The 131,751-nt window shown below is 39.7% G+C and overlaps 18 protein-coding genes and 1 long non-coding RNA gene across 23 annotated transcripts; 6 read left to right on the top strand and 13 right to left on the bottom strand.

Annotated features, from left to right (window-relative positions):
* Nucleotides 1–8,091: 8,091 nt before the first annotated feature.
* On the bottom strand, nucleotides 8,092–11,743 carry LOC135614552 (tubulin beta-1 chain-like). 2 transcript variants are annotated; one of them, XM_065112039.1, is made up of 4 exons: nucleotides 11,617–11,743; nucleotides 10,666–11,065; nucleotides 9,763–10,032; nucleotides 8,092–9,038 (listed from the first exon to the last, which is right to left on the bottom strand). In XM_065112039.1, exons 1-4 carry the CDS (start codon nucleotides 11,701–11,703, stop codon nucleotides 8,359–8,361), a joined length of 1,437 nt encoding a protein of 478 aa, XP_064968111.1. In that variant the 5' UTR covers nucleotides 11,704–11,743; the 3' UTR covers nucleotides 8,092–8,358. The 2 variants fall into 2 exon arrangements, with proteins under 2 accessions (XP_064968111.1, XP_064968112.1); XM_065112040.1 differs by having other exon boundaries at nucleotides 11,566–11,637.
* A 4,846-nt stretch (nucleotides 11,744–16,589) lies between these two features.
* LOC135614551 (WAT1-related protein At5g07050-like) lies at nucleotides 16,590–18,730 on the top strand. The gene is made up of 7 exons (XM_065112038.1): nucleotides 16,590–16,846; nucleotides 16,936–16,998; nucleotides 17,083–17,199; nucleotides 17,295–17,553; nucleotides 17,649–17,807; nucleotides 17,883–18,034; nucleotides 18,250–18,730. Exons 1-7 carry the CDS (start codon nucleotides 16,644–16,646, stop codon nucleotides 18,578–18,580), a joined length of 1,284 nt encoding a protein of 427 aa, XP_064968110.1. The 5' UTR covers nucleotides 16,590–16,643; the 3' UTR covers nucleotides 18,581–18,730.
* A 4,400-nt stretch (nucleotides 18,731–23,130) lies between these two features.
* LOC135614550 (E3 ubiquitin-protein ligase SGR9, amyloplastic-like) lies at nucleotides 23,131–24,209 on the bottom strand. Its single transcript, XM_065112037.1, has one exon. The coding sequence runs from the start codon at nucleotides 24,089–24,091 to the stop codon at nucleotides 23,276–23,278; it is 816 nt and encodes a 271-aa protein (XP_064968109.1). The 5' UTR covers nucleotides 24,092–24,209; the 3' UTR covers nucleotides 23,131–23,275.
* A 971-nt stretch (nucleotides 24,210–25,180) lies between these two features.
* On the bottom strand, nucleotides 25,181–29,677 carry LOC103987293 (uncharacterized GPI-anchored protein At5g19250). Its single transcript, XM_009405555.3, has 2 exons — nucleotides 29,404–29,677; nucleotides 25,181–25,880 (listed from the first exon to the last, which is right to left on the bottom strand). Exons 1-2 carry the CDS (start codon nucleotides 29,471–29,473, stop codon nucleotides 25,366–25,368), a joined length of 585 nt encoding a protein of 194 aa, XP_009403830.2. The 5' UTR covers nucleotides 29,474–29,677; the 3' UTR covers nucleotides 25,181–25,365.
* Nucleotides 29,678–34,717: 5,040 nt separating this feature from the next.
* Nucleotides 34,718–36,817, bottom strand: LOC135614549 (leucine-rich repeat receptor-like protein FASCIATED EAR2). Of its 2 annotated transcripts, none has more exons than XR_010487594.1 (2): nucleotides 35,051–36,817; nucleotides 34,718–34,980 (listed from the first exon to the last, which is right to left on the bottom strand). XR_010487594.1 is itself a non-coding variant. In XM_065112036.1 (2 exons), the coding sequence occupies exon 2, from the start codon at nucleotides 36,355–36,357 to the stop codon at nucleotides 35,119–35,121; it is 1,239 nt and encodes a 412-aa protein (XP_064968108.1). In that variant the 5' UTR covers nucleotides 36,358–36,551; nucleotides 36,643–36,817; the 3' UTR covers nucleotides 34,718–35,118. The 2 variants fall into 2 exon arrangements, 1 of the variants encoding a protein (XP_064968108.1); XM_065112036.1 differs by having other exon boundaries at nucleotides 34,718–36,551; nucleotides 36,643–36,817.
* Nucleotides 36,818–38,027: 1,210 nt separating this feature from the next.
* On the bottom strand, nucleotides 38,028–41,383 carry LOC103987291 (uncharacterized). The gene is made up of 4 exons (XM_009405553.3): nucleotides 41,072–41,383; nucleotides 40,837–40,980; nucleotides 40,098–40,306; nucleotides 38,028–38,599 (listed from the first exon to the last, which is right to left on the bottom strand). Exons 1-4 carry the CDS (start codon nucleotides 41,317–41,319, stop codon nucleotides 38,442–38,444), a joined length of 759 nt encoding a protein of 252 aa, XP_009403828.2. The 5' UTR covers nucleotides 41,320–41,383; the 3' UTR covers nucleotides 38,028–38,441.
* A 647-nt stretch (nucleotides 41,384–42,030) lies between these two features.
* On the bottom strand, nucleotides 42,031–51,228 carry LOC135614547 (autophagy-related protein 18g-like). 2 transcript variants are annotated; one of them, XM_065112034.1, is made up of 9 exons: nucleotides 50,700–51,227; nucleotides 47,640–48,098; nucleotides 47,109–47,543; nucleotides 46,699–46,944; nucleotides 45,775–46,602; nucleotides 45,508–45,680; nucleotides 43,428–43,504; nucleotides 42,723–43,301; nucleotides 42,031–42,622 (listed from the first exon to the last, which is right to left on the bottom strand). In XM_065112034.1, the coding sequence occupies exons 1-9, from the start codon at nucleotides 50,868–50,870 to the stop codon at nucleotides 42,618–42,620; spliced, it is 2,973 nt and encodes a 990-aa protein (XP_064968106.1). In that variant the 5' UTR covers nucleotides 50,871–51,227; the 3' UTR covers nucleotides 42,031–42,617. The 2 variants fall into 2 exon arrangements, with proteins under 2 accessions (XP_064968106.1, XP_064968107.1); XM_065112035.1 differs by lacking the exon at nucleotides 47,109–47,543 and having other exon boundaries at nucleotides 50,700–51,228.
* A 2,490-nt stretch (nucleotides 51,229–53,718) lies between these two features.
* LOC103987289 (uncharacterized) lies at nucleotides 53,719–54,603 on the top strand. Its single transcript, XM_009405549.3, has one exon. It carries the CDS (start codon nucleotides 53,886–53,888, stop codon nucleotides 54,381–54,383), a length of 498 nt encoding a protein of 165 aa, XP_009403824.2. The 5' UTR covers nucleotides 53,719–53,885; the 3' UTR covers nucleotides 54,384–54,603.
* LOC135614546 (protein DMP2-like) lies at nucleotides 54,569–55,544 on the bottom strand. Its single transcript, XM_065112033.1, has one exon. It carries the CDS (start codon nucleotides 55,399–55,401, stop codon nucleotides 54,784–54,786), a length of 618 nt encoding a protein of 205 aa, XP_064968105.1. The 5' UTR covers nucleotides 55,402–55,544; the 3' UTR covers nucleotides 54,569–54,783.
* Nucleotides 55,545–55,888: 344 nt separating this feature from the next.
* Nucleotides 55,889–61,434, bottom strand: LOC103988293 (cytochrome P450 734A1). The gene is made up of 4 exons (XM_009406841.3): nucleotides 60,931–61,434; nucleotides 59,740–59,984; nucleotides 56,829–57,186; nucleotides 55,889–56,453 (listed from the first exon to the last, which is right to left on the bottom strand). Exons 1-4 carry the CDS (start codon nucleotides 61,417–61,419, stop codon nucleotides 56,037–56,039), a joined length of 1,509 nt encoding a protein of 502 aa, XP_009405116.2. The 5' UTR covers nucleotides 61,420–61,434; the 3' UTR covers nucleotides 55,889–56,036.
* A 315-nt stretch (nucleotides 61,435–61,749) lies between these two features.
* On the bottom strand, nucleotides 61,750–68,806 carry LOC135613453 (DUF21 domain-containing protein At4g14240-like). Its single transcript, XM_065110481.1, has 13 exons — nucleotides 68,400–68,806; nucleotides 68,093–68,169; nucleotides 67,559–67,642; nucleotides 67,343–67,456; nucleotides 65,451–65,537; nucleotides 65,247–65,318; nucleotides 64,283–64,350; nucleotides 63,472–63,559; nucleotides 63,290–63,363; nucleotides 62,881–63,220; nucleotides 62,547–62,593; nucleotides 62,385–62,466; nucleotides 61,750–62,127 (listed from the first exon to the last, which is right to left on the bottom strand). The coding sequence occupies exons 1-13, from the start codon at nucleotides 68,668–68,670 to the stop codon at nucleotides 62,005–62,007; spliced, it is 1,527 nt and encodes a 508-aa protein (XP_064966553.1). The 5' UTR covers nucleotides 68,671–68,806; the 3' UTR covers nucleotides 61,750–62,004.
* Nucleotides 68,807–69,422: 616 nt separating this feature from the next.
* LOC135614545 (RNA-binding protein Y14A-like) lies at nucleotides 69,423–76,924 on the top strand. The gene is made up of 4 exons (XM_065112032.1): nucleotides 69,423–69,753; nucleotides 72,481–72,617; nucleotides 76,031–76,176; nucleotides 76,524–76,924. The coding sequence occupies exons 1-4, from the start codon at nucleotides 69,489–69,491 to the stop codon at nucleotides 76,570–76,572; spliced, it is 597 nt and encodes a 198-aa protein (XP_064968104.1). The 5' UTR covers nucleotides 69,423–69,488; the 3' UTR covers nucleotides 76,573–76,924.
* Nucleotides 76,925–83,120: 6,196 nt separating this feature from the next.
* Nucleotides 83,121–87,993, top strand: LOC103987284 (uncharacterized). Its single transcript, XM_018828140.2, has 12 exons — nucleotides 83,121–83,524; nucleotides 85,329–85,466; nucleotides 85,613–85,694; nucleotides 85,817–85,893; nucleotides 86,204–86,319; nucleotides 86,538–86,649; nucleotides 86,774–86,890; nucleotides 86,983–87,074; nucleotides 87,146–87,212; nucleotides 87,280–87,361; nucleotides 87,445–87,536; nucleotides 87,646–87,993. Exons 1-12 carry the CDS (start codon nucleotides 83,291–83,293, stop codon nucleotides 87,805–87,807), a joined length of 1,371 nt encoding a protein of 456 aa, XP_018683685.2. The 5' UTR covers nucleotides 83,121–83,290; the 3' UTR covers nucleotides 87,808–87,993.
* A 1,130-nt stretch (nucleotides 87,994–89,123) lies between these two features.
* On the bottom strand, nucleotides 89,124–95,800 carry LOC103987283 (acetyl-coenzyme A synthetase, chloroplastic/glyoxysomal). Its single transcript, XM_009405543.3, has 18 exons — nucleotides 95,466–95,800; nucleotides 95,099–95,242; nucleotides 94,829–94,984; nucleotides 94,625–94,747; nucleotides 94,376–94,544; nucleotides 94,002–94,084; nucleotides 93,748–93,849; nucleotides 93,581–93,669; nucleotides 93,388–93,478; nucleotides 93,049–93,162; nucleotides 92,058–92,134; nucleotides 91,888–91,966; nucleotides 91,660–91,728; nucleotides 91,406–91,581; nucleotides 91,234–91,290; nucleotides 91,067–91,157; nucleotides 90,872–90,970; nucleotides 89,124–89,619 (listed from the first exon to the last, which is right to left on the bottom strand). Exons 1-18 carry the CDS (start codon nucleotides 95,688–95,690, stop codon nucleotides 89,434–89,436), a joined length of 2,130 nt encoding a protein of 709 aa, XP_009403818.2. The 5' UTR covers nucleotides 95,691–95,800; the 3' UTR covers nucleotides 89,124–89,433.
* Nucleotides 95,801–97,992: 2,192 nt separating this feature from the next.
* LOC135614544 (nascent polypeptide-associated complex subunit beta-like) lies at nucleotides 97,993–100,728 on the bottom strand. Its single transcript, XM_065112030.1, has 6 exons — nucleotides 100,620–100,728; nucleotides 99,336–99,403; nucleotides 99,014–99,162; nucleotides 98,880–98,936; nucleotides 98,694–98,732; nucleotides 97,993–98,317 (listed from the first exon to the last, which is right to left on the bottom strand). Exons 2-6 carry the CDS (start codon nucleotides 99,401–99,403, stop codon nucleotides 98,154–98,156), a joined length of 477 nt encoding a protein of 158 aa, XP_064968102.1. The 5' UTR covers nucleotides 100,620–100,728; the 3' UTR covers nucleotides 97,993–98,153.
* Nucleotides 100,729–103,952: 3,224 nt separating this feature from the next.
* Nucleotides 103,953–105,376, bottom strand: LOC135613451 (probable BOI-related E3 ubiquitin-protein ligase 2). The gene is made up of 3 exons (XM_065110480.1): nucleotides 105,219–105,376; nucleotides 104,644–105,076; nucleotides 103,953–104,533 (listed from the first exon to the last, which is right to left on the bottom strand). Exons 1-3 carry the CDS (start codon nucleotides 105,275–105,277, stop codon nucleotides 104,006–104,008), a joined length of 1,020 nt encoding a protein of 339 aa, XP_064966552.1. The 5' UTR covers nucleotides 105,278–105,376; the 3' UTR covers nucleotides 103,953–104,005.
* Nucleotides 105,377–108,851: 3,475 nt separating this feature from the next.
* On the bottom strand, nucleotides 108,852–113,170 carry LOC103988291 (uncharacterized). 2 transcript variants are annotated; one of them, XR_010487311.1, is made up of 3 exons: nucleotides 112,985–113,170; nucleotides 110,821–110,986; nucleotides 108,852–109,656 (listed from the first exon to the last, which is right to left on the bottom strand). It is a non-coding gene; the product is annotated as an uncharacterized LOC103988291 (long non-coding RNA). The 2 variants fall into 2 exon arrangements; XR_010487310.1 differs by having other exon boundaries at nucleotides 108,853–109,656; nucleotides 110,825–110,986.
* Nucleotides 113,171–116,076: 2,906 nt separating this feature from the next.
* On the top strand, nucleotides 116,077–126,529 carry LOC135614543 (ribonuclease TUDOR 1-like). The gene is made up of 17 exons (XM_065112029.1): nucleotides 116,077–116,260; nucleotides 116,967–117,130; nucleotides 117,438–117,512; nucleotides 117,600–117,713; nucleotides 117,802–117,906; nucleotides 118,216–118,422; nucleotides 118,555–118,770; nucleotides 118,856–118,963; nucleotides 121,118–121,288; nucleotides 121,383–121,580; nucleotides 121,656–122,003; nucleotides 122,087–122,317; nucleotides 122,398–122,586; nucleotides 122,728–122,805; nucleotides 122,890–123,084; nucleotides 124,833–125,210; nucleotides 126,042–126,529. Exons 2-17 carry the CDS (start codon nucleotides 116,981–116,983, stop codon nucleotides 126,225–126,227), a joined length of 2,949 nt encoding a protein of 982 aa, XP_064968101.1. The 5' UTR covers nucleotides 116,077–116,260; nucleotides 116,967–116,980; the 3' UTR covers nucleotides 126,228–126,529.
* A 2,021-nt stretch (nucleotides 126,530–128,550) lies between these two features.
* Nucleotides 128,551–130,010, top strand: LOC103987280 (uncharacterized). Its single transcript, XM_009405540.3, has one exon. It carries the CDS (start codon nucleotides 129,087–129,089, stop codon nucleotides 129,771–129,773), a length of 687 nt encoding a protein of 228 aa, XP_009403815.2. The 5' UTR covers nucleotides 128,551–129,086; the 3' UTR covers nucleotides 129,774–130,010.
* The last annotated feature ends 1,741 nt before the right edge of the window (nucleotides 130,011–131,751 follow it).

The raw sequence follows: 131,751 nt of genomic DNA, 5'->3' as shown, positions 1-131,751 counted from the left end.
CACGATATCACTGACGACGAGAAGCCTAACCTCTGCTCTTGGATGAAGGATCTCCATCAGTTTACGAGGGTATATTATATTGTGCTAGTGAACGACTGGAGCAACCGCATGACGGTGTTTGCTGCTTCTTTGACCTCCAGATCGTCTACAGGAACTGTACGCTATTATATGGAGCCATTCTTACAATGGTTTGACCAAGAAATATGACATGTAAGGTGGGCAAACTCATACCATATATATCACAAGGGTATGGAATTATATCTAAGCAAGAACAAAAGCATAGAACATCGAATAGAAATAGATTAGACCAATAGCAACAATGCACTAACCAATTCAGATGTCTCTTCAATCATCAAAGTATGGAATTGTATGGTCACAAAATTCGTGTCAGGGTAACTCCAATAGGTACTTCAACACAAACCAGATGACTACTTACAAGAGATTTATTTGGTCACCACATTCATTACCAGAGTGGTCCACATGCTTGAACTCCTGAAGCTCTGTAATGCCCATCCATGGCTTGCGCCACACATTGGCCTCGTACAACTTCTCATTTCCTGCGTCGATAACTTGTACCATCAGGTGATGAAGGACTCCAGAAGCGCATTCTGCGAGGTAGAAGATCGAACTCTATAACACAAGATGTTTTACGTGAGATCAACCACCACTACACCGATTGCATCCATGGGCAATATTTTTATTATTTTTTAAGAGTATAAATAGTAAGAGATTATCTATAATAGTAGAAATAAATAATGATAAAGAATATTTTGACGCTAATCATAACTTGTACCGTCACATAGGAGTTGATACGGAGAACGAAGGCTAGATCATCTCCCCACTCAACTATAACATGGGAGAAGTAACGGCTTGTCGCCTCCGGTGAATAATCATCCACAAGAAGCCATTCGAGCTGATCTTATCGATCACTGAGGGCAATGGTCCTCGAGTGGTCGATGAGATCAACTTCTCCCTTGGTGACATATCATAGGGGGCCATTCGGGCCAATCATCCAAGTGAGCAAACGATAAGAGGAAGACATTGTATCAGTCATAAATGGTCTTCACGATTACCCATGTATAAAAGCCAACTTGGGGTCGGACTTCTCACATAGAAAACCTTCTTATCTCGACTATTCTACAAAGCTAGATTACCCATGTATAAAAGCCAACTTGGGGTCGGACTTCTCACATAGAAAACCTTCTTACCTCGACTATTCTACAAAGCTAGATTACCCATGTATAAAAGCCAACTTGGGGTCGGACTTCTCGTATAGAAAACCTTCTTACCTCGACTATTCTACAAAGCTAGATTACCCATGTATAAAAGCCAACTTGGGGTCGGACTTCTCACATAGAAAACCTTCTTACCTCGACTATTCTACAAAGCTAACTTATGTGTTAGATGGGTCGGAGTGAAAAATCCCTCTTGACATCGACCTTTATACAGGATAGGAGATCAAAACCTACATTGGCTTAGCCTCCTCAGATACCCGAAGACCAACTTCGGTCACCTCACCTCCGTAGCACCACTCCTCTAGACTATCGTGAGAGCCACTCAGACGACTTCACGCCTTCGGGTCGAGACCAAGTCATGCCAACTCCCGATCGACGGCATCAAAGGCAACAACAAATAGTATTTTTTTATTTTATAAAAGTACTTATTAGAAAAGGCAACTTATTACAAATGGTGCAACTGAAAATTGCGTAAGCAGATTAAAACCCAGAACGACCAATTGGACGAGGCAGAACCGAAAAATCAAGCTCAACAAACAAACATTTGATCGAACGATCAGAAACCGATAATTTTGTAGCTGGATGATAGATAACAAGGGAAAAAGAACATAATTTCCAAATAATAAAATAACTTATACCTCCTTCTTGTTGTGTTCATCGATGGCGAAGCGAGCGAGAATCCGAGAGTCCTTCTTCGGATCGTCGGGCGGTAACCACAGCATTGCATTGCATTGCAGAAGCACAACAACGAAAGAAGAGGGTTTCAAGGAGAAGAACGGATGCGGGGATTCATAGCAATAATATCGGTCGATGATGTTGGGTGAATTCCAAGAACTGCATTTGGGCTTTTCCAGAGTCGTTCCCCGCTACGTTTTTCACTGTTCGTGCACTCTCTCATTCCCTCCTCGTTTGGATTTTCTGTAATCATCAGTTTTTTTTTTTTTTCTCTTTTTACTAAAATAAGAATCTCGTATTAGATTTGTGCTTTATTTGTTTCATTCATCTCCTGAGCAAGAAAATAAAAATCATTATAGAATTTTTATTTCCTTGACTATGCAAACAGATTGATTATCGACGAAATTAATTAATTTTGTCCTCTCCCTCTTCCCTCTTATTTAAAAAAAAGAGGTTATTCGCATCTATTTCTTGTTATAATATTTAAAGTAATAATCCATTAACAAATGCACTCCCACGTGAAAATCACATATCATTGGATAGATAGTAATTAGATTATGAAAAAATATTTATTATGTTTAGAGTTTTTGATAAACGACATACTAGTGATAATATCTATATATATAAAAAAAAGGGATCTTACATCTCTGATCCCCACCCACATTGGTCGATGCAGATCCCTATGGCAGAGTCATATGCAAGCTTGGACGAGAACACAGAGAGAGGATTATAAATCAATACCAAATTAAGCGTTGACAATGTGGCCACACAAAAGGACAAGACTTTACTTCCACACTCACAAGCATAGTTGGGGGAACCATAAATAGAGGACATGTATGTGCTAATCTCCGGTGTTTTGTCTCCGAAGGAGGAGATATCTGTAGAGATGTACAGATAGATGTACAGAGACAGAGAGAGCAATAAATGTAGAGCAGAAAATGTTACAAGAAAGGCAGACTTTTGAAGTATTCACTATGACGAGACTTGTCAGATCTGTTAACAAGTATAGATTTTCTTGGGGATTGTTTTCTGTGTCCGGAGCTGCTCTCGCTTCTCGGTAGCCTCCGCTGAGCGCATTTATTGTGCTCTTAGTAGGTTGTACATCCTACCAAGGGTACTCACTCCCTGCCTCATCTACATGTCTCCACCCTCAGCCGTGCATCGCCAAAGACAGTCTTTTAATTGCCTCCCTCCTTTTCAAAACTGTCTCATCTACTGTGTTGGAAGCATCACCCTGACCTTACAGGATGGAACCGTAAAGCAGCCTTTTGGACGCCCTTTCTCTGCCATCCATCGTCTGCTTGAGCATGTAATCACGTACCGACTGGTCACAAGTACCTGTGGGCTCTTCTACCTGTCTCTTGTGCAAATTACGTTTGTCACAGAATAATGTTTTCCGAAACTAATGCCCAAAGCTTCTTCCCGATTTAAGATCGCTTCTCGGGGGCAGGCAGATTTCATGTCTTCTCTGCAAGAAACTAGAAGCTGTTAATCTGTGGATGATCCCTCTGCTGTGATAAAACCAGAGCAGTGTGTACAAAGTTCAGCAAGTTTCGAGTTATTATAATACACTATGTCCTCACGTCAGGGTAATAGAGAAGAGAACCGGCGCAGATATAAAAAGGACAATAACCACGGCAAGGGGGGACAGGTTGAGATCAACTCTACCGATCATATGGTTGAATCTCATCATGTGTGTGACTGAGACGATCTCCATCAACTTTAACCATTTCGGTCAGCAGTAATAACGCTCACTTGGCTGCCAATAATCTAACTGTGATCTCAAACATTTACCTGCAGTATAGATGTATATAGGGCAGGGTTACAATAAAGCAAAAGCGGAAAAACAAAGGGGGAAATGGTATCTTGCCTTTTACTCCGGCACAAGAAGAAGAAAGAAGAAGAAGAAGAAAAGCTTAGAACAGTTTAGACAACAACTGAAGATAGAAAGGACTGTGCTTCCACTGTGTTATAGTTGACATGAACACAATACGAACAGAGCGTGGAGCTAATATAACACCAATATTATCAAGAAACTTGAAGGTTTAACTAGCACTGCGTTCCCTTCTGCTGTCTTGTCTCCTTAAGTAGGAACTTTGTATCAAAAGAAACCAAAGCTGAAAATTTGAAAAGAAAAAAAAAAATCTTAGGGGACGCACATCATTCCCACATCAGATAAAAAATATCGTATTTGCAGATATATGTTTCTGTGTCATTCTATTGAGGCAGATTAAGAATCATGAAATACTTGCATCTACATCACAAACAACGGTTGAATTACCAGTCTAACATCACTGCAGATACTACAAAAAGTAAAGGGAAAAAATTAACATGAACCACAAAGTTTAGAGAAAAGAAAGAAAAAGCTGTGACCATTTTTCTATTTGTTGTGCAGAGGATTGGGTCCTGTGTACACCATCCTCTTCTCATCATCAACAGCTCCATCTGCTCCTTTCTGTGTCTCTCCTCCGAAGCTTGCATTGTGTTGAACAGGACTCGAGTTAGCGAAGCCAAACCCACCTCTCAGTCTCCTGGACCTATTGAACCGATCAGCATATGAGCTACAGGTCACCAACTGCAGCAACATCAACAGGATTAAAGAGAAGATGATGTCCTTCCTTAAACCCATCCTTCTAAACTACGCTCATGCTGCTCCTGTCTGACTCTTGTAGAGGACAAGCGAAAAGGAAGCTTGGTGAGGATGGAAACTACAAACCCTTGGACACAAGGAAATTAATATACGGGTTTGGCTTGTGGGATACCTTGAAGTCTGCAAACATGTTACACTTTTGGTCAAGGTCGCATTGAGAGTCAAACTGCATGGGTGATGGTGCCAGCTATAATTAAATATGGCAGTTTTGTTGTTGGAAGGTTCTTTGGATTCTGAATTCAGAGCCTTTTTTTTGTCCTGGGGAGAGCTGCCCAGCCGCGAGCTATATATATATATATATATATATATATATAAGAATGAGAGAGAAAGAGAGATGCCAAACTTTCTGCCCAAGTCTGGGCTTGGTTTTCGTAAATTACTTTGTTGTCTCTGTTGTTTGCTTGGTTGAAACGGGTTATCACTGAACTCGAGTCATCTCTACTGCTAGACTGCTACACCATAAATGACATACGACAAGCATCCATTATATATATATGTGATCCAAGCACTAGAAACATGTGCATATCTCGGAAACATCTGACTCGAGATAGCACTTACTGCTGGAAAACCTTAAGAAAATGTCTGCTCTCAGATAAGATCTGATGGAACTCAACATACAATTTGTTGAACAATGATTGTACCAATAAAGATCAAATAATGACAAGGCTTTTTCTGTCATGTTGCATTAACAGACATCTTTTGCGCATGGTAAACTCAATTGGCCCTATTTAATCAGTAATCACACATCTTATATTTTGTTTCTGATGCTGTGCAAAGATTAGTGTCACCAAAAGACAAGATTTTGTTCTGGTTTCGTACGTTAGGTTACTTATTGGCTGTGACAAGCTCCACCCTATGGCAAGCCGAGCAGGTCCACTGAGACGTGCAAACATGTTTTGGGATCAGGCTTTTTACGACAGAAGTGTCCTCCAAACAAAGCCCATGAACGATTCAAGATTGATGCATTACCCAAACCAGCACTTGACACCCTGTAGATGATTTCTTCATTCGAGTGGATCAAGGCCTAAAAAATGGATTGACTCCTACATTGTGTTCTCCGAATCCAAGCATTATTGGTATTAGACACAACAACTACCAAAATCATACTGGTCTTCAGAAGATTACAACTTCGTGGCAAATCCATATAGTTGAGGATAAATATTGATGAACTTTTGTGCAGAATCATACCAGGATGACAAGATGTGGTAAGGAAATGACCGCCCAGGTCATATGTAATCCCAACATTTGGAATTTTGGGATTTACAACTTTGATAGGTCACTTCCACAGTAGTCTCAATATTCCTGGAATAGTGAATTCTGACTAAAAAAAAAAATACTTCAGAGTCTAGCTTCCATCTCCACTCTTAAACCATGTCCTGCGTCCATGGGATTTCTTCTTCAGAAGTCAAACAGGGCTCAAGAGATGATCAGTTTAACGGCAGATAACAAGGATATACTGATATTGTAACAGACATCTTACATCTTACCTTAAAATACATAATAGTAAGTTTCTCAGTTTATAGTGGCTTTACCATCAGTTGCAGTTTCTGCTAAACCATCTTTCTCAACCACTTGATTCCAGAAATTCTCTTTTCCCTTCTGTTATGTAATTCCAGAATATCAATATAATTGATGTTACAATTACTTCTCAATCATGTACATCGGTCAACAAAATTGATCGGTTCGTATAAAATTGAAGCACTTTTCGACTAACAAAAACAAGCACTTCTAGAATAACATTGATCGTTTTGGATAAGCTAATGATCTGGATGCCAGTGAACCATTCATTCCCATGTTATTGGCAAATGCACATTGGCTTTGTAGCTAAACCTCAGAGTAAAAAAATTCTCAACATCATATTTATGTGCTCAAATATTTCACTTCTATAGAGGATAAGCTAATATTTTTAGTTGCGGAACTATAATACATGAAACAAATACTACCGAACCTCTCTAACATGCAACATTCCATGTTTCTAGCAACTCACTAAGACCTAATGTGTCATGTACAGGGACTCCTGCAACAGATCGACAAGTAACCAGATAAAATCACAAGATTCCTCAGATTTCAACCGAAACAAGCGAGGAGGCCTTGCCAAGATTCTAGAGATTTGAAGCAGAAAGTTCTTTTTTCTCCCCGCATATTCCGAAAGCAATTTTCCTAGTGCCAAATTCACAAACCAGTGCAAGCCTGTTCCAATTTAGGCTCCTACAGCAACTCTTGTGCACCAATCATTTAGGTACAAATTAGAAGAAGGAATAGTAATGGCTTTGTCTTGAGTATATCTGCAATTCTTGAATCATTTGACAACCATCATTGAGTATAACATTATCATTCCAATTGTTACTCCAAAATTGTACAAAGAACATTTGATTATTGCCTTTATCTCCACAAAGTCCCAGATCAACTCAAATATTCGCCCTATCCATCAATCTTGCACATTATAATTACATGTCTTTCATGCCACTAGACCTGGCTGGTGAGCTAACTACAAATCATCACCGCATCAAAGACACCATACATCACCCAATGCCCAGGGAACAGCCATGAGGAAACAGAGTCACCCTAAATTCATCTAAAATAAAACCTAAGGTAACGCAAAATTTAAGTCGAGATATAGAACAAACAAGGAGGAAAAAAAGGAAATATGATCGGGGAACAAATGCTATATCGAAGCGAAGAAATCATTGATCGATTTCACAGATGGAACATGTCGAAAAACCCACGGAAGAAAGAAAGGACATCATTCAATAATTCAAGAACGCAATCGAAATCAGACATAAAAAAGAAGAAGATTACGCGGTGGTTTCGAGATCAGGACGACGGGAAGGAGGTCGAGAAGGCGTCGGAACTCGCGCTCGTCGATGTCGTGGGGGCTCCGCTTCCTCTGATCCTCCCTCATCTTTGAGTCGGGCCGACGCCACAGAGCATTTGGCAGCTTATAATAACGTGATCCAAGTAGCAACATCGTGGCGACGCAACATTCTGTTCCAGCTTAAACGGACCCAACCGTAACGTGTACCGGTTTCCGCTCGGTCGCTGTATTTCGCTAGCTTTTACCACTATTGCAATATGGTAGCTAATTCTGTAAGAGCTCCGCGTGTTGCCCGCACGGGAGACTCAAATGAAGTGGATGTGCTACATAACGCTAATGTACGATTAGAATCGTGGTTATTACCAGATTGTGTACAACTGATAGATCGGATAAAAAAGAAAAAAAAAATATTTATATCCATTCATAAAAATAATTTTAAAATTTAAAATAAAATTATAAACAATAAAAAAAGTTACAAATAATAATCTCCTTACTAAAAAATTATATTATGAATATAAGAAATATGGACATATTATATCAACTACGGCTAATTGGGGATAAAATGAAAAATAATTGTTAATAAAATTATGGACACGTCAAAAGAAAAAGACTGGATGTGTGAAAAAAAGGGTAAAGGAAAATCCATAGAAGACTCAAAAAAATAACGAGCGAAACTACGACTTCTGTTAAAAATGATTTTGAACGATCACCACCCATAGATTAATGCCCGGGCATTCATAATCATGCCATTAACATAAACATGAAAGTACAGACATTCCTAAGTAGTAAATCCAACAACCCTTACATGACCACTGCATAAGCAAATTGAGCAATACGTCATCATAGAGCCGCTTCAGTTTATACTGATACTACAGATATTTAAATAACAGAGAGTCCTAGAGGCAAGGGAATAAACTACTTCCACCTTAGCAGAATACCAAGAGAAATACTGTAAAATAACCACAGCCACTACTTCAGACTACTCACATCTCCTGTGGCACCTCCTCTTCCTCGTCCTCATAATATTCTTCTTCATCAGCAGTGGCATCTTGATACTGCTGGTACTCTGAAACAAGATCATTCATGTTGCTCTCAGCCTCAGTGAATTCCATCTCGTCCATGCCCTCGCCGGTGTACCAGTGCAAGAAAGCCTTTCTCCTAAACATTGCAGTAAACTGCTCGCTCACCCTCCTGAACATCTCTTGGATTGACGTAGAATTCCCAATGAAGGTGGATGCCATAGAGAGACCCCTGGGTGGTATGTCACAAACACTGGACTTCACATTATTAGGAATCCATTCAACAAAGTAAGATGAGTTCTTGTTCTGGACATTGATCATCTGCTCATCAACTTCTTTAGTGCTCATCTTGCCTCTGAACATCGCAGAGGCTGTGAGGTAGCGACCATGGCGAGGATCAGCAGCACACATCATGTTCTTAGCATCCCACATCTGCTGGGTTAACTCAGGGACGGTCAGCGCACGATACTGCTGTGATCCTCTTGAGGTCAACGGCGCAAAACCAACCATAAAGAAATGGAGGCGAGGGAAGGGGATCAGATTCACAGCCAATTTTCGGAGGTCAGAATTCAGTTGACCAGGGAACCGGAGGCAGCATGTGACACCACTCATGGTTGCAGATATCAAATGGTTCAGATCCCCAACTGATGACAGCCATCCATGTGTCAGCTTAGTGCCAAAGAAAAAAACACAAAGACAAGCAACAAAATCAAAGACAAACATAACAAGCACAAAGAGTTGCCACAAATAAGGAGCATCACAATATTTGCTGTCGAACTAGTAACTGACTCAAATACGCAAGAGAAAGTAATGTCAAGTTGAAAACGTACTCAGAGACCGAAAACATAATAATGATTGTAATTTCATTAAGCTATGTTAATTTAGAAAACAAAAGATGTGCTTTTGGCCAGGAATTCATTTCATTTTGCCATTCTTTTCAAATTTCTTTTGTACAATTCCTTCTCTCCCATGGAAAATCCAACAAAAAACTGAGCAGAATAAATGTAAAACTCCACAAAGCTCAAGCAAAAAACCAGTCGTAGTGACTGTCATGTCAAAACTATCATAAACCAGAAGTACCTAGTGAAAAAGTTCATGCGACTGACTGAATATGTCCAACGATTAATGCAAAAATGTGGAAAATAACATGCTCCTTGTATCACTAGGAACTATATTTAACTATATTTAACAGATATTATGCCTTTGTTTTTTGTCATATCAAACAGTAAAGAAAATATGATTCAATAAAATGCCCTGATTTGATTATCAATTATAGCCAAAATTCAATTTTTGGCTACCAATGTTTAGTACCAAATGGAATCATAAGTCACCAACAAGAATAAAGATCCATTAAGTTGGTTGACTTACAGCTGGGTGTGGTTAGCTTGAGAGTTCGGAAGCAGATATCATAAAGGGCCTCATTGTCCAGCACCATGCATTCATCTGCATTCTCAACTAATTGGTGGACAGACAGGGTTGCATTGTATGGTTCGACAACCGTGTCAGAAACCTTGGGGGAAGGGAAAACAGAGAAGGTGAGCAACATCCGATCCGGGTACTCCTCCCTGATCTTTGATATCAGAAGTGTTCCCATTCCAGAGCCAGTTCCTCCACCAAGAGAGTGACACACTTGAAAGCCTGAGAAAATAACATGGAAACATATCTAAACAGCATAAGGTGAAGCACATTCAAACTGATATAACTGCTGAACAAATAAGATCATGAAAACAAAACCACAATTAAAATATCAAACCAAGATTAACAAACACAAGAATCTCAAACGTCGATCAACAACTCCATGAACTTACATGGATTTTTTGTGTCCAAATGCATTTTTTACAATGAAATGGAAGTTTTTGGTGGTAAAACTGCTTAGTTCATCCTGATCTTTTTTCACAGCTAAGATTTCTTTCAAAATTAAGACCACGCAGGCAACTATAAGAATCTCAGATCTTCAAACATCACATGCATAAACCCGTCAATACAGTAACATAAAGGCAAATCAGACATGGAATATAACGAATATAAATTTCAGGAGCAAAATAATAGACAAAAATTAGACTCACCATTACTTCAAGAAAATCAAATTTTTAAAAAATCAAAATTCATATATGACAATCAAGTTTAGCCCATAAAGTGAATAATGAAACGATTCTCTAGAAAGTGTCAACACCAACTCGTCTCACTACATAAGATAATACCAGAACAAGGAGACATCAACATGGAAGATAAAGGAACTAAACCAACATAATAAGGAGATGTCAAATATACCCTGAAGACAGTCACAGTTCTCTGCCTCCTTCCTGACCACATCAAGAACTGAGTCGATGAGCTCAGCTCCCTCAGTGTAGTGACCCTTAGCCCAATTGTTTCCAGCACCAGACTGACCAAAGACAAAGTTATCAGGGCGGAAGATCTGGCCATAGGGCCCCGTTCGAACGCTATCCATGGTGCCGGGCTCCAGATCCATGAGCACTGCCCTGGGGACGTACCTCCCACAAGAGGCCTCGTTATAGTACACATTGACGCGCTCCAGTTGGAGGTCTGACGTCCCAGTATACTGCCCCGTGGGATCGATACCGTGCTCATCGCAGACCACTTCCCAGAACTTGGAACCGATCTGGTTACCGCACTGACCACCCTGGACGTGGAGGATTTCTCTCATTTTTATCTAAATCAAAACACAAGGAAGCAAAAAATTAGCCCTCAAATAAACCACAATATCCGTACATTGTCGAGAAACCTGAGAGAACTTAATCGCTACGTTTCGACTAAAAACAAAAGCATAAAGATCTTAGAAATTATCTTCAAAATGAAAAGAAATGTTCGTAAGATGTAGAACAGTTCAAGTTAAACTTGCCCGCGAAATACCAAACACTCGGAAAAATAACACAAAACCATAGCATCCCAAAGATCAGATAGACCATACTCAATATCAGGACATGTATCCATGAAATGTTCCACAACGATTCCAACATCACCTAAAAATCAAAACTCATTATGTCGAGTTCAAAAGAATAAGACAAGCTCAGATCCAAGAACGAGAACATGGACCAAAACAGGCCCCTCCACAGTCATGAGAAACAACTGAAGAGCTACGGTTTTCAAATGAGAAAAATAAACCAGAGTAAAATCGGAAGATCCTTGAAGAAGACTCAGGGAAGCGAAGACCTTGAAGCGATCTGCAGCAAGCAAGAATCGCTTGTGAGATGGAGAGCTTACCGGCGAGAATGCAGATATCAGATCGGCTTCTAAGAAAGAGAGGATAGCGAAGGGCTCGAGGCGGAGACCTGCGGTTGGGGGCATCATATAAATGGTGATGGAGAAGGGATCGGATGGCCACAAATCTTTCCCTCTCTCCTTTTTTCCATGTTGGCTCTCGGATGCCGTCCGATGTATGGATCGAACGGTCAATGGCACACAGTTCAAAGTAAGGCAACCTGTGTTTCGATTTTGAAAAAATCATAGCATAAGATGACGATAAAGCCCTCAAACAATATACCAAATGACTATTCTGTCCTACTACTGGTTTCGGGCAGTTTCGTAAGGACACGCGGACCCTGCACTTCGTACAGAACGTGGGACTGGGAGCGAGAATCTATCGAACAGCGTTGACCTATGTTCAACGGGAGCCGTTTGATTCACGACCGGACGGTTCAGATCTTTTGTTGCGATAGTTCTTTTTCTTTCTAATGAAGAAAAGCAGTAGAAGATTAGTGTCTTAACAAATAGGATTAATGGATTTAATGCATGTTTCTGACAATGATCCTGTTGGCTTCATTTTATTCCGGAGTTTGTTCTGACAGTTGTCAATTTTGCAGGAAAATATAGAAGTTTCATGTTTAGGTGATGATTTGGGGAATTGAAATGAAAATTTTAGTAAATGTGTTTCATTGTCAAAAATCTATTGTTTGGAATGTTCTAATTATAATAAAAATGAAGGGTAAATGTAACACATTTGAACCTTCAATTTTCAGAAGAAAATGGATTTCTACAATAAGATTGTCTCCCCTATCCTTGGGAAGAAGAATGTTGAGATTCTTTTTCAGAAGATATTATTTCCTTTTTTCAATTGAATACTAGAGGAAGAAATAGAGAAAATGTACCTTTCTCTCATCAGAGAAATGGAGAGAACCAGCTTTTTCTCCAGCCTCTCTGTTTGTCGCCAAAGGTTTTCAACTGATCCTTCTTTCCTCTATTTTGATTCAAACAAGTGTTGATAGAATTCTCCATGTCTTCTCTTCTTTTTTTTCTCTCTTTGCTTCCCGAGCTATCATCCAAATTTGTGTGACATGCTGATACTTAAGTTCCATTATCTCTTCATCATCCTTTTGCATGTACTCTAAGATCAATAATTGGAGGAGCATTTTAGGCTTCAATGGGGATAATTTTCTGCTCACCTGTGATGTGGGTGCTCCTTCCAAAGCGTAGCATGCTTTGCTGCAGGTGAATGCGTGAAGCATCGTATCAACGAAAAAGACAAACAGCAGCAGAGTTTTTGTCAGCAGTGCCACATGGTAGAAGCCGTGAGACCATGTGAGCTGCCTCCCTGACACAGTCCTGTCCCATTGCCTTCAGTTCTGGCTTCTTTCGGCTCTTCTTCCTTCATTAACTTCTTCTTGCCTTGACTGTTCTGCGTCCGTAAGAGCTTACGTAGTTTAGAATTTAAGCTTGTTAATGACTTCATGCCAATCATGCACCGTCGAGACTCTGTCTGCCTTCTTTATCCTTCCCATGGGAGTTCCATCTGACAAACCCACATGAATGAGAGTGCCAGTGTGTTTGAGTAGTTTGAGTTTAGGAATTGGCTAATTCGTTTCCTATTTCTTTCTCTTTAAATCCATCAAGCAATGTTTGTCTTGTCTCTCCAAATGCTTCTCCATGGTTTGAGTCAACTGGGTTAAACTGGTTTCCTGATGTGGTTCCCATACATCCCATGTACTTTTCGAGGCATGCAACCTATCATGTATTGCTGAGTCTAAACAGCTTGATGAACTTCTATTACAAAACTTCCAATCCCTATCGAGTATCATTGCTGAGTTTTGACTTCCAATCTGCATCTGCTAGCCTGACTACTTGCTCACGTCGAGGAACATAAATCATCATGTTGTGAAGGGCAGGATGTTCATGACCAGGTCTGCAAAATCTCATCCGGTGTGCTTGCTTACAATAGAACGTCAACCTGAAGACAAGCAAGACTCGAATGCCCTGATGAGGACATTGCAAGTGTCTCGTGATTCCATAAAGCAATTGGATCTTCTCATTCGGCGGAGCTTGTCACTGATGAGTGAGTTCTAATCACAGAATTGGTTCTTTATAATGTAACAGAAGCCCTGATGATTGAAGTGCTCCATGTTTCCTCCTCTTTGAAGCTGAATTATGCAGTCTAAACACTGTGATCAGTTGCAATAATGGCATCCTACTTCAAAAGAGCAAATAATGGAAGCATATGATTATTTTTCTCCAATAACTGTATATTACTAAATTATTTAGCAAGATCACATAAACTTTATTCTATGAATTTGCTGTGAAAATTCTGACAAATATTAAAATTAGTGGGTCAAAGGACAGATTAAACAGAGACAGTACCTCTGGCACCTCAATACTCGAAACCTACAAGAATATAGGGAGGGACTTGAGGCCGGTGGTCAAAATGAGAACAAGGGGGATGAATCCTTGCAATGAATGCAAGGTAAATGACTTAAAAAGTGAACTCACAGTGTTTAATTTACAACATACAATGCTCCCAGGGATACAGAATCAGTCATGGAGGACTAAAAAGCAGAACTAGTCACCAACACACTTGAGGTGTCACTGGGTGGAATATAGTCATTCTCATGAATGCATTTTCTTTTCTGTAGCATTGAGGTCATAGCATTGCCAAATTAGTAAGGTTTTGAATATTACAGGAGTAATTACTTACTGATATTGTTTCAGTTGATACTTGACAAGCCCATGAATCTAATGGTCTGAATCCTGAAGTTCTAGCTTCGAAGAAAATTATTTCCCTAGCATACTTTTCTCCCATTTTTTGAGCAACCAAAAAATTGGAGAGTGGATGACACAGCTGGTTGATAATAAATGGGTCAGTGGAATGTGAGCCAGTGGTCTTAGATTGAGTTGATTATATGGATCAGGCCCTTCTTAGTAATGCATTACCTCTTGTGATTTGTTAGGCACACAAGATGATTGGTTGAGAGTTCATTTAGTTGTTTGTCAGATGGAGTTCGGATTTCTTGATCCTGCCTTCAGTATCACCCTTTGTTTTACTCCACACGAAGCCTGTTTCAGAAACAAACATTTAGTTTAATTGTTATGGAACCATCAAGGGTATGAGTTGATGCCGGCAACTTATCCATCAGTTGGAAGTAATCAAGTAAGTTTGTAGCTCAGAGTGCTGTAGAAAACAAACTACAATTGCAAGGCAATCATACTTGTGCGAGCAAAGATTTGATATTATTTCTCTTCTCTAAATCAAGAACAAAAGCAAGAAAAGGAAAACTGGCTGCTAGATCCAAGTTCTGAGGTATCATAACAGTGATGAATCGTTGACCGAACAAGTTGCGTCTTTGGCCTGATGTGAATGATGGTTAGAAATTAACATGGAAGGAAAGCCAACCAAGGAGATCAATAGTCAATGGCAGGGGCGGCAGAGAGGGTGGTGTGGGGGAGGAAAGGGAGAGTTCTGATGGCTTTTCTCAGTGTTTTGGAAGACAGCGAAATAATGCATCGCGGTAGCCATTATGGCCTTCAAGCACCAGGGTAGCAGACGGTATCATGGCCCTGAAAAATGCAGAAGAGCTTGCTCTTTGAATTCTTATGATTTTGTTCACGACTACGAAGGAAAGAAAGCAAGAAGCGTACTTCAGCAAGGTGCTGTTTCCAGAGCAGAGGATGAGACCATGGATATGACTCGCACTACTCGTGAGCTACCACTGTCCGCTTGATGCTTGTAAGTCTCATGTTCAACTCCGAATTCTCTTCTTTTCCGTCTACAGTACATGCATTCCACTGAGCCAACACATAGAAAGGCAACGAATTGTGAGAGTACTGCGAATAATATTTCATTTCAACTGTTGGAAGAGCATCCACTTCGCGTCAATCTTCGTTCTCTGTAACCCAACACTAGCGCAAGTGGGATCCATGTCATCCATCTCATGGCGAGCAGGAACTGCAACCTCGTCATTCGTGTAGGTTACCATCTCTTCCTACAAAGGAGCAGAAATCAACACGATGCTGCCATGACCAACTTCCCCTGCACCCCGCCTTGCAATGGCATATCGATGTCTCATTTTTCTCAGCAGCTCACCAGAGTTGGTCTGAACTCTGTGTCTCATCTTCTTCACATCCATCCTAAACCGAAGGGTCTTAGAACTCGGCATCCACGGCCAAAGAAAGCTGAATGAAGTGGAAAGAGAAATAAAGTGAATTCTCCAGCTGTTTTGTCAACTGGAAAAGCATGAAATGAAGTATTTCCATCAGGCACAGACACTACCATGTCATGTATTCCCAACTAGTAGCTGCAACTAGCAGAAGATACTCTGTTTCTTGCCATGAGACACTGCAAGTGCAAGCTGATGTCTGAAAGTGGAATCCTTACAATTTGTTCCACGAACCTTAAACAAATTGCTAATGATTTGCGTTCTCTCTTTCCAGTGTAACAGAGAAATCGTAGCCAATGACCATCATCAGACACATCCAACGCAAAGAACACGACAAGCACTGACATCTTCGTACCTGTACAACATCGACAAGTGGAATGCGAGAAGTGGCAAACTCGCAGCAAATGTCAGCTAATTTGACGCTTCGGATCCACGGGAGCGACATCATGAAAGGCTTACTCTGCCGTCAAGATATGCATCCTTGGCATCGACGCAGACCTCGGAACGAGAGCGACAGCCACCGGTGATTGCAGCGTCCACCACCGGAAGGCCGGAGTGCCGGCACCGGGGCCTTGTGAAGGCATCATCAGCGCGCACCAGAATTCCCATTACGTGGGTGCACCTCACATCATCTGCCACTCAACTAGTGCCCATGAGCCACCCCTGCTTCCACATACATTCCATCCTATTGCTGCCAGGTGGATGGATTCCATGCCCAAGTTGGCCATCTACGTCCCGGTTGGGTTCCGTCAATTCGACCGATGATGCCTGCCTATTGCTATAAATACCAGCCGTAGCAGACAGGAACCCATAAGTTTTTGGTCCTCGGGTTTCACTACATTTGCTTTCTGCTAAGCTCTAACCAAGATGAAGAACCAAGGAAGCCGCAGGAAGTTGTTTCAAGTGTGCAAGCCTTACGCCGCCATGATCTCGCTCCAGTTCGGCTACGCCGGCATGAACATACTGACCAAGTTCTCCCTCAACCAAGGCATGAGCCACTACGTGCTCGTCGTCTACCGCCATGCCTTCGCCACCCTCTCCATCGCCCCGTTCGCCCTCATCCTCGAGAGGTAGACCAAGCAGTACTGGCTGCTGTTCACGTTCTCTCCGTAGAATTCCCAGCTCCTGTACTCATCGTCATTCTTGCTTCTGATCGCAGGAAAGTGCGACCGAGGATGACATTTGCAATTTTCATGCAAATATTCGTGCTGGGGCTCCTTGGGTGAGTACTTGCTCACTTCCGATCGAGTGTTATGTCATGGTGGTGTAGGAATTACTGATAGTTTCTGCAAATATCTTCTTGAAGGCCGGTTATTGACCAAAACTTCTATTATGCTGGTCTGAAGTTCACCTCGCCAACCTTCTCTTGCGCCATGAGCAACATGCTGCCAGCCATGACCTTTGTGCTGGCTGTTATCTGCAGGTACGTGGGGAGAGAGAGAGAGAGAGAGAGCGATGTTTTCATGGTACTGTTGCATCACGCAGACTTGGTGATTATATTGGACTGTTGCATGACAGGATGGAGAAGCTGGACCTCAAGAAGGTGAGATGCCAAGCCAAGGTGGTTGGAACTTTGGTGACAGTGGCTGGGGCCATGTTGATGACCCTGTACAAGGGACCTATCATGGAGATGGTGTGGACCAAGCACATGCATGATCAAGCCCACCAAGCCGTTGACGTACCCGTTGCTGCGGACTCGGCCGACAAGGACTGGTTCAAGGGCTGCATCTTCCTTATCATTGCAACTCTGGCTTGGGCTTCTCTCTTCATCCTCCAGGTGATCCTTTGCAGGAATCATCTCGGTTCGCATTCCATGTAATAATAAGAATAAGGCCTAGGAGCATGGCTCATGCTAGTTTCCTGCTTCAACAGGCTGCAGCCTTGAGAAGATATAACGCTCCCCTCTCCCTCACTTCATTAATATGCTTCGTGGGTACCCTACAAGCCATTGCTGTCACCTTCGTCACGGAGCACAGGCTTTCTGTGTGGCGCATAGGCTGGGATATGAACCTCCTTGCTGCTGCCTATGCTGTAACTCTCTCTCTCTCTCTCTCTCTCTCTCTCTCTCTCTCTCTCTCTCCACTCATTTGCCATTTGTATGTGCAGGGAATAGTGACATCCAGCATTGCCTACTATGTCCAAGGTCTTGTGATACAAGACAAAGGGCCTGTCTTTGCCTCTGCCTTCAGCCCTCTTATGATGATCCTAGTGGCCATAATGGGCTCCTTCATCCTTGCTGAGAAGATCTATTTGGGAGGGTAAGTTTGCTATATCCATACATAACAACCATGAAGAACATTGATTGCTTTATTTCCAACAAAGACAGTTGATACGGCAACATGGCTCCAAGAAGTCATATAGTTTACATAAATGATCTTCAAAACACTAAAACTAAATCACTCATGTGTTCGTCACCCTCCGAACCAACGATCATTTGGACTTTGACTAAAACAGTCACTAATTTCTCTTGTAGAATAATTGGCGCAGTCCTCATTGTTGTTGGCCTCTATTCGGTTCTCTGGGGCAAGCACAAGGAGAACAAGGAGAAGACGACGGAATCTGACATTCCAGTGTCCATCAAGGGAACTCAAGAAGATGGGCAGGTCATGGAGATCATAGAACTCGATGAAGTTGAGCTGGAGAAAGCCAAATCTGGTAACAAGGTGATCGACGCTGCCGACGTGGCCATTATACCGGTTAATGCTTCAGTCCCAGCAAATCACATGAAGGTCAACAAGGAGGCGAGATATCATGCAAGGTTGAAAGGAATCACAGAGAGAGAGAGAGAGAGAGAAACAGAGTGATCGACACTGGCATTCAACTCATGGCTGCTTTTCTTTTACTTGTTTGTTTTGTTTTTTCTTCCTTTCATGATGTCTGAGCTCTTCATGTAGCCAATAATTTGGAAGTGGGAAGAAATGCCAGTGCAGAGTTTTATGTGTCCTCTGATTCAAGCAAGCATGCCATTGTGAAGTGATTACCACTCCAACTTGTTTCGATTAGTAACACACACAAAGAAAGTGCATCGAGAATCATGCAACAAATTAAAAGGAATTAATATTGAAGTGTGATTACCACAATAGCTGGCTACTCTTTGGCTAGTAGCATTCTCTCAGTACGTAGTTGAAATTTTCTTCCATGTAATATAGTAATCATGTGTGTCCAGCATCATTACACGTTTGAAACCTCGAAGTCAGCTTCATAGTTCCAACCTTTATGGTCTCCACATTGAAATGACATTAGAGACCAATGACCATGGCCATATATATTGTGGAAAGCCATAGAAATAACCATTCATTAGATCACCAAATTATCTTGGCAAACTCACGTAGCCTTTCCATAGTATAGCAATTTTCAAACATGAGATGATGAATCAACCACATCACAGAATGTTTACCCTGAATTACTATAAATATTGTACATATGCATTGTACTAAAATGAAGAATTTCATTTACAAAAGAAATAATCAAGTTAAAAGGAATCTAAAATTAGCATATTCGTGCACCTTGTGATTTAATGAAGATTCAATGATGTTCGTAAGGTTCATTGTGAAGAGAAGGTCAAGCTACAGTTGAAATACTGATGACAACCAAGATAAACAGAGGAACTACAAATGAGGCACAAGAATAGAGTTTGATCTTCCATTTTTTGATGTCTTAGTCGAATGAAGGATTCTTCAGATGATTCTCCAAAGTTAGAGCAGATCATCCACGACCAGTTCAAGAAAACACAAAGAGTAGATGTAGTTCGGCACTCGATCCAGATCCTCCTCAAGAATCAAAGGTGGAACCAATTAATACGTCAACTTGATTGGTATCTGAATTCCTTGTGTTCTTGGAATCATCGGCTGCGGGGAGAAAAAAAGGCATGACGCAGGTAGTGGATAAGATCATTGCTACTTTGAGGTACCAACACAATCATTATTGCCGATGTCGTCTTCCACTTGTCAAGCTAGTTCAGGTCTGCATGGAAGTCACTATGGAGAGACACACCTTTGCATGATTAAGTCGTCAACAACTCCCCGCATATCTCTGCAATTGGAATCTGACCTCATGGCCAAGCTTTGTGGGGTTGCCTATCCCTATCATTTACGGACAACAAGATTCTCGTCATTGACATACACCAATCTCTAGAATCTTCATGGATCGGTTCTTCTGATATATCAGCTGCATTGTTTATTATCTGTGCGTGAAGTATATGGTAGTCCTTCTCTCACGTCACCGAGCTCAAACTTCGACAGATCTCAGCCTCAGCTCACAACTTCTTTCCACTGGAGAAGAAGATACCTTTCTTTAGTGGCTGTGCTTGTGTTGGGTTGCCAATTACTCTTTCGATAGTGCAGATGAGCAGGAATGCATCACAAGATCCGAACAATGTTGAGGATCCCGTGGAAGGGACAGCTCTTCAGGCCATGATGCACAGCCATCTTCTCGTGGTCCTGAGGGGGCTTTATATGATTGATACGAGGATAAACATCGTATTAAGAATCACATCAAGGTGTTAGATGAACTTCACTCTAGCTCTGTTGCTCAACTTGTATCACATAGATAGGAACAACGACAATTAGGCTCAGTCATCCGAGTTTTGAGTTTACTCGGATCGAAGTCGTGAATGTGGTTTGTGAAAAGATGGAAGCAGATTATTCAATCCGAGAATCTCTGTGAAACTTCCTACCTTCTTACCGGAAGAACTACCGAGAAGACGTAGAACGACAGAAATAGGTTGCGGACGGTGTCATCATGGATCCACGAGTCATATTCCTTCGATTGCCTCTTAACAGTATCCATGCACCAAAAGGTTCCAACACCTGCCCACCGCTGTTCATTTCAAGCTTTTGTTTAGAGGTAATGTGGGTGCTGTATTGAGCACTCGTAAGCTTGACCTCGTAAGGAAGAACTGACAGCAAACGGAACAATCGAGGAAGCATACCAAGCGTGTGGATTCGATCCTGGTGACCATCCCCCTCTCTCTCTCTCTCTATGTGGGAAGTTAATGGCCAGTACGTGGTCAATACTGGAGCTACTGTTCCTTGACACACTTCTTCGACAGATTGTGTGGCTGCTGCAGTTTTCCAGAATGGTGAATCAGAACGCAACTGAGCTCCATTCCATGAATCCAAACGCACTCAGAACTGAACTTGCAACAACAATGGAGGTGGGTCGGAGAAAAATGCTCGACGGGGTTATGTTAAAAGATAATGCTAACGATTTAATTAATTTATAACTATTAAAATAATATATCATTTCCCTAAAAAAAATTATCTTTTTAGATTTTTTTTAGATGATATCCTAATTGATTTCCCCTCCGTTAGGCTCTTTCACTTTTATCCATCGTGATCGCCTCCCTCGCTTTCAGAGGCATATCGCTTTCGTCCCACTATAAAATTCTATCATTTTGATCGCGTCATCATCACGACAGAAGAAGAAGAAGAAGAGGTATTAATGATGATGAGAAGTATTTAGGATACTAGATGAAAATATAGGTGACACCTTTATGAAAAAAAAAAAATCATGTATCTTCTTCCTCCCATGTAAGGAAAAGAAGAAGGTGAGTAGTACCAGAGAAAGCACAAAGCTGCTAGAGATTAAAATTATCTACTAAAGGTGTGAGAAGGCATTAAGTCTCAACGATAGACTTGATGTTTTAGAAGAAGGTGAGTAGTACTAGAGAAAGCACAAAGCTGCTAGAGATAAAATTATCTATTAAAGGTGTGAGGAAGCATTAAATTCTCAATGGGTTTGGGTATTAGACATGCAACCAATCCATCCACAATACTGAGATGGATCGATCCAGCATAAACAATGACTTCCAGTCCCTAGCGGCGGAGGTTTGTTTTGGTTTGATTTGATTTGATTAGATTAGATAATAGATAGATTAACTTGTTGATCCTAAATTATTGTTGTAAGATGCTTATGCTTAAAACTAATAATAGTATATTCATCAAACGCTTGTAGATATGTAATTATTGATTTATTTTTAATGTAAAATTAAATTACGGTGTTATTAAGGTAGTTACCAATTCTGACGTATAATTTTTATATGACTTCGCTGACAGTCAGTACAATTACATGTTCTTCTACCACTGCCGAGTACCGTACTCGACTCTGAGAAAAAGCAGTGGGTCCCTATTCTGGTCTAGTGACAGGGTACAAATAATAATGACAAAAAAGAGGTTGTGATTTTCTAATGTTTACCATTTGTTATTATTTTTCATTAAAATAAATGTTCTTTAAAAAACTTTTATTTTTTTTAAACATGCTTTTCATAGAACATTTTTTATTTTTTAAAAGATGGAATTACTCTCTATTTTCATCTTATTTGTTGTCTATGTCTTATCATCTTTATCCTTTGTTTACGTTATTATTATTATACCATTATTTATAATTTATTTTTATTCTTCTTTATTGTCCTCAAATATGGGCACTGTATGGGTCAATCCACATAGTAACAACTTCGTTAACCAAATTCCAACATGTCTATCTGAATCCCGTATAATCTTTCATTATCGAAGGTAACATTTACGGCCTCGAAAGTATCATGCATATTGTTATTCGACTTTACGAGGAGGGGGGAAATCCTTGTAGATGAGGTTTAGGGGTTTTAAATAAGTTGGGGAGGAATAAGGCCGAAGGTGGAAGAGAAGATCTTCATCATCGGAGGTGACATAATTTATCATTTTTTTTAATTAGATAGTAGTATTCCAAAATAAAAGTATAATCGTTCGTTTCATCAACTAGATTTTTATAGCTTTTTCCCACCAACTATCGACCGACTTCTTACATTACATTACATTATGCACCATTCGTTTTCTCTTTTTGGGTCATATCTGATGGTCACAAACGTCAATTGGTGTTAAAAACAAAAGGATCAAGAAAGATCCTGTGAGATCACAATTACAAGAAATCAGAAAGGTAGATCGTAGTAAATCTATCAGTCAGATGAAAAGGAACAAATGTGGAGAACATTACCTTTGTCTAGTAAACAAGCAAAGGAAAAGATGGTAAAAGTTGTCGAGGATTGTCAGATCTATTTATTTTCCCTTTTCGTAGGGTAATTAAATAGGTTTGATGCATCACCCATCAGAATTGAATCGGTTGACAAATGGTAGGCACAGGCCAGTCTAAGCAAAGCGAAGAAGCGTCGATCGTATCATCCTTTAGATTCTGATCGTGAAGAGTAAGAAACATCTGCTGTGATGGGAAACTGCATTGCAAGCATAGGATGCAGATTTCATGGCATGAGCCAACAGTGGTGGTGGTAAATATTTCCTGTCCGGTTTGAGGATACAGTGAAAAGAAATAAGATGGAACGGATGATACTTGCAACTACAGGAAGGGTGAAAAGAAGATGGGCTGATTAGAACATCCAGTAAGCTGCTCCATTATTGATGTCAATTTGAGCTAATATTCCCCTCCAATACATGATCACCAACATGTGTACACGCACAATAAACCAAAAACAGTCAACTCAAACATCTTCCTCCAACACTGTGGCCTGCTCATGTCCTCCATTGGTTGCCCATCCTGGTCACAGCTCTCCATAGCCGCCCCATCTCACAGAGCACATCCTCAGTCGGCAGCTCGTGCCGGCAACACGGGCACGTGTTCCGCTTCCGTAGCCACCCCAGCACGCACCCCCAGTGGAACCGATGCCGACACGGAAGCTCGCAGACGTCCCTCCCGGCCTCCATCTCCTCCTTGCAGATGACGCACTCCCTCCCTCCGGTTCTACACTCCACCGACGGCAGCGCCACCACCGCCGCCACCGATGCGCCGACTTCACCCTCGACCTTTTCGCTAGAGCCGCTGCTGCCTGAGAGAACTTCCATCAACCGCCGGCATTTGACGGCGGCATCGACGTACTCGCAGACGACGGCCCATGCATCGTTGCCGAGCCCCGAGGGGCTTAAGATGGAGCGGAGAACGTTGTCGGCGACCGTCGAGTGCCAGCTCGAGTGGTGGGTAGTGTTTGGGTTGTAGGAGTCGCACATGGCCATGAGGAGGATGGCTGCGTCGAGGTCAGAGAGACGCAGGGGGCGGGAGGGCCCGCACAGGGAGGGGAGGAGGTTTTGGAGGGAGGAGAGGAGATGGCGGGCGAGGAGGAGGGTCTTCTCGGGGAGGGAGAGGGAGTGGAGGTAGGAGAGGGTGAGGGAGAAGTGGATGGGGGAGAGGAGGAGGAAGGCGAGGCGGCGGCGGTGAAGGCGGACGTTGGAGGACAGGGAGCGCGTGAGATCCGAGAATGAGCGGGAGGGGAGGCCGAGGAGAGCGGCCATCACGACTTCACCGGAGGAAGAGGAGGGGGAAGAGAAGTCCATGGGGATTAGAGTCAGGTTCGCAGGACTGAGGGGAGGGTGAAGCAGGAGGCCTTCCTTATATGCCTGCCATGACGCATGACAAATATGGACGAGGGGTTTAGAGAGTAGGACTAATGTGTTCGATGCAATTATTGCGTTAATTGTACGCTAGATAAAAGGCCGGACATGCACGTCCCGTTCTAAACGAAATTAGCAAGACCTCATCAAAATCTTACCACGTCTTGATTTGCAGAAACAAAGTCTTAACATTCGTGTGCTGTAGGAGGAGGTATTGGCCATTTGAGCAAAGCAGCAGGCGTGTAGAGGATGAGTTCTCGGAAAGTGGAAAGGGTAGGAGATGCGTCCACATGCAGGTGTCCTACTGGGCCATTAAGCTTCGATCGTCGTTTTCTCCCTTGTTCCTCCCATGCACTGTTCTGCTCGATGGGAGAAGGCAGTAGCGTCATGTGGCTGCGTCCCCATGGATTGTTGTTTTAAGAAGATAAACGTAGATATCCTTGTCCCCACGTAAAGCTCTGCACTCCTTTTCCGCATCAAAGCCGATAGAGAGAGGTGGTCTCTGCTCAGACTATGGGCACCCATTCCTTTCCATAACATTTTCTCCACAACATAAAAGAAACAGAGAAGTATGTTCGAGTTTCAGTGAAGCTAACAACAACAGGGGAAACAATTTAATGGTCTTCTACAACCAGAGCGGAAGTTTTTAAGGAAATCTCTTGCTGGAAACTCACACTATAATGCAATTTGCTCAATCCTCCGGTAGAACACGAAGAGGCTGGGAATCTGTCGCTGCTGGGCTTCTTTATTGGTTTCGGAATCAGAGGAATAGAAAGCAGGGGAGCAGATCTGCATATGTGCAGGCAAGGTGGTGGTGCGATCAAAATAATTGACCCTCGGGATTGAAGAGAGTGTCGTCTCGTCGGTACGTGGGCAGACAAGAGGAACCTGGGAGAAGGCCACGGCTTTGTGCTCCCGAAATGATTGGACTTTAGGTGCAGGTTTCTTACGACGCCCATCCTTCCGTCTACATCAACACACCATGTGAACTCATTTCACCAGATGTGGCCTTCGGAGCAGACGGAAGAACAGAGAAACAAAGCACTGCATGTCATCCATAAATGGTAGACGAGGATGTGATCAATCAGGTTTTTCCCTTTTTTATAACAGCTAAAAGAATTGCGATGAAAACGATCTCGTCAGATAACACCTCCAAGTCTTTCCAATGAGGTCATATTCTTTGGAACAATTCGATCGTCATGCAAGAAAAGAACTAATTAGCTGATCAAAACCATGAAGAAGCCCAGCAGCGACAGCATCACACAGCGGTGATCAGCGATGGAAACCACCGAGCCAGCTCCTGTGTCTGTGGCTGGGCCATAGTTTCCGGCAGGTGTATTTGTGGTCAGAACCGCCACCACCCAGTTGCCTTCATCAGCCAGCCCGATTCCCACGTAGCTACTATCATTCAGGTTTTGGTTGTACTGGGACTTGGTGAAGTTGGCCAAGACAAGCTGGGGATCCAATCCTGGCACGCAAGCTGGCATGATCGACCCATCCCGAATCACCGTTGCATTCAGGTGACAATTGCTGAGGAAATCAGGGAAGTTTGAGAACTGCTGCTCCGTCCCAGGAACAGTGTCGGATCCAGTCGTGTTGGTGCAGTCTTGACCTTTGTATGCTGATGCAAGTTGTTCTGCTAAGCAATCTGCATTCTCGTTTGCTGTCAGCTGAGAAAGGTTCAGGGAAACTCTGTAGTCATTAATCCCTTTAAGAAGCTGACTGCTTGTGTCTGCAAAGAAAGTATTGACTATGAGATGTTTTCCAATGGAAAGTACAGAAATCAGAGAAATTTACAAGTACTGTGAAAATCTGATAAATAACACAAAATTTTGATTACTGATGCTGGCGAGCTATAAACTTATTAGATCATAGTTGAGGGATGGTGGTACACTAGTAAAGAACTTGCTGTTTCTGCAAATTCATGCTGATACTGCGTCTAAAGCCGCAATGGTCACTCTAGACAACCTAAATCAGACATGAGAAGTGGAGTTCCCCGCTTCAACAACCATTAAGGTGCAAGGGAATCAATTTCATCAACCGATGCATATTCTGATGGCAACACATCACTAAACATGGCATTAGGAAAGGTTATCAAGTTAAGAATTAAGGTGAAACAAGTAATTGTCAAGCTATACATCTATGAAAGGCAATATCAAGCAACCCTCTTACAAGAGTGGCCTTATTAGTGCTTCCTGCTTAATGAAAATTTATATAAATGCTGTAGATTAGGGTTTCAAAGTGATGTGATTATCAATAATCAGGTCAGACAACAACAACCAGAATGTGATTAAACTAATTTTTATGCCGCTTTTATTAGTGCAAGAGAGCAAATTTTTCCGAGACCAGACTAGGATATTAGAAGGGACTCTTTCCAGAGCATGATAGTCAATTAAGTTGCAGCTGCCAAACTTATCCACTCTCGTGGATCAGTATCGGCAGACTGCCAAGAGAACCTTAGATGACTCAACTTGGATGGTTTTTCCTCTTCCGATTTAGATACTACTGGATTTGTTTGCTCTTATGGAAGTCGTGACAAACAAGAAAAGAATCACTGTCGATGAAACAGATCATAGGCATATCAGCACATGAAACTGTTCTCTAGACATCCTTGTAACCATAACAAATACAGAAGCTGCCACAACTAAGAAGGCATATATCTGAACTAGGGACAACAGCAGAAAGGATTGGGTTGCTCATGGAAGCCAAACCACATACTTTGTGCCACAGCATCGCTACGTGTGTCAAATGCATAAGCAACAACCAACCTGTAACAACTAAACTCAGTAAAGCATTTCTTACCAGAAACCAAATGGTCATGAATCAATTTGCATTTTCTATAACCAGGATCCCGAGAATATCATCTTTGATGATGTAGCACCACCGACATTTGTATTAAGAGAGGATTGGTAGGTGCTGGGAATAGGAATGGGGGAGGAGGCTAACATCAAGATCACTTTAGTATATAACTGATTTTTGGACATGTTATATAACTGACTTGGTTTCATTACTGATCTTTGACATGAAAATGGTGAATCATTTTCTATTTTCCAGTTTACCTACCTCTCAATTTATTCAAACTTCTCTACTCTAGCTTTCTTCTTGCTACTTGTTTCTTCTATCTGCTTTACAAGTTATGGAGGCCTCAAAGTTTCTTCTCTGTGTTTTTGCATGAGAAATTATTTCAAAAATCTATTTGTTTCTTCTCTGTGTTTTTCACCATGATGACCTCAATGCAGGGACTATGAGGAAGAGCATTGAAAATTTGCAAAAGGAATTGAATACAAGTACGTCAATCAAGTAGATTCTCTGTGTTTTTCACCATGATGACCTTAATGCAAGGACTATGAGGAATAGCATTGAATATTTGCAAAAGCAAATGAATACAAGTATGTTAATCAAGTAGAAGATCCTGCAAAAAACACAAAATTGGTTTATTATCATACAGCTAGGAAAAAAAGATGTGAGTACTCAAGTATGTATCCGGATCAGATAAATAGTCACTTATAACGAACATCTATGCAGCAAATGAATTGTGCACCAGAACCATTAAAAAACAAGCAACTTACATGATCTGACGGGTAACAAGATTTCCTCTTTTAGTTAGCTTCTGTAGCTACCCAGGAAATACTTCTTCAGCAGTAGCTCTTAAATAACTTTCCCAGTTTAAGCCTATACAACTTTGAAATTCCATTTCATTTTCCCAAACCTGAGACACACTCCAGTCATGTAATCCTGGATCTCTGGACCTTGCACAACAAGGCATCAAAGTTTCTATATGCATTAAGACATGCTATCGATTGTGAGACCTTACTGGTCATAAGCTTCTTATAGGTCCATCTGTTGTTCCCATCCTATATTCAATCATTCCAGTTCTCCAGCAGAAAAAGCTAGTTTACTTGAGTTGGATTATGTTCATAATACTACCACATGTGCATCAACACGAATATGAATGTTTTATTAAGTAATCAAATATTTGGCTTACCTATTGGGCAAAACCTATATTAACATGAAATGGAATGAGCAGATGACACATAACCAGGGGAAGATGACTTGCCCTTTAGAATTTGAGTCCAGGGGAGAAGTGGAAAATTTTCTTCTTATACTCTTTTGAGGTACTGGCAGGGATGAAAGGCTTTCTTTGGAGTTCTCCGGACCTCTAATCTAATAACAGCATCCTAAACAATTGGCAGACAGCTAAATGACATATGGCTCCCTAAGAAATCAATAGAATGAGCAATTGATTGATGCGCTTATCTTGATAACTGAGATGAGTGGTAGACTTAATGACAAGAGTCGAGTACTATTATCTACATGGGTGAATTGTAGACAATAATAGCAATCTTTAAGAAGCCTACATAGGTTGGCCCAGTGCATGAGGTTTGCACGAATGAGGGGATCTAGTGAGGGTCAATACATGCAATCTTACATTTGCAAGCAGAAAGAATATACCCATGACTAAAAAGTAAAAACCCTGGTTGGCAGGTCTTATAGGAGCAAACTTACTGTGAGTTCTCAAGCTAAACAGCCTACGAGTACAAAAAAATGAATTTAAGAAAAGAAAGGTTAAAATAGAGATGTGAAGAATACAAGAAATCTGAGTCAGATTGAATTAGAAGGAGAAAAGAAAGGGAGGAAAGAAAATGAAACAGGTATTTGAGATAGATGGGCCAAACTCACTCAAATGAATGTTTTTCCTGCATAGGGAGTTCTCCATATTGGAGCAATCTGAGCCAGAAGGAGGCATATCTAGCAAATAGTTGCCAAGAATAACCATCTGCCAGGGTAAACTCCATTCACAAGGACAATACTAAAACGTTTCATCGTATGGGTGCTAAGAACAAGCCAACAGATCACAAGCATCACAAGAATAAGGTCACAAAAAGATCTGAATCAATAAAGATGGTGCACAGAACTCAAGCTCCCCTCTTGCAGTATGAAGCTACTTCTTTCGTGTCCCATGGAAATAGTCTAGGACATGGAACATAATCCATAAGTTTCTGTTTCCGGTTCCACACGGATCATTTAACATATTAGACATTCATAAGGGAGTCCACAATCCATCTCATGGTCATTTCCATGAACAGATTCATCCCATTCTTCATACCCTTCAAATCTGAAGTTAATAAATCTGATTCACTCACCAGTCATTGAACAACGTGATTTCACAGTCATTCACAATCATCCTCATCAAAACTCATAATTCATAAATATATGGAAGAAAGAAGAAGATACCACAGGTTGAGTGAGTGTACCATCAGATCTGGCTGAATGAAGCAGGACAATGAGAAGGAAGCAGGAGAACAGGGAGATCCTTAGGCCCATTCCTCACCACCTCTTCAACACTCTTCCTTCTTCCTTTTGCTGAGATCTTGAAAAAGAGTGGGAGGAAGAGGAGGTTAATGGGTCTGGGAGCAAGTCCATTGCTTTCACACCCACCTCATTTTCTTCTCTTTTCTTTATTAACTCTAAAGCTTTCCCATTACACCCATCATCATCTCTCTCTCTCTCTCTAGACTTTGTTCAGTTCTTTCCCTTTTCTTTAATCCAGCTTCACACATGGGTTGCTGCAGCTGCAATGTCCCTTTTTTTGATTTGGTGAATCCACTGTCTGGAAAGCTGTGATGTGTGAGCTGCAGCAGTCAGCGCAGGTTCCTTGATGCTTACTACTGTCCAATTAGCTGCATTAGGGGCAGATTTCCAAGTGTTATTGCACTACTGTTCCTTGGACAAAGCTGCATAAGCTAAAGCTTAACTACTCCAAAGGATGGGATGACATTCTAACTCACACCAGTTGGCTTTATTATGCATTTCCATACAAGTATAATAATAATGTAGTGGAGTGAATGCCAAGCAATTATTTGGGTATGATGTCCTCTGGGGAAGGGTGATCAGCAAGCAGCAGATGGAATTGAAAGAAAAGGTTTCCTATTAGAAAAAAAAAACCTCTCCAAATATTAACTTATTCAAACTGTATGACCAAAGAATTATGCTTAATTTCTCAAAAATAATCACTTGATGGGATTTAAGAATTACTAATCCCTAAATACTGTTCTTGTTGTTGTAGCAACTTGAGGATTACCATTCTACATCATTAAAAATGTGCAACAGTTTGCTAAATTAGTCACTAACAATCATTTGATTGATCTCTGATCTCATGCATTTGCGGATTACTCAGGATGATCCCAAAGACTCCATTCCAATGCACGGATAAAAAGCTTAAATTTGAGTGTCGGATGGATGGTGGCAACAGAAAATGTTCCAAATAATTATAACCAATCAGAGGATAAATGTCAATTTATTATAACATTTCTTTGTTAGTATAAGAAGTATGAATAAATAGAGAGGAGAATCATGCAAAGAAGTATGAATCATTTATATTAAAGACTTGAGGAACATTAAAGACTAATATGAGGTAGAATGAGATACCTGTGTTTCTCCACATCATTTACATCTCTATCTCTATGTATGAATCAAAGAATCATTGGCTAGTCATAAACTAATAAAGATGCTTCCGAATGGGGGTAGTCATAAACAATCGGGTGTGTTGGATGAGACACCTTCTTTATTAGTCATAAACTAATAAAGGCAGCATGATAGAAATAATAGAAGATAAGAACAAATATTGAATGAAACTCTAGGCAAGTGGCTCTGATATCATGATAGAAATAATAGAATATAAGAACAAATATTGAATGAAGCTTTATTGAATAGTTGAAATGCTTCAATACATTAACATGTTCCCTCTCCTATTTATACAAATTAGGAGGAAGGATTTCCCTAATAGAATAGAGGATTTTCCTCGACAGAATAGAGAAATTCCCTCATATAGTTAGGAAAATCTTATCTTCTATCATGCCCCCGCAAGATGGTACTCCTGACAAGGATACCAATCTTGGATCGATGCAAAGAATTGTTTACAAGCGAGAGGCTTCATGAGTAAGATAAGTGTAGATCGCTACTACTACTGCTGTGATTGTTGTTACTGTGATGGCACAGGCGTTCCCTTCATTCTCCTTAAGTCTGCCGAATGTTGGCAGATCAGCGAAGACTACCGCGGTGAGGAAGATGAGGATTGACCACGGAGCCTCTTAGGAATGCAACGGCGTTGGTCGCTGGCCGAAGGGTGAAGCTTCACTTTTCTCAGCGACGTTGGTCGTTGGCCGAAGGCAAGAGCAAAGCTTCGCTTTTCTCAACGACGTTGGTCGTGGTTGCGATTACGACGGCTGCAACAGTAGAGAAGAAATCTACAGCAATGTTGCAGTGATGCTACTACAGCAAAGGAGGAAACTGCAACAGAGGAGGAAGCTATAGCAGAAGAGGAAGGAAAATAGCTACAACGAGGAAGAAAGGTAGGGCCGTGCTGATGAGCGCAGCACTAGAGATGCCGTAGCGGAAGGGAACGAACATTGGCGTAGAGTGGCAATGGAGAAGATTGGCAGTGAGAAGAGAGCTTGCTCTAAGCCTTACTCTAGGCAAGTGGCTCTGATACCATGATAGAAATAATAGAAGATAAGAACAAATATTGAATGAAACTCTAGGCAAGTGGCTCTGATACCATGATAGAAATAATAGAATATAAGAACAAATATTGAATGAAGCTTTATTGAATAGTTGAAATGCTTCAATACATTAACATGTTCCCTCTCCTATTTATACAAATTAGGAGGAAGGATTTCCCTAATAGAATAGAGGATTTTCCTCAACAGAATAGAGAAATTTCCTCATATAGTTAGGAAAATCTTATCTTCTATCACAGCATGCTACAGACACCTTCTTTGAGACTTTCATCAGCATGGGGGTAGTGTGTTGGTTGTGGCCGAGGTGGAGGTGGAGGTGGAGGTGGAGGCGGAGGCGGAGGTAGAGGAGGGGAGCGCATCCAGGGAACGGCGGAGGAGATCGAACCGGAGCGGATGAAGGGTTCACAAAATTTACGAAAGGTATAGAGACCTGCGGATGAGCTTACCTTGTGCTAGCTAGAGGTCGAAGTGGACCAAAAATAATAATTTCGGGTGAAATAGTTCCTTTTCGATTTTCTTACTCTCACATGGCGGTGACTAGAAGCCTATTAAATCACCAATTGAAGCAGATAGCTTGTGGTGGGCACGCGGTGAGCGTACCTATACCAATTCGAGGACGAAGCAAAGCAATAAAAATATTTTAGGGTCAAATCGTTCTATTTCAACGTTCTTACACTCACTTGTCGGTGACTAGAACCCTGCTAAATCCACAATATCAACCGTTTTGTGGTGAGCTTACCTTTTACCTATTAAAAAAATTAGACAAATTCTTTAAAAAAACTAAAATTTTATGTCATTTTCTCACTTTAATCCCACAAAGCACCTTTTAAATTGTAAAAGATGATACTATGACTAATCTCTCCCTCGTTGCGGTTGCGGTCACCTTCACCTTCACCTTCACCTACTCTGCCTCGTCGTACCCATACCTTACATTTCTCTCCATCTCATGGTGTCCTCATCTCAACTTAGCAATATCTTTTGTCTACTCGCATCGTAAGAGTCGTCATAAGGATGATGATGAGGATCAATTGACCCTCATGCTATTATCAATCAAGAGCTTGCCTTGTTCAACATCTGTATCTTGGATCATAAACTCTTGGTTATGGCATTATTATGCTGGCTTCAAGTAGATATAGTTACGCGCAGGGGATCAATGGTGGCCCTTCCTCCCTCGTCTTCTTCCTTTGCATCCTGAGTCTTCTCAGGTTTAAGCTTTGCAACTATCGTGCTATCGCTAACTGCATCCTACTCAAAGCTATCGACCACTATCGTGCCCTCACCTCCCTCCTCTATGACAATAATAATTGTGACGCTCTTCACCACTTCATCCATGACCATAGCATTATGCTTGGCACCCTTGATCTCTACCTCTTGCTTGACTTCTACAATAACCATCTCTTTGCCATCGTGACCGATACGCTTTGTGATGGGTGATGACAAACGACAAAAGCGATGATGCACGAGGCAAAGGAACGTGTAATCTTGTTTACTAAAAAATAAAGAATACTATGTGGGAATATAGAAAAAGGGTGCCACGTGGAAAAAAAAACTTATACTGTTTTTAAGAAATTTTCCTAAAAATTAAACCTTGACGAAATTATTCAGGGATGCGGTGAGCTTATCCTCTAGTTATCGAAAAACAAATTCCCTCAATAAACATCAAATCGACGCCAAAATCCTTTACTTGAGCATTCTTACTCTTACGCACGGTGATTAGAACCCAGTTACGAATTGGTCGCTTAAAGATTTCTTTTTATCTAAATATGCGCTGTTGATTTTGTGATCCACGAATCGATCATAGCCCAAATAAAACACTATTCTCAAGGGACTATTTTTCGCAATCTTATTTAATAAGATAAAAGATGATACGGACAACACACCTAATTATTACTTTGTACTTCCCATAAATTTGAAGATGAACTTATATTGAGTTTTATATGAAAAGATATCGGAATTCACATCATCGTCAACTCTACAAAGATATGATCTTCGCATATGGTCTTCAATCTAAGACATATCATTTTGTATAATAATACAGATATATTCCATTCAATGGTAACTTTAACATCCTCCATCACCAATGTAGTCAACATGATATATACCATTCCAAACATCAACCCGTGGATTTACAAATGAATCCAAGGGAACAACACCATTTTGATCCAAATTGAACAAAACAAAACACAAACAGATCATGATTATGAAGAATCAAAAAACATTTCTTGATTATTCAGGCATTTCAGGTTTTGACATATACAATCAATCCAGAAGCCAGTCAGAAGAAATCTAGTGTTCTCAAACCAAATCAATTAACCAAATCCACCAAATAGTTGAGACATTTATCAAGTTAGAAACTGTGATCATGAGAATTACAAGTATCTGTTGCAATGTTCTGCTTGAACATAGAGCGCATGGACCGTAATTTCACAGCCTGAATAAAAGACAGTAACATGTATAAACCAAGATTTTGGTAACATGAACACATGAGAAACTTGATCTCTATAGTCAATGCAGTCATACACATTGCGCAAAGTTGTTGCAATGATTTGCTTAACCATAAGCAGTACAACAGATCATACACAATAGACAATATATGTTGCCATGGTCTGCTCAGCCATATACAGTGCATGAACTTTAGTAGGTGTTCTGAAGACAAACATGCAGGAACTAAGATTTTGTAGCATGAACACAAAGGAGTAGGTAGCCTTGTCCTATACTTATTTGTATCATACACATTAGGTGAATGTGTTGCATCAAACTGAAGGGAATTAGCACATACAAATCAACATTTTGACTAATTTCAAAGCAAATAAGAAATGCTTAGCTATGAGTTGCTATATATATATATATATATATATATATATATATACACATACATACACACATTGCACAAGTGTGTTGCTTCAGTGGTCTGCTAATCTGCTGAACTACAAACAGTGTATTACATGTTTTAGGTGGAATGAAGATGCTATGATAGATACAAATGAAGGTTTTTTCGCTAACATGGACACAAAGAAGAAAAAACTTAGCCCACAAATAGTCAGAATCATCCCTAAGCCAAACAAGGAATAACTATAAATTCTGGATAGAATATAAAACAGAGATCATGTACTTCAAGAGACCTATGAAATCATGCAACAGCAATATAAGTTCTCTCTCTACATGACAACTTAATTTCATACCTTATGCACACACCAACTAAGAAGACAAATAACCAATCAAAACAACAGCTTGATCAAGCAGCAGAAACCATCCCAAAATTACCACCCACTGTTCAAATATATATCAGCAACTCTTCTTCCTCCTTCCTCCCTAACCCAAAATTAATAAAAGAATATTATTGTTGTGTATATATTTATATATATACTTCTTTTTTCTTTACCTTTGTTTCTTTTGATCCCTCCCCTTGTTGATTCTTTGGCCCACTCCGGCAGTGGCGGCTGTGGGCGATCAGCCTCTCCAGTCGGGGCACTGATAGACGGGGCGCATCTTCTGTGTGCCGGCCTTGAGTGGGCAGGGCGTGTCGAACGGCGGCACCATGCAATTGTACTGCAGGCACAGCGACGCACCGACGGGGATGGCTGCAGCCGCGGGCCCTATCTCGATACCCGTCAGGAAGTTGTGCTGGAGGTAGAGCAGTTGCATCCCGTTGCTGAGCCCCTGCACCAGGCGGCTCGGCACCTCCCCGGAGAACCGGTTGTTGTTGAGGTAGAGCCGACCAACGGCGGCCAGCTGCGGCGGCACGGCCCCCCACAGCCGGTTGTAGCTCAGGTCCACCACCGGGATGACCACGTCCTCCTGCGGCGGCTCCACTTTCCCGGAGAAGGCGTTGCGCTGCAGCTGGAGCGCCGCGAGCGGGAACTCGAACACGGACCCGGGGATGGGACCCTCGAGCAGGTTGGAGCTGAGGTCCAGGAAGATGAGCCGGGTGAGGCGCGGAAGCACGGTGTCCACGGGGCCGGTGAGGGTGTTGTGGCTGAGGGCGAGGTACTGCAGGGATGGCGGCAACGACGGCACGGGGCCGGAGAGCTGGTTGTGCTTGAGGTCGAGGCGGAGGAGGGAGGCGGCGTCCGGGAAAGGCGGGAGGGTGCCCGAGAGCTGATTATGGCAGAGGATGAGGTTGGAAAGGGTCAGAGCGGCGGTGAGGGAGGGGGGGAGGGGACCGGAGAGCTGGTTGTAGCTAAGATCGAGGGTGCGGAGGCGGGGGAGGGCGCCGAGGCCGGCAGGGATGGGGCCGGCGAGCAGGTTTTTGCTGAGAGCGAGAAAGCGGAGGTCGGGGCATCCGGCGAGCTCGTCGGGGACCGGGCCCGTGACGCGGCCGGGAACGAGGGAGAGTTCGGCGAGGGCGGAGAGGCGGCCGAGGGCGGGGTCGAGGCGGCCCTGGAGGCCGGGGTAGCCGGCACGGGGGTCGCCCAGGGCGAGGGCCATGACGCGGTCCCCAGCGCAGAACACTCCCGGAAAAGCACAGGGGTCGGCCGTGAAGTCCCAGTCGGAGAAGAAATCGGAGCCAGGCATGTCTTCGAGGCCCTTGCGGATAGCCTGAAGCGCCAGGAAGTCCACCGGGTCCAGAATTCCCACCACGACCCTGGAAGACGCCAACAATGCGAACCCCAGCGGCAGCAAGAACAACGCCAAGAAACGGTGAGTTCGAACGCAGCAGCATCGCTCCACCATCATCGCCATCATCATCTACTTTGCTCCGGTCTGCTCTGCTCTCTTTCTTTCTTTGGTTCTTGAAGCAGAGCGCGGAAGGGGACTAATAAAGAAGAGGGATGTGGTCGTGGATGTGCGTGAAAGGTCAAGGCGGACTACAGCTTTGCTTGGTTGGTTGCTCCTCGCTTGCTTTCTCGTGGGGAAGGGGCGTGAGCGCTTTAATGGCGGATCTGTAAAGGGACAGAGAATGATAGAGGGCGAGAGAGAGAGAAAGAGCGAAGAGAGAGGAGGAAGGAAGAAGACTTGGGGGAGAAGCTTAACCTGGACTGGGTGGCTTCTTTAGCTCTTTGTTCTTCTTCTTCTTCCTTCTTTTTCTTCTACTGTGGTAATTGATGTTGGCTTGGGGAGGAAGAAGAAATCAATGCCGGCACCCCAACAAGCCGCTCATCCCACGGTAGAGGCGAAGAAGCTTCATCCTTTTTTTTTTTTGTATTATTGGTCTTTTCTATTGTTTTTTTTATTTATTTATGAACATTATATATATATTAGGGGGTCTGGTTCGGGCTCGCAAACGGTTGTCCGAGGCAGGTGGTTCGGAATCCCACGTGAGCCGCGGGTGAAACCTACTCGTCAGTCGAGTTGTCAAGACACGTGGCGGTCTGGTACGTGTCGCGTCATCGTTCTGTAGTATTAGTTGACTCACCACGACTTTACTGGTGATCGGACTGAAGGGGCCCTTCGGAGGGGCCTCTCTCTTTTCCGATCGCAAGAAGGGTAAGATTGACGGGTGGATCGAGAAGGTGTGAAAAAACGTGCAGATGTTCGGTGGTTGAGTGGCCCGAGTAAAAGATCGACGCGATAATTAAATTATGCGAACATCTGCCGATGTGTAAGGTAGGTTGGGCGCCGGGAGGCAACGGTCTCCTTTTCTCCCCTATCCCACCGCTTTTTCCCTCTTTTACCCTCCCTAGCACGTGACATTCACGTGAAAGAGGGCAAAACAAGAGGACGTCGACAGCCCTTTATTTTTTAAGACTTATTCATCCATGATCCGTGAGTAAGAGTGGCTCATATTTTGGGACCCACTCGGGCTCACTGTCTGTCGCGTATGTCTGTCGAACGACGAGCCTAAAGGGTCCGTCGGCGGTGGGAGGCGTGACTGCGTGAAACAGGCAGTGCTATAGAAGGAAGCGCAGGGCGATGGCATGGGAGCGTGCGACTATCGCCTTTGTCGACGGTGTCCAGTGATACCGAAAGGCTTATTCATTGTGATTAAAGGATATAAGCTTGAAGGTTGGCGTTGGGTTGCACACCGGTTCAGTTCATGCTGGCGCAGGATCAACTCGGGTACACGCCTGCTCATTGTACATGTTCACAAGAACAGAGGAGGCTATTAAAGGAAAACGACAGAACTAAGGAAAAGATATATATGAACAAACAAGAAGATTATGAAGGCATTAGTTAGCTTAATTAGTAAAGAAGTTGACCACTAGTAAGATACTAACATCAAATTCCATGTGCATCACCTACAATTTGCAAAAAATAAAAAAAAAATCCAGAAGAAAAATATATTATTGTATATGATAACAGACAATGAAAACATTTGTTGTAGAATCTGCAGCCAGATAGAAATACATCAAACAGTTGTAGTCACGACAGTCATGCTTTGTCCTCATAACCAACATTGACACAGAACACACCTGTAGTAAACAAATAACTATCTCATGTCATAATAGAAGCCAAACAGAGGTTCTCATGCAGTTTACATAGCTAAGTACTGAAGAAACCTTTTGTAAGTACATGCATTCAAGGCATTCACATGTAAAACAAAACCTAACCAAAGAAGAAAGAGAAAGCCTCTTCATGGAAGGTGGAGGATGAAATTCATGTTTGCACCAGTTACCAGAGATGCAAGCTACCTCTTCAATGCAAATCCCATTTTACCCTCTCCGCATGCTAGGGTTTCTTAAATTTTACAGGCTGACAAACAGACTCCGAATGGATGAAATCCAAAATTAACTTTAACAGGTAATTAATTCAGAACCTCTTGTTGCAAACCACACATGACAAAGCTTTTCTAAGTACTTTGTAGCAGAAATGCCATAGGAAAAAGGTTCAAGCTAATCACTGTAGTCATCATCCTCTTTCTCTTCGTGATCAGCTACAAACTTCTCTATGAACCTCTTCTGAACTCCCCTTATGATGCCCTCCCTCGAACTACTTTCAGTTTGTCCATCATTCAGCACCGGGTCAGATTGGCAAAGGGTTAAAGCGACAGCTGAACAAAGAAAGAACAGCTATAAGTACAATAAGATTAGGGAATTCATTATTTTCTTCATTAGCAACTCTAGACAAACAGGTTGCTTTTTTCTAATAGCATTTTGTTTAATAGCAAATTTGTCAAGCGTTCAAGTTAATGGCAATATATCTTCATGGGAATTGGAAGAGAGCAGATGTGTGCAATCATCAGACATATAACATCAGGAATATCGTTTAACTCTTGAAATTGCAACTTGCATTTGTGACATATGAATCTAGATAGGTGTGCAACACAGCAACTGAACTAGTGTAACACAGACTTGAGGACTTGAAAAATTTACATGCCGGAGGAAAGTTCTAAAAAAAAAAAAGAAGGGGTTCACACGTCGAAGTAGATGATGTGTGCTATCTGCTGCAGGACCTCCTGTCGCATTATCTCATTATAATTCCACATCAAAATCCAACAACCATAAATCACAACTGGTGACTCAATTTTATATTAGAAATGCATCCAAGTGGTGGTTAATTCATGCGCCCACATAAGCAAACGCACAACATACATGCACATGCTTCAAGCATACAAGAAAACTCAGTATGTATGCATATCCAGGTGCCAATACCTTTTTCTTTTGCCAGTCGATGACAACCATGTCCTTATGATGCTACAGCCACAGATATGATGGCTGACAAGTGGACAAATTCACTATGTCTAAGACCAGAAGCGACAGTGCGTGGAGTTTGTAACATTTTGCTAATATCATCTAATCCATAATATTTCTTTCCCTCATTATTACAAATCTAAATATGCATCTGTCTAGCTTTAAAACCTAAAGTATTGGGGCTCAGACGTTTCCTCATTAACAACCATTTAGCCTCTTTTGCCAAGCTATTATATATCAATCAAAGTTCTTATAACTATATTTTTATTGGACAGCCTTGACAATGAGCTCTTTATAATGGGTCTCTGATCATCATCATGGAAAGACCTCTCCGAAACGGGAACTCCTTAATCAATACATAAGAACAAGAAAACCTTAAAAAGAATTGCACTGACAAGCATATGAAGACAAGCATCCTAATGATATAATTACTCGAGGGTACATAGGGAATGTCAATTTTCCAAATTGTTTTAGGCAAATAGTAGTCGAGAAAAATATAGCTTATAAACTCAGGCAGTTTATTAGATAGAAAATCTCTATGATATACACAATAAAAAAAGATACCTTCAGGTGTACATCTCCCGGGTACATAGGGAATGTCAATTTTCCATATTTTTTTAGGCAAATAGTAGTCGAGAAAAATATAGCTTATAAACTCAGGCAGTTTATTAGATAGAAAATCTCTATGATATACACAATAAAAAAAGATACCTTCAGGTGTACATCTCCCGGGTACATAGGGAATGTCAAATTTCCATATTTTTTTAGGCAAATAGTAGTCGAGAAAAATATAGCTTATAAACTCAGGCAGTTTATTAGATAGAAAATCTCTATGATATACACAATAAAAAAAGATACCTTCAGGTGTACATCTCCGGGAGCCAAATTGATGCAACCCCACATAAGTTCCTTTGACAGCACCATTGTTGTACACCAAAATGGTTGGAAGGTTTCTATCTGGGTAATTCGGAATGCACTCCGTGGAGATTATCTTAACAAACTTGGTAGCTGGGTACTTCGTAGCAAGCTCTTCCAGGCAACATAGGAGTAACCCGCAATCTTGTATACTGTCACCAAATTAAAAGAACCAAATAAAAACTGAAAAAAGATAATTGTTTATCCTGGGTAGATTACTCAAAGTACATAATGATTTGACTGCCAATATCTGAATTTATCATAAAAGGTAATAATCAACGCAAATGGACAAATTATTCCTGTTCAAAACGGTGCACGATCTTCAACATAGTGTACGCAGATATAAGCGGGATCGCTGGCAATTCTAGCAGACTAGAAATGCTCTGAATCACCCAAGACATCACAACAAAGAGACGGTTGCGCGCTCATCGAGGTAGAAAACTTTCAAGAACAGGGAAAACAAAAGGTAAAATCCAGTGGACAAACTATGTCAGTAGAGAAACACAAGAATCCAGAGAGATCAATACAGTTTGGCAAAGGAAAGGAAATCGGAGACGCAGGCAATTCCATCTGCGAAGAAAATCTTGAACTCCTACCGAAGGGACACATGCCAGGTAGCAAATCAAGCAACAAAAAAGTCAGGATGTCATAAAAATTCTAGACATTTGAACGACGGGCACACCTGTCCTTGTAGAGCAATACAACGACCCAGACATCTGCGGGTGCCTGCGACACCTCCCGGACAAAATCCGAGCCTGAGATAGGCATCACTGACCCGAAACGAGCAACTTTTGCCGCCTCCCGCATCTCCGCCAGCCTCCGCTTCCTAGGCTCCCGCCGCGATAGAAACCCCAATTCATCACCAGAGGGAGAGAGATCCAAACAGGGAACCAGGAAAAAGAAAACCCTAAGATTACCTGTACTCCTGGAGGAAGCGGTCGTCATCGAGTTCGGGATCGTCCTCGAGTTCGTCGAGCTCGGCTGGGGTGCGGTCGTCGATCCAGGCCTTAGATTTGGGGGCGAGGTCCGGGTCGTCGGCGGGAGAGAAGGGCGCGGGCTTGAAGGGCTCAGGCTTAGGCGGCAGGTTGCCGAGGCGCCGCTGGATGTCGTCCCACTGCGTGCTCGCTCCCTCAACGTCCTTGTACACGAAGTGGTAGTCCGCCATCGTCGCCTCCTCCTCTCTCGATCGCTCTCGCCTCCGCCTCGGGAGGAAATAGACTTACGAGTTGTATATAAAGATAATTAGTGAATGTTAAGGCAACATAATATAACGGTATTTATTATTTGCATATTTTAGATGAATAACATTAAAGTTATTAAATAAATCAATAAATGATAAATATTTATTTTAATTTCAAAAAACTTATACAGACTATATGGATCAATTGTTTTACTTTTTTGAAAGTATAAAAGTATGTTATTTTTAAAATTTTAATCAATTTAAGCTGAATTTACCATAACGTTGGAACAAAAACCACTTCAAAAATTGACTTGGTTTAATGTAATGGGTTTGAAAAGAGAGAAGGACAAAGGAATGACTGACGATAATTTATCATTTTTGAAATTAGAGATTTTTTTTAAAGAAAAATTATCCTAAATTGAACTAACCTAAGTAGTCCTCATAAAGGTGCTTATAATATCTCAGTTATTATTATTATTATTATTATTATTTTTTGAATCTATCTGTTCTGTAAATGATTTTATAGGTTTCGACAATGTCTGATAATGACAAATGCAAGCCAAACACCGTCTTGTAGGCATTCAAAAAAATGGTCAATCTGTTGCCGTGAGCTCGGTGGATGAATCTGACGCTGAACAATGACGGAAGTTCCAAGTTCAATAATGCTGGGAAATAGAAGATAAAGAAGAACGAATATGCAGAACAAACAAATTACAGTTTATTCTCACAAATAAGGTAAGAGTCCGGATGATCCACATGAAACAATACAAGTTTAAAGTTGATATCATATATCAAGAACGAAAAAGAAAAGGAGAAGAGTAAACCACCGCGAGTCCCCTTACAACTCGTTAACAGCAGCAAAGAGTTATGTACATGTAAACATGGAGGGCTCCTCTCTGTAGGGATGCACGTCCAACTGCATGAATTAAACATCCAAATATACAGAATGTACAGTAATAGTGGATGGAAAGGTGGCTCGACAGGCAGACTTCCAACTACCATTTCCCCCCCACTTCATGAACTGAATTCTGGGTCTCTCGATCAGTTGCATCAAATCATATAAACAGTACTTTTACTTTTTTTACTGCCAAATTAGAATCAAATAGAAAGAGAACTGTTACTCTAGAGGTCCATGATGAGAGCTTTCAGTTCATACATCGAACAGCCGTCCCTCCAGCACAGAAATTTACTTTTACAACATCCTATTTTGAAACCACCATCATCTCCGGCATCATAGAAGGAAGCAAATGCAACAGTAAGCACTTCATCCACATCAAGTGTCATCAACCTGTTCCACATCATCAGAAGGTAAGATAATGAATAATGGGAGACCATAGAGAAACCAAGATTCAGTGATGATAACAAAAGAGAGAACTTTGACTTCACACCTTCGCTAAAAGCAAATACACATCCCATCAAGTCATCGTTGTCCCCATCTTCATCAGGCTTTTCTCTCTCGCAGTGGCTGCTGTTGCTGTCTGCATCTGTAACAGCTTCAGTTAACTCACGGCAGTCATCGAGTTCTGATACTTTACAATAGCCCTCGTTGAAACATGTCTCAAACTCCATTGAATTGTGCGAATCAGAAATTCCATCTTGTTCCATGTGGACGTCGGTAGTACAGGCCTTTGGAACTCTACTGCTCTCGTTACCATTCAAAGAGTGATTATCTACAACCAATTTACCATTACAAGACAGGCTACTTGTCGATACACCATTACTAACCGAGTCATCACTGGCAGGATAACTACCGTTGTTTTCTGAATGAAGTGGACTGCAGCCATTCACAGAGCACTTTATAGGCATTGTAGCCGATGCATCAAGTTCTGATGTTCTAGCAATGTTGTAGCTGACGATCGAAGACAAACCATGAACAGATTCATCCGAAATAGTCTTCGTCATTGATTGCAAGCTAACAGGTCCATAAGGCCCTCCTTTATCAAACAAACCTTGTGTGGTTCTCAACCCTAGAATAAGCATATAGACACCAATGAGTTTCTGGTTACCAAATTCCATATCTTAATTTCATCATATTTATAAGTTATTCTTACTGAAATCTGATACATATGGACAAGAAGAAGGACCAAATTTACCATTAATGGTACCACTGGCAAACTCATTTTTGGCTTGAAAAAACCCTGATGATGAGGTCTGATATCCACCTACAACCCTGCAAAAATGTAAATCATGGAATAGTCAGATTACACAATTGTGATGGTTATCATCCATTGTTCAATCTTTCTTTGTTATATTTCTTTTCTTTTTTTGTTATGCAAGAGCCAATGCTGAAGCCATATTTAAGATAGCATCAACCTCACACATACATCTATGGTCACAATTTCCTACTGTATTATACCAAGTTCGACCATCCACATTATGCAATTTATTTTTTGTATTGGTATGAGAGCTTTGTGGTTGTACAAGTTGCTCAAAGCATGGTTTGTGTTATTGGTTCGTACCGGTGTACCAATCAGCTGTCGATACAATATGTATCAAGCTGTACTGAGTCATACTGAGTGTACTAACACATGGTACAAGGGGCATACTGATGTACCGCTCATACCGATCCCTTATCGGACCGGTACGTACCACCTATACCGAGCGTTTTGTCTCGGTACAACGAACTATGGCTCAAAGGAGAGGGGGAACCCACTTTAGAAAAAGTTAAAATAATCTTTCGATCTCAGAGGTCAAGTGTTAAAACATCAATAAGATATTAAGTCACAACAACCTAACTGCAGCTAAAAGAGGATGCAGCTTCTTCTGATCTTATTTAAGCTACATTGTTGATGGAAACAAATGTTTAGATCAGAACATACAAAAAATAATTTCTGCTGAATGTAGCAACTTGTCTTTAGATGGCTGCAGCCAAGTGAAGAAGCAGACAACAACCCACATAATATAGGATTTTAAGTTCGAATACTATGTTCAGATATGAAACCTAAATTTGTATTCGTACTAGAGAATGAAGAGAACCACAATCCAGAAGCAGCTAAAGGATAGACTTCTTCTCTCCTTCCCCTTTCTTCCTCTTAAATATACCCCTCTTTTTCACCATACAAAGGACATAGTGATGACAGAAGAAAAACAAAGCAATAAATCAAGAGTAGATTAGTTAGTCTGCACTACTAAGCCTTAGTTCAAACTTCAAACTCAGTTGAACCACTATCAAGTGGATATTTGTAAGCAGATAATGACAGCATAAGAGGATACATACGAATTCAACATTTAAAACAGCAGCAGCATTTCATAATACTTGCAAGTTGCAACTTAAGAGAGGTGTAACAAATTTTGCATGTACTTTGAGGAGTAAATTGGCACTGAATATCAGTTACTTGCTGCATTATCTATTGACTCTTCTTACAAATAAATTTTTTTTATACAAAGTCTATTCTATTTTTGTGATCTTTATTAATTTTTTAGGTTAAAGACCCAGCATACCACAGTTTCTCATTCGCTCATGTTAACTGTTAATAAAACAAATAATAATTAGTTAATTTAGTGTGATAGGATCCAACTCCAAGTCCTGTTGACCTTATCCTAGCCAAAAAAATCTCTAGCTTGACATATCAAGCAGCCAAATCTCCCAAAGGGTAGCATAGCATGTTGTAAAAGACTGATCGCATGATAATGAGAAATGGAAAATCAAGTCAAACGACCATCATTTTATAAGACAAACATGTCCAATTAAGACCTACAGCATCACATTTATGTTGCAAGCCATGTTAAAACATCTACAGAAGTATATTATAGGAGTCAATAGTAAAAGTTCATGGTGTGTGGGGAAGACATTTCTGAATATATTTATGAAAACTTTGACTGTTGATGGTGATGTCCTGGATAAAATCCCATCTTCACTGCTAATTCTTTGTAAGAAAAAAAAAGGAAGATATATTTCCAGTTATAAATCGAACAATCACCTTCTTTATTTCTTTAAAGTATGTCTCTATTCCTATCCCTTTTCAACACATTGCTGAAATTGATATACTCAAGGTCAAGTACAAAGAGTTTATGACATTAAATATTAAATAAACAGTAAGAAAAGATCAGGACATAAACTTCTTGATGATGCCTTTATCATAATGTAGTAAGTCTATAAGGATAAAACTAGTATCAAACTTGATCAAGACCCTTAGATTAATGTGAATAGCGGTGATATCTTTTAAACATTACCTATCATTCCAGCCTGATTTGGAGCAGTGAAACTGCTCGAAAACCGGAAGCAAATCCTTCCGCTTTATTTCCACCTCATCGAAAGGTAACTTTTCAAACTCAATTTCTCCACCAGTAAGATCATTACCAAAACCTTCAATACTCTTTGATGGATTCAACACACAAAAACAAATCTACAATGTAAATTGGGAAATATAAGTGACAAACCAAGTTGAAGAATTTTTCTTTCTTTTATGAACTACAAAATAAATAAATAAAATTGGATACCGCTGATTTCTGCCATATTGGGATCTTTCCTGCGCTAATATGTACTTCTGCATTGGAAAGGTACCAGTGGGACCTTTCACTTTTCACTGATTCCATTCCAGATAAACTATTGGCAGTTGTCATAGAATATGAAGTTCCATTGTCTTCACAATCTCCAGAATCCAAGACTGTCTCACTATTTTTCTGGTTATTAGGGATAATTCTTGAAACATCTTCCTCTCTTTCAGACCAATTTGATCTTCTGCAAACATCCCACCACTGAACTGGCTCAGCATTTACACATAATTCTTCATCTTGAAGTTGCAAAAGAGGAGCAGGTACAGCTTTCAAGCTGTTATCACAAGACTCCACAAATGAAGATGGAAGGAGTTCATGTTGTATGACATGACCAGATGGAGAGTATACCAAAAGATGTTCCAAGGATTTGGCCTTAGAGGGAGCTGGTAAAGTATTTTGGTTCAGAGAATTATGGAAAGCAGCAGCAATAGCACCTGATGGTACAGATATTTTCCCTGCTGCAGAAGCAGCAACATTGGTAACTGTGCTCAGCCAACCAGCATTAACATTTTTTATCCTACTGACCACAGAATATGTAACCGAAGGTGGAGGTGGTGGTGGATGTAACTGTTGATGGATCATGCAACATGAAGTGGACCACCATGGCACTGTGAGATTAGGAATAAGAATTGATCTTTCACCGGGAACATTTTGCGGTTGAAGACTAGCATCACCACCAAAAGGTGATATAACATATATGTGACAGGTACCCCTAGATGAAACAATTGAAATCCACTGACTATAATGACTAAAGGAGATATCCTGTATGACCTGGTAACAAAAAAGAAAGAAATTAATCAAATGTCTTAAACAAATGGCACGTTGCTTGCCTTACAAATTATGGTAAGAGAATTCTTAAATTCATACAGCAGCTGTTAGTCCACGATATAGCTTGTAAAGATGAACGTGTGATGATGTCCAATCATAGCTTGCTGGGCTAGAACCATTTTGTATACGGGTTGGCATAATCCGAAAAATATTTATGTTGTGCCCGTGTACTGAAGCTGTAACCAAAAGAGTACCACTTGGATCGAAACAGAGAGCAGATATTGGACTGGTATGAGCTCTAAATTGTGAAATGACTTCCTTTGAAATGAAATCTTTTATAACAACCTGCAGAAGAAGACCATAAAAAATCATCAATATACCCAGAAAAGTACCATATGTAACTCAAACCTGCAAGCGGTTAACATAAATGTCTCTCTGCATTAGTATGAGAGAGTGCCTGCAAATATGAGTTTGTGGGAACACACATCTAGCTATGATAACATACACACCATTCCCGCATTATCAGGTTCACTGGGGTGTGCTGTTGGTGGAAGTCTTCCAGATTTTCGGATCGAATTTGATGACAAAGGAGAACTAGAACCATCAGGAAGTAGCTCATGACAATATTTTGATAAAGTTTTATAACCCATATCTCCAAGATTAATTATTCCAGCAGCCAATGTTTTGCTAGATTCCATCGCATAACGGGCAACTAAGTTTCCACTGCTGGGAGAAGTTGATGGGCTTACGCCTGGAGAGGGAGTAAGATTTTGTGGACTAAGGCGACCTGTATTTAATATGAGAGGATTATTGGAAGCATAAGCTAACCATCTAGGACCAACAGCCATCGGACCACAACCGATGTTAACACCGGCTGAACCTTGTAATGGATAGGTCAGAACGCTGAACTTGTTCTCAAGAGTAACTGCATCAAAACAGTATATCTGCCAAGACAAATTCCAGAAATCGAAAAGGATAAATTACTATATCAATCTGATAACCTCAAATCAACATAATTATCCAAATAAAGGCTTTCTTACTTGGGCTGCAAGTGCCACAGCAACTATTCGGGGGCTGCAATGAACAATATGTACAGCAGAGCGGAATCTCAGAACATGAACATAACTGTGAACCTTGAGCGAGTAGAACCGAACAACTGTAGATGAGATGCAGTTTCCTGCCTGAGGCTCACTACTGCTCTCTCTGATCAATGCACTCAAACGGCCACCTTGGACCGCACCTGAGCCATTAGTCTCATCACTAGCAACAACCAACAGCAAAGGATGTGATGCTCTGAATCCTTCGGTGGCTTCAGAATTAATGGGCGTGGGCTGCATTTGTAAAAAAGTAGCTGGGCCATCACGCTTGGAAACCAGTTCACAGACATTAGAGGCATCATCAACATCGAGCACTTGAAATCCATTTGAATACCCAAGAAGCAGAACATGCTTAAAGAAAGATGGACTAAGCTCTAGCTTATCAAAGCCAGCCCATAAAACCTGTTAAATCAATAAATGTTCACAATCAAAATTTACATATCAGAAACTAAGAATACTAAGTGTAAAAATGTATAACATGAACAATATTTTGGAGATGACACTGGCCAAATACAAGGAATGTGACACCAAAGAGACTTAACCAAACTCAACAAACAAATAATTTATATTAACCAAATACAGCACAAAAAAAATAATCAAGTTAAAACATATGTTACTCTACAGGCATGCACATCACAGAAAATTTTCCTATGCACAGATTAAATTGTTAATATAAACAAATTATACATACTAAACAAATTACACCCCATTCACAAGCTTCCTCAGTCTTTTCTTGTGGAAAAAATACAGGCACAAAAAATCTGTATTAATCTGCTTGTAGATCATGTGATATTTTATAGCATTTACAGAGGATCATTATATACATTTGTAACCAACTTAACAAGGCCAGATTTAATTGGCACATTCTTCATCATTGCAAGGAAAAAAGATATAGTGTCATTTCTGTTTGTAAATGTCATAAATGGAAATTCCAATGTTTATATATAATTTAATTCCAATGTTTATATATGCATATTAAGGAATAAACATTGAGATATCAGCCCATGCATGGTGGATGCACAATCCACTCTCCTGTGGTTCAGATACACATAATTTAATTCTACAAAGACATTTTGAAGTAGTCAACCAACAATCACGAAAGACCTAGTCCATACACTAATGTATAAGTCCAGCTTTCTATCTGCCAACAGCTTACATGTACCAAAGCCATACCAGTGGTCCAGCGCCACCACTAAAGTTTGACATTCAATTATAAGCCAGAACTTGAAGTCCTGTGTAAATATACCTGGTAAAGGATCTTGGGGAAAAAAAGACCTGTCAACGATTTTATTCTCACGGAATTCTAGAAAACGAGCCTACCTTTTGGTACACTGAGTAACAGGAAAAGAATCCAATTTAAGGGGTCACTTAGCTTTAATTTCAACCAAGAAATGCAGCACTAAAATTGCAACTACTCAACATGAAATGTTACATATGCAATCAAACTGCTTCTTGTATTCAGAAAAGATAATAACTCAATGAGAATTGTGAAGTTAAACTTGTGGAACAATATTTTCCTTCTCTTAAAAAGTTCATGTAAAATCACATTGAAGAAAAAAACATCTCTGCATATTCTTAAACACAAATCCCAATGACCTAATAGGACAACCAATACAAAACCACATTGAAATAATGTCTCACAATCCATCACAAAAATGCAACTCTAAAACATTCCTAATATATACCTAAAAGAGGAATCATGAAAATATAAAGAAATTGGCGGAAAATAAAGAACCTGAAATTAGAGTCTAGTGGACTCGACCCAAATGATGTTTACTTAAAACAGAACCTACCTGACCGCATAAAATTGTGTCTAGTCTCGACGATACACGGATACATCAAATTTTGTGTCTCATAGTGTCAAAAACTTGACCTAACCAAACTCCAGGCATGCACTCACATACATGAACAAATACACACAAAAGGAGAAATACAAGGATCAAAATAAATGGACATGCAAACCCTTATTAATTGTTTGAGTGACATCAATAAAGGACATATTTTCCTCAGTTTTTCAAGAATCAAATGAGTCATTCATGTCAAAATCATGAACACGAAATCATCATTTCTACTATGACAAAATGCCCTGGAAATCCCTACAGATATTGTGGTCAATATAATTGTCTTTTCAGATGGATAACAATTTTCATTCTCCATTCAATTAATTTTACTTATGTACAATTAACACTTAACTCTGCCAAGTCCCAGTTCATCCTAATGAAGCTCTCGGGGGAAAAAAGCTGTTGTTGTGAATCACTAAAACCTGACAACCACAAGCCATCATTTCTACTAAAAGAAGGCCCCAGAAATCCATAAGGACATTGTGGTCAATATAATTTTGTTTTTTTTTTTTCAGATTGATAACAAGTTTCATTCTCTATTCAATTAATTTTACTTATGTACATTTAACAATTAGCTCTGCCAAGTGCCAGTTCCTCCTAATGAAGCTCTAAGGGGAAAAGCTGTTTTTGTGAATTGCTAAAACCTGACAATGACAAGCCGTCATTTCTACTATAATAAAATGCCCTAGAAATCCCTAAGGTTATTGTGGTCGATATAATTTTGTTTTTTTCCAGATGGATGACGGTTTTCATTCACCTTTCAATTAATTTTACTTATGTACAATTAACAACTAGCTCTGCCAACTCCCAGTTCCTCCTAATGAACTTCTTGGGGAAAAATCTGTTCTTGTAAATCGCTAAAACCTGACAACCACAAACCTGTCTAATCAAGAAACGTGAGCGCCACGAATCAAAGTCCATTTGGATAATCAAGAAACATGAGAGCCACAAATCGAAGTCCCATCAACTACCTCCCGTGCATCACAGTATATCCGATCATAAAAGAAACAATATCCAAATCATACAACAACATGCCATCACAAACCGATCAAACTAACAAGACACTAGATCTAACATCAAAAACCCACAAACCAGAACACCAATCTTTCACCCAATAGCAAGCAAAGGGGGAGAAATTGTATTTTAATTAAAAATAAATGACCTGGTCCTTTTCATCCTCTGCCGGCACCGCGATCGACGCGGCGACGGACGCCCCGGCGGATCGGACGGTACTCGCGACGGACCCCGCGTTTGACGACACGGTCTTGAGGCACGACGATATGATCCGCAACGAGCTCGGAAGCAGGCCGTTCTTACCTTTCCCCCTCCTCATCCCCCCGCCTCCCACCTTTCGCCTCTTCCTCGTCCTCCTCCTCCGCTACCAACCACCGCCCACCGTCCCCCGGCCGCCCATCGCCAACTCCCACCGCCGATGACCAATACCATCCGATTCCCAATCCTGCGTCCCCTTCTCTTCCTCCTCTTCACCTCCTCGCTGCACGATTTGACTTCACCGCCGTCATCATCATCTCTCCTCTTCCTCACGTTTTCGACCCCCCCAATTCACCACCAACAACAAATAAAAACCATAACAAAACCATCTCTCTCTCTCTCTCTCTCTCTCGCCTTTTTCTTTTTTTTCCGCTCCCTCTTCGCCGTTGCTTTCGTGTTCACCTCTCTCTCTCTCTCTCCTCTCTCTCTCTCTGCCTCCTATACAATAATCACCAAAGGGCTTCCGATGATCCGCTGGCAGTCATTTGTCTCGTTGGATCGGATCTCGATAGAGACGAATCCAGAAGTCTGCACCCGAAATTTGGCCCTAATCCAGGTCGTAATAAGATTTAAACAGAGCCCGATTCGGTACCCAACTTAAGGCACTCCGGTACGTACCATGTGCCATGTCATGTGTCGTGCCTAGAGTCGGCTCCAATGTTGTGGGTCGCAGCAACCCACCCGTCAGTTTCAATTGGATTAATGGTGGACAGGTCGAAATCTTGGGTCGGATCTGCCAGGCTCCTACGACACCCGCTACAGGCCCGCCCAAGCCAGGGGCACACGGTAAGAGCCGTGCAGCGGCGGGGCAGCGGAACCGGAGTTGTAGAGGGAACTCCAAAGATAGGTTGGCTGCACGCAACCGGGATCTGTACTGCAACTTCCTGTTGTTACTCGTTTTCGGGTGGCCCACCGGGGTACCACTCCTTTCTCCATTCACGAGTCACGTACAGAAGCTGGTCAGTTGTGCCATTTTTGTCATCCCATGGCATCATAGATACGATGGGTACGGACGGTAGTGATTTGTTGATGTCCAAATGATTGGATTGCAGTGGAAGTATAAAAATTGGTACAAATTCCTCGAAAAGGCTTTTCTATCTTTTTTTAGTTTTTCACAAGAGGTATATATATATGTATATATATACATATATATATATATATATATATATGTATGTATATATATATATATATATATATATGTATATATATATACATATATATATATGTATATATATATACATACATATATATATATACACATACATATATATATATATATCAAGGTTCGCAATATCGTACCGTACCGGTATTTCGACCTGGGCTCAATACCGGTACGGTACGGTATACCGAGCGGTACACCTGAGTGTACCGAGTAATGTAGACTATAGCAGTGCTACAGTGCTACAGTACAGTGCCTCGAACCGATACCAGTCGGTCCGCGTACCGAAAACCTGTTGGACCGGTACGTACCGCCCGTACCGGGCGGTACGACTCGGTACGGTAAATCCTGATATATATATACATATATATATATATATGTATACATACATATACATATGTATACATACATATACATATGTATACATACATATACATATATATATACATATATATATATATATTGTTATAGACACTTAAAAATATTCTGATAAACAGAAAATATCTTTTCGAGAAAAAAAAGGACATGAGAAAGTCTCAAGTTTTTTACAATAATTTATCCTAAAAATTAAACAAAATTAATATATTATTTTGCCGGTGAATGACTTAAAATGAAAAAAAAATTCGTGCAAAGCGTACAAAAATGTGCATAATATACTTTATATGTGTTCAAAAATATATTATCTTACTTTTATCTTATAGTAAGATGTAATCATAGAGCTGGAATGAATCCACGCAAAATGGTCAGATTCATACAGACCCGGTCAAACGGTCAACGCCAAATTAAATAGTTTAGATCTCGTTCAACGACATATTAATCACATGGAAGACTCGAAAAACACATGCTATTATATCTTTTTTTCACAGAAAAAATCTTTTATTGAGATAAAAAAATGCAGATGCCTTCATACTGAAGCCTAAATCGATTACTATTTAAAAGATAATTAAGTTTCTTTTTCTTTTTACATCATTCCACTCTATATTATTTAAAAAATATTATTTAAAAGAGATCCAGTAGCTTTAGTTACTTGCTCGTGTAATTATAATTAAATAAATAAAATATAAAAATTTAAGTAGTTGCGAAAGTCTCAATGATAAATGTTACGGGTATTTTTATCAAGATTGAATATTTCACTTTAATAAGTATAGAGATCTCAATATAATTTTTAAAAATAAAAAAATTAATATACTAAAAATAATTAATTATTAAAAAAAATATATAATTAGCTATGCTAATGTCAGGGACATACAATCATTGACCAAATTAACTACGCCTAATTAAAGAACGACAGAATGAGCACATTTTCGCAACACCATTATCTTTCTTTCTTTCCGATATCTTATTGTCAATATACTTTATTCAAAGTAAAAGAGAGAAGAAAACAAATTGACAGCATTCATCGAAAGACTCACCACCTAATTAATTAATGGGGCGTGGCGCTGGGTCAAAATAATACAAGTTCCACGAAGGTGCCACCCCAATGTTCTACCCAACAAGTCACAATCAAGTGGGGCCAATATTTTTTATGCTTTCACTTTAATTATGCCTTATAATTAATTATGATCGAGGTTTTAATTGATATTAATGCTGAGAGAATATTAAGAGATTTTTTTTTATTATGATGGAAATGTGAAACGACGAACGAACGAACGGCGTTACGGAAAGGAGGAGTACCTTTTGCTTTGAAGGAACGGCGTTACCGCGTGGGGCGATGGCGATGGAGTCCATAAATGTAGCCCCGAGACGACGCTCCTCCCTCATTCCTCGCTTCTTGATTTCTTCTTCTCCTTCTTTAGGATCGGAAACGAGAGGAGGAGGGGGAAGAAGAAGAAGAAGAGTAAGGACAGAGGGTTGAAGTAGATTGGGTCGTCATTCCCTCTGATTCTCTCTTCGAGTTCGTCGCCAAAGATCGCCACCATGGGAACCGAGGTGTTGCGCCCCCAGGACTGCCTCGTCCGCCCTTCCCCCACCCTCCGAAACCACAAGCCCCTTCGCAGGAGGAGGGACGCCTCCCCCAAGGAGCCGGCCAAGCCCCGCTCCCTCGCTGGCGCAGCCCGTCTGGCAATGGGACGGGTGACGATCCTCCGCCGGGGCGAGTCACTGGAGGCCATGAAGGCGAAGAAGGGCGAGCCGACGTCCACTCCCGTCGCCGACTTGGACCGCGCGGTGTTAGGCGCGGAACCGCTGGGTCCGGATCCGGCCACGATCCCCAGGGAATTTCGGCTTCTGCCGCCTGTGGCCGCGCCGCTGCTTCCGGACGACATGGACGCGGCAACCGGGTTCGTTCTCTCGCCGTCGCCTCGTGCTCTGCCGCTGCCGCGCTTCTCGAGGAGGAAAGAAGGATCCCCGGCGACGGCGGCCGTGGTGGATTGCTCGGCCACCAGGGACCTGCGGCGGTTGCTTCGGCTGGAATGAGATGGCGTGGAGATCAAATCCGAATTTGTCATTTGTTTCGTGCGAGTTTTGGAAGCACGTATTAAATTAAATATGTTGATGGGTGGGGGGAAAAATAAATTTAGAGAATAAATTTTAATCTATGTAAAAATTGTTGTCTCAATGTGGTTTGGTGGTGGCTTCAAATCCAACCATGAGTATGTATGTTAAATGAAACATAGTAGAAACCAATATTGATTGCGGAAGATGAACTGATGAGGAGGTGTTTGTGGCGCGCACACAATAAACCAACAAATCAGAAGAGGAAAAGGAGAGGATCCTTCTCCTTCTCCTTCTCCTTCTCCTCTAAAGACGCGAGACAGAGCAGTAGTTTACTTGAAGGGACTCGGACTGTAACGCCACTTTGTCTTCTTGGCATCACTCAAGAGTCCTTGGTGGTGGTTCCCGATGGAGGGTACCCGATTCCGTGCCTTCTGTTGGGGAAGAGCATGAAGATGAAGCTGGCGACGCCGCCCACTAGCGGAGGCAACACCATGACCAGCGTCTTCTCCTTGGAAACCAACGACGGGTAGAAGCACGACACCGTGTTGTCGTCCAGCAGCGCTACCACCGCGAACACCACCAGCGCGAGGGAGGCGTGGACGAAGTCCGCCATTCTCAGCTTGTACTTGGACAGGTCCCTTGTGCCGGCTTTGGGGTCGGAGAAGAGCCACAGCCCGTTCTTGGTCACCACGCCGTAGTAGATCTTGCCATCGTCCTCGACGTAGCTGTCGGTGAAGGAGGAGAAGCAGCAGGAGAAGCCGCAGACGAAGAGGAGGACGCCGGTCAAGTACTTGTTCACGGTGCTGCAGTGGCCTGTGTTGGTCAGGAGAGGGCTGAGGAACTGGAACAGGAAGACAGTCCCGCTCGGGAGGAGTTTGATGAGGTCTCCTACTCCTTTGAAGGCCCTGTCTCCTATGGTCGGGGCAGCATCTCTGGGGGCCTTGGAGGAGGATGAGTTGATGATCTTGTCAGTGGACTGCTGGGCTTCTGCTGCCATCGTTGCTGCTTTGAAGTACTTGCTACTAGCATTTGATCTCCCTCATTTATACCCAGAGCAATCGGTGTTGCTCACTCAGGTGGAGGGGAGAAGGGTTGCTTGCAAGTATAGTGAGTTTGGGCATTGTTTTGCTTGCACTCTTTCGTCTCGAGTGTGGCATCTTCCTCTTTAAACAGCAAGCTTTCTTAACTCAAACTGATCCTTCTCAAATGTCGTAGAGGGTTGTTAAAGCTATACATCTTTCCTTCAAAGAATTCTTTTCGGTTCAAGTGGAATATTCTGTTCTTGTTGGATAAGCCTAACATCTGAAGCACTTCTGTATAGATCACTGGAGATGATTTCCTGTGAAGTCAGCCTAGAAATGTTTAATGTAGCTTACTCAGAAAGCAAGTGAATCTTTTTTGCGAAAAATAGAAACAAGGAAAATATTTCTTCTGTATATTCATCTGATCTGAACAAAGGTTCGATAGGAACACCGAAGTCCAAATTCCAACAAGCCGCCTACCAGCAAATGTTTGATATTAATAATGTCGCATGCAAATTAAGTTTAGGTGATCCACAAGTAAATACATTTCCAGTTAACATTTCTGGAAAATTTACATGCCATTCGATGCAAGTAAAGACAGAACAACGCATCAAATCTTTCGCATGAGAACTTGCGCACCGTACTGAGGCTGGAGTGTCATTAGCAGCATGGGGGCATGAACATAAGAGGGTGAGACGGTGAACTCGAACCGCTGGAGAATCATTGCGAGAGCTACTTCAGCTTCAAGAAGTGCTAGATTTTGGCCAATACACACTGTGGACCCTATCCCAAAGGGAAGGTAGGCACCAAGATGGTGTCCTTTACCGTCTGCAAACCTCGACGGATTGAATTCATTGGCATCATTTCCCCATACTTCAACATCATGATGAATGGCGACTTGCGGAATGTAAATGTGTGTGCCTGATGGGACATCAAGATTGCCTAGTTTGACACTCCTTGTGGTTAGCCTATTGAGCGCCACAGCAGGTGGATACAATCTGAGAGTTTCCTTCAGCACCATGCTTACCTACAAATGACATATAATAAGAATCTTCATTATGGAGTAAACAGAGTTTATGAGAACTTGAGCTGGTCAGAGATGATACTTCATTGATTACTTGGATAAGGAGGACTGGCATGGATCAGAATCCGATCCATAAGAGATGTGTGGATGTACAGAAAATAGCTCGATCCTAGAAATCAATCATTTCAATAAAACTCATGTATCATTATATGGTGTTGAACCAAATGAGGCCTAAGGTTACTTGGAGTGTGGTCAAAGGGGTGCATTTGCAAGATCATATAAAAAATAGAGATCAGTATTCCAAAGTTCAGTTTAGTTAATCAATATAACTTGAATAATAAAGATTTCATCCTTCGTAGTCAGGGGAGAGTAACTTACAATCTTAAGATTGCCTAAGCCTTCTGCATTTGGATGTTTATGGAGGCCAAAAACACAAACAACTTCTTCTCGAGCCTTCTTCTGCCAATCTTCATGCAACGCAAGAAGAAGAATTACCCATGTCAAAAAGTTCGCTGTTGTTTCCTTCCCAGCAAAGTAGAATGTTTTGCACTCATCTATAATTTCTTCAATCCCCATTTTCTCTTCCTCATCATTCTTATTAGCTAAAATCATTAGACCAAGCAAGTTCCTAGAACTTTCACACTCGTTGCCATTGATTTCGATCAACTTTCTCAAAGAGTTCCGTATTTCCTTATTCAGCCTCCATCTTTTTTTATTCTTCTTTGTAGGTACGAACCTGTAAAAGGAGGTGCATAAAATATCTTCCTAGTCTCAAGTTATTAAATGCACAAGGTACTTACAATTTATTCCTGGACAAAGGTTACATACATATCACAGATTTTATCAACACAAGACACGGATTTCTGCAAGACACTTAAAAACAGTTTCTTCTATTACTCTATAGCTTGTAATCTATCATAATTGCAGGTTCCAATATTTAGCAACTGGCCACCACAAAAAAAATTTCCACAGCAACAGATACAGACATGCAAAAATGCATTGTAAAAAATCACTTCAGATAGCTCATTTGCTATGCAACTAATCTTCAAGGCACCATTTTTAATAAATCTTTTATATACAGCAGTGAATAGACAGCAACTCACTTTACAATATAAAAAGGCATCAAACCACTCTTCCTAATATAGATCTTAGAATTAGAAGACTAAATTTTATTGATTATGAGACACTACTTTATTCAACCTACGTTCACACCAAGCTTGCAGGTCTGTTACTTTCCAACTTGAGGTTCCATTTTCTATGAAAATGGCCCATCCAAGGTTAATACAATCAAACATTTGTTGTAAATCTTTTCAACAGTGGATTCAACTAACGATCCTTATCAACTTGAACACCTGATTGCAAGTGTACTAACATATTTGAGATTGAAAACATATTTCTATATTTATTAATTAATGACACACTTAAACCAATTTGATGTTGTATCACTATCTCGTATGAGAAAGCATTTAAATCTTTCATGTATAAATTGAAGTGACTACAGCAACAACAAAGTCGTAAGTCCTAACTATTTTGAATCGATTACATGGATCTTTTACCGTCATTGAGATATGAAAAAAAAATCATATGTCTAGTTAAATTTAGGGTATTTAAATTTTTATTTATAGTTTATATTAAAATCTTTTTAGGTTATCCTCTACCTCTGCTCACATTGTTAACATTAATCATTTCACCTCTTTTGACTACTGTATCCGGACGTCTCCTGAGCATATGCTCATATCAACTTATATGATTTTTTCTCATCTTATCCTTTATCAAAGTGATATTTAATTGTTCACGAATAAAAGTATTTCTTTTCTTATCTTTCCTACTAACCCATACATCCATCTCAATAGTCTCATCTCATCTCGACAATACAAACTTTTTATATATGTTATTCCTTAACTGCTCAACACTCAGATCCCTAAAGTATTATTGGTCTCATAATTATCTTATAAAAATTGTAAAAAGTTTACAAATTCTCCTTCAAGTTTGAGGTATGAATTTTGTATTTAAGATAAGACTAAAAATTATCATATATGAGACTTTTGTTGCAATGTTAAAAGTAGATATTGAAGAAGTGGTCCCAAATTCAAGAATAAGATTTTGCAAAGTAATCTTAAAGCAAGTTAGGAAGAATGCTAGAGGAAACAATCAAGACGTTAGCATGGAAGATAATTATCATGGTTCTTTCTAACCATATTTCTATAGCTCCACAAAGAAAATTAAAATAGACATGATTCTGAAATAACTACTAAACAATTATATTCAATAGAAGACTTTATGATAATGAAGGCACAACTTATGTTTCACCGAGGCCGGTACAAAACAGATGACATGTACAGGTCCGAGCGCCAACCCGTAAGCGAACCGCCCTCGGTTAAGCCCACCATATAAAAGCGAAAGTGGGAAACCCTAAATCTCACTTCCTTGCCGCCTTCGCTTCTCATGCAATCGCAACCAATGCTACGACTTCTCACCGTGACTTCTTGCCTCCATCTTCTCACCGCGACCGACACCTTCGCTCCCGCTATCAGCGACCTCTGCTTGCCGTGACCTCTTTGCACACTGCCATGCACAATCTTTGCCTTAATCACTTCTCAAGTAACTATATGTATCCTGCTCTTCCTCTTCCTCCTTTCTTCTTCCTCCTCCACTACTTCCTTTGCTTCCATCTTCCTTCCTCCTTCCTCTTTCGATCGTCCCTTCCTCTCTCTTCTTCTTCCTCCCGGAAACATCGATACATACCAATGTACCATGTGTTGGTACACCAGTATTGACTGGTACATATTGATCTAACAAATCTTTGAGATAGGTCCGATACCCAAAACGATGAACCTTGCATAATATGAACTTTTAAGTGTGCCACACAAGCATGTCACTGTAGTCATTACAAGTGAAAGGAAAACAAAAAATGTATGAAAATTTCAAATGAGTATTAATTTCTCTAGTAGCTGTATAGATCAGTATCTAAAATAATAAAGCAAGCTTTCCTTGTTTACATTGCCCTGCTTTCAGTAGAATCAGCACACATTCAAAAGCTTCTTTAGTTGGCTTTTACAATTGTATCATCTTGTCATGTGAGTCCTCAAGACGTATGCTTCTAACATCTTACAAGGGTATCTTTATTGTCCCTGTCCAACTACTAAAGATGGGGGTGCACGTATGCTTTAGAGTCAGTGACAAGAAAAGTATGTTTCTCACTAAGAATTCTATTGGACTTGCAAAACATATCAAACATAGTGTCTCAAGTTCAAGAAAATATGATAGAGAATTAATAACTAAATCTCACCTGAACCCTGGAATATACACACTTCTTAGTGCAAGAGAAACAAGAAGCATTTGTTCTTCTTGTAATTGAAAAATTTGCTTTCCCTCCTCATAGCTACTTCCAAATGCCACTTGAGAAATGACTTCTGCTGTGAAGGCATGAAACTCTTTATTTACATCTATCTCAAACTCAAATCTGTTCTCATCCCGCGCTTCCCATTTATCTAACATGCTTGATGTGCTACTGGCAATCGCAGGTACCCAACACTAGAAAAAAAATTTAGTTACCCTTTATCCTCCAATCAGTAAAGCATAATGCAACTTTTTCTCTCTTAATTCACTAATAAACAATTTTTCATGGTAGCGCGACTTTGAGTAAATAAAAAGCACCGGGAAGCTAAATCCAAGGAGTACAGTACCATGTCTGTGCATTAGGTTACTAGATATTAGAAATAAAAATGTTTGCATGAACAACTAGGTGTACTTCTTTTCGAGGATAACCTGTTTGAGTCAACATAGACACCTCTAAAGGAGACATATGAATGGTGCTGCAAGATAAGTCAATTAGAGTGAATAATGGGAGAAGATAAAGTGACACCCAAGAAGACATCAACAGTAACAATGAAAGGATATTTAACTATAGTTTGACTAATATATACTGCCCAAAGGCAAGAAAAATACATGTAGGCAAGCTGAAATAGTTTTCTAGGATTTCTTCCATTGGCATGTCATCTTGTCAGATGTTCACATCCATGCCTCATATAATAAAACATAAAAAAGATAAGATGTTCCAAAAGTCAAAAAGGGCATGACTTGCATCAAGCATCGCCGTTTAAAGCTATTCAACGAAATGTACCAGCTACAAATATAAGCCATGATACAGAAATGCAAAGCTATACCTAGCCCTTTTGTCATGCTTAAGCATTTCTTAAGGCAAAAGCAAAGGAAAAGCAGTAAAGACTATGGCACTATGTCCAAAGTTCCTGATAAACTTCTTTGCAATTGGCTCTATCTGTAAGGTCGTAGAGTCGGTAGGATTGAAGTTGGACAAAGCACAGGCCAATCTTTTCGGGTGATTGAAACACACGATCAAATTGTATGAATCAAATGAAATTATATATATATATATATATATATATATATATATATATATATAGAGAGAGAGAGAGAGAGAGAGAGAGAGAGAGAGAGAGAGAGAGAGATTTGAAGGGACCTTGAGGCGCTCCATGTTGAAGGCCGGGGTGAGCACTCGCCGGTGGTGGGCCCATTTGGTCCCCTTGAGCCCCACCAGCCCCTCCCCGAACAGCTGTCGCGCCGACGGGTTGAGTCCCACCTTCTCGAACGCGCCGGTGGGATCCGTCAGCACCGCCCGCGCCAGCTCCGGCTCTACCACCGCAAGCCGCGGCCGCGTCCCGAACCAGTACACGAACGTCCGGCCGAAACGGGCCGACCACTCGGCGTAGTGGGGCACCACGCGCCCGGCCACGTCGTGGCTAAAGGCCGGCAGCGGCGCCGCCTGAGCGGCTGCGTAACGTCGGCGGACGTCGGCGGCGTTGCCGGCGAGCGGGCGGCGGGGCGGGCCTAGGACGCCCTGGCGGAGGAAGTCGAGATGGGTCCGGTGCGGGAGCCATAAAAGCGAGTAGACGGCGCGCAAGACGAGACAAAAGGAGAAGAGGAGGAGAGAGAAGAGGAAAGTGGCCATTGATTGCTACAGGGACTATCGGATGGTGGAGATGGAGTGCTTTAAGGGACACGTGTGCATAGATAATAAATGATAAAAAATTCAACAAAGAAAACATACACGAGGAGACAGGCTCTATGGGCTGGATTTTGTGGGCCTATATAAATGGGCTTGTTAAGGTATCACGGGCCTGTCATAAGCGCTTTTACGCCTTATGATTGCTAGTACTCATGTAATGAAAATATAAGAAAATTTTAATTTTAAAAAAGATAATCACAGAGGATAAATTTAACCCCAAAAAAAACATGGATTATCTGTTGTTTTGAATGAATAATCAGATAGTCGATAGCCTATTTAATTAAATTTTGTATTATTGTTTCATGAAAAAATATTTATATACTGTATCCAGACAGATACCCAACATCACCTTGGACAAAACTATTATACTTGGACATCCCTGCAAACGAAAAAATCATTCATGCATAATAGATAATAGTCATGTTCCAAGTGGATGTGCCTATGCCACTTACATGTCGACAAACAAGATATAACTTCCACAGGCTTAGGTTGTTCATGAACATAGCTTTCTTTCCTCGGATAAAATTGTTATCTCTTGGTTCCTGATATTGGTTCCACGAGAGTCACTTGATGTCGCAGAGTGTTTGGATCTAATTCAGTGGATTTCCTTGGGAACCCGGTAGATTGCTGTCCTTGCCGAGGAACAGGTCCCTGGAAGAGGACAAAGAAAGTTTTGACACTTGAAACACATCTTGATGCAATGGAACCTTCTTAAGCTGCTATAATTATGTAAGGATTTCAATGAACCATTGCCGTGAAAGCCACAGTCATTAATTATATTGGGACACGAAAAGTTAATCTTCTGATATATTCCAATATACTAAACTGCAGGTTTTAATCTTCTGATAGTTAACTTTGTTCTACAACGACATCAGAATAGAAATTAAGGAGCTAACAGAGTTACTCACCGCTGATTTTTGTTTAGTTAACCTTTTGTAGGTTGGAGTTCGTGCAACCGAAGAAGCAGCAGCAGCGGCAGCCACACGAATCCTGGAAAAATGGTCCTTACTGTGAACTGGATGAGAAAAAAGAGAAATCAACTTGCAACAAAAATTGACATCAAGAAGTACCTTTTGTGAACATCAATGTATTCGTCTGTCTCATCCACTATCTCCTCCTGCATGTTAAACATTATGTACATAATTATTAGAATAAAAAAAATCCAATTATGCTCCACTTCTGAGGAGCTAACAGTTTTGATATAATTTTTAACTGTATCTTATAAATAGGCTTATAATTTAGAAGCAAGTAAAAGATAAAGGGATTTATTTTAATCAACAACAACGCATGCTTTATCCAGTGTTACAGTTACATCACCAAAGGAAGTAATCTAATACCACAGACATCTAAACATCCAATTTCTAGAACAACTACAGCAAAAAGAATAGCATGTAGTAACTTTACCTGTAAGAGTTCTTCAAAAACATCCTCAAGTGTGATGATACCAATAACCTCCCCATCTTCAGTAGCTTCTGATGAATGAGCAGATTTATTTTCATTGACCTGTTTATTTTGGCACTTGTCGATGTTGACGACAACAGTATCTGATTTGTCTGCTGTTTTAGATAACAAAGGAGTTGTAAGTTCGGACACTCCACTTGGTTCTTTGTTTTCTTCATATTCGTCGCCATCAGCAGGTGAGATATTCTTAGTTTTCACTTTAGCTGCCACTACAGCAGCCATATGACTGCTTCCATTCTGAAATTCATTGAGTATATCATAGAGAGGCATATCTGCTGGAACCCTGAAGTATTATGGATATGAGTAATGCAGTTTTTTATTAGTATACAAACACAAAGTATACGATAAGAACCTTGGAATCCGTCTTATAGAGATAGCACTGACAGGAGTTTCAGTTTCAGGACGAATTGTAAGGAGACTTTTTACCTGTTTTAGCAAGCAATATGCCAAATGCGAAATAGGACAAGTGCATAATTGCAAGGAAAATCTACTATGCTAGAAAATAAGGAGATCAAAATGATGACTGATGTGTACCAACAGAAGGCCTATAATGTTTTTTGGGTTTCCTGAATAAACAGGGACGCGGCTATGACCCCGAGCAAGAATCTTGCCAATAGCTTCCCTAAATAAGAAAAATTCCAATTCATTAAAGTAATCTATGTAAATAATATGAAAACACTTTATGCATCTTGAAACATGTCTAAATAGATTACCACAAAGCTCAAATTGTCCTCTTATCAAGCACCATACTTTGCTTAGGGGCTTATGATTGAGGTAATAAATAGCATGTTAATGTGGCTAAAAGGTGCTATGCAGGTCGAATTTGCTTTTTATAACTGAGTTGTATCAGGCTTGAATCCAGTATTGCTTTTGGATATTCAGAGAGACTCATGACAAATATGACATTGTCATTCAAGTTAAATTTGACTACTGATATGAGTCTAAATAAAGAGAAGTGAAATGATTATTACTCAGCCCTAAAGAGTCTAGGAGCCTTGGCATGATTCTGATCCTTCCAACTATATCTTATACTAGATCTGAAAAATATAGAGTGAGTCAAGATGGCCTTCCATGTTCCTCCACCTTCTAAAATTCTGGTTCAAAATGAGTTAGCTCAAATACATTTTTAATCTTGAAATCAAACATTTAACAAAATACTATGGATATGAGAACATGACATGTAAACAACAGATAAGAGTAATAATTTATCAAACAGGTGCATCTAACCAGGAATAAATTGTTAATTAAAATTTACAAAAAGGGTTATTTCTAATAAATTTTCCTTAATAGAAAAAGGACAACCACATTACTGAAAAGAGAGATTTATACATGTAGCAAGTCTCACCAATCTAATTTTGAATTGACATCCAATGAGAATGTTGATTCGATGGGTGTCATAGCCTCCTCAGCTGTCTGTATAAGAAAGCACATTGTTAGAAATTCAAACCCAGACATTCATAGTGACACTTTAGATGAGAAACAAATAATTCTGTGGATGGCAATTGACTTAGAAATCACAGAAAGTACTCTGGAAGGTTAACCTGCTAAAATAGAGAAAGCAAGAATCCAAGATCATACAGATAAGAACCAATACTAACTTAAAAAAAAAAGACAGGTCTTTTATTTTCTTAATTCTATCCAAAATGCAAGGATTCCAAAAAAATTCAACAGATAAGAACCAACACTAACTGAAAAGAAAAAGACAGGTCAGTGCATGAGTTTCCTGCCACTGTAGGTCTGCACTTGTAAATTATCAAATATAAGCTCCTGAAGTTAACTCTACAACTAATCTTGATACAAGGATTTTAAAAATGGTATTCATCCATCAGAATCAGCAACGCACATTGGTATGTCCAATATTAGCAGGAGGTATCTATCTAAAATAAACAAAAAAATGACAAAAAATATTTAAGAAAATATATACTTTCTGTGAGGTCCACATACAAATCCCCTGTTGGACTGGTATGTGCCAACCAGCATGGACAATGTGTCACAAGCCATACTCTGGTAGAACTACTCTCAAGCAAAGAAATTCATAATTTCATCATCATTTTACAAGAAATTACTGTGAGAAGACTAAGCTGAGAATGCTGTTGCTCAATAAATCTTAATATCTCTGCTGCAGGCAGCAGGAAAACCACATGCACCTGATTGTATATACACAAATTTGGGCATAAGGTTTGAGATCTCCTAGATCTTTGACTTTCTGAAGTTACTTCTTCAAAGAGAGAACTAGGAGCTTCTTCTATTTCTTCTTGTGGGATGACAATAGACTTGAGAATTAAATGATGAGAAGATAATGAGTATACCTTTTCAGTTAAATCAAGTGCTCCACTTATTATTGTAGTCTCGTCATGTGTGAGCTCCCCACCTTTACCAGCCTGAAATGATTGGAAGAAAAGATGTACTACAAATCACACATGTATTTTATACACACACATATTCAAGATAAAGATGTACTACAAATCACACATGTATCATGCAATACAAATCACACCAAATCACACCTTTACCTCTTTGCTATGGATAGAGACGAGAACTTTTAACTGAGCACGTCTAAAAAGTGCAGATTCATTATGTCCAAGTGCATAATCTAGAATCTGAAACCACACAAAATAATTAGAAATGATACAAACATTGCCTCCATTTAACACAAAACAGGAACATTCAGCATATCCTGCAAATGTTTTTTAGAAAGAAAATAGCATATAAATTTGAAGACGTAAAGCACTGATTATACTATTCAACTTAGCAGAATATAGGAACGTATCCTCTGATAATAAGCAAAGATACATCAGCTGGAAAATGCAAAAGCTTGGACTATATCATCCAAAGATATATAGAGTTAGAGAGACAAAAACAGTAACTGACAAAAGGGAAAAATGCAACAAAGTCTCTAGGATAATGCCACTAAATTCACTCAACTCTGCAACTTTTAATAAGGATAAGGTGAATCTGTTATCCTAGTCAAAGGGCATTACCTTATGTACCATTGGTTGCAAACAAGGAGGTCAAATATAGAATGGCTGCCAAAAAAAGAAAATCGACCAAGCGCAGCCAAGTGCATGAGACTACTGCCAGTACAGAATTGGGAAAGAATCAACAAATACAGCTTTAGCCTTACAGTAGAAATACTGTTTATATAACTCGATACTTGATCTTCTAGGTCCAAAGGAACAACATATGATGAAACCAAAGATCAACCTCTATGGTGTCATTTAAAGAAAAGGATAATAGTTTTCCTCCACTTTCCTGTTTCATGGTTTACTTACAAAAATTAGCAAATCAGATTAAGATTTTTAGACATTTGCTAGATCAATCATGGAGGCAGGTTTTATTGTAAGAGGCAATCTAAATACCGAGTCTTGTGTGCTATGTCTATATCTACATCACCAAGACTCTGCTTCCGTCTGAGAACAACAAATTGCAGAAAAACAAATCTAGACTTGTGGGATCAATTTGTCCAATGTAGCAACTTAAATTGGAGATTGTCAACCTTGGTCTTAATTGGACATGCTTGCAAAGACATTTTACTGATTAAATGCTTCGATTTTGACAATAGCTACATATAAGTTACTATTTAATAGAAAATTCAATGACATAAGATGAAGGCTCCTCTTGTTCACCACCCAGCTATGGAAACCAGTGCTTAAATTTGCATTTAGCCTATAAAATGCAGTTAGAAAAGGCAACCTTATGTTATTAATTGTCAACATATCATACATTATCCTTAATTTTCTAAATTTATAATCATATATTAAAAACAATAATCATGAGGCTATAGTATCTGTGCAGGAAACTGCTCAAAGCTGAGAATGCATGTCAGGGAAGAACTTTTTGAGTTCATTTTATCATAATGTAGGACAAGTTTCACCAGGTTTTACTTAATCTAAGTATTCATATAAAGTTGGTAGAATCAAAAGAGGAGAAACCTTCGCGTTTCTCAAGTTATTATAGTTTGGATTTGAAATACTTCATTGTTATGTAGGACATGGTCTTTTAGTTAATCTCTAAACGCTACTAAACTACCATTACTATTGCTGAATATTCTGGATTTACTTGTTCAGAAAGTCAAAAGAGTTGTTTTGGGGAATTTTTGCAATTTGTTAGCATCATGAAATTAAAGTTGAGAATTACTTTTTTAGTCTAAAGTAAGTAGTGAATAAATCAACTGCAGAAGAAAAGAGAATAGAAAGATTATAATTTCATCTCCATTGCTTAGTTATTAACTATGTTATACATGCACAACACAAGCACTAAATTCATCACAAAATAGCTCAAGAGATTAAAGAACTTCTTGAAGTGCTAACAAATAGAATTATGAAGTTTTTTGCAGTACGAGTTTAAATTACAAGTCATACAAGTTGTTTCTTAGGAACAATTAGGTATACTGATACAGAATTACCTTGCCAAGAGGATAAGCTATAGGGTAGCAGATGACCATTAAAATCTGCACTAGCCATACCAAGCTAGCACCAACTGCTAATCCATATCTTGTACATATAGCTTGAGGAATAACCTGGATAAAATACAATATGATTTGCATAACCTTCTTAAACTTATGAACATAGTTCAGCACTTAAGAGTGATGCTAAGCTATATTTGATCAAGAGTTAAGTACCTCTCCAAAAAATAGAACAAAGGTTACAGACAAGACAATAGCAACAAATGGATTGAATATCTTATCAAGGTATAAAGGAAGAGCCTGCATGAAAAAACAGCATAAGCCTCAGCACCATTAGTGTCATTCCAAAGAACAAACAAAAGAAGATAAGAAAATTTAACAAATGAAAAGCTAAAGTATATTTACCAAATAGATAACTTGCTAAAATTGTTGACAGACCTTTTTTTCTTTGCAAGGGAACAATTAATGTTCATGAAATGTGTTTGATGATTTGCAGTATTGCATATAGAATGCAGGATTATCTTTTACAAATTCATGGGTATATCCGGGAGCTTTTCACTTTCTTCGTGTTGACTGTCATGGATAACCAATATATATGGCAATTGCTAGAGGTACTTGATGCATTGGCAGTGTAGTATGTTTTGCGTTGAATTAAATCGGAACAGTGTATGCAACCATGGCGCACGAAGGAATTGGAAAAGGATTTTGAATACTGAATAATTTGGACAGGGGAAATAGATAGACGCAAACCTCCATGGCAGCAGCATTACACAAAAGCAATGTCACAAGAAGCTGGTGTTGCTTCTGAACAACAGGAAGAATTGTAGCTGCAAGAAAGAACCAATGATTATAGGAAGATAAACAAACGAACAAAGAGAGAATAGATACAATGTGCAATAATTCAGTACAGGGAAGTAGAAAGAATACCGAGCAAAAAACAAAAAGTTCTTTAAGAAAAAGAAAGATCGGTGGCTTTTTCTAGACACAACAAGAACATAGGAATGGTGTTACTAGAATTCTCCATCCATCCGAGCAAAATCGAACCCGGTAAACCGACCTGCTTGCTTCTTCTCGGCGGGGGTACCGCTGCGCTGCAGAATCTCGAGCTCGACGAGGCCGAGCGACATCAACCCCAAGGTGAGCCCGGACATGATCCCCGCGAACAGGACGAGCACGCACGAGATCCCCGCGTACGCGCACCACATCAGCGACCCGAACGGGATGTCCTCCCGCTGCTGCAGCACGACCGCGGTGCTCCCCCATGCGGCCGATGTCATCGTCGCGGTCGTCATCATCCTCGTCACCGCTATCGCGTTCACAGTGTGCATCGCCGGTCTTCCCCTTCCGTAAAACCGCTCCTTCGAGACAAACGCCCGTGACGAGCGCTCGAGGACGATGAGGGATGGAGAGGGCGCCCGGCTCGGATCGCCGGGATGAAGGCATGGAAATATAATGAACGACTAAATACGGAACTGGTTCAAGTATGAAGCCAAACACCCGTGTAGTAAACAGACCTATGAGGAGAAGTCACGTCATCGAAGTCGGGCTGAATGAGATTAAAACCAACCATAGATGACTTCCAACTTGTGTCTGGCTCACACACCTGATCCGTAAAAGATGTAGATGAGAGAACGAGGGTTGCGGTACCGAGTATCGCGGACAAGGTTTAACATCAAACGGGTGCAAGCACCTTTTCTACCATTTTATTTCTTGGTCGACTCAGCCAACTGCGTTTTCTACCATTATTTTATTATTATTATTATATATGTATATGTATATGTATATACATATAAAGAGGACTAACTAGAGATTAATTAACTATATTAATGTTATCAAATTGACTCATATTAGTTCAGTTAAATATGTTTAACATTTATTAGAATAATCGACATGTTTATAATAATAATAAAAGAATAATTAGTTATGTTAATGATGTAATTAATATATTTAATGATGATTTCATAATTATATATATATATATATATATCAAATTTTAACACACACACACACACATATATATATATATATATATATATATATATATATATATATATAATGTCAAATGCCGACCGCATAAAATGGGCGCTGGTTTGGTTTGTTCCTAATTTCTAACCCCGACCCAGATCAGCGAGAGGGAGAGGCGACGATGGCGGCTGCCGTGGGAGATGTGGAAGTGGTGGATTTCGAGCCCGACGAAGACGATCTCATGGATGAGGAGATCGGCGCCGCTGAGGTTGACCCTTCCCCTGCCCCCAAGCTCCGATCCACCATTGCCGGCAGCGGCTCCTCGGGCCCTAGGAAGACCAAAGGCCGGGGCTTCCGCGAGGAGTCTGGGCCCGACCGTGGCAGCCACCTAGCTGCCAAGGATTTCGATTCCCTCGACTCCGATGGGGGTCCTGGTCCCCAGCGATGTATGTTTGGGAAACCCTAGTCCGATGGTTTTCGGTTCTTTTTCTTTTCGATTTCTAGGTTATGGGCTTTAGATCTACGCTTATTTTTTCATCATTATGCTCCTGCTGTACTGAGCCCTGCTTTCCTGATATTTGCCCTGAGTTAGTGTCTTTTGACGGTTTATTTATTCGTTTTAATGTTGGTGTGTTTGGATACGAAAGAGGCGATTTGGATTTTATCTTGGTTTGTTTTCTTGGATAATTTGACACGATTTATCATCTTCATGGCTTTCTTTCGCATTAGTAGGAGATTTGTAGCTTACTCTTTGATGAAAACTAACTGGCTACTGTCTGGTCTTAAATAAACTGTTAGAACTTTATTATCAGCATAAGAACAACCTGGAGACGGAGTCTGCAAATTGGGTAGTTAAATGCTTGATTGGCCGATATAGTATGTACAGGAGTTATCATCTTAAACTTCTACCTCATTATGTCCGTATGTATTTAGATCCATATAGGGCTTGAACATCTTTATTTGTTCTGTTATTGAGGCCTTGACAGCGCATTTAGGTGTTGAAATCTATGGTGACCAAAAGAAATTTGAAGAAAACTTTTCACTAAGAAAGCATTGTGTTGGAAGAGTTATAACAGTATAGGCAATAGGCATGCATGGAGGCCCTGTTCATGTGGCTTTCTTATCCAATTCCATTCTTGGCCCTCGCCTGTGTTTCAACTTAAGATTGGTCAAAACTTCAAATTGTGATTGATACAAGTTGTGCTTGCTGGATTTCTTTAATGATTAAAAAGTTGTCATTAGTTTCTTACTGAAGGATCAATTCGTAAAAAGGTTGTCATGAAAGCACAATTGATAGTAGTTAAGTATGCATCATTTCAAACCCTTAATTATAATATTTCAGATCTTGGAATGTCGTTTTTTGGGTAAGGTAAAGCTTGTCAGTGTTGTATAATATTGACAAATGAAAGGTTAGATGCCATACTTTATTGACAAATGAAAGGTTAAATTTCATAAAAAATAGTGATGATGGATGCCATACTTTATAGTTCTACATTAACATGAAGACAACCAGATTATTGGGATGAAATAGCAAGAAAATTGAAATACAAGAGGTAATGGAATATGACAGATATGTGAGTGACAAGATGGCACCCAAGTAGCCAAAAAAGAGATAAGATTCGTTAACTTCTTTTCACCATAATAGAGTATTTTATAATTTTTTAGAAAATATACAAATAGTGAACGAGATCAGAAAGAGAAATAGGGCTGCCCTCTGGCCTCTTAACTCGAATATCATCCAGTTTGTGTGGTTAAGTTGTTTTTGTGCGTTATAATCAATTTAAAGCTTCTACGGTCTTCTAACTAAACCTTGTGTAGCATTAAATTATTAATCAGCAGTGCAAATGACTTGCAATTATTGCTATGTTGGATAAGTTGTCTTGACTTTATTGATTATAAATGTTTTAATCTCTGTTGTTCATCACTTTAAACTTGTTAAAATTGAAAATAAATATCTTTCAACCAAATTGAGGACTTATGAGATGATTTTAAGGTCATATGTGTTTGTCAATCACATCAATGGAAGATTCGATAAGCAACAATATTATGTGGCATGATGTCGGTTGAGTTAAAGGATGGCCAAGTTTGGTGTGTGTATTATGTATGAGACAGTGCCATGTCATGCTACTTTGTTTGAAGTCAATCTGGTCGCAGGTCCAATTGCATTAGTTGTACATTGGCATGCATCTTTGTTTTTTTCTTCTCATTATGTTATGTGCTTAGTGCCATGTTTATAACTTGGTTCACTATTCAAGTTGCATATGTCAAAATATAATTGCATATGTATAAGTACAAGTCTTTTGGCAGAAAGAAATAAGAGAGTGGGATGTTTAAGGTGGAAGATTTCTAAGTGTGAATAATGTTCCACGAGAAATCAGGATCCCGACTATTTTGAATCCCTAGATTGTAGAATGTAGATTTTGTTTGTTTGTGTGTGTGTGTGTGTGTTTATTTATTTTTACTTTTGACAATTTATTACTTTTGACAATTTATTACTTTTGAAATGTTACATTTTCTTATACTGTCCAGTAGAAGTTTAGTAGGACACTGTAAACCAAGTTAAATATATAAGCTTGAGTTTGTTGTGCAGCATAATTTGCTGATTTCTTTAATAGAAAAGAAAGTTTCAGCTGGTTATCAGTGTCGATGTCGTTGACATACTGCAATAACTTAAGATAATATGTTTGTGATTTATTAAAAGTTGGGTAACATATTATATTTTGTATAATCCTGCTGATGCCAGTGACAATAGTTTGTTTGTAGCTATTGCATTTTGATAAGCATGATATTGTGGGGTTAAGAAGATTTAATGCTTGCTGAAAATTCTTCATTGTGATTTTCATTTGATGTTTGCTTATGAGGTTATTTGTCTCTTACAAGATATCTATTGGAAGGTTCTTCTTACTGTTTCCTTGTTTGCTGCTTATTCTACAAGGTTACTATTTTAAGTTGCATTTATTTGCTGCATTTTGGTTCGATAAAGAATATCTAATAACTTATGCACATTGGAAGTTTGCCAAAGGAGCTGTATTTTATTTTTCAAATAATGTTACAGCAGATTGATGTTATCAAAGCTGAACAATGTCGCCGATAACAGGCTCATATAAAGATTTTCATAGGATGATTCTGTTGTTGGAAATTGTATATGATCATCACACTTTTTAATGTGACAGCTATTGAGGGATGGATTGTGCTAGTAACTGGAGTTCATGAAGAGGCGCAAGAAGATGATCTGCACAATGCCTTTCGTGAATTTGGCCAGGTTAAAAACTTGCATCTGAATCTTGACCGTCGCACTGGATTTGTGAAGGTAGGGAAACTAGTTAAAACTGTCATTTTCTAGGCACTTATTTTCTTTTCCAATTGTTATCATGTAACCTTTTTCTTGAATATATTTTTTTCTTTTAAGATTATTAGAAATAATTGTGCTTCGTCACTATTTGGTCTTTTTCTATTTGTAGTTGTGGAATACAATGCTTCTCTAGACATAATTATTAATTTGCAGATGTTATATTTGGTCATGTTATCCATCCATAATCTTTTGATTCAACTATATCATTTTTCAATGAAGGGAGAGAGGCATTAATCAATTTAGTAGCTTTAATGGGGTCCTTCAGTGAGATAATTTCCTTTACATGCAAGATATGGGAGATCAATATATGGAGACTTGCAGATAAATTAGTGAAGTGTCTGTTAAGCTCGGGGTTGAGTGCCACATTCCCATGGTTGCTGCTTAGGCATTGTGTTGCACAAAGAATGGTTGAGCACCATTTTGGAATTTGGATACAAAAGCATACCAAACTAGGATTCATAGCTAAAATCACAGTTCTAGAGGGATATGAGGATCTTTGTAAATATGGGATATATCTGTTGACAACCCTAAACAAGTTGATGTTGTCTCGTCCTAGACATATTGCTGACTTTGGGAGAGTCACACATCAGTAAGATAATCTCGATAAATTGATGATTGTGGTGTTGGTATGTGTGCATCATATGGCTTCTGATGCTATTCTGACCATATAAGGAAAGCTGTGGAAAATTTGGCATGTGTGCTAGAACTATCTATAGGGGTTGCTTCTAGGTTGACTAGGAATGGTCTGTATGGCTAGTTTATTGGGTACAGGTGTCAGACTTGATCGTAGTCATCTAGTGTAGGAAATATGGTTAGTTACTGTTTTCTGTTTGATGTTTGAGTGCATACCATGTTAGGGATGTGAAATTCTTAATGTAGCCCATATACTCCACATTTCAATCTGGATCATTCATAGTTTATGTTGATTGGCTTTGTGCCCCTCGTTATGTGATTCCTTATTGTTTTCCCATTCTCCGGAGCCCTTATGGGGTCTTTGAGATTGGGCAACCGGTCATTTGGTCCCGAGGCTGGTCAGTAGTTCACTGTCTCATGAGCTTAACATATTGTTTTTGAGTTATTTTGTGCAGAAACCACTATTTGTAGCTTCTTCTTTAAATAATCAAGTGGTGATTGTCAAATATACATCTTGCAGCAGGCAATCGAAAAACAAAGTGTGTATATTTCTTAATTTAGGAGTACGGAGAACATATCATGACACATATTTTAATCTGTTATATCATAGCTTAGATTTTGCTCCTATAGAAATATCTACTTGTTATGAAATCTCAGATATCAACTTGCAGACGTATGTGCTCTTTACATGAGACTCTGGAATGAGATGAAATTGTTGCTAACTTAGTTATACTTTAACGATGCATAACACTTGCATATATTGCCTTGATTTTCGGTGAAGCGTCATACAAAATCTTGTGGTGAATATACAAAAAACTGTGTTCTTTTTTCTGCATTCTTGGCTTTCCTCACTCCCAATATTTTTTCAATTATCAAATATGTAAATATGGATTACATAATAGGACAAGTGTTTATCAAGATACCTTGTTGATCAACATTGTTCCTGCTTGATCTTTTGCAGCTTTGTATGTTACAACTTGTGAGGTGGTAGTGTGTTTTTGTCTTCAAGATACTCAGTTACAAAAGAACATTTATGCACAACATTTTCTTTTTTGTATGAGTTAATGAGCTTCAAATGCTGATAATTCACAATTTTCACACACATTCATATAATCCAACTATGGAACCACATGTCTTGTTTAGTACATTATTGTATGTACTTTTTGTTGCTTCATCTATAGAAAGCCTCATAATAGTTGGGGTTCTATATCTTGGACCTATACTCTTGTATACATTTGACAACCGCCTAGTCATATGTGATCTTTTTTTTTCATAGATGTTGTGTATGCAATCCTCTTCTTTTATTTGCTTCCTACATGTCAATGTTGATAAAATGATTATTTTTCTGTCATGTGTACTGACATCTGAACTTATCCTCAATTCTTATTCCTTTGTGTCCAATCGGTTTTTGTTGGTTTTGCCCTCCTCTCAGTAATTTTAGCATAGCACAACATTAACCAGAAGGTGGATATGTGTTGCTTGAATCTATGGATCTTTTACTTGCTCACTTTTCCTTAAACTCGTATGTCAGTAATTTTACCAGAAGGTGGAGATCTTTTTTGCTAGAGAGATAATGTTACCTAGACCTATTTAACTTCTGTGTAGACACAGAAAGGAATGACGGCTGAGATGATGACGGTGCTATATTTGATTAAAGTGCGTAATCACAATTCACAAGCACATTTATCACAAGAAAGTACCAGATATGTAAAGATTATGGTGAGTTGTAAACTATAATAACAGCGCATTGGCTTTCATAACATCTGGCTGTTATGCTTATTAGTACTTCCACATTTACCAAAATATATAAAAGGAAAGAGGAACAGAATGCAACAGTTGACAACTGTCTCAAAGAATAAGAATTGGAAAAAAAGAAAACCGAAGGGGAATAGGGCCGGTACCAGGGTAGCAGGAAATAATAAATTAAGGCAGAATAAAAGGCCTGGGACAGTGATAATGGAAGATGGAAGACAAGCGATTGAAGAACTAAGACCAAGGTTTAGGGACTAGCTAGTAGGAAGAGGAGCATTGGAACACAAGAAAGAAAGACCTCAAACCGCAGCAAGGTTGCATTTCTTGAGAGGCTAGAAAGACTAGACTTTTGTTTGATTTATAATTGTTGATTATCAGACTTACACAGCTCATTGTTGTAGATTAACAGACTTTTTACTTTTACCCAACAATTATTTGTTGGCAAGTCTTCTTGTTCCTTAGGGCAAGGATTGCAAATTGGTCGAGTTGTTTAAGCTAAATAACTGCTAGGTTATAGTTGCATGTGAAAGTTGATCATAGTTAATCCCTTATAATGTGTAGAGGTTTGCATTATGTCACATTATTGGTTGGGTCCTGTAGATGGTCAAACCTGTTAATAGTTATTTTTCATGGTCTAGCCTTATATGCTTATTAAATGGCATGTGAGTTATTTTAAATTGTTCAATGAATTAGGTGCAAGTCCATGTAATGAAGTCATATCCAAATTAGACTTCTGTAGAGCAAACCATGATTGAATCAGCTTGCATTCTACTGTACCAACATGTCTTATCTTATGTGTCAGAAGTGTGTTCTATTAAGAAATCATACATAAGTAGTAAATCTTTAATTAGTAAATTTATTAAATATTTTCCTTTGTGTCTGCAGTTTAATTATTTAAAAATGTGCATTATATATTGCTATTTATGTTTTTTATTTTGGTTAGAATTCTTTTATGTGTTACAATTTTGATTTTTCCACTTATTTAGGGTTATGCCCTGATTGAATATGAGAACTTTGAGGAAGCACAAGCTGCAATTGCATCACTTAATGGATCTGAACTCCTTACCCAAACAATTTATGTTGATTGGGCATTTAGCAAAGGCCCTATCAGGCGGAGAAACACAAGGAGAAGGTAATATTATGTATACAAACACTTTTTGTGCTTATATATCATTTTTAAGTAAACTAGACCTTTAAATGGCTTTTTGTCAGGAAACATAATATAGCATGATTTTAGTTTTAGATTGGGTACTTTAGATATCTCAATGCTGATGTTTTTAAAGAGCCAAAGTGAGTGAAAAAAGTTCCTAGTAGGACTAGACCCACCCTAGTACGCATTGATCAGCCAAAGTTGCAGGTGTTGTAGTTTCTATCAAGAACTAATTCAACCAATTCTTCAAAAATCATCAGGACTCCCATAGTTCTAATAATCATCATATGTGTTGTTACTCCATATGAAAGTTGTCTCTCTTTCCACAGATCCCCACGAGCTCATCGATCAAGGAGCCCGCCCAGGAGAAGATACTGAAGCTTCCTTCTTCCCCATCAGCGCGTGATTTTTGGATAGCTGGCTCCTTCCAGTGTACCTCAAGGCCCGTGAGAACTTGTTGGGGAAGCCTATGGCGCAAGAGTAAGCAGCAGTAGGTTGTACTATCAACAGTTGGGAAGTTTTTATCTAACGCTTGCTATGCCTCTGCTTTAAAGACTCCGTTTGAACAGATCGAGTGGTGTTAAATGTTTTCTGTTTAATGCTTGCATTGGCTAATTTGAGGATTTCTGCTGCGTTATCTTGCACAATTAACACAGTTTATGCCATCTGTGATTGGGTTGTGACCAAGTTTCTTATTAAAAAGTTTTGGATTTGGGTTGGAACTGATGAATCATTTCTGCCTCCTTTGCTGTGTTGATAGTGTTAGTGGATCGGTTTGATAGTTTCATTGCTCTACCTGTCGTAAACAATGCCTTGTCTTGAAAGAAAGGTAGTTACGTTCATGGTTGATTAGAATCGACGTAACTCGGGCTCGGGCCAGTGCAGGCAATAAGCGTTTGACAGAACCATGTTAATACGGGATCTGCCTCGGGTATAGATTAGGACACTTGACAACAGGTCGAAAGTAAAAATAAAAAAATGGAATAGTTTTATTTTAACATAATTATTTGTAAGCAAAATTAAAAAAGTAATCTTCTTGGTCGACATTCTAGAGATATATTTAAATAGAAGTTTTTTTTTTAATATCATTTGAGAAATTTTGGTATTATAGTCAGAACGTGATAAATATTTTAGGTATTTTTATATTTTTAAATTCAAGAAAATAATTAAGGACCATGGTTATCAATCATTAATAATAACAAGCAAACTTTGGAAGGATGAATTTGTTATTTCCTTAGTGTGGAAGGCTTAAATCGACGGTTGTGAAATGTAGCTTCATTTGTATTACTTATCGAAAGAGAGTCGAAAGGGTTTAGTCTCCATGTTAAATAATCTTAATAGGAGATGACACAAATAAATTTTCATTTGTATTACTTATCGAAAGAGAGCCGAAAGGGTTTAGTCTCCATATTAAATAAACTTAATAGGAGATGACACAAATAAATTTGATTCTATCTAAAGATAAAGTGAAGAAGAGAACGAAGAATGTTAATGACTCAGTTTCTAAAGGTCATTTTACCAGCTTGGGATATCATTTGTTTATACCAATCTTTAATTTTAATAAGGGTTTTTTCTAAGAAAATATTTTGATAACGTTGAGAGAGTCAAGATACTTGAAAGGTTGGCTATCCTTGAAAATACTAAGAGAATTGATAGAAGAATCACATTTTTCTCAAAAGAATATGTTAGGCTTGTGAGAGTTCACATTTAAATATAAATATGGAAAGCTATGCAAAAATATTAAGAACGGTAGACATATTAGAGCAAGATTTATAGTTATCTTTGAAGGCATGAAATAGATCGTCCATATTATCATGGCCCGAGTATGATGAGCTAACAAAAATACTTAAACTAAAGTTAATAATAATACACTCATCAAAGTCTTATAAGTAAATTTTAATCTTATCAACTTCCGATATAGGACTAATCATTAATTATGGGTGTTATAATCTCTCCCATTCAAAGGTTTGATGTCCTCGTCAGACCCAACATAACTCAAATCAAGAGTGTTACAGTCGACAAACATAATATGCAAAACTTTTACATAAAACTTGTTAAACTAGTCGGATAATTTAGGGTAAAAGCCGATCTCCATTGCCTAACTCCTCTATAAGCATTGAATCAATTGAGGGTAATATCATCCATAAGGTAAGAATAGAAAGGTCATAATCCAATCAATCAATTTCATTAGAAAATTGAAGAATATGAGAATGTTTTTAATAAAAATGAGAGGTTTTTAGTTTGATATGGAATAATCATGAGAATATTGTTATGAATATTTTTATTTAGGATCGACGAGTAATAAGGAAGACTATAAATTTTCCAACAAAAAAGAAGAAAATCTGACTCCAATACTCTGCATGTCAAAAAGACGGCCATTAGATTCGCAAATACAAGACAAACAAATCAACTATAAATTTGGCTTAAAATAATATGTCTTTATAAGAATTAGGAATACTTGTTTAGTACTCCCTCTACTTGTTGTTTATGGAATTCTCGTTACGACGACAGTATTGTCTTCTATGAATGGAATCGATTGGAAGTTAAAAGTAGACTCTTGCGTCAATGCTTACAGCATTAAAACCTACCTCGTTTGGCATGTCATCCTTGTCATCTCGTGTTCTTCAACTCCATCCCATTTACTCCTCACATTCTTAGAACCCTACTACAGTTTGTTCTTCCTCAAGAATTCCCACATACGTATTGAGGTGTGAAAAGATTATTTTCAGAGTAATCGACGATGAATGAGCCGAGCAATCGACGAGCTAACGAATGGATTGTTCCCCTCCTCCTCCTCCTCTTTTGGCAGGAAGGATATATTGTTGATTCCGCTGACCACCGACTGCTACACCTCACGATCGATCATTCCAAAGAACAATCGAAACGTCGCATGTCACAAACAATCGAGTTCGAGTGGTTAGAATACTGGAACGATGATGCCAGCAGCCAAGTACGATATATAAAATGAGCTGATAACAAGGCTTAGGTCAGTTAAACGCATCGAGGCATAAGACCCTAAGTTTCCATCTGATTCCAGACAAATCCTACCTAAGAAGCCTGCAGATGTTTCAGGTTTAGATCGTCGCTGTAAGATTGATATATGGAAGCAGTTCGTAGCAGCCGATGGTTGGTCGTGGACAACCTAAGTAAGTCTCTACTGATGCAGTGGAGAGCTCCTATCAAGACCGATCAACGATGGCTACCTTAGAATAAAAATTGGGCCAAGCGGACGAAGGCCATGGACAAGAACGCACGAACAAGATGGTAAGTGGCCAATTTGCTATAGTAAAGCATATCCCGATTCCCAACACCTGCGTCCGCAAGTACAGCATTTTGTGGAACTGCCAAGAGCACAACTCCAACGCGTCATTGCCATATCCTTAATTTACTACGGCCATTATGGTCTCTTCTGCTGCAGCGTTATCGTTCGTCGTCATGCATGAACTGTGTATTGCACTCTCTGCAATTTGTCGTCCCTTTCCACGCCAACCTTGATCCGAGTCACGTATTATGATCTAAGCACTGTTTCCCTGAAGCTCCTGTGTTGTGTGTGTGTGTGTGTGAAAGAGATAGATAGAGATAGAGAGAGTGACTATAGTTTTTATTAGGGTTGATAGCCAGCATATGGTAGAAGCATTGCACCGAGGAGGGGACCCAATGAATCCTCTTTCAATTGCGGCGAGAGATGCCTCTCCTATGAGTTGAGCTCAACACGTCCATTGTCGCTCCCTCTCGCGTTACGTCAACAACAACATAATTGCGGCACCTCCGTCTTCACCAATCACTGAGAACAATGTTGTGAGGCGCCCCACAAATAACGCAAAAAGTAGTACGTCGTGAGATGGATCTTTTCATCATCATGTTGTCTTTTGTTTTTTTTCTTCTTTTTTTTTTTGGATAAAAGTTCACTTTTTCCATACAAATAAGACAAAAAGAACAAAACATGCGGCTGTCACCTTTTTCTTATTTGTACGAGAAAAGCCGAACATATATTCTTTCCATTGATGCTTACGTTATAGCCGGGAATATATGTAGCTATTGCATAATTGCTTTCTGAATAACTAAAATCGAAATATATTCCATCAGCGGAAAAGAGATCAGTAGAGGCGATGGTTTATGCTATGTTGTGAAGTCGTAAGCTAGTCAATAAGTGTTATGATAGCTAAAAGTCATGATAGGGTCTAGATTCACCCTACTACTCCCACCCCCATTTGTTGTTAGTCAATCACCCATTTGTTGTTAGTCAATCATGTTTGCTATAGTTCAGTTGTTACCTTTTATACAATAAGTTGTCATAATAATAAGATAAACGATTAATTTTAGTCATCGTTCATGATAATTGTATTTATTTATTTTTTCTTGTTTCTGGAATATTGCACCATTTTTATTGTTTGAAATTGTATTGGTTTCTCCTATCATAAGAAATGAAAATTTTACTTATTTGGGACAATAGAGAGAGAGAGAGAGAGAGAGAGAGGAAAAACACACAGCTGACTTTTGACAATCCAACATCATCAAACTTTTAGCATAAATTCTAGCCATTGTTAATGGATGATTTGTCCACTATAGTCTTAGTGGGGGAGACGCGTCCATGACGGCGCGGCCGCCATACTAAAGTGAACATCTAAGATCTTGGAATGAGCTTGCAATTTATAACCCCTACAGGGAATTGATTTAATGGTCCACTTGAGGGTTTATTTTTTTTATTTTTAATCCCAAATCAAATCCAACTATCTAACGAATATTTAAGATATTCTTAAGATATCATTTATAATTTTTTTTAATTGATATGAGGATCCTAACATAATATTATGATACATTATCATCCACGTGGATAATAACTTACTTGACATCCATTTTCACCGTGTATACATCCTTCTGTCAAGTCAGTAGTTTTATGACATATTGTTATCATCATGATATATCATGATCATTATTTTTTTACTAATTTTATGGATTAGAAAAATCTATAAACTCGGTTGATATCATCTTTGGCAACCTCCTCAAGTTTAAATAGTTAAGAATCTCTCAAATTATTCCATTGTGGGCTACATTCATCCTATGATAGGATTTTCCATAGTGAATATAAATCAAAATAAAGTTATATATATTTTTTTTATTATGCGTTATTATATGTGTACATATACAAATAATATTCTTTTGTTGCATTAGATGAGGGAAAAGCTACGATGATTAGAAATGTAAGGTGAGAAAGCGGTAATATTAGGGGGATGGATCTCATCATCGTAGCTACGGCGGAAGAGACGTGCGAGTAGCTTATAATGGAGAAATGAAATATATATATATATATATATATGGACAATTATTTTCATAGTAGCTAGGATGAATATTTTGTATTCGAAAACTAGCGACTCACCTTAACCTAAATTAATGAAAATAATAGAAGATAAGAATAATTACTGAAGAAACTGAAGCTTTATTGAAGAAATGAAAAATGCTTCAATACATTAACATAGTTCCCTCTCCTATTTATACAAATTAGGAGAAAAAATTTTTCTCAACAGAAAGAATTTTCCTATTTATACAAATTACTGTTGCTGTTGCTGTGAGGGCACAAGAACGAGCCTCTTAGAAATGTGACTGTAACGACGTTGGTCGTTAGCCAAAGACAAAAGAATAGAGGATTTTCCTCAACAGAATAAAGAGATTTCCTCGTATAGTTAAGGAATTCTTATCTTCTTATCTTCTATCACAAATAACTTTATTTTTATTGTGTCAATAGATTTCTATCACAAATAACTTAAGATAAAATGATGTAAGACAAGAAACGATTCTTAAATGATTGTTAATGAAATTGACCTTACCAAATTTTGAGGATTTGATATCAATTTACATATAATTCCTTGAACCTTATTTTCTTTAATTTATTAGGAGCCATTAAAACAGGATCCACTTTTTGGAGAATATGAGTTAAAGTAATAACAAAAATATTTTTAGTGAAATGTCTTTTATAGTAGATAGTTCTCTAACAGATCGAGGGATAAATAATTTGAGTCATTAAAGTTGTTATTCTTAGATACATCAATTTGATTATGATCATTCCATCAGAATACAGATTGTCTATAAAAGATTAGAAACAAATTCTCTTCTTTTTTCTTTATAAATATTTCTTTCTATTTATAATGGATTTAAAATGAAAACTTATTCTTAAGTAAATCAATTATGAAATACTTTTATAGTGTCCCATATCCTCTTATACATCCTCAATGTGAAAATATTTAATTTTCATAATATCATCTTGGCTCTTATTCAAAAGGTACATGTGTGTATATTGGACCTTTTTGAGAATTATAGGTGCTGGAAGGTAATTCTGATTTTTCAATAAAAATATATTTCAGTGGAATTTTTTTTTATTTTTTCTTTAGATTAGTTAATATATCTTAAAAGGTAAAAATGGATATATATATATATATATATATATTTATATATTTATATATACACATATATACATATACATATATATTTATAAATATATGTGTATGTACACTTAAATATGCATATGTATATGTGTGTGTGTTTATGTATATATACATGCATATGTATGTGTATACATATACATATACATATACATATATATATATATATATATATATATATATATATATATATATATATATATATATATATACATATACATATATATATACCAAACAAGATATTTTACATACTAATAGTATTTAAAAAAAGTAATTTAGGAGTTACTAAATATAGGATCGTAGAGGTAAATTCAAAAATAAAAAAAAGAGGATTTAATTGAGTATTGAGGATTAAAAGAATTTAATCTGAAATACCAAAAGAAAAAATATATATATTTCTTTGGAGAGAGAATGGTGATTATGCGGCTTCCTTTTCTATAAATACAATACAAGGAGGAAAGAGTCCATGGCGAACCGGACACACTCCAACACAACCAATGACTACTGGTTAAGAAACGCAAGAAAGAGGACTCTCTGGCTCTCTCTCTCGAGTCTCTCCTCAGTTTCCTTTCCTTCTCCTTCTCCGCCGCCTCCTCCTTCCACGTGGAGAGAAGAACTGTTCGTTTTCTTCGCCACCTCCGGTGTCGTTCGAAGGAGAGATGGTGATGTACGAACTCATCAAGGGCGACGAGGCCACCGCGCCGTCCAAGCCTAACAACGAGCTCAGCAACGTCGTCGCCGCCGCGGACAACGCGCTGCTGTCCCCGCACGAGGATGACATCGAGGCCGACGTCCGGAACGCCACGAATACCCCGCAGGAGAAAGAGGAAGCGCCCGCCGCCCAGGGGTCGCGCCTCGTCTCCCTCGACGTCTTCCGGGGGTTCACCGTCGCAGTAAGTCCGACCTTCCTTCCGCATTGTTTCCATTTCTCTCTCTCTCTCTCTCTTCTTTGATTATTCATTTAATTACCTTACTTTCTCCTTCATTTAATAGCTCATTAAATAGGATAATAATAACTGCACGATTGTTTTCTTCGATAACGTATTATATGCACATGTAACTAAGCATGCTTTGTTAGAATTCATGTCACTAATTATTCTACAATTTATTTCTAAAATACTTCTTTTTTATTTTTATCAGTATTACTGACTACTTTGCTGCAATTCATATTTTGCTGGGTAGAATAGATAATAATGTTTGCGCCTGTGACTTTATTTCTTCCTCGCCAGCCTCATCTTCGTCACCACCGTGTCTGCTCTCTTGCGTGGGCTTGTCTCCATTGGAAGAGTGCAATCAGACGCATCAACAACACTTTCGTTGTGAACATAACAATGATGATTCATCACACGTAAATATTATTCATTTGATTTCTCTCTATTTTACTGTCCTTCCAAGATCCACACCGTCTATCAGGATCGTTGCACACATCTTAAGGACAGGACGATCCTTCCGTACACATCACGGCCACTTCATCACTCCTTGGGTTAGACCAACTGTTGCTTTGCCATCTGGCGCTCGGCTGCATTAAGAATCTGCGTGTTGTCAACTCACGAGTTGACTTCAGTTGACCACTGCGTCCTACCTTTTAATACTCGAGTTCTTTGACCTTTGACCTTCGACCCTTGACTTCTCGGAGTGATCATATGTTAAACGTGGTTGGTGCTTTCCGCATATGAAGCTTTTCTACCGGGCATGCGGATGGCTCTGATATAGAACTGCTGTGCGTAGAGGTATCGATGGAGCAGTGCTCCACTGAGGCAACCTTCTCCATGCTTGCAGAGAGGTTGCGGATGTATCTCTGCTACTCTCTCTTCCGGTGCAGCTGCTGTGCCACTGCCACCCAGGTGTCCTGTTGGTCTCCAAGATGAGTCACAGCAGAAAGGAATAGGAAGTCATTGTAGCTGACACTGGTCCTTCGAATCACAGTCTGAAGCCTCAGTTTCTCTGGATTCCGCTTGAGTTTTCATATCCCCTGTTTCTTTGATGTCGAAACAATAACGAACAGGGAAGATGAAATCATTTTTTTAACAAGGAGAATGTTTTCATGAATATGAACTACATACATGACTTTGAATGATGTTTAACATGTACAGCAGAAGATTACAGGTTCTTCAAGCTGTCAATTAAATCCAAAGTCTGATGCCCATTTCCAGAATTTCTTTGGGACAAACCAAAGCATGATGGACATAAATAAAACTATATCATACATCTGAAAAGCATTACAAAAAGATGTACTTTGGATTCAACATTTACTTCAATTAAGAAAAACCATCAGGTTTTTGGATGATATCACTTGATTTTATCCTGAAAAGGTTCCAGTTGTACAGGAAATATGCCTCACATTTAATGATGAATCATTGTAGAATTTGCAGCCAATATTCAGATGACACCAAATTAAACACCAGTTTTGGCCAATATGGCCTTTTTTTTTTTGTGTGCGTGCGGAAAGTTGAACAACATCAGAGTAAATAAACTTCTGCAGTATATGAGAAACATGTCAGGAAGTCGTATTTTCACTAGTAAAGAACCATCTGGTGTTGACATTCATACTCATTATTCATGCTAATGAATTTCATATGGACATACTTCTATCTAGTTTTCCATCTAGTGCTGTGAAGAAAACTCAATTGTATGATTACTAGTCATGTAGGTATTTCTTACCTCCAGAAGAAGTTCATAAATGTCATTTGTTTGCAGCTCATGATCTTCGTAGATTATGCTGGAGCATTTCTTCCTGCAACCAACCATTCTCCTTGGAATGGCATAACCCTTGCCGATGTTGTCATGCCATTTTTCTTGTTCATAGTTGGAGTTGCACTTGCACTCACATACAAGGTAAAAGCCTAATGGCTTGAAAAATATTTAATCCTATGCTCATTTTTTAAAATTTATTATAGATCAAAATGTATGCATATTTCCTCGGTAAAAGCATCTTTCTCAAGTGAAAGTAAGATTCTAAGAACGCTTTACTTGATTCTCAGAGAGTCTCAAGCAAAGCCATAGCAACCAAGAAAGCTGTACTTCGAGCAATGAAGCTCTTCATTGTAGGCCTTATTGTTCAAGGTATGCCACTCTTTCTTTTCACTAAGTCAAAATACATGATCTTTATCATATAAAAGCATTTATTCAAGGAATTTTGAGTCCTTTCTTCGTTATCTTAAGATAATATTTGGTTGATTCCTTAGGTGGTTTCTTCCATGGCCTTCACAATTTAACTTATGGAGTTGACATTTTGAGAATACGATGGATGGGCATATTACAGGTAGTACATTCATTTGCTATGAAGCAAGATAATTTATATGGATTATGGAACCATTCATCTTTACAACACCTTCAATACAATCATACTAGCAATACTTTTAATTCTGATCCAACATGCATCATTTCTCTATCCATGAATTCAAGCACATTACTATTGTAATACTTTGATCTATCATAGTCATAAAATCTCAATACACCTCCAAGTTGGAAGCAAATAACAAAGTCCCGTATCCTTCTCTGAAAACTGGGCATTCTATTAACGAGTCACTGTCTTTCTAAAGGTTACCTAATCAAGTATTATTTTGTTGCAGAGAATTGCAGTAGCCTATCTGTTGGCTGCAGTATGTGAAATCTGGCTTAAAAATGACGATGATGATAGTGATGTCTACTCTGGATACTACCTAATCAGGCGATACCGATTTCAACTGTAAGTATTACTGTACATATATTTTGTGCAATCATGGTGTTATTTGATGGGTCTCTAAGTTGAAATTCTCAAGTAAAAACATGGAAAAGAAAGGAACTGAAATAGAGAGTGTTTCAAGAGAGCTAAATACCTAGAAGTTCCTTACCGTCAACTACCTTGAATTGCCTTTTCTGTCTATGAAGCTGTGTTCATCATACTCACAATTTGACTTCTTTCAGGCTGGTGAGTTTGATTCTTACTACCATTTACATGGTTCTCCTGTATGGTTTATATGTTCCTGATTGGGAATATCAGATACCAGTGGCAGGCTCCAAGACCAAGTCCTTCTCAGTTAAGCCTATGCATCTCATTACACGCTCCACCAATGCTTAGAAACTACTATCATTTTTGGGTCTATAAATATTTTTTAAGATGAATTCCTAAACATATAATTAACAAATTTTATAAATACCAGGTCAAATGTGGGGTGAGGGGTGACATAGGACCTGCTTGCAATGCTGTGGGAATGATTGATCGTCAAGTCCTTGGCATCCAACATCTGTATCAACGTCCCGTGTACGAAAGAACAAAGGTCTCAGACACACTGGTTTTATTTCATTAGCTATCACCCCAATTATTTTTTCTTTCCATCCATAATCTTCTAGTTTCTTACTCTTTCTTCAGCAATGCAGCATAAATTCACCAGCTAGTGGCCCACTTCCATCTGATGCTCCTCCATGGTGCCAAGCTCCTTTTGATCCTGAAGGGCTACTTAGGTCAGCTTTGTTACTTAGGTCTCTTGGCTTTTTTTCCTGACAACTAGAAGTGATGATAGTTAATGATGCAGTTCTGTCATGGCAATTGTTACTTGCTTGATCGGGTTGCAATTCGGGCATGCTATCATACATTTTAAGGTACTAGTTATATATTGAATCTGTCTTAGCTTCAAAAACATCTTTAACACTCTTGAACGAACTGCAGGGTCACAAGAACAGAATTATACAGTGGATGATTCCTTCCTTATTTCTATTAGTGTTCGCCTTTTTGTTGGACTTCGGCTTTGGTATACCAGCTTTCTAGTTCATATCACTGTGATTACAGATTGATTTAACTTCCAACACCAAGTAAACTTTATCTTTGTTATAGGAATGCATATGAACAAGGCCCTGTACACATTAAGTTATACATGCTTCACCGCTGGGGTTGCTGGGATTCTCTTCACTGGACTATATGTGTTGGTTAGAGATCCAAAACTGTTCACTTCTTTCAAACATTTCCATTCAATATGTATAATTCTTTCATCTAGGGATACAACCAGATATGACTACTCACTCTTGATATCTACAGGTTGATGTCTGTGGCTGTAGGAAGCCAACCTTGGCTATGGAATGGTTAGGGATGCATGCACTTATGATCTACATTCTAATAGGTTGCAACATCTTGCCAGTCTTTATACAGGGATTCTATTGGAGGGAGCCTAAGAACAATGTCATGAGTAGCTTAATCTAACAAACCCTTCCCTTGTGCCAGCTTTTGCTTTTACAAGTGCATGCTAACCACAAACAGGGAAAGTGGAACAACTTTTTGTTGTTGTGATCTACGAACAGCTGAAGGTCATTGGCATTTCCTGAAACCTCAACAATAACAAGAGGAATGCAGGATCTCGTGACATGTAACTTTTGTCTACAAACAAAAAGGGAAAGAAATGTATGCAATTTCTTAGTTCAAGTTTCTAATGCTTGCAGAACAGGATCTGCTGTGTTGGTGTGAATGCATGATCAACCATGTTTTTTCTGAGCATGTAAAATGGATATTACAAGTTTTATCATCTACAAGTTTTAGCTCTGTGCATTTCAAGCATTACTTGCTCTACACTCAGGATCACCAGATGACATGATAACTATCAGTTTCTTTTACTATTGAATCTAGCAAAAGTGGGTTAATGATTCTACAAGGAAAATGCCATTCACAAAGCTGGGCAATCGAAACTAGCCAAGAAAAACTGCCACGTGATGACATCAAGATAAACACAATTTGAACTTTCTTTGTGAGGTCTTATGATTATGCATGCAGTCAGAACTGTTTTATGAATTATGATACATAATTATTTTTTAGTTCTATTGTATCACTGTAGCATACTGACTCTAGTCGTATGGAAGGAAACAATTGATAGATCAGTTTATGAAGTGACATATAGACATATATTGCAGACATGATGGGATGAAACCATGTATGAAAACCGTATTTACAAGTCATGCTCGCATACCTAGGTGGACAATAGATTTAGAGAAGCATGTTCGGGTTGTGATTGGTGAGATGGAATTGATTGCATCCCTTGTAGTGTCGCTTGATCCCATCAATCATCCTTTCATGGTTTGCTCAAACTGGCACTTTCATCTGCATGAAAACATACAGAAATAGTTAAACCAAACACCAAAAGACATGAGTCTGCATTGAATAATTTGGCATGGTCAGAGGCATTCAAAGATCATGCCACGAGTCTACACCTTGGAACAAGAAGGATAATCAAGGAATTGGCGAATAATTCACTCATGATCCAAGAAAGATTCAATTGCAAATGAGTAATTTCACGACTCCAGTTGAGTCTTCTCCCGGATGACCCATCAAGAGGCAGCAAGAGGGTTGCCATAACCAGCACAACCTCATAACAATACACGGGATGAAAAAGCTCTCATGGCTAATGGCTTCTTACGCAAGAATTGAAGCAATAGTTCATAATTCTCATCAACAGAATAGTTCAAGCTAAAGTGCCTAAGCACCATATAAAATCCAGAAAACAATTATGACAAAACATCTTTGTAATATAACACAACTGCATGTCGGCTGAGCCTCACTTTTATTGATGTAGCAAAAGATTCAAATAGATAATGTCATGACAAGAGCATAACTGAAGTAGCATTTGGCTAAGCTACTGAAGCATTCACCACAAAAAGACTTACTGACAATGCTCTCACACACTTATTGTGCTTATTACACAAGCGCTATGTTGATTTTCCCCTGGCAGGGAACGAAAACTAGGCACGAGTAACTCGAGTATTCTGTTTCTGCAATCGTATTAGACCTCAAAGAAATGTGTCAAGAGTCAAGGAAATGGACGAATCTCATAATCTTGTACTAGCAATCACGTAGCTCAATTAGCTGGTCCACAACACTTGGGTCGGCAAGTGTACTGGTATCACCAAGTTCATCTAGCTGCCTGGATGCAATTTTTCGTAGGATCCTCCTCATGATCTTTCCACTCCTTGTCTTTGGAAGTCCAGGTGCCCAGTGGATTTTGTCAGGGGCAGCAAATGCACCAATCTGACAAACGAGGAATCTTTGAAGTTAGTGCATTGCCAAATAAGCTTACTCATATTTGTGTCAAGACCATGATATATCGTACTGATGCAAAATTGCGCTACCAAGGTGACATTGCACATTCATATTTTCTATGCAACAGAAAAGTTCAAGCAAGGAAAGCACTCACTTCTGAACATTAGTCTGATCTATAAACACAATCTTCTAGTTCGATGCTAATAAGATAGGCAATCTTTATTGATCACTTGAACATTGGAGTCAATACATTTTAGATTGAGAATCTGAACTAGACCAAGAAGCCAAATTATTATATGAGATCAAAATTCTCAATTAGTTTAAATTGACAATTAATTTACAAGAAACATGTAGCTTTCTGCAGGAAAAGAAAAGTGATTTGTTGTAGCCTCATTCCTTTTGATTTAGACAACTTGAACTTAAGACATTAAATTGACACAAAAAAGAAATCCTTCTATTGGGGTTAAGAATTCAATTTCCAAGATGGTGTTTAACTTCCAGAATATAGGTGAAAAATATTATATAAAAATGGCACGGTACTACAAATTAAACCCAAAAAAAAAATCTAACAATAGGTAAAAAAATCCAGAAATAAAATTAATTCTGCACCATCAATTGTTGAAAAAACTGAATAAGCAAAATAAAAGAATCATGCTTCTACTCGAATACAACAATCTTAGAAATAAACTTACTTCTGCACCATCACTTGTTGAAAAAACTGATTAAGAAGAATAAAAGAGCCACGCTTCAACTACATATACAATTCTGAACCATATAATCCCACATGATTCCAAGTCCTAATCAATCCATGTCTCTTTTCTCATCCCTATGCTTCTATATCTATGTCACTGTATCTGAAACAAGGGTTCAGCAATTGCAAGCTATGACTGCATCCTTTACAAACTTAACCTAGACATCTATTGCCAGATGAATCATGCATTTGACATGCATGGTACAGATGTACATTGCACTGCACCCTGCCACCCTTTTCCCACTCATGCAGATTTGCATATTAAGTTTATAGAGATTCATGTTTCGTAAAACTGAGGCATAAACTGGCAGTAGGTTCAAAACAGTATTCAACATGATATCGTAAGCATACAGCCAGAGACTTGAAGCTACCACAGAACATGGGACACGAAAACAAATCCAGCAAAACATCTACAAGTGACAGGCCAGTTTATTTGTGATGTTGGGTGGATTAAATAACTTTATAATGATAACTTTACAAGAAGCACACCTGGTTTCGGACAATCAAAATGAGGCTTTTCCGTAGCTCTTCACTGTAAGGAACACCCTCCACTAAAGTGACAAAAGCATAAATGCCCTGTCCTTTAATCTGACAACAAGATAGGTTTTGGTATAACTATCAAGGTTGACAACTGGTTGATGCTTATGATGGTGCAGCCAGCAGAAGATAGGTTTTGCATTGTACCTCATGTTCAACACCAACTACAGCAGCCTCAGCACACTGGGGATGTGAAACAAGAGCAGATTCTACTTCTGCAGTGCCAATACGATGTCCACTGAAAAGAATTCAAGTGCAACATAATGAAACTCTATCCAAATGTATACAGTAAGCATGTAGTAATTTCAAAGTACCTGACATTGATGACATCATCAACTCTCCCAGTGAGCCAATAGTAACCATCCTTGTCCCTGAAATATCAATGTAATTAACAAGAACACTGTGATCATCAAAACCAAGTTTTATAATATCTATTAAGACCTGAAAGAGTGATTTTGGACCAATTGATGCTCGAAAGAAAGTTACCTGCTGCATCCATCACCAGTAAAATAATAACCAGCAAATGGTTTAAAATATGTTGTTTCATATCTCTCATGATCACCATACAGTGTGCGGAATGCCCCAGGCCATGACCTCTTGATGCAAAGATATCCGCTACATTCACCTTCTATCTCGTTCCCTTTCTCATCAACTATAACCGGCTGCAGCACTCTTAACAGTATTTGAGAACAAAATATTTCACATCTAAAACCTTTATTTCAAGTTAGATTGTTACATACTTGAACACCAAAGAAAGGAAAGGTAGCAGAACCCGGCTTCTGCGGCCAGGCACCAGGTAAAGGTGTAATCTGCACATGCATTATGTTAGTTAAAACCTAGGAATTAGATTAACAGAAAACTTCACATCTAGGAATTGAACTCATATTACCACAGAAAACCAGATATATACCAAAATGGCTACTGGCCATTACCAAATCCATGGATGGAAAGATGGGATGTTTACTTACCATGAAGCCACCGGTCTCTGTTTGCCACCAGGTATCTGAAATAGGGCACCGTGAATCCCCGACAACATTGTAAAACCACCTAAAAGTTTTATATAATATATATAAGGAAGTTGTTAAAATGCAAAAAACAAGATGCAAAGAGCTCCTAGATCAAAGAGACAGGAATGAACCTCCATGCACTAGGATTGATAGGCTCTCCTACGCTACCAAGAACACGGAGAGATTTCCGAGAGTAACGAGTGACATACTGCATTAAAGCACCAAAAGGGTAAATAAACGTAAATAATCAGATATTAAAATTGGCTATTCATAGGTTGAACAACAACTCAAGGACTGCTGTGCCAACTGGCATGAGTCATAATGTGTCATGTCAGATACGCACCAGCGCATGTGCACCCAAATACACACTCCATTGACTCATGCTATAGGTGCCAACGTATGTCTCAATCAACTTTTTGGACAAGGTTAGCTACCAAAAGGGCATGCCAATAAATTTTCGTGATTATCTTATCTGACTAAAAAGACTGTGGATCATCAGTCTTTGGCTTTTATATCACTAAAAAGGCATACCCAGTTCACGAGGCTCTCGCCGATGTGGGGTCTCGGGAGGGTCAATGTACGCAGCCTTATCTTTAAACGTATGCAGTCTTTGGCTTCTATATCACTAAGTTAGAAAATGTATAAAAGAATAATTTATTAACTTTGTTTATCATCTAGATAACAGAGTCAGAGTAAAGTATACCTTGAGGGGGTGGATTAAAGATAGGACTTGTGTGACGCAACTTTATAAGGTATGCGAGAATATTACAACACATGCAAGGTAGAATGCAATGGTTTATGACTCAAAACTTTCTTCTGAATTTTATAAGGTGAGATGATTTGACAAGGAAAACTTGTGCGAGAAAGTTCAGATGAGTACCAACAAAATGCTCAACAATCTACTTAGTTTGCAGTTTGTACACCATGTATTTCAGGATTTGAATAAGAGACATGCACCATGCGACGAAAATAGCATCTAACTGAGCAGATCCATCTTATACAATTATTGGTATGCTGAAACCAAGCAGATAATTTTGGAGCAAGCATGATTTGAAACGATTGACTATGAAACAAGCCAAAAAACTATGTTGATGATCAAGGAAATATCCCAAGATCTTTTACCTCATTTCCTTCACGCATCAGTGAACGCACCAAAGTTGGAGCAGTGTAAAAGATTGTAACCTTATATTTATCAACGATATCCCAACAACGTCCACTATCAGGGTAGTTTGGAGCCTGCAGATATTCCCATTGTAGTAACAAGATCAAAAGATAGTGTTGACATAGTTGAGAGAAAAAGATCTGAAGGGTCAATCGTCTATCAGGAGATCAGAAATATAACTAAGGAACCAGAATATAAAATTTTATGAATCAAAACTCTGAATGTTGTCATAAAAAATACATAATACAATTTCATTAAAACTAAAAAGAAAAAGAAAATGATGGCATCACAGGCAATACCCCTTCAAATACCACAACAGTAGCTCCATTCAAAAGAGGGCCATATGTAACATAGCTGTGTCCTGTGATCCAGCCACAATCGGCAGTACACCTGAGGTCAGTAGGATAAGAGAGGTGAAGGCAGTCCAGAACACTTGTGTGGAACTGATCTTAAGAAACATGCTATGGGTTAACCACGAAAATACTAGCATACCAATATATATCTGATGGCTTATAGTCAAATGCATATTTGAATGTCGTTGCAGTATATACCATATATCCCCCGGCTGTATGCAGAACACCCTGGATATTAAGGCATAAGTACCCAGCACTTGGCAACAAAATAATGCTGAAAAAAATAAAACAAGAAAGCTCCATAACCTTTGGTTTTCCAGTGCTACCACTTGTGTACAAGAGAAATAATGGATCTTCTGCATCAACCCATTCTACAGCACACTTGGTTGGAAATTGTGGGACAACATCCTGATTGTTGCAATATGAAAGGAAAAAGTTGTGTTTCATGTACCAATTGCAAATTAAAAGATGTGAACAAAAAAATGAAAGTCTTGTGACAACTGAATAACTGAAAAGTTATATCCGTAATATGCCAGTACTGAGAAAACCAGCAGACTGACCTGCCACCAGACATCTCTTCCTTCTGTCCACTTGGTATCTTCTCTCTTCATTGCCGACTGGTTTTCAAAGGTCAAGCACAGGCCTGTTCAAGCAACAGAAAGTCAGACATGTAAGTCTGTTGTGCTCCATCTATCTCTGTGCATAAGCTAGTTAACATGATCATATATGTACTATGTAAGATTCTTCATATTTAGCTTAACCAAATAAAATTAACAATTTGGAAGTGGACTAAATGACATAAAAGAACAGAAGTCAAATGTGAATGTAATTCATCAAAGATGAGACAGGAGGCACAAATGTTTAGTGTACTACCATGATAGACAATTATTATTCAATAACATGTTAAAGATGCTCGTAACAAGAACCAACATACCTACAGGGACTCCATTTTTGACAGATTCAATGAGGGCGCTGTCAACTATCTCTTTGAGATGGATGGCTTTGGAACCTCTCTTCACAGCATTGCAGGTTATTACAACCTTAGGTTTGCAGTCGATAATTCTTTGTGCAAGAGACTCCGCTGAGAAGCCTGCAAACACAACCTGAACAGACCATTTCACATATTAAAACTAATCTTGCCCCCAAAAAGCTTGAGAGGAAGTTCATGAGCTTAGGAAAATACCGAGTGGACTGCACCGATACGAGCACAGGCTAACATTGTGATTGGCAACTCCATCAGCATAGGGAGGTAAATCACCACCGCATCTCCTTTCTGAACCCCGACATGTTTCAAGTAGTTGGCGAGCTGACACAGACCACTCTTGATCAATTAAACAAGACAAAGTAATGGCTATTAAATTCAACCTTAGGATGGCTTCTGGCATACCTGGCAAACCTTCTCCAAGAGTTCAGCATAAGTCAACTGCCCATCATCCCCTGGTTCATTGCCTTCCCAATAGATAGCAACTTTTCCACCATTTCCTGCCTCAACATTCTGATCCACAGCATTGTAACAGATGTTCGTCCTGGCTCCTTTAAACCACTGTGATCGCCACAGTAGTACAGAAGTCAGCGTCTTCGACATACCATAAATATGAATAAACCCAGCACATACCATAAATATGAATAAACCCAGCTGAAAGATTACACAACCAACCTCAAACTTGACGGTCCCCTTGGTCACATCAATGTTTTCACTGTAGACCTCCGGATACCACTTCTCTCTCCAGTAAAACTGGGAAGCGATCTCCGACCAGAATCCTGCAGGATCCTCCACCGACCTCTTGTACATTTTCCAATACTAGTAGTCCACGAAATAAATGCAATGATGACAATCATACAATTAGGTGAAGGAAACAAACTTTGCTCAAACTGCGAAATCGTTTAATCTCCACCACCAGGAAAGCATATATTCTTCCGGGAGCAACGGAATCTTCATCGGAGGTCGGGTTTTTAGCTCAAAACCTAATATTTTGCTCACAAGAGGCCGGGTTAAGGGTTTTAGGGAGACGAAACGCACGCACCTGTTCGGGGGAGGAGACAAGGGCCTGGCGGGAGAAGTCGTGGGAGGGGAAGACGCGGTCGTTCTCCTCGGACGCGAGGGGCTCGCCGAGGATGACGGCGTTGAGGTGGAAGATCTGACCGGCGCCGGATGGCAGCTGGGTCATCGACTCCACGTGCCGGAGGTGGTCCGAGGAAGCCAGGCTCCGCTGCGGAGACGCCTCCACCGCCGCCTCGCCCGTCGTCATCTCAGGACAAAGTCACGCCGCTGCCGCGGAGACCAAGAACGGAACGCAAGAACGGGAGGAGGCGGAGGGCGTTGACGAAGAAGATGGAATCGAAGAGATCTGACATGAGAAACGGGTTGTTTTCGGCATATATTTATAATAAATAATAATTATAATAATAATAATAATTATTATTATTATTATTATTATTATCAATTACTGCAAACGTGACGGGCAGTTCTGTGAACAAAAACAAAAATATATTATTATTATTATTATTATTATTATTATTATAAAAAAGAAAGGGTTCGGTTGTTTGGATTCGTCTACGATGAGAAGTAGATTAGTGTTGAGATATGGTGAGCAGTTGACAGTATTTTGTTGGCAAAATAGGAACTATAAAAAATGATGCACTGCTTAGCATGACAGATTTGTATATCTATTATGTACGTATATCAGCAAGGCTGGAGGATTTGCATAATAACCGGAGACGAGCAAATCTCTTGTTTTGGGCTTTGAACCAAATCTTGGGATTCCAAGGTTGAAATATGGCAAGAACGTTAAATTATATTACTTTGTTCTATGGATGTCAATGACCCACTCCTCGTTATACGCTCCCATAGATTAAAGTAAGATTAGTGTGGGACTCGTGCGTGACCCAATTCGAAGTAAGATGAACGATCTCGATCTATGTGGATCTCTCGTTCTCGTGTTATTATTATATTAGATTGATCGGATCAATTTGTTGATGATTATTGTGTTTCGTCTCTGCAAATGATTCAGAGTGCCCGAAATGACACAGAAGTCGCATTTCCATTTCCATTTCCAGATCGATTTGAACGTGTAGCAAATGACAATACTATTGAAACACGAATTATTGTCATTCGATAATAATCTCATCTTCCATTCAAACTCGTACATCTGCCTGATATTATTGAATTTTCTTTTGAGTAATTGTTGAATCTTTCCTTTATAGAATTATATATTTTTATTTTCCGTTCAATTCGAAAAAGTAACGATAGGAAATTATGATTAAAGGTGAGAAATTATTTTCCGTTCAACCACTCACCGGAAAGAAAGAATGTCCATCTTCCATTCAAATTAAATTCACGTCCAGTTGTGATGATAGTGACGGACGATGCGGTGCAACATACTCGCTGAGTTCACCAAACCAAGAATATGTCAAGCGGTTTTGGTGAGTACCTGTCAGGGGATCAAATCACTATAGGAAAATGTTTAGAGAGGATAGGATGCCTTTAAAGAGACGGGTAGGTGAACTGCGTCCAGAAAAAATCAAATCGAACGCACAAGAAAGCAACATAATGAAGGCATGCAATGGCCGGGAAATGACGGTCGTTTCAGCTTTACAACAAGCTACGAGTCCTCGAGGAACACACAAATGATGTAGCAATTCAACGAGAGAATCCCCAAAAGGAAAAGCGGTGATTGCTCAAACCATACATTCTTGTGGCCATGCTTTGTTGATTACCATGACGGGAGTAATATCAGATGAAAAGTCTAAGCACGCACAGTATGGGAGGAACAACCATCACAACACGGCAGCTCATAAAGACCATAAGCAGCTCCACAACCAACCCACCCACCAGTGCCCAAACCCAAGAATGTGTGGCAAGACTTCGCCATCCGATGATGCTGCATCATCAACTTTATAATAGAAATTTGAGCAAGCTGTTGTGTATCAGATATTTAGGACTCATTCCGGGAAAATTATCTACGGTGCAGTGGTCACTTCCGGCAGCGTTCATGATACCCACTCTAGATGTCAACATTCCAACCTTCGATCTTTGTAATGGTGTAACTTCAGAAAAGCAAAGAGATATTAGACAGCCACAACAGCACACATGACAACCACTGCACATACTTGTTAACTTCTCTCGATGCGTGACACACTAGTTCACATTATCATAGCACACGTACAGGCACCGAGACAACTAAATTCAAGAAAAACAAGCCTAGATTGTTGATTAAGCAGTAATTTACGTTTTTCTTTCACTAGGTGCTCTAATAAAACTCAGAAATCCATGTCAATGAACTAGAGCTACTAAACATATGCATCAACAGTTGATCGACTGAATGTTCGATGCAAACATCAGGATCCATGAACCGAAGAATTCTGTAACTCACAAACAGCATATATAGCTGATGAGACAGACGGACAGCCAGTTTTGTTGAGATCATTTTCAGGATCTTGCTCAATGGTTCACCAAGTCTTGACAAAATATTAAAAGCTGGTACGACAGGTAGATTATGCCTTTGAGCAATTCATCAAGTTCAAATGGATCTCATGCATGAAGTACGAGACTAGCATTACTCTAAGACATTCTATTGAAAGAAAGTACAAAACGTTTGCTTTTCAAGTGATCCATGTAACATGAATAATAGAATCAGCATCCCATCTAGATCACCCGAAATGAGAAACGATTCCACGAATGGTCTTAGAGATAGTCTGAAAGCATATCTTCTCTATGAAGCTTGATTTTCATCAGCAGCAGCTTCAAATGTCTCTCCAGGCACCAGCTCAGGGACATCATCGTCATCATCCTCCTGTTTCACAGCAGCTCCTGTGCTTGGCACCTGTTTCTGTAGGTGCTCTGCAAGCTTCTTCAGGTTCTCTAAGTTATCAGGCCCTGAAAAAAAATTAAAATATCTTCATAAGTTTATATAAAACAAAATTATCAAATATGAAATCCTTAAAGATTCTAAATTCCAAGTTCAGTCATTGAATTAGCTTATTCATACAAACAATTGCAAAAACAGCAGAAACAACCACATTCAGTGAGCTAGTGGATAAAGAAACCATCAGCCATACTTGGGGAAGCAGTGAAATGTAGTCAAAATGAATCTAAAAAATGAGCAAGGTAAGAAACAAAAGCTAGTTTACTGCAGTTGCAAATTGGTAAACCCTCAGCGACACACAGGTTGTGGCGGAAGCAGAACATAATGTCCAAACTATAAGAACATTAAATGACCAAAAAGGCTAGTGCATAGTAGTAATTAGATTACCAAGTTGGTTAATGATCCCAGGTAGCAGGTCTTGAAGTTCTGTCACCAGAAATACGTGTTAGTTGACTTAACTAAGGATACAAGAAAAAGATAATAATTACATAAAATTCTAAAACATGATCTCATGTATCATCTTGTAACAATCAAAGCCAGGCTACTCTAAGAAGCATTCATTAAGTGGCATACTCTTTGTCTGAGGAGTTCCACTAACAACCCATGTATTGGCTGCAATTGAAGCTTGCACTGAGGAAAAAAGGCAACCCATATGTCATTTAGCAAAATAATTTAGTGTTTCGTTTGATGAATATAATATGCTTTACCTTTAGGGTTGGCAAATTGAATAACCAAGTCATCCTTAAAAATGTTGACTTCTTCTATAGCAGGGATAGTATTCACGCCTATTCTTTTCAAAGTGCTTTGAAGTCTCTTGTCATCAGTTGTTGTAGTCTTGTGAACTGCCTTCTTCTTCCTGATCAAAATGGAACCAGCAATATAAGGCACTTGAGTGTGTCTAATACACCTCTCTATAATACTAACACATATTGTACATTAACAAGAATTTTAACCTCTATTTATAACTGCAGATAATCAAATAGTCAAGGTACTCGCATTCCAAAAAATATATATATGACAACAATGAACCTGCGCATACTGCCCTTTCCACCAGTGCGAACGGCACCAGCCATCTTCATAAGCTTCTCTACGTTCATCTGTATGGGAAAGAAACACCATGTGACTTGGATAATAAGGTTCTTTCACTATGCTTTCAGTTCCCAGTCAAACAAAAGAGGATAACTTCCAAGGGAATCCATGATTCGAACACTTATGAAAGTCGCAAGAATATACAATACAATCAGGTAAAACATGAAATCCCAACTATCCACTCTTATTTGGCCAAGATTGAACTGGAATAAAACCAAATAGTGGGTTTCATTTTACACATTGAAGAGTTGATCCTCAAAGAAGACTATACGTTAACGAAAATGCCATTTTCAGCTATTTGATTGATGAATATATTATAATCTTGCACATTTCAAATGGCTGAAACTAGAAACCCATAGTAACAATGAACTGAGTATAAGAATAGCATTTATATCATCCCCATATGCTTCAATTTCACTTAGATCAAGAAATCACACAGACGAGGATCTCATATACGGCAACAAAGTTGAGGCAGTTACATATATGGCACAAGAACATCAGTTCTTGAAGCCCATCAAAGCACCAAGAACCACAAACTTGGAAGGAATCTCATTTACCGCAACGTTCTCACCATAGGTCACTAACCCTCTTCAAAACAATTATTACTAAGTAATATTACTTTCCGAAGGCCATATCAAGGAGGCGCAATAAAATGAACCACACCAATGAAAGAGGGAGCGCGCGCGCATATATATATATATATATATATATATATATATATATATATAGAGAGAGAGAGAGAGAGAGAGAGAGAGAGAGAGAGAGAGAGAGAAGAACAAATTTTCCTTTTTAAGCAACAATTCTGCGAAGATGCGAGAAAGAGCACTGCATACTGATTATACTCGTGGAGGTACAAAATGAGAATGTGAACTGACATAATGAATCAAGAAAGTCATATGACCCATCCAATGCACAAGATAGAACAGTAATTGAAGTAGCTTGAAGCATCTCCAGTAGCGATTAAATGTAGGACCATCAAAGATGAACACAGAAAGATCATCTTGGATCGCCCGTCCAAAAGATACCATCGAATGGACAAGTGAACCTAAAAGAAAGGAGCCCACCGAAACCAAGCTTCACATTCAAGATCAGATACTCATTCAACATTTATTGAAACGGATAAAAACCCAAAAACCTAATCGGCGAGAACCCAAAACCTTCGGAAGAGAGATCAGATCAGCGATGCGAACGGATTTGAGGATCATAAAGACGAGGAATTATCACCTTCGCAACCGGATAAGGTATTATGCGGGGTACGAAGTGGAAGAGGAGACCGCCGCCGATGCCGCCGATGCCGCAACCTTGGTTCGACGAAAGGATGCGAGTAGGGCGGAAGGAATATAAATGCCTCAACGCAAGACCAAATTACTGATTTGCCCTCAAACATCTATCAGAATCGCGGAATTGGCGCGATTGCGTATAGGGCTGTTAACGGGCCCTAAATCAAACCCCAACCCGACCCGAGCTTTTGGGTACGTTCGCTCGGCCCGAACCCAACCCAATATGAAGCGTGTTGTGACTCGAGCCGACACTCGTGTTCGCTTTCGAAGATATCAATCAGTTTAGTCGATAAACACATTGACTATTGATAGAAGAGATTACAGAATCGAATTGGGTCTTTGTCAAAACAATATGATTTGAAGAGTTATAATGAGAGCCAAGGTAGGTATTTGGAGTTGCAGTAAGAAGGAAGCGTGCATAGGATCGAAATGAGATGTGAAGTGCCAAGTACAAGTGTGCGCCTTAAATATAATACACTTGGTTTTGATCTTGAAATGACAATGACGTTGCTGTTAACCCCGAAACGTCTACTGGATCACGCGTTCAATTTGTGGACGCAGGCGGCAGGAAGAAGAACCCACCATGGCCAACACTGAAAACACCTTGCACCTTTGGCCCTCACCGGCGCACCGACGGGACGTCTTCGTCTTTGTCGGGATCAGATTCACAGGAGCCCCAGCAACCACCACAGCCTTACCATCCTGCAGCACTGGTTCAATTCGAGAGCCCATGCATGGATGGGACCGGCTCATCGTATGCTTCCATCCACCCTCTTCCGGTCCTGCCCGCAACTGTGACTTTGGTGGTGGTGGTGGTGGTGGTGGTGGTCCTTGGCATCGTTCTGTTCATTATTGCAGTCTCTCTCTCTCTCTCTCCTGGCTTCAGTCCAAAAGCCTCTTTCAAGCTAGGACGTCTGTGTTGTCTGCTGGGATGAGCTTGCATTCGTCCAGTATGATTCCAAGGGCCAGCCCAGATCAATGTTGTTTCCCCTCACTGCTCATTCATGAAGTTTACCGCTGAAACGAGCAGTATTCTTTTTTCTTCAAGGACTCGCCCGGAAAAGTAAATAGTTACACTGGTGGCTTTTCGATTGTTGTTGACAAGTACAGGTAGGACTTATAATTTGCAGGATAGGAACAAGAAAGAGGACATGGTAAGGACCCAACCGGCGATGCATTTATTGTCCGGTCCAATAGTAAATGTCCTTCCTGTGAAAGCACACATCTTCGAGGGGCAACAGCAGGTTGATCGATTTCTCAGAAGCTTGGAAGTAGATGGATTCTGCTGTCTTAGATATAAACGAATGAACCTGATATCGTCTATCGATTTGGACTTTCAAAAACGATAGCAAAACAAGGATCTTGATCTGATAGATGATTATTGCAGAGGGAGATGGATCTCTCTTTTTTCATATATTGTATGTACTCTGTAAAGACGAAATCGAGACAATGAATTGGACCTTCAGCCAATGAACAGATTGATGTGAATGGTATCTTTTGGCAGGCGACAAACTTCTGCAAATTCCACGAACAGTTCCCGTCAGCAATCATTCATATTTTAAGCATCCGGCCATTGCAGACCCTCTTTAATCTGCACAGCCGTGGCTCCATGAAGACTAAATATACAGTGCGCATCCCCCCTCCATTTAAAATACATCTTGTCAGGTGGAAAAACTCTAATACAATATCCCATGACTCTTCATTTTTCGCTTATTCTTAGGTCAAGTTTCAGAGTATTCCATGTTCGCATAACCCACTGTGTTTCTTTTGGACTGTTTGCATGCTGCTCGTGGACACACATGCACCACCCTGTTTCAGCTCAGGATTACATGAGTAGCGACACCATATCGAATGAATAGAATATGGCAACGAGGAGAAGTGTCACGAGAACTGCATCGATCACATGATACCGAAGGGAAGCAGCCCTGAAGGCACCTTTGCTTCACCAGCATGAAGGACGGGACGAGTCCATATTTGTATTCGGAAAATGCTTTGAGATCGGAACAAGAGGAGAGAAGGCCAAAGGTGGTTGATGAGGCTTGCCCACATCCATACGGTAAGTCACTACTTTCTTTATTCAGCCAGGGGAACGCTGAGAAGAGTGTTGGGTAAAAGCACACAGCTTCTTTAATCTTCCGTCACGAGGACTCCGAGACATCAGCAGAAGCTGTGGGTGATTGCTTAGCCTTCTTCTTCTTCTTTCATCTTCTCCGCCAAAGGAGGAAGAAGAGGTGGGGCTTCATAGCCTCCACCAGAGTGGAAAATGACGACAGGATGCAACGCAACTGATGCCATAAATGAGATCCTAATTGCTTTGCCCTCTCGCCCACTCCATGACCCGTCCAAGAAAATTTGATGTCATGGGAGTCTCTGCAGACATTTCAATTGCGTAAGGCGATTGACTGTAACATCGCATGAGCCTTTCATACGGACAACCCCCCCTTTTTCTTTTCGCGAGAGCAATAATTGCAAACACGAAGCAGTAGTACCTCTCGAATTTTATGTGCTGTCCTTTGTGTCAGTAACAATCAACCTATGAGTTCAGGCTTGTATGAAACTTTCATGTCCAGTACACGGTACTATTAATACCGAGAAGAAGCCATTTGCAGATGAGGTGCGAAGCATCAGGCCCATGTCGGATGCCCATCATGTCACATGCATGCATCGTGTCTCTTCCGGCTGTTACTTGCATGACATGCGCCTCCATTCCCTGCCGCGACCATCCATCCACCAAATGGCTCCGTCAAAGGCATGAGCTCATGATGCATCACCGTGATCCAATCCCTCTCTTGAATATATAGGGAACATTAGTGTCAACATTAGCTGTTGATCGAGTCACAGGAGAACACTGCCACCTTGGTGTCCCCCCATGTCAATGTTCTCTCCTACATAATGCCCATATAATACCGGAGCAGTTGCTATGCCCACCCATCCATCACTTGTCCATGGCACACAAACAGTGGCAGGGACCCACAGGATCTTTCCTCTTCCCTCCTATGATGTCCTGCTACTACGGTAAAAGAGGATTGCCTAAGTGACAATAGTGACCATGGGATGCATACAGTAATCCAAGCTAGCTTGAGGGTACAAAAGTCTTTATATCACCAGGTCAATAAGCCCAAAGGAAAATTCATTCTGTTTTAATGACTTGGTTAAAGTTAGAAAATCATAAATCAACAGCACCAAGTGAGTGCTTTAAAAGAAGTGAAATATTTTGATAGCAAATCAATCCGCCTATTGACGGTGAGGAAACGATGGACTAAGATAACAACATCGGTTAAGGAAGAAAGAAGCGGAACCGAAAAGAACGTATCGGTTGCTGTGATATGTTTACGATATAAATACTCGGATGAAGCAGTTCTTGGCGGAGTGGCACACAGGACACGCGTCGACCGTCGACTCACAGACCTTGCATAAGCAAAGGTGCCTACAGGGGAGCAGCAGAACGCAAGCCTTCCCATGCCCGCACGCCTGGCAGGTCCCCTTCCGACGCCGGCGAGCATCGACCTCCAGAGGCGCCGGAGCATCCGCGAAAGAGCCTGAGTGGGCATCATCGTCGGTGTCACCGTAGCCCTCCTGGGGTTCGGGGACAGCGGCGGCTTCCCGGAGGACCTGCTCGAGGCTGGCCTGCAGGTTGGCAGCCACCGTCTCGTGGTTCTTGGCGACGCTGCTCCACATCTGGATCTCTGCGCTCACCTGCCGTATCCTCTCCTCCAGCTCCGAGTTCCTCCGCCGCGCTTTCTCCAGTTCGACGTCCTTCTCCCTCAGCCGCTTGGCAGCATGTTGCTCCCCCCTCTGCAGCAGCGTCCAACAACGACTCCTCCACGCCTCGTTCAATCCACCCCGCAGTCGCTCGCTCTCCAGATAGTTGGAAGAAAAAGATTTAGACTTCAAGGAAGGAAAGGAAGAAAGAACCGATCGAACCTATGCAGGAAGGGAGAGGGAGAAGGTGGGGATGGAGATGGCACCTGAAGACGAACGAGGGCGTCGATCTCGATCTTCTGGGTTAAGAGATGGGATACAAGGTCTTGAGTGAGAAGGGAAACGGGACGGCCACTGGTGGAGGTACCGCCCGACTCGGCCAAGCGGCTGTGCTGACAGCCAGAGGGGGTGACGTTGGCGGCGATCGAGCTCAACGGAATCAGCCTGTTCATGAGGTTGGGGTAGCGGAGCCGCGACTCGAGGTTAAGCTTGTAATCCTGGGAGGGTTGCTGCAGCGCCACGAGCAGCTCGGCCTCCCGCGGCCGCTTCCTCGGCCCGGAAGCATTGCAAGATAGCTCGCTATTGGGGTCGCTGAACACCGTGCCATCGTTGACGCCGCCAGGACGGCCGGTGTATACCCCAAGCATCTTGCGCTGGTCCTGCACCAGTTGGAGTTCTTCCATAACATCGTTCCCGGCCCTGCGATCAAATATATACATACGATGGATCGGTAACAAGACTTCCTAAACCGTGATGAGGTGCACAACACATGCAGGGTAAGGAATCCCATGCACACGAAGAGAATAAAGGAAGCTCTCTGGAGCGAGGAAGGCTGGCTTACCAGCTGCGGAAGTCCGGCGAGAAAGTACTGTTGGAGAGATGCTGCGCTTGCACGGCCATATTCCTCGTGTACGCAATGACGGTCTGCTCGCGGAACGAAATGTGGGGGGAAGGCGTGGGGTGGTGTATTTATACACACATGAGAACCAGTAAAGACCAGCATGATGTAAGTAGGTCTGCATAAGGTCTGGTTTGGATATTATGATTTGGTGTGATTTCTTATATGGTCTATATATACCTTATTATATATGTCGCAGAACATATATCATTTGTATTATACAAACTAAATCGAACCATATACTTTTTAATGGGGACTGCTGGCGTCAATAAACATATAAATAGCGTCATATGTCATCATCATCTATGCAAATTTGCAGCTGAGGCTGGTACACGTTCGTGTAACGCAACACAGCCACGCCCACGTCCCGTCGCCGGCGGGAGCGCGTCCGTGTCTCGGCAATCACGGAAGTGTGGTTACGGTGGTGGTTCTGGCTCACCGATCTCCAAGATATCTCGGCCCCCGTGGGTGGTGGTCTCAGGATGGGGCGGGCTGCTGCCCATCACTAGTCCTTTCAGTGTATCTCCTGATCTCTTCTTTTCTCTTCCCTCACCACCTCCTGATCACTAGAATATAGCAGGCAGGAATGAAAGAGAGAAAGATAGTCATCTGCGATCACAGGATACAGTCATCAGCACTGATAGTGTCGGATCTGGTGTCAAATCTCTATATATAAGTACACAAACTGCAGCTAACAACAGTGTCGCCCACTCTCTCTATCCCTCTTCTGGCTGTGCTTTCGTCTCATCTACTGTTCATCCTATACCGTGAATAGTATACCATCGAGATCCTTTCGTCCGCAACGTAGATGAAAGTTTCAGCTTGGGAAACCTGCTTGCTTTGGAACGGGTGAAGTTCTACTGCTCTGCTGCAGCTTTTCTTTTCCCTCCATATCAGCAGTACAAGTCTTGTTCACATCATATATCTCGACATTACTTTGGAAGATCACAAAGTTTGAGGACGACCCGTTCTCACATCTCGTCTGAAGTCATCCAAACTTTGTTTGAGGACTTGATCGAATGGGGGTAGCCGTGACTTAGCGCAAGGGCTTTTGTCACCATCGCTCCTGTTGCATTCCTAGAGAAATCTTTCTCTTCTTCTGCCTGTCTGCTTTTTCCGACGTATTCTTTCGTGGTTGCTTCATCATCGCATGTGAGAGATGGACAACGACTCTGATGCAGGTGACTATGTCGATGGGAACAAACGAGCCAAAGATTACATTAATCTCTCTCTTGACCTCATTGTCGCTCTTTTGTCTTGGTTTATCTGATCTAGACAGTGCCAGCTCTAAAAGCTTGCCTCTTCCAATAGCCTTTTTTGCTCCGAACGTAGCTACAAAGGAGAAATATAATATATAGGATGACATTAATTGACTTTTGGAGATCTGGAGAGCAAGCGAGCTACTTCTCTCTCAATCCCATGGGCCACCTAACCTCATCGAGTGCATCACATCTCTGATGAAGAGGTTTTAGTAAGATGTAGGTGCGTGTCTTTGACATGAAGGGGGTTTTGGAATACCATATTCTGTGGCCCAATGCCTTCAAGGCAAGGTCAATGGAGGATGGCTACATAGATTAGGATTGAATTGATATAATAGCTAATAAACACCAATTATGGTGGATCTTGCAACATCTTCCTAGGGACAGTGACCGTGCACCTTTTAGGTTCTTCCCAGCCCTAGAAGGTTGAAAGTTCCTTTGTTTTATAGATTGTTGGTGCTTGTGTGTTGAACTACACTATTCAACTTTTGCTACTGGTGCTGTAGATCCTTTGCTCTCTCACTCTCTCTCATATGGTATTCACAGTATGAGAGTTTAAGCATGTTTGCATTGGTCATATTGTTGATTGGATCGAGATGTTTGATAAGGTGGACGTGAGGACAATTGGCGATATTTTAACCTAACAAAAGGTGAATGTACTAAACAAAGAGCTTTCAATGGGGTCACAAGCTTTTAACAACAGGTAGCAGCCTCCATGTGAAAACATCTGAGAATCAAACAAGATTAGAAAAAGACATGAATGATAGATAAAAACCATAGGGGCCACATGAACTGAAGAATCAGGGTGATGACTTCACTGCATCAGATGTAAATATCTCTCTCTCCCTCTCCCCCTCCCCATGTCGATGCAAATTGACTTATGAGTTCATGAGTGAACAGTAGTATCAGTACTCATAGCTGCACAATTCTTTATCAATGTACTCGATTTTTGTAGTTAGATATCGAAGCTTGATCCAAATCTATCAGCAAGCGGATGGTAGATTACTTACTTAAAGCAGGCAGTATAGCTATTTCTACATATATATCCTTGGGTCTTTGACATCCCTTAAAGGTCATTTTGGATATAGGCAAACTTAAGAGGCTTAACAAGGATTACTAGATTTATGATACCTAATAGAAAAGCAAGTAAAGCACAGCTTTGTTAAGAGTTGACATCTGCTGTTAGTGGCAGGAAAGGAGTTAGATTTGGTGGTTAAGTTAAATGTAAGTAATTATTTTTCCCTAAAAGAACTTGAAGATTTCTATTGAAACCTCTCTGCATGCTTTGGTTCTTCCTTACAGGATATTTTGTTTCAGTTCCAAGTTTTCTGGTAAAACATGACGGAGAGAAGTCTTCCTCACATCCATTCAGACTATAAAAGAAAAACAAGATTCTGTTTTTATGTTTTTGGAGCCATGCAAAAAAAAGACTACTGTGGCCAATATAATGTATACATCATCATCTGCTCTCCAACCAACCCTCCTTCATCATGAATCATGCCAACACCACCCAGTAGCTTTCTCCAACAAAGCTCTCTCATCAAATACTTGTGAGAACCAAGTATGACCTTCAAAACATGAGTGACATGTTTGAGAGGAAAAGGAGAAGGATCCTGAGAAATAAAGAAGATAAAAGAACAAGGACATAAAGACAATGAAAGGTTTGAATTATATGTGACAGGAAGGTAAAAGAAGACAAACAAATACTCGTGATGGTAGATTTCTCGCTTCCTCTTATCCCTTGTTCTGGATCGATGGTCAGAACATGCTATTCCAGAAGTGTGTGTTCTGAATGTGGACTTTGATTCATCAAAATCATATTCAGAATACATGCTTCTTTCTTTGACCATCACTATAAACAAATCAGGTTTGGCTATGTTAATAATTTCAGGTAATTATAATTAATTTTTCAGTCTTTAAACATTTAGAATGTTGACCGGCTTAAATTTTCGGGAATTTACGGATGAACACTTCGATCGAAAGTTCAGAGCAGGTTCTCCGATATAAATTTTCAGGTACAGCTTAAACTAAGACTTGCTGGATTTTGGATATATTGTTCTGGAAATGAATTAATATGATGCAAAACATGCAATTTAATATGATGGAATGTCTTTGAAACCTGAATAACGTTTTTAATGGTTCCAATATCTCCTAACCTCTGGGAGGATTTTGATCAGAACAGTCAATCCTCCAATAGCTAAATTTCTCATGAACTGTTTACTGTTAATCTCACATGGACATCATTATTCTCATCAGGCTTCCTTAACAAAACGAACTGCAATTTTTCTTCAAGCAGTCTGATAGGAAAAGAAAAGAAAACAAAATATCATGAACAACATTTCTTTTTGACAAGTCAAAGCCTACCTACAGACTACAAAATGTTTGAGGGGGTACAAAAACTGGTGTAATTTCTGAGAAAATCTTCGAGAAAATATTTAAATCTTATTGGTCTCTGAGATACTGCTGAGCAGGATAATCTTTCAGACAAAGACTCCTCATTATTGAGAGATGACAATTTTCTGCTTTCTGGTAACCTGTAGAAAATATAAGATGGACTTCCCTTGCTTCTGGATGTGGTCATAGAGGAGGCCGCATCTATTGCAAAGTTTCATTGCACTGCACACACACAAAGAAAAAGAGAGCATCCAGTTGAAACACCAAGGCATACGGTCAAGCTCTGTCACAAGATGAAGCCCTCTCCCTTTCACCCCACCTGCCTCTTGTATCATTCATAATCTGAACGGTGTCCTGTGACATCCTTCTCACGACCCTCATCTCTGTTTCATGTGTGAGGCATGAGTTCACCCACCCCCGACTCGGTTCTTGTTCCCATCTGTCGATAGCCCTCTCTCGTCTTGACCAACACCAGAAATCAACGACTCAGTGGCTGCCACTTCCACCATTCCAATCTCCAACTCTCTTGTGGTCTCTGCCATTTTTTTCACGTAGACATGCCTGACTTGTATTAATTTTGAGCACACAGACATGGACTCAACAACCACCAACATAACACGGTCCCCCAGCTCTATGTCTCCTTTCGAATCCTTCATGTCAATGAAAACTTTAATGCCGTAGTTGTGACAAGACAGCAGTTGGGTCCACTTGATCAGTCAATCGGAGACCTACACGTGACAAACATTTTAGTGCAGCTGGTTAATGGGCCATCTCTTCTACATCTAACAACACCAATCAATTAGTATCGATGGACCGACAACAAAAATGATAATGATTTCTTTCGAGGTTATATATACTGCCCTTTTCACTCTTTAAAATTTATCTACACTAGCAAGTACACGAGATATGCAAATAATAATAAACAATTAGAAACAATAATTATATATGTAGATCTGCTCATGGAAGTTCTGCTCAATTGTTCTTAAAAACAAAACAGTGATGTAAGATGCTATATCCAATCATGGATTCAATTCCATGATTGGATCCAATTCCAAAATTGTGGATCAAGTTCCTCCAGATCGGGTTTGGAGTTGTTGGGCCGGCAGTGACATCCCTTCTCATGAGCTATCAGAGAGGAGGATGAGATCTTCTGATGACTTGGAATGAGAATAGCAAACTACAGCGAACATAATGTTCATGGACAAATTACCATGACATGGCTGTTGTATGCAGATACTTTACAAATATCAAAGGGGTGTATATGCCACACTGAAACCCATAATCAATATTAAACATGTCAAACTAGATTTAAAATGTCTCTAAAATCATCAACAATAAAAAAAAATGAATCCACTACATAGATGCTGTTGTGCACATGTGGTGAAAATCTTAGGCGCAATGGATAAATATTGCTGACAAATTGCTTGTGTGAGACAAAATGCTCTATCCAAAGAGCAAAGCATGCACTCAAAGGAACGCACCAAGCTTAATTAATTGACAATTTTGGTTTGAAGTCCAAATGCTAAATGTATCATCTAAAATAGGCTCGTAAAGAGGTTAAAAAAACAGGAAATCATTTTATTTTTCTTCCTCCATTTTATTGTTTTTATGAGATGGCCAAACAGAATTGATATTCCCATCAGTGCTCTTCTAGGATAAAGGTTGCTTAAATTCTTCAGCAAACCCAGATGAATATCTTTTTATCCTCGAAGGTATGAGAATACTGGAAATAATTCCAAGTACGGGAAAAACATATGAATAGAACTGGACTTCTTAGAGCCAGTTGTTGAGGCCACAGCTGCCCCAGCAAGGCTGCTGAGAGATGTGTTCTGAAGGATCATAAGCAAGCACCAAACAATAGTAGGAAGAAGGAAATGGACAAGAAAACCTACTTACGTGGCAGCCAATCCATAGTTAATGACATAAGAAGGCAAGGGTGAGAACCGAGCAAGAAGCACAAATCTCCAACCATTGCGTTCAACTCCTCTGGCAAGGAGATGGAAGTATCTACTGCTGTGTGCCCACTCTGCTGCTGGTTTTGAGCTCCCAAAAATTGCCCTGGACAACATGAAAGCAGGCATTATTGGTTAAGACATGGAAGGCATAGGCTTGTATGTATTATGTGATCAAAATGCATGGCCAGCTGAAGTTATAATTGGAATGTATTATGTACGGCATATCACTACTGGCCGCTTCAGCAATATTGTGCATGCCTGCAGGAGTGTTACTTCTGGTGGCTTTTTTAGATTTGACATTGTATGTTGAATGAAGTATGAACCGTTGACAAATGCAGTTTCCTACGTCAAATATTGCCTCATTGGCTCCTCGATTATTTGCTTATTACATCTAGTGAGTGCAGTATTCAATAGTTGATTTAAGTTTTATCGTGCCATGTCGGAGGACAGTGTTCAGGAAATAAACCAACTAAAGTAGACTTTACACTTTATTTCAATTGAGAAAAATCAAGACTCGAGTCAATGAAACCCATACAGACAACTTTGATTAGCCAAAGGCCCATCTGCTTATGACCATGCCATCACCTCATGCTTGGTCAGTAGATTACTGAGAGTCAGAGTTACTTGGGAAATTGGATGATACTTTCTAGGCCCCAATGCTGATGCCTAGGCATAGGACTTAATCTGCCACTGTTGTCGTTGAATAGTGCAGCTCTTAGGTTAAGGAACTTAAGCAGTTCTAACTTCGGAATCGATGATCCATCAGAAGCAATATAGACCTTAGAATTCTTAAAAAACTATAGATCTGAATCTTCAATTAAAATTTCCATCCAGCTAATGAGAAGAGAATCATAACAAATAATAGATTTTAAAATATCTCATTCTTAGTCTAGTCTCAGTGCACTCTTCAAGCTGTGTTGTTTGTATAGCGAAGCATCAGATCTCTATCCTCGAATACATAATGCCTTCCAATTACTTAAAAAAAAAAAAATCAAGCTCACCGATGATCTGGTCTACATTATGGAGGAAGAGTTGACCATCAAATTTCCAAAGGCGAGAGTTAGAATCAGCCTTGAATTAGGTTCAGATCCAGCAAATGAGAAATCCATTTTTCCATGGTTTACTCTTCTTGATATTATAGGCCACCAAATGGACATCCAAATTTAAAATCCATTAATATTAGCATTAACAAGTATGTCTTTCAAAGACAACCACGAATTGGAAATTTTAAATGCCTTGTTGCAATTGCTGAAACTCTTTCTACATAAGCACTACTATATTGGTTGCTCCTACCTTCCGAAAAATAATGCAAACATTTGACCAAATTCTGCAGGACCAATACTCCTCATGAGTAGGTTAAATTAAAGAAACTTATGCTCAAATCACATTATATATTGCAGCAAAATTATTGTTCCATTTATTCAGCAAACAAAACTCGTTAAAAGTCTTGTAATCTTTTTGTAATACCCCGATGAGTGTCACATAAGATCTGATGGGTGCATTCCTACCAACTTCAGCATTTTGAATCAATGGTTTGAACTCAACAAAATTAATAAAACAATTATCCCATCACATCGAATTATGATAATTGGTATAAAAACGAACCTAGAATTAGGGTGCATGGTAAGAGGATATCCATCAACGAAGCCACCGTACATATTACATCATGGAGCTAAACATGGACGAGGACATAGCTCAGGCCCGGAGCCTTGACGAGGACACAGCTCCACTGGGCTAAGGGGCCTTGACGAGGACGTACAGGCCGGGTTGTGACACTTGTGGGTCAGCATTGTCAAGTATATAATGAATGCCTTGCCGATAATGCCCGACTTAACCTTTCCTACTGTCAACAATGAGAGAAGAAGGCATTGACACCCTATGAAATACCAACTCTCGTCATAGAACTAACAAAATCCCTTCTTTTTCACTGATGTCGCTCAACGATAGAAGAAAAAGGATGGAGCGAGTATGAAGAGAAATAGATCAAGAAAATAATTAAATCACTGATCGAACAGAGCAAGTGAAAAAAAGTAAGAAAGAATCTAACGAACGTGGTGCTGAGAACAGACCGTCCGATCCAGAAGGAGAGGGAGGTGCTGACCTCGAAGAAGACGGCCTAGGGGAGGCAGCAGAGCGCGAGGGCGACGGTGTGGGCCACCACGTACGCCGGGATGGCCCATATTCCCGGCCGCTCTGCCAGCCGTCGGAACGGCCGGAGAGCCGCCTCGGAGCCAAACCCTTACCGCCGGCCTGTTCCAACCAGCAGCAGCATCGCCCCCGCCATCGCTCCCAACCGGACCCACCCCTTCCCCATCCCCCCACGTCTCTCTACTCGGTCTCCACCGGTCGCCGTTGACGGAAAAGGGCCAAAATAATAAATATAGATCGTGCACCCGAATTCTTCTCCGCGTATGTTTTCATTCGGAGGAATGTCTCACCTCCCTGCTTCAATAAGGTGCAAGTGGACCACCGTTAACCCAATAGGAGAGCAAGTAAGAAAGCGGGTACAGCACGTAAGCAGGTGCGAAATGCGTTTTTGTTAGTTGGTTATCTTGCGTTTGTGGACCCATACATAAGCATGACATGATTAATTTGGACTCGTCGACAGGAAATCAGAGGGGTGAAGTCTCGCCTGTCTCTGACAAACCAGAGAACACGTTATCCCCTGCCTCACGAAGATTCTGGGACCCACAAAAACTCTCCCATACTTGGATTTTGGTGATTGAGATGTGGTATTTCCTGTCTTCCCAGACAAAGGCGATTTCCATCCACTTCCCGCAAAAAGAAACCGCCTCTTTTGTAACGATTCGTATCTAGCGCCGTGACAGAGCCGCTTCTCTTTGGATATCGACTTCCGACACGCATCGCCCACCCCAACGGAATACCCAACTAAAAGAAGTTTTGTGGGGTCTATGCAAGGCGCGGGCCCCAGGCAAAGGTACTCAAGAGTAGAAAATTGAACGTTCGTCCATTCCTGCCGTTACTCTTTTTTTTTCCGTTCGTAACTTGGATCTCGACGTAGATATATGAATTACCACAGTTACCCTCATAACGCCAGCATACGGCCGCTTTCTGTGGCGAGCCTTCGCCTCCCAACGCGTTTTATCTTTATTTGTATTTATTGGTTGACTTGGTAAGTAGGACGTGGCACTTGGTATCTGATTGGACGATTAGCATCTCGATATTACGTGGCCTTCTGCTACTGGTCAGCGTGACTTTTTTCCGAACGACAATACAGATATTAGTGACATCGAAGGCAGATAAGTGTGATGAGAGGGAAGGCCTCTTTTTGCGGAGGAAACGTTCACGTCGCCGCTTAAGTTACGTTTGGATGGCCGAGATGGGCACGTCCGGAAGGCATCAGTCGTAAATGAGGTCGTCGTGATGTGGGGACGCTGGCCATGATCGACTGTTGTATCGAAACCAGCCACAACAATTCCAGTTCCAATAAGAAAAGAGGTTGAGTAGGTGTCATGCTAGTGTTAATCCATTATTTATACGCTCCAATCCACGGTTGATGATGTCAACCTCCTCCTTTTCTTCAACGTCAATCTTTTCCTAAGGAGACCGCAAGCTAGTTTGTCTAATTGTCACTTCATTCATCCCCTTGTACTATAGGCAACCTCATTTCCAACTCGTTAAAGGAGATCAGGATTGTTGTGCATAGAGGTAAGAGGGTCGGTCTTACTTGCATTGCTTGCTGGGGGCTTACAGCCTCGATTGTCTCGGTGCTTTGATGTTTGTCGATTGAGAGGTGAGACATACATGCAAATGGGGGTAGAGGGTTCGCGGAGATCAACGGAATGTGTTAGATCGATAATAATTCCATAAGGAGTATGGGAATTCGTAAGTTTGTCAGATTTTTTTTATTCTTAGAGATATTTTTTTGAATTCACATGTTTTTAAATGATAAAATTATACGGGCACGTCCATTGTTCAAAACGAATAACTTATCACAAATCTATGGGCCACACCAATGACTAAATAAGTATTAAGTTAGCAATAAATAGGTTTAATGTTCATACCCACATATAAATCTCTCATGTATTTATTTAATAAATAATATTTTTTAAAAATATACTATGAAATCGAAAGAATAAATCTATATAAAAAAAGGATAATTACAACAATGAAAATTATCATGGTTTTGGAATCGGTATAGGAATTGACAATTCCAGTTCGAATTATTATTATTATTTATTATTTTAATTAAAATTTTAAAATTCAAATCTCATAATCGTCATTTATCATTTACAAAAGGAAAAAAATAGAGAATAATAAATATAAAATTTAAAATAAAAAATATATTTTTATTTCTAAAATTGAAAAATAGATGTATAACTATAATGAGCAAAACCGATATAAAAATAAAATTATAAAATTTTTAATCAAACTAAATACCTCTCAAGATCTAACTCACAGTACCCAAATTTGAGCTAAACAATTTAACCATTGTGTCACAAGTTCTATATGTAATTTATTTTTATTTTTTAAGCATACAACTGATTTAAAACTACTAAAATCATCGATTTTGATTTTTCAATAATAAAAATAATAAATTATATCTCAAAATTTTCCAATGTTCAATATGCATAATGAGTTTTATTAATGTACACATTAAAAAAAATAAAGTTAATTCATACAAATAATTGATAAAATATCTAATAATTTGGTTAGTCATATAAGATATTATAAATTGATTAGTATATTTGATTTAATTATTCTTGTTATATAAATATATAATAATTTGGTTATTTCCTGTGATGTTTAATTTGTTGAGAAATTTTAGTTTTATATGTTATTACTTAATAGTAGATAATTCAAAGATCCCAGTGAGTACAAGAGTGAATCTAATAACGGCTATCATCCCCTAAATTAGCTGGAGTCATTATTATAAAGTTTCATTTACATTTTATATTGTTCGTATAGAAAGTTATTCTATTAGTTTTAGAAAATAATTTATTTGGATATTGTAATTATATAGAAATATATTTTTATTGTTATATTACATAAATATTACCCGATAAGACTGATAGTGATTTCATCAAAAGTCGTGCCGGCGTTGATGTGCGGGCCTGATGTGTTTTGGGTATATTCGAAATAATTTAAAGAAATCATATGCATCTTCAATTTTGAGGGATAGATACGTAACTTCAGGAGTTGCGGAGATATATATGCAAATTTGCCCCCCCCACCCCGGCTTGCATTTGCTCGCAGCTTCGTTTGCGGCGGCGTTTCCATCGACGCGTTCCCCTACTTTCCCCCTCGCGTTTTGGTTGCGTCGAAGGCGAGGAGGAGCGGGTTGTAGAGGAGATCCGGCTTAGATTTAGCGATTCTGAGCCGGAGGTGGTTGGTCCCCTGTGGAGATCGGATCAAGGTAGGCCTCCCCTGGATCTCATGGAGTATGAACTAGATCGGCTCTTCTATCTTTTTCTGATCGCGAAAACTCGTTCCTTTTTTCCGAGATGACTACCGATTTGCGTCCTTAGCCGGGATTTTTGCATGTTCTGATTTGATCCCGTCATGGCCTTACTTCTGCTTTTCATTTTGATATGCTTGTCGAGGCTCTGTAGTTGTTTATCGTTACGAGGTAGTGGAGATCTGTTGCGACTTTGTATCAGATCGATTGCTGCCATTCTCGTCTCTCAGATCTGCGAAAATAATATGGTTTTGTACGCGTCTCATGCTCCTATGAAGATGTTATCGTTAGAAATGTGATCTTTTGTAGAATCAAAGAACTTCCGCTTCCTGTAGCTGCTGATTGTATAAAAAAACATTTTTTAGGTATACTAGGGTTTTATTTACGCGAGGATAAATTCGAGCAACGTCAATCTTTATGCTGTTAAACCCATGTGATTCTTTGTTATGATTGCTTTTGATTGATCTCATCTCTTCCCTGCTCATCTTTGGCTTTTTTATTACTACAGATCAAATTTTTTGATGGGTTATCTTGATGACTCTTTCAAGATTACATGCAAAATTATTGCACACTTTGAAAAGGGATATCTTTGGAGAATAGAATTGTCAATTGTTATCTTGTCTCGCTACTTCTATTGACGTTAGGTTGCTAACGGTGATTGTAGGGTTATCACTTGGCATGGCATCAGCGGCAGGAGCAACGGGATGGCTGAGGGGGAAAGTCAAGGCTGTTACCTCGGGGGATTGTCTGGTTATTATGGGAAGCACAAAAGCAGATATCCCTCCTGAGAAGACCATCACTTTGTCTTCTCTGATTGCCCCTAGATTGGTATGAATATTTAGTTTGGGTTGCATTGTACGTAATCACCACGTTAACCAATCATTAAAAAAAAATCTTTGGCGTCTCATTATGCACTCAGGAAATCCTGATCATGAAATGATACATTTCAAATTATTCAGTAATTATTTGCTATATTCCTGTGTCTAAAATGATACTATATGTAATGACTATAATCATCCTCTTTTTCTTTGTTGTCAGTGAGGATCACTTTGTGCTTGAAAATGTTGTCGATTCATGGGAAGTAATAATACTTGCGCCTAATGCAATATTCTCTGGTTTTTGTATAATGAATTAGGCTCGTCGAGGTGGTATTGATGAACCATTTGCATGGGAGAGCAGGGAATTTTTGAGGAAACTTTGCATTGGAAAGGTTATTAATTCTAGTCTTCCTTCTGAATATCTTAAATATCTATTTGCAGTAGGTAACATACTTCTCAGTCTTGATTAATTCCTTCAGGATGTCACATTCAAGGTGGACTACACAGTTCCAACAATTGGGCGAGAGTTTGGTTCTGTTTTTCTTGGAGATAAGAATGTTGCATTTTTAGTTGTTTCTGAAGGATGGGCAAAAGTAAGAATAACTTGTGCACCTTGTTTTCTTTCTATACTGCTCCAATGGTTTCAATGCTGATATTTGTGTATGCATTTGTTTTCATCAGGTAAGGGAACAAGGTCAACAGAAAGGTGAAGCAAGCCCATACTTAGCAGAGCTACAACGTTTGGAAGAGCAAGCCAAGCAACAGGGTTTAGGGCGTTGGAGCAAGGTTAGTACACTTTCTCTCTGTTCTGTTGGTTTTTTAATGTTTTTTTTGTACAGGATGAAATTTTTCGTTCTCATGTCAAGCATGTCTAGTACATTTGCTTATCCTATGCTGAAAAGATTGAGGCTCTGTTATTCATGCTTGTGTGGCTGTTAATGGCTCCTAAAATGTTTAAACCTTAACTGTCTGCTTTCCTTCGGAAATCTAGCTAATGTTGAGGAGCCAACTGATGACAAAGAGCAATCACTAAAACATGGGCATGATTAATAAAAGCTGGAGTAGTCATGTGCTTTTCTTGCTCACCTAGTGTAGGTACCGGGTGCTTCAGAGTCAGCTGTAAGAAATCTACCACCTTCAGCCATTGGTGATCCTGGTAATTTTGATGCCATGGGACTGCTAGCTGCAAACAAGGGCAAGCCCATGCAAGGGATTGTTGAGCAGGTCCGTGATGGAGGCACTGTTCGTGTCTACCTCCTCCCTGAGTTCCAGTTTGTTCAAGTTTTTGTCGCTGGGGTTCAGGTATGTTTTATAATGTGATCGAGAACATTTTATTTCAAATGCGATTTTCTGAACAAATTTTTGGAAGGAGAAAGTGTTCACTTTGATTCTTTTTCTTTATATGACAAAGCTGTTTCTCTTGAAAAAAAATAGGCTCCTTCAATGGGAAGAAGGCCTGTTAGTGACCCCATTCCCGAGAGTGATGTCACTACTGATGATACAAATGGAGAAATTTCGGGTGAAAATCGGCAGCCAGTAACATCAGCCCAAAGGCTTGCTGCCTCTTCAGCATCATTCACCGAAGTTGCACCAGATCCATTTGGGAGGGAAGCCAAACACTTTACAGAAACTCGTGTTTTAAACAGAGACGTGGGCTCCTTTTTTTTCTTTTGTTGTATGTACTTCTGCATTTGTTTATCTATAATTCATATCAAATTAATTTCAAATTGTGCAGGTCAGGATTGTTCTGGAAGGTGTAGACAAATATAGCAATCTAATTGGCTCAGTTTATTATCCGGATGGTGATATTGCAAAAGACCTTGCTCTGGAGCTTGTACAGAATGTATGTATGCATACTGCAACCATATACCAAGCAGTAGTAACTTTAGTACAGAAGCTTTGCTTATGTGAGCTCAAAAAAGATAATGACAATCTTTTTTCTGTGATGATTTTACTAAGAGTGAAAGTGGATTAGATGCAGGAAAAACTTGATACCTATCGACTAGTGATCACCATACATGAATTTGCATATGGATATCTTCAAATAGTTATGAATATGAATCCACATGCGTCAAATTCATACATACATAAACCTGGAATAACGTAAACAAACAATTAAGGAAATAATTCAAATTCTATCGGTAATGTTTCTTGTATAGCAAAACTAAAAATGAAAAACATTAAGGATGGATGAAAAAAAGAGAATATGCTAAATATAGATTGTATATACCAACAAAGTAATGATTTTCATTACGTTATATAGGTAGATTTAACATGGATTTTATTTGGATGTTTAGTTACGGATAAAGGTATGGATAAATTCCAACATGCCCAAGGCCATGTACTGAAGATTTGTATAACAAAATTCAGATATGACAATGGATATGTGACAGAGACTAATTTATGTAACTATTTCTGGCTCTACCTTGACCAAAATCAATATCGAATAAAATATATATTCCCCAATTTTACCTAAGATGTGTAAGATATTACACATCTCAGGTTGTATAAAAATTTCATTGATTATCTTCCTCTGATATTTCTTGGTTGTTCATGATTATTCTTCCTTATCTTCTTCAACTTATGTCAAGTTAGCATGTCTTTTCAGCTGCATCCTTGTGCCACAAAAATGTACCTCTGCTGCAAAGCTGCAAGTGCAATTAATAATTAGAAATTATCCTTATTAACGAGTGGTTCTTACATTTCTTAGTTATGAACTTCAATATGACAGTCTCTGTTACCCTTAAACCATTTGTACAAGCCCAACTGAGGTCCGGTTCTAACAGAAACATAATATCCCTTGACAATGGATTGAAACAAAATAATTACTCACCATTGAATGCGACGTTCCCTTAAATCATGATTTTTCTTTGGAAGAAGTGATGCAAAGCTGTGACCTGCTTCTTCTTTCCTCTTTCTCATCTTGCTTCAATTCCAATGAGAACTGAGAAGTGACAATTTTGTCTTTTCTTACATTTGAACTCTTTATTGAATATATCCTACTGACAGAAAAAATGTTAAAACTCCGAACTTTCACCATCTGAATTTCTTTCCTTCTATGCAACTTTTACTCAAACAAAGCTTATGCTTGGTGTACTCTGCTTACGAGTGTTATTATTGAGGTGACAGACCTTTGTGCTTACCTGTGCTTAGTTAATGGGCTACCGTATGCATTTTGTAGGCAACTGCCTATGGAAGTTAAAAATAGGGTGGGGCACATCTAATCTTATTTGGACAATTTACCCAAAAAAACCCTTACAAATTAGTTTTTACCTAGGGGCATCTTTTATTTTCATAAATGGATAAATGTGTCCTTGATCTGGTTCATAATGTGGTTTTGTGTTAAATCAGATCAAATTGAATCAGACCGATTCAATTCGACCTTCTCCCCCTTCTATTTTCACCCATCTCCACCAGCCCTCCACCTCTTATTTCTTCTCCTTTGAAGAGGAAGAGGAGGGAACAGAGGGGGAGGCGATCGAGGAGGGAATCGGTTAACTAGGTTGACCTGAACCGGAATTGGCCTGGATCAGTTTAGTGATCCGAACAAGATCTGAACTGGTTCAGGAATTTTTGAAAAAAAAAATGATTGCAATTGGAGGGTAAATATAGGATTTATAGAAAAAAGGTGCCCCTCGGTTAATTCCAGATAAAAGGGTGCCATCTGCTAAGAACGAATTAGTTGTGGATTTTCTGGGTAAACTGGCCATCTTATTTCATCGAGTAATTTAATCAAGGATTACGCAAAAATAGGTCATGCTCCAAGTATTTCCTTTGCCTGTTATCTCGATTTTTGTCTTGTTATCCTCTATGGTCTGAAATGATGCTTTTGTGTTTTCTATTTTCAGGTTAGAAAGCTAAATGCTTGTTATTAGTTTGTTACATATGCATTATTAATATTTACCCATACGACCGAAGATTTCATAAACATTGACTTGTACGTTAAAACAAACATGGGTGTCCTTCATAAAATAACATTGTTTTCCCTACTTCATAGGGTTTTGCTAAGTTTGTGGAATGGAGTGCAAACATGATGGAGGATGATGCCAAACGGAAACTGAAGGCTGCTGATCTTCAGGCAAAGAAGGATCGCTTGAGAATCTGGACAAACTATGTTCCTCCAGCTTCAAATTCAAAGGCAATTCATGATCAAAATTTCACAGGAAAAGTATGTGACTTTTACCCAGGCCTTCTTGAAATTGATTGTTTTGCACCTGTCATTCATATACTTTGAACTGTGCAATTTTTTCTGTTAATTTTAGGTCGTAGAGATAGTGAGTGGAGACTGCATAATTGTTGCTGATGATGCTGTCCCCTATGGTAGCCCATTAGCTGAGCGTAGAGTCAACCTTTCAAGCATCAGAGCACCTAAGATGGGAAATCCTCGTCGAGATGAAAAACCAGCACCCTACGCTCGTGAAGCTAAGGAGTTTTTACGTACTCGTCTTATTGGCCATCAAGTATGATTATTTGCTTGGTGTATTTAGTGGAACAGATCTGTCAAGTTAGTTATCTCATAATGCATTTATTATCAGGTAAACGTGTCAATGGAATATTCTAGGAAGGTTGGCATGGCTGATGGACCCAATGCAATAGTATCTAGTTCAGCTGATACTAGAGTCATGGATTTTGGGTCTGTTTTCCTTGTGAAGAGTGAGGGTGATGAAACCTCTTCTCCCTCTCCTAACCAACCGGGAGGCACAAATGTTGCTGAGATGGTTGTCTCACGTGGTTTTGCCACTATAGTTAGACATCGAGATTTTGAAGAAAGGTCGAATCATTATGATGCCTTGCTGGCTGCTGAATCACGTGCAATTAATTCAAGGAAAGGGATTCATTCTGCCAGGGATCCTCCAGTGATGCATATAACTGATCTGACGACGGTGAGAAATTGAATACTATTTTGTGCGTTGTGCAATATATGTTTGTCATGGTATATAATATTAGTATTATGTTATCTGCACAGGCATCCGCAAAGAAAGCTCGAGATTTCTTGCCTTTTCTGCAAAGAAGTAGGAGGCATACTGCCGTTGTTGAATATGTCCTCAGCGGTCATCGATTTAAGTTGTTGATTCCTAAGGAAACATGCAGTATTGCCTTCTCATTTTCCGGGGTTCGCTGTCCTGGTCGAGAGGAGCCTTTTTCAGATGAAGCTATTGCTTTGATGAGAAGGAAAATACTGCAACGGGATGTTGAGGTGCTAATAGTTTATTTATTTGAGCTTAAAATGTTATCCTGTTCATACACTTAAACAAATTTTCTGGTTATGTTGGACAGATTGAGGTAGAAACAGTTGATAGGACTGGAACTTTCTTAGGCTCTTTGTGGGAGTCAAAGACCAATACGGCTATTACTCTTTTGGAAGCCGGTTTGGCAAAACTTCAAACTTCCTTTGGTTCAGACAAGATTGCAGATGCTCACCTTTTGGCTCAGGCTGAACAGTCTGCAAAGCGCCTGAAGCTAAAAGTAAGCTACAGTTACTGATTCTTTTTGTTATTGGAACTTCTTATGTTTGTTTGAGACCTTGCATTGGTGGGAACCTTGTGTTTTGAGCTGCCCTTTTAAGCTTCACATGTACATGTAACTTCTTTTTTTTCTTTTTGCTAGATCTGGGAGAACTATGTTGAAGGGCAAGAAGTCTCAAATGGCCCCTCTGCTGAAGCAAAGCAGAAAGAAGTCCTCAAGGTACTTTACAAGGAGTCCTTTAACATGCTTGTTCCAATTATATATTAAAAATGATCATCTTATGTTCCTCGTTGATGAATTCAGGTGGTGGTTACAGAAGTCCTTGGTGGTGGAAAATTTTATGTCCAAACTGTTGCTGATCAGAAGGTGGATGCCATTCAACAGCAACTTGCTGCATTAAACATTAAAGAAGCTCCGGTCATTGGTTCTTTTAATCCTGCAAAGGGTGATGTTGTACTAGCCCAGTTCAGCATCGATGATTCCTGGAATAGAGCCATGGTATGACTTAATTTTTGCTTACTTCTGAAATTGATGTCAGACTTCTTCACTCATTCCTTAGTAAGGTTCAATTGCCATAGAAGTGTTTTTTAAAGTTATGTTTAAAAGATTGTGGTTCATCACTGCTAAAATTGATGTCAGAATTCTTCACCCATTCCTTAGCAAAGCATCAAAGCAGAGTTCTATAGACCAGAGTATGATGCAATAGCAATAAGATAAGCATAATAGCAAGACAATGAGCAATTTATATTGCTCAGTGTATAGTTAATAACTTGCATCCGTTGATGAAGAAAATCAAGGCAAACTTAAGTAGGATGATTAGGAAAGCAGTTGCGCAATGCCCCCAAATACCTATGTCTCTTCAAACCTAGCTTAGCCCCAGATTTCTCAAGTTATAGATCAGACTAAACTCTAATGTGGCATATGTACTCTAGAAGAAGTTCATAAGATTGAATACAGTCAAGTTTGGCTACATTCCCCAAGCCCCATGGTGGAATCAGGATACTGTGATGGGACATGTCACTAGGTTAACCCAACCTCTACGATGAGGCTATAAAAGAGGACCCATTCTTGAGCTCTCTAGAACAAGGATTTTAATTTCGAATGATACCGTCCGTATCGGGCGATACGTACCGGTCTGCTAATAGATCGGTACGCGGATTGCTCGCTATCGGGCAGTACCGTTGATCTCGCCCCGTATCGAATGATACATGGCTGTATCGGGCGATATCAGTTGATATTTAGACCGTTACCGCTCGAAACAGGTCGGTAACGATCGATTTTGATCGTCGTCGCCCGCTACCGGGCGGCATTAGCCTGGCTGCGGTGAGGGAAGAAGAAGCATCGAGGGAGAAGACGCTTGAAGAAGAGGGAGAATTGGGAGAACCTTGACGCTTCCCGATCTGGCGTTGCCCTCCCTCGACGATCCCGATCCAGGAGGTAACGAAGAGGCGATGGCTCGGCTTCTTTTTCACCGAAGACTGGAGATGCCTCGGCCTTCGTCGCATTCTTTGGAGACGTCTGCGGTCTTCGACGTCTTCGCCGAATGCTGCAGATGAAGAGAAGACCACGTCTTCTCCTCACCTGACACGACAATGAGAAGAAAAGGAGGCGACATTGTCGAGGTAGTGTACTCCTTTTTCTTATTTTTTATATTATATTATATTATATATATATATATATATATACACACACACACACACACCGAGAGGTACACCCTCGCGTACTGCTCGGTATGCCCATTTTGTACTGTATTGAGCAAAACTCGAAACGTCGGTACAGTACGAAATTAAGAACCTTGCTCTAGAACATCTATGTTGAGTGTATACATTGATGATTGCTACACTGATCCATTTGGTTGGTAGAGTGGTGTGCTAGAAGACATTTAATATCATCTACAAAAAAATTGCTTTTACAAGCCCAAAAAATTCATTTTCATTAATTCAATTGTAGCTACCCTATGCAATAATGTGAGCGTCTGGCAATTATTGCCATTTTACTTGTTAGTTCTTCTGATGGTAAATATTTTATGGTATGTTGTATTGGTTCAACAATAAGCCTTTTTTCTTAGAAACATGTATCTGTGTGCTGTAAGCTAGTACTTAATGCATTTGTAAAATAATTGTGCTTTAGATTTTTTTTACTAGGTTCATGTTTTTTTGATATCTCTCTTCATTTTTCTACTTTTCATGTAATAGCATTTGAAAGATGTGGTTTATTGTCATATAATTATTTTGATACGTTTATAGATTGTAAGTGGACCACGAGGAGCTGTGGAATCACCTAATGACAAGTTTGAAGTGTTTTATATTGACTATGGGAACCAAGAAATTGTTCCATATAGTCGCTTAAGGCCCCTTGATCCTTCAATATCATCGGCTCCTGGGTTGGCTCAGCTTTGTTGTCTTGCTTACATTAAAGTGCCTAATTTGGAGGATGATTTTGGTCAAGAAGCTGCAGAGTATTTGAGTGAGTGCACTATGAACAATTCAAAAGAATTCAGAGCGATGATTGAAGAAAGAGATACTTCAGGCGGGAAAGCCAGAGGACAAGGAAGTGGAACTGTATTAATGGTGACTCTTGTTGATGTTGAAGCTGAAGTCAGTATTAATGCTACTATGCTGCAGGTTTGAATACCTGACTATGTCCTAGTTATTTAAACATATTGCCTTAATTTTTTTGTTTATCTTCCGAATTGGCAATTGACATCAATGGTGAATACTGAAACCAATTTAGCCCATAAGTCTTCATGTCATGTATATGCATTATGCTTTTTTTTTCATGTCAAGTTTATTTCATTCGTTAGTGTCATGGTGGATGATTTTGTTTATTAGATGCATGGATTTTTTTTATTTTATTAGGTTTATCTTAGATGCCATTACCTTAGGTAAGTTTATTTCATTCGTTAGTGTCATGGTGGATGCTTTTGTTTATTAGATGCATGGACTTTTTTATTTTATTAGGTTTATCTTAGATGCTATTACCTTATGGAATTTGTATCTTCTTATTTTCATGAAACTTTTCCCCTAGGTTCAATTTTTTTCAACTTTTTGGCTGAACTCCCCTAACCATGAATTTCCATGTTTCTTTTGTTTTTTTCCTTTTGATTAAGTCTACGATGGGTTTGGTGTTTAGGATTTGATGTTTATTAGTTTCTTTAATGTTTGCTTGTTATTCTACAATAGTATTTGTCTGCAGTAGGAGCATGAAATCTCTGTAGAAGTTAACATTGTTCTATTTTTAGAATTTTATATCCTCCTATCAGATCCAAAGAGGATGCATGCGTGTTTACATATTTGGAACAATCGTAACAAACCATATTGGAAATGATGAATGGCTGTTTATGACCATTCCAATTGTTTGTTCTTGTATAGTCTCAATTATGATAACGTTTCCCCATTTTGCTCCAAGTCTTTTTGGTGTTCCATCTTCTGATTTGTTAAATTATGATTATGTAGGAAGGGCTTGCCAGACTAGAAAGGAAGAAGAGATGGGACACTAGAGAACGCAAGGCAGCTCTCGATAACTTGGAAGAGTTCCAAGGGAAAGCAAAAGGAGATAGACTGAATATTTGGCAATATGGTGATGTCCAATCTGATGATGAAGAGTCAGCTCCTCCGCCAAGGAAAGCTGGAGGTCGCTGATGAGCAATCAATGAAAACATGCCGAGGTTAGTGATTAGGTCCAGAGATAAGATCTCACTTCAGCAGCTCTTTCTACCTCTGTGTTTCTCCTTTCTGGTTTTGCTTTTATTTTTAACCCAAGATTTGAGGAGACATTATTTTTCCCATGTTCAAATAAAGCAAACATAGCTTGTCTATCTCCATCTGGATGCCTAGACTTATTGGTGAGAACTTATGACATAGGCCTTATATGTATCCTTAGATGTAGTTGCAACTCAGAGTTATGTTGTTATTTAAATCAACTATTGGTGGCTTTATTCTTATTCTGCTTTCAGAAACCAATTGGTAGATTTCATTTAGCCATATAGCTGACAGATAGCATAATATACACTACCATGGAATCACCAGTTTTGTGATGTTAGTTTCTGTTCAATTATTTTTGGCGTTATAGTTGCGTCTGCTAAATTTATAATATGCTTCAGGAGTAATTTCAGGGTTATGCTGAGATGGAAGTCTTTTCAGAATTTTTGCCTACCTGACCCTGCGATTGTTTTAATGTTTCTATGGTAACGGTGGGTGATACAAGACATTCCTGATTAGTTTTCTTGAGTTTCTTCTGCAACTGTTGCCTCAAGAACATACCTCATCCTGTTCAAAATCTTAAAGCAATCCGTAGAATGTGATTCCTGTGTTGCAACTCCCTTGTTTCTTAGCAATATGTGCTGGCCCTTGATTCCAAAGATCCAACTATATATATTTGATCGACCAATTTTTGTCCACATAGAAGTGTCAAGTGATGTCAAACTCTGATTTCATGCACCTTTTCTACTCTGTTAGGAGGCATAGGAGTTCTAATAACCATGCTCATGATCAGACATTTCATGCTGTTATGATTAGGTTTATCTCTCTCTGTGAATCTTATGCATTGTAAAGGATCTCAGTTCAAAGGAAAATAGACCTAAACCCGAGTTCAGCCGGACCGGGTTGGGTTTGATCCATTCACATCCATTCAGAGATTCTCGATTTTTAGAATCTAAAACATTCAACTTGTTTTTAGATTAGTTCCAAGTTCTAAAGATTCCTGTTTCAACACCTACCGACCAAGCAATGTATCGTTTGATTACACTTGGAGATGTGCAATGAGGCAACACCGGTGTTGTTTACAGACAAACAAATCTAATCTGATACCAAAGGTTCGCCTGATGCCATGCATTCTTGTACGTACGTCCTATCTTTTTGTGTTCCTCATTGTTCCCTTTTTCTTCTGACATCAAAGTATTGGGCGGGATGAGGCTTTGAGACTTCTTTGCTAAGAAAGAGAGCTCCTTTTGCATGCATAGGAGTTGGATCTTGCACGGTTACCCATAGCCATTCCTTCACATGCAACCTTGGGGTGATGTGTGTGTGTGTGTGTGTGTGAGAGAGAGAGAGAGAGAGAGAGAGAGAGAGAGAGAGAGAGGAATAAGATTTGAACCGTGTGGTGTGGGTGATTGAATAAGAGACTGCGTCTCGGCTTCTTCGTCGCATCTCCTTTTGTTTGTTTACGAAGGGGGTTGGATAAGGCGTCTCGTTTGTGTCTCACTCTATGTTGGGGTACTCCAAACTTTCTCGAGATGCACAGTGGTCAAACACACCCATATTTGAATGTGAGAGTGAGTCAAAATTAAGTAGACGTAAATCCAAGTTGAGTTGAATCAATGGTGAGAAATGCACCATCCAGAATGCAATATATTGGATCCATGATCGTTACCATTATTATATGTATAAAAGAAATCTATTGCATGCGTGGATTGGACAAGCTGAATCGGGTTATTTTTTATTGGACTAACAAATACTATTTGCGTTGAATGCTCAAAGATTAAACACGTGGATTAGTAAATTTTATTTATATATTTTTAAATTAAAAATATATTATAATATCAAATGATGTATATGATGATACTTATCACTTTTTAATAAATTACTAATCAATTCGAATTTCTCAATAAAGATGATTAATAGAATTTATTATCATCAAGTTTCAAATTATGAATTATAAATTTTAAACAAGCCTATTATAATAAAAAAAATGTTGTATCTTTAAAATCTGATTGTGATATCCATCGAATTGGAAGGGGGAAGTAAAACTGTGTTAGTAGTTGCATTAGCCATACTACCACTTTATGATAATTGATGCAATTAAATAAGAATTATGAGTGTTTCCACAACATTTTGTTAATGATTACTGCTAGTAATCAAGCCACAACAATTCTACTTCTTTTTCTTCAGATGCATTTTGGCCCACCATTCCTCCTCCTTCATTCGGCTAGAGAGAGAGAGAAGAGAGAGAGAGAGAGAGAGAGAGAGAGAGGTCTCCCATGTGGAAGACCACAGCAACCAACCAGAGAGGCGTCGGAGAACTCGGTCAAAGAGACAAACCTGTCACCAATCCATGACCAGAGATGCTAAAAATAAAGAATACTGTACTCAAGCAAAAAAGAAGAGAGAGAGAGAGAGAGAGAAAGTAAGGGAAAGCTGTTCCTAGATCTCACGCTTCACTCACCTCCCATGCCCACAAAGAAAGAGATGCCAAAAGCTCATCATATGCTAGTGTGCCATCACCACCACAGGAGTACAGCCTTCACCTTTTGTTTGAATCCAGTACTGGTTGCACTCTGACCATCCATTCTATAAACACTCCTCTCCTACCATCTCCTCCTCCTCCTCCTCCTCCTCTGCCGTCCACTTCTCTCTGAAATGCTTCTCTTGTATGCTCTTTGTTCTAAACAAGAGTACGAAGAGACTGCTGCTTCTCTCTCTGTGTTTCTGTGTGTCTGGTTGTGTTAACGCGTGATACAGAGCCGGGCGTGCATGAAGAGAAAGATCGTACAAGTACAGTAGATGGGGTTGAAGTCCCTCAGTCTGCAGGTGATCCCGTGGTGCTTTCACGTGGTGGGCGCGACGTGGCGGCCGGCGGCCGCCAGGCGAACTAACCCGGCCCCGCCGTCGCAAGCGGGGGCGGGTGTCCGGCTCATCGGCTGCGACGGACGGGTCAGGGTGTACCACCGGCCGGTGGCGGCCGCGGAGCTCATGAGGGAGCATCCCTCCCACCTCGTCTGCCGCTCCGACGCCTTCTTCATCGGACAGAAGGTCCCGCCGCTGGCGGCCGGCGACCAGCTCCAGCCGGGCCAGTCCTACTTCCTCCTCCCCTCCCACTTCTTCCGCTCCGTCCTCTCCTTCGTCACCCTCGCCACCTCCCTCGTCACCCCCACCGCCGGCGGCGCCAGAAAGAGCGCCCTCAGGCCGTTTGACATCCACAAGACGGCCACCGGGACGCTTCAGATAAGGGTCTCCGATGAGTTCCTAATCGAGGGAGTCCGAGAGGAAGAGAGCAGTACTGTTATCAGCAGAGTCGTGACCACAGAGGCATTGGAGAAGGAGTACAAGCTGTTGATGAGGTGCAAGTCCAAGCAGTGGAGGCCGAAGCTGGAGACCATAACGGAGTCGGAGAGGAGGAGTAGTGGGGTGGGGCTATTTGGTGTCTTCAAGAGCAGGAGGAAGAAGAAGAAGAAGAACGGGAGCCAATGAATTTGGTATCACATGCAGCTCCATTACACTCAACTCTTCAGCATTTGTAGAATGCAAGACAGAAAAGTAGTCGCAGGAACAGATGGAGGGCTCTCTTCCTTCTTCTTGTCACTGCTCCAAGTCTTCACCTCTTTTACTTTGCTTCTCCTTTTGATCCAAAAGTTTTGTCTCGTACAGTGTAAAGATGACTGTATTCTTACTGGGTATTAGGATATAAATAATTTAAATCTCTTGTTTATGGCATGCGTTAGCTTTTTACTGATTATTATTGAGATCAATCACTGACAGATTTATATGTCTGACTTCAACTTAATCCTTCAGCACCTCTCACTGTGTGGTAGATCCTGGATTAGATTCCTTTCAGTGATTGAGAACCATGGCTCAACTCATGCTCTTTCTTTCAGTGTCAGAAGCGCCCAGTTCATGAGCTCTGACACTTGCAGCACAGGCATCACATCAGCTTGATGTATTTGGTCAGCCGGGTGGAGGAGATGTCAGCCCACAGCTCACTCACCGAAGCCACCGCTGCCATTGCTCCTTGGCGAGAGCAGAGCAGTCGCCATGACGGACTCATTTGAACACTGGAAACGACAAAATAAAGGTCAAACTCCTGTGGTGAACTGATGGGTCATTCATTCCTCTTGCTCTTGGCATTGTTTCGCAAGCTCAGCGTATTTAAGTTGAGCTAAAACATCAGAAAAGCTCAGACTAAGGGAACTCTATAGTGTTCTGAAACTTCTCATTGGTATATATATATTATGTTTGCCTAATCTAAGTGTTTTCCTCGAAAACTTTGATGAATCCAAACTGTCTATTGATCATCAAAGACACAAGAACAGACTTAATTTGGTAATTTGGTTTGGGTTTATGGACCCTTTGTACTCACTCCATCACGAGTGACCAAGGACACTTTTAATCTTGAATGTAGCCCATAGTTTTAACGGAGCTCTTAATATGAGGTCATTGAGGGATGGATAGAGAAGGATCAGAACACTGTACAAGATATTTAGATACTAAGAATTTTTTTAATACATGTTAATTATTTTACATTTCCTGTCCAATTAAAATAGGATTAATTATATATTATTTTCTATAATTAGTTAGTTTTAGTATTCTAGTTTTTATACTTTAAAAATTATATTAGAATTCATATACTTATGAATGTGAAACATTTAATCTCATTTTTTGTTTATTTTACTAAAGAAAATATTATAAGGTATATCACTGAACACATGCTGATTCAGTCTTATTTTAATTTTGTATTGAACATGTATGATATTTTTATCAATAAAATTGACGATGTGAGAAAAATAAATTTAAATATTTTTTTTTTATAAATATAAATATCTCAATATATCTTTCAAAAGTTTAAGTTTAAAGATAATGATACTGCTAGTTATAACTAGGGAGATAATATATAATTAGTCCATCAAAATGTAATATGTAGTGTGAGGTTTGACGATTATAACTTAGGATCATATAATTATAAATGATCACACCATTGATAAAGGTAAAAAGGCATCAAACTTGTGGATCCATCTATCATTAAAAACATATGAATAACATCATAATGCATGATTAAAAGCATAATGACTATATTGCAAGAGTATCTATTATAATTTCTATCAAAAACCCTATTTTATGTCTAGAAATGAAATTGAAGATGGTGGTGGAAACTGATTTGTAATGAGAATCATATTCTAATTTTTACAATAACTTAAAAAATCTCAGCAGAGAAATTATTATTGTCTATTACACATCTTTTTCTCATATAGGCATCATTGCATCCTTAAGAGCTATCATATCAGTGAAACATATTGAGTTAGAAAATAAAATACAAATCTACCTACTTGACTTGGTGTAAGTCTGGTCTGAATCATGGTTTTTGATTTAAGTTAATTAAGATTTATGTCATGAAGGCATATTATAATTACACCCTCCACTCCACTTCTAATAAATTCTAATGGATTCTTAAGGA

This window comes from Musa acuminata, chromosome BXJ2-6 (assembly GCF_036884655.1).
Source record: "Musa acuminata AAA Group cultivar baxijiao chromosome BXJ2-6, Cavendish_Baxijiao_AAA, whole genome shotgun sequence".
Lineage (NCBI taxonomy): Eukaryota > Viridiplantae > Streptophyta > Magnoliopsida > Zingiberales > Musaceae > Musa > Musa acuminata.
This window is presented reverse-complemented; position numbering and strand designations above follow the sequence as displayed.

What these genes read in the sequence shown, in the direction of transcription:
- LOC135614543 (XM_065112029.1), top strand. Translation starts at nt 116,981, where the DNA reads ATGGCATCAGCGGCAGGAGCAACGGGATGGCTGAGGGGGAAAGTCAAG. An exon ending in AGCAGAAAGAAGTCCTCAAG is followed by an intron (nt 122,806 to 122,889) that starts GTACTTTACAAG and finishes TGATGAATTCAG; the next exon opens with GTGGTGGTTACAGAAGTCCT. An exon ending in ATTCCTGGAATAGAGCCATG is followed by an intron (nt 123,085 to 124,832) that starts GTATGACTTAAT and finishes ATACGTTTATAG; the next exon opens with ATTGTAAGTGGACCACGAGG.
- LOC103987293 (XM_009405555.3), bottom strand. Translation starts at nt 29,473, where the DNA reads ATGGGCCTAAGGATCTCCCTGTTCTCCTGCTTCCTTCTCATTGTCCTG. An exon ending in TCATTCAGCCAGATCTGATG is followed by an intron (nt 25,881 to 29,403) that starts GTACACTCACTC and finishes CTTTCTTTGCAG; the next exon opens with ACACAAGCAGTCAGCTTCTT.
- LOC135614547 (XM_065112034.1), bottom strand. Translation starts at nt 50,870, where the DNA reads ATGAGGAGGGGGAAAGGTAAGAACGGCCTGCTTCCGAGCTCGTTGCGG. An exon ending in CTGTGGCACTTGCAGCCCAA is followed by an intron (nt 47,544 to 47,639) that starts GTAAGAAAGCCT and finishes TTGTCTTGGCAG; the next exon opens with ATATACTGTTTTGATGCAGT. An exon ending in AAATCAGGCTGGAATGATAG is followed by an intron (nt 43,505 to 45,507) that starts GTAATGTTTAAA and finishes ACATTTTTGCAG; the next exon opens with GGTTGTAGGTGGATATCAGA.
- LOC135614549 (XM_065112036.1), bottom strand. Translation starts at nt 36,357, where the DNA reads ATGATGATGGCGATGATGGTGGAGCGATGCTGCTGCGTTCGAACTCAC.
- LOC103987283 (XM_009405543.3), bottom strand. Translation starts at nt 95,690, where the DNA reads ATGACGACGGGCGAGGCGGCGGTGGAGGCGTCTCCGCAGCGGAGCCTG. An exon ending in TGATGCGTGAAGGAAATGAG is followed by an intron (nt 92,135 to 93,048) that starts GTAAAAGATCTT and finishes GCTTTAATGCAG; the next exon opens with TATGTCACTCGTTACTCTCG. An exon ending in ACTGGTGATGGATGCAGCAG is followed by an intron (nt 91,291 to 91,405) that starts GTAACTTTCTTT and finishes TTGATATTTCAG; the next exon opens with GGACAAGGATGGTTACTATT.
- LOC135614544 (XM_065112030.1), bottom strand. Translation starts at nt 99,403, where the DNA reads ATGAACGTAGAGAAGCTTATGAAGATGGCTGGTGCCGTTCGCACTGGT. An exon ending in TCAATTTGCCAACCCTAAAG is followed by an intron (nt 98,937 to 99,013) that starts GTAAAGCATATT and finishes TTTTTTCCTCAG; the next exon opens with TGCAAGCTTCAATTGCAGCC. An exon ending in TGGAACTCCTCAGACAAAGA is followed by an intron (nt 98,733 to 98,879) that starts GTATGCCACTTA and finishes TTCTGGTGACAG; the next exon opens with AACTTCAAGACCTGCTACCT.
- LOC103987284 (XM_018828140.2), top strand. Translation starts at nt 83,291, where the DNA reads ATGGTGATGTACGAACTCATCAAGGGCGACGAGGCCACCGCGCCGTCC. An exon ending in TTTGTTGGACTTCGGCTTTG is followed by an intron (nt 87,362 to 87,444) that starts GTATACCAGCTT and finishes TCTTTGTTATAG; the next exon opens with GAATGCATATGAACAAGGCC. An exon ending in TCACTGGACTATATGTGTTG is followed by an intron (nt 87,537 to 87,645) that starts GTTAGAGATCCA and finishes TGATATCTACAG; the next exon opens with GTTGATGTCTGTGGCTGTAG.
- LOC135614552 (XM_065112039.1), bottom strand. Translation starts at nt 11,703, where the DNA reads ATGATGCCCCCAACCGCAGGTCTCCGCCTCGAGCCCTTCGCTATCCTC. An exon ending in TGATATCTGCATTCTCGCCG is followed by an intron (nt 11,066 to 11,616) that starts GTAAGCTCTCCA and finishes GTTTTGATTTAG; the next exon opens with ATAAAAATGAGAGAAATCCT. An exon ending in GAACTGTGACTGTCTTCAGG is followed by an intron (nt 10,033 to 10,665) that starts GTATATTTGACA and finishes TTATTTTCTCAG; the next exon opens with GCTTTCAAGTGTGTCACTCT.
- LOC135613451 (XM_065110480.1), bottom strand. Translation starts at nt 105,277, where the DNA reads ATGGCCGTGCAAGCGCAGCATCTCTCCAACAGTACTTTCTCGCCGGAC. An exon ending in TCGCCGGACTTCCGCAGCTG is followed by an intron (nt 105,077 to 105,218) that starts GTAAGCCAGCCT and finishes ATTTGATCGCAG; the next exon opens with GGCCGGGAACGATGTTATGG. An exon ending in ACGCCCTCGTTCGTCTTCAG is followed by an intron (nt 104,534 to 104,643) that starts GTGCCATCTCCA and finishes AACTATCTGGAG; the next exon opens with AGCGAGCGACTGCGGGGTGG.
- LOC103987291 (XM_009405553.3), bottom strand. Translation starts at nt 41,319, where the DNA reads ATGGCGGACTACCACTTCGTGTACAAGGACGTTGAGGGAGCGAGCACG. An exon ending in CGCTTCCTCCAGGAGTACAG is followed by an intron (nt 40,981 to 41,071) that starts GTAATCTTAGGG and finishes GCGGGAGCCTAG; the next exon opens with GAAGCGGAGGCTGGCGGAGA. An exon ending in GTATTGCTCTACAAGGACAG is followed by an intron (nt 40,307 to 40,836) that starts GTGTGCCCGTCG and finishes ATTTGGTGACAG; the next exon opens with TATACAAGATTGCGGGTTAC.
- LOC135614551 (XM_065112038.1), top strand. Translation starts at nt 16,644, where the DNA reads ATGAAGAACCAAGGAAGCCGCAGGAAGTTGTTTCAAGTGTGCAAGCCT. An exon ending in TCCTTGCTGCTGCCTATGCT is followed by an intron (nt 17,808 to 17,882) that starts GTAACTCTCTCT and finishes TTGTATGTGCAG; the next exon opens with GGAATAGTGACATCCAGCAT. An exon ending in GAGAAGATCTATTTGGGAGG is followed by an intron (nt 18,035 to 18,249) that starts GTAAGTTTGCTA and finishes TTTCTCTTGTAG; the next exon opens with AATAATTGGCGCAGTCCTCA.
- LOC135613453 (XM_065110481.1), bottom strand. Translation starts at nt 68,670, where the DNA reads ATGCACACTGTGAACGCGATAGCGGTGACGAGGATGATGACGACCGCG. An exon ending in CGCCGAGAAGAAGCAAGCAG is followed by an intron (nt 68,170 to 68,399) that starts GTCGGTTTACCG and finishes TCTTTCTTGCAG; the next exon opens with CTACAATTCTTCCTGTTGTT. An exon ending in GTCAATTCAAAATTAGATTG is followed by an intron (nt 63,560 to 64,282) that starts GTGAGACTTGCT and finishes TTTCTTATTTAG; the next exon opens with GGAAGCTATTGGCAAGATTC.
- LOC103987280 (XM_009405540.3), top strand. Translation starts at nt 129,087, where the DNA reads ATGGGGTTGAAGTCCCTCAGTCTGCAGGTGATCCCGTGGTGCTTTCAC.
- LOC135614550 (XM_065112037.1), bottom strand. Translation starts at nt 24,091, where the DNA reads ATGGACTTCTCTTCCCCCTCCTCTTCCTCCGGTGAAGTCGTGATGGCC.
- LOC135614545 (XM_065112032.1), top strand. Translation starts at nt 69,489, where the DNA reads ATGGCGGCTGCCGTGGGAGATGTGGAAGTGGTGGATTTCGAGCCCGAC. An exon ending in GGGTCCTGGTCCCCAGCGAT is followed by an intron (nt 69,754 to 72,480) that starts GTATGTTTGGGA and finishes TTAATGTGACAG; the next exon opens with CTATTGAGGGATGGATTGTG. An exon ending in CGGAGAAACACAAGGAGAAG is followed by an intron (nt 76,177 to 76,523) that starts GTAATATTATGT and finishes CTCTTTCCACAG; the next exon opens with ATCCCCACGAGCTCATCGAT.
- LOC103987289 (XM_009405549.3), top strand. Translation starts at nt 53,886, where the DNA reads ATGGGAACCGAGGTGTTGCGCCCCCAGGACTGCCTCGTCCGCCCTTCC.
- LOC135614546 (XM_065112033.1), bottom strand. Translation starts at nt 55,401, where the DNA reads ATGGCAGCAGAAGCCCAGCAGTCCACTGACAAGATCATCAACTCATCC.
- LOC103988293 (XM_009406841.3), bottom strand. Translation starts at nt 61,419, where the DNA reads ATGGCCACTTTCCTCTTCTCTCTCCTCCTCTTCTCCTTTTGTCTCGTC. An exon ending in TCAACATGGAGCGCCTCAAG is followed by an intron (nt 59,985 to 60,930) that starts GTCCCTTCAAAT and finishes TTTTTTTTCTAG; the next exon opens with TGTTGGGTACCTGCGATTGC. An exon ending in GCTTAGGCAATCTTAAGATT is followed by an intron (nt 56,454 to 56,828) that starts GTAAGTTACTCT and finishes TGTCATTTGTAG; the next exon opens with GTAAGCATGGTGCTGAAGGA.